This window comes from Ammospiza caudacuta, chromosome 1 (genome assembly GCF_027887145.1).
Source record: "Ammospiza caudacuta isolate bAmmCau1 chromosome 1, bAmmCau1.pri, whole genome shotgun sequence".
NCBI classification, from domain to species: domain Eukaryota; kingdom Metazoa; phylum Chordata; class Aves; order Passeriformes; family Passerellidae; genus Ammospiza; species Ammospiza caudacuta.
This window is the reverse complement of record NC_080593.1, coordinates 40,667,247-40,811,425: the sequence shown is the minus strand read 5'-3', so window position 1 is coordinate 40,811,425 and position 144,179 is coordinate 40,667,247. Positions and strand designations below refer to the sequence as shown.

General features: G+C 37.8%; 2 protein-coding genes across 3 annotated transcripts; one reads left to right on the top strand and one right to left on the bottom strand.

Moving 5' to 3' along the window:
- The first annotated feature begins 51,310 nt into the window (after positions 1-51,310).
- On the top strand, positions 51,311-75,388 carry AZI2 (5-azacytidine induced 2). 2 transcript variants are annotated; one of them, XM_058802530.1, is made up of 8 exons: positions 51,311-51,546; positions 59,870-60,099; positions 62,543-62,668; positions 62,994-63,093; positions 64,763-64,911; positions 67,398-67,459; positions 70,151-70,266; positions 73,032-75,387. In XM_058802530.1, the coding sequence occupies exons 2-8, from the start codon at positions 59,875-59,877 to the stop codon at positions 73,418-73,420; spliced, it is 1,167 nt and encodes a 388-aa protein (XP_058658513.1). In that variant the 5' UTR covers positions 51,311-51,546; positions 59,870-59,874; the 3' UTR covers positions 73,421-75,387. The 2 variants fall into 2 exon arrangements, with proteins under 2 accessions (XP_058658513.1, XP_058658522.1); XM_058802539.1 differs by lacking the exon at positions 51,311-51,546 and adding an exon at positions 51,587-51,804 and having other exon boundaries at positions 73,032-75,388.
- On the bottom strand, positions 75,072-121,582 carry CMC1 (C-X9-C motif containing 1). Its single transcript, XM_058802550.1, has 4 exons — positions 121,507-121,582; positions 108,972-109,064; positions 81,037-81,127; positions 75,072-79,802 (listed from the first exon to the last, which is right to left on the bottom strand). Exons 1-4 carry the CDS (start codon positions 121,529-121,531, stop codon positions 79,688-79,690), a joined length of 324 nt encoding a protein of 107 aa, XP_058658533.1. The 5' UTR covers positions 121,532-121,582; the 3' UTR covers positions 75,072-79,687.
- Positions 121,583-144,179: the final 22,597 nt, after the last annotated feature.

Genomic DNA, 144,179 nt, shown 5'->3' with positions numbered 1-144,179 from the left:
GAGGAAAACAAAACGCAAAACAATCCAGAATAAAATCTTTATTGATTAAACAATTCTAAAATGTTGGGAAAAGAAATTAATCTGAATAGAAATTAGCTAATTGGTGTAGCTGATTATGGATAAGTGTTGAAAGAATAGCAAAAGATTAAGCAGAAAGCTAAAACTAAATTAAATGGATGCAGAAGACTGGCTGGAGAACAAGTTTATAATTCGAGAGTAGCAGAAAGAAGAGATATAAATTGAAAAGACGTAGGACTATATTGGCTGTACATGCTCTCAAGTGGAAATTCAGAAAATCTGGAAAGTTAAAATTACAGGTATTGATTTTACTAAAAAGATAAAAAGTTACTATTATATTGGAAGATCTCATTTGGCCCGTTCTGGGTAACAAGTTTAGTATGCATTACTTGTCATAGTACAAAGAATTCTTAATTGCTTGAGATGCAATTTCACAGCTCGAGTCTTCAAGTGAATCCATGATTGCTTATTTGGTGCTGGTGTATATTTTAAGAGTTGTGGGGAAAAAAAAATTCTCTGGAGTAATTTCTTTTTCAAAAATAAAAACTTAAGTTTTTGGCATAGCAACCAAGTTATCTCTACTGGTAAAAATACAGCTCCTTGTTATCTCTCTAATACTTGGCTAAATCTGTTTTGTTTTCAGGAGGCAACTGAAAGAAATCTGAGGTATGAACAGCCTTTATGACTGATGGTGGTGGTTTGATGAGTGAAATCCCTGTTCTTCTTCAGAAGGAATTTTACATCAATGAACTTTTTCTCTGCACTGAAAAATAGGGTTTTCAAAACAAAACAGTTCAAAGGTGAGAGAAGTTTTGAAAAATTCTTGTGAAATACTTAATTCAGAGAAAACAGCTTTGTCATAATATTCAGGTGCTCATTGGTAATCAAATTTTGGTTTTCCTTCTTATTGTTTAACAATTGTAATAACTGGGATGCACTCAACATTGTTCATTATCTTGAAAACTGTTCAGGTGCATAATAGGCCTAACTTTTTGGAAAAAAATATCCACTGTAAATGCAAAAGATAATTAACCCATTAATTACAATTGGAGGCTAAAGGAAAGGCAGCTACAGTATATCACTTAAAATGACTTACAATTAAACTATCTTTAAAAAATTCTCACTGTGATATTTCAAGATTTTTGCATGGGCTGAGAAAAGCTGTACTTAATACAATATTCAAAGAGATTAAGGGGGATTCAGTTTTTATAGACATAAGATCATCTAAAGGGAAACCTTTTAGAAACTTTAATGGAAGGCTTCAGAAAAAGGTAAATAAGATCCAGCTTCACAAGCCTCAGCCACCAGAGGATGATACAGCCTATTTGTAAACAAATGGTTATTTATTAGCTGTGGTATTTGAGAGATGATGATTACTAGGGATTTATGAGTAAGTCATCTCATTTCCCTTAATCATGCCAATGACTCAATATTCCTAGCTAGAATGGAGTTTCAGTATGTTCCACCAATCTTGCAGTGCACTTTATCACTTGCATATTTTGGTTTTTTTTTTTTTTAACTCTAAGCAAGAGTGATCATAAGACATGATATCTGTGGGGAGCATTTACCATGACAAAGCACTGCATGCTTAGCAGAACTACAGTCAAAATACTCTTTTCTCTTTCATAACAAAGCTTCATTTGTAATTTAATGTAGAAGTAAATATCAGTGCTATTAAAAATGACAGCAGGGAAGAAATGGTAAATAGTAAGAAAAAAGAAAAATATAAAGGTTGCATAATAATCCAGTTAGTTCTACTGTACAAAGGCAAAGGAAACTCCTAAATGCTTAGTAACACCATCAGTTTTTAAATAAAGGGCACCACATAGTGAGTGGGAATGGGTCAGTTCCTGTCTCCAGAGCTCTAATAAATTGGGCAACATAGCTGAAATGACCAGAAAATAATTTACTGGATTTTTGTCCTTTGACCTTGCAAATTTCTCATCACTGAATTTTTCCAGGCAGATGTATTTTGAGCTTATACATACACCCCTGTCTTTTAACTTCATAAGCTTAAATATGTTTCAGATACTTTCATTACTTGGATATGCCAATTTAGACTTTTCCTCCTCGGAGGCACGTGGCAACAGAAAGTACAGTGTAGACTCTTGAAGGTATTCTAAGAATGACTGATTCATGTCAGGTTTCAGTAAAAAAACTTGCAACTATCAATTTTTGAGGAAACAGGTATATGTTATTCATAAAAGACCAAAGAACAACAGGACTATGTTTGGAAAGCTCGTGCAGCTGCCTAGCTTTCAAAAGCAAAAATTCTAAACGGGTCTTACATAATATGTACACATACTCAACCAGTTTGTGTTGATGGGTGCAGTACAGACCTCTGACATGTAACCTAGAAAAGTACTTGAGTTGTGAAAAACTCTCCCTCATCTGTGAATCAGCCACAAGAGGCAGGTGAGACATGCATTTCATCTGGCCTACAGAATTATTGCCTGGCTGGAGCAAAACACTAGTTCCAGGGGAAGACAAAGGTAATACCTATCTATCATTTCCTAAACAGAAATCCTCCAAGGGTGCTATTTCCTCTACATCCATGTCATAGTTATAAATTCCTTGGTGGCCTTCCCAGTCAAGTAATTTCTTTCTGAGATCCTGACTGTTCCCACTCCTTTCTATTAACTTTGCATTTTAATTCCACTTTTTTCTGCCGTCATTTCTTTTCCCTAATAATTTCAGTTACTCTCTCTTGCCCTGTGCTCCATAATTTTCCCCATCCTTGTAACACTCAGGCCCAGTTCCTAGTGCTCCACTTAGGCAGTTTTCCTTCTATTGCTGTGGCATCAGCAGGGGTTCTTTGACACTAAAAAAAAGATAATCTCCTCCTACAAACTCTGTTTTCCAAACTACAATGCTTGTCAAAGAGAGGAGGAATTGCACAAAGCCTCACTTGGCCCCTTCAGTCCAAACAAGGAGCAGATCCAGTGAAGATGGAGCTTTGGAGAAGGTAACTGCCAAACCCTAGTGGCTAAAAACATGGAGGTTTTTTCCTTTTTTCTTTTTTTTCCATGAGGTTATAAATGCAAGCCAAATGTAGACATATTTTCACAGCATAACTCATGCCAAGCTTTAGGCCACTGCTCCAGAACATAAAGATAATACAGTTTCTTTGGTAATTGTAAACATTTCTCATAGGAGCAAAATTATTTTCCTATGAAATCTATTGTGAGGCATGGACCTGCTTGCTTAAGCTTTCCAAGACAAGTAAAGTACTACATTCATTTCAGCCTGAGGCAGACACCTGCCATGGAAAGCTTCGAGTTGACTATTTAAAATTTAGAAAAATTGTATTTTATCTGAAGACACTTAATAATGGGAAAAGACAGTGTCTTAAATAAGGGGATTTCTTATGTGTTTATTTTAGATTTTAACTGTACCCGGCATTGTGGGGATTGAGTTACTTCCTCTCAGGGGGATGAGAGTAATTTTGCAGACAATCTTAAAAACAAAATTTAAATACAGCTGTCAGCTTTGTTCTTCAAGGGCATGGGAGATGCTTCAAAAAGGCTGAATTGTGAACTGAACAAATCTTGTCTTAATAATTTCTTTGTATGCATTTGCAAGGCATCTGAAAAAATATCCATGTGATTTCATCAGATTCAGTGATACTGGGTGTGTTTCCCAGGATGAGATTAAGCAGATTGCCTTGGGTTTGCTCCACAGGGACAGGTCAACTACCTTTATTGCATGCCATCAGCAATGTGCCACTGAGACATTTCCAAAAGATTAAATACTTCTCAGGATTAAGAGGCCTGGTTAAAACAGAAAATTTCCTTTTTTGTTTTTGCTACATATAATGCCTATTAGGGGGCTATAAAGGGGATTATGGAATCATAAATCACCAACAGTATTGTTTGCTGAGGTATTTTTGTTCTTATTGCTTATACTTATGAAAGTACATGCATTTTCAAATTGTATATGCATGTATATTTTTATTAAAATAAGTGCAGAATAATATGTTGTTTAGCCTCCCTAGACAACTGCTGCATTTCTCAACTCACTGTGCCATTTAAGCTTTGCTTTGTGGTTGAAGTGGCAGTTGGTATAATTATTAAAGAGAAGAGATTTTCAAGGATTCAAAGGATTGCTTATCAGCAAGTACTCTTTATGTGCCTCCATAATACTTCTCTGTTCTGTAGTAGGGGTTTCTTGAAAATTCCCTCCACAACCAAGAAGAATGAAATGTAAGAACTATGCTAATAATGGTAAACTCTATTTCTTGTTAATTATTTCTCAGTCTTACATAGTCACTCTTTCAGTTTATATTATCTGACTGAATAATACAAGATTCACATATTTTGGAATTTACCCTTTTTAATCAAAATATTATTGAGTACAAGATGCAGAATCTTAGTCAATCAAATAATTGCTAAAACAATTACCAAAGCCTCACATGAAACTCTCATATTTTTAGTATTAATTTTTTTTTTTTGTTTTCTTTTGGAAGCAGTTGTAACCTTCTGTCCTTGTGTTTGCTCAATACACAAATGAAAGCTGGCATGAGGTTCATAATTTCACAACATTACAGGTCAGTCTCAGAGGCTGCAGAACTATGGATGGAGGATCTTATTTTTGGCTAAAGTCTCACAGAGCCCCCACTTTATCTTTCCAACTATTTTGCTCCTGAATCTGACCCTGCCTTTAAAATGGACATCATGCAGTGAAGCACAGAAGTTCAGATGGCATAGATCTATTTTGAAACTTTTGCCTCCAATACATCTCCTCTAGAACTTTAAGAAAATCAGACTCAGATCTGGATACCATTGTGCTAGGAGCTGTACCAGGAAAAAAAAAAGAAAAAGAGAAAAGAAAGAACAATGACTCCTACTCCAAAGAACAAAAATAAAAAGGAAGACTAGGGGGGATTAATAATTCTGGTAGACTTTAATAGGCACTTGGGTATTAGTATAAATATTAGTAAGCATTGATGCTATAGGAAAATGAATTCTGACATTAGAGACCATGTTATATAATTTAAGACTTTTAAACTAGGTAAGAAATACCAAAGCAGGTGCCAATGGAAATAATCTGAGATCAGTAAAACAGTACTTTCCACTTTTGCCAGACTTAATCTCAAAGTAAATGAATTAGTTTTAGGTTTATCTTAGCCTATCTGGAGGAAGACTGACAAAAATAGATACGTCCACTTGCCATATTTGTACTAACACTGGCTCAGGTTAGGGCTCAGAGACAAAACAGGACCCTGTCCTGAGAAAACATTTTACTGCCACTGATCCCATGTTCATACTCCGTGTCCCAGCTACATTAGGATCCCTGCTTCTTTGCAGCTTATTGTTTAGAACTAGGATAAGGTTTTTTCCCCTAACAGCTGCCTAGCTGGCGACATTTTTCTGCTCTTTTAGAACTAATTTTTTTTATCATAGGACTGCACTGTATATATGTATCTTCTACAAAATATTCATATGGCACTATTTTTTAAATTATTTATTTTGTCTTGTGTCTCCTTTAAGCACTTTTTAAAATCCTCAATCTTTTGAAATATTTTCTCTCTTTAGGGCAGGAGCATTGAACTCTTCCTGATGCCTAACTCAAGAGTGGAAATCAACACGATGTATCACATATACTAAGTTTGGGATATTGAAATGTCAAGTGCAATTCTGAAGAAGGTATGAAGGACACCCAGTGCCTAAGGAGACAGACTGAACCACCATTTCCTGAAATACCTGCAGCCAGAAAGGATGAATGTGATTATGGCATAAAATAAAGCTATTCAAACCTGGCAGCACCCTTGGAAGACGATAGCTGTGTAAACTTTTGGTGTTTGGCTCAACAAAGTGACAAGCAGCTGCAGAATAGTTTAGTGACAATGGCAATGGAGATTTCCAGTACATTCAGCTTGCTTTGGAATGCAGGATACATATGCAAGGTGTTTTAAGAGTTAGCACAGTAACATCCTAACATTGTCTTTTCATTTACTGTTGTTCATGTTAAACTGCACAGTACTGTACACATGCCAGTTTCCATTTTCTTGTACAGGATCTGTTTTATTAGGGAATGCTCATTAAGTTCTCTTCAGTTAGCTATCAGGCATGCTATACAGGCTTTGCCTCTGTTTTTGTGGAATGTGTGTTTAAAGCCCATTTCTTATGGCCCGTGGTTGTCCCAGGCCCACTGTTTGGGTTATTTATTGTGTACTAGAAAACTGAACATAAAATAGATTTGGGGTGTGCTGCAGACTGCAAACTTAGATCATGTCCAAGCAAGTTGGAGCATATTCCTGACTGAATCACACATGGACAAGCATCAGCTGCCTTGCAGTGCTGTAACATGGCCAATGACAAGTCAGCCATGTGACTCTTCAGAGGAGGGTCTCAGGTCTCAGTGTTGTGAAATACAAAGGCAGATGGATTTGTAGGCTGTGTGAGCTCCAGAAGCCTTTCTTAGCCTGTAGGGAATGCTACAAGACTCCTGTATTTGACCATGAAAAGCACTAAGACACATCAAGGGGCGCAGTAGCCTTAGTGAGCTCCATGGTCCAGCCCCTAAGGTGCCACGCAGACATAGTCATATTAATGATCATATGTCTAGTTCTTTTACCCTCTTCCACAAGCCAACCCTTCCAATATCAAAAAGTGTTTCAATTTGGACTCTTCCTTACAGAGAAAAGAAAGCTCTGAGATACTTAGAGCAAATAATTATAATAATTACTTGACAGCATTATTATTACAGTGTTCCACCTGCTCTCTCATTCTCCACCATTGCAACAGCAACTCATTTGTTCAGACTTGACTTGAGTGAAGCACTGCAGTTTCTTTCCAGCTCCTCCAGTGATGGAGAGAAACTGCAGTGCTGTGCAGGACCTGAAAATGTGAGTGCAAAAAATATGCTTTGCAGCTCTTTGGTTGGCAGAATGCCCCACCGTATGACCCAGCCTGAGGAGAACGACCTGAAACTATGGAAATGGGACACAGCCTTTCCCTCTGCCATGAACAGCTATACTGCACCTACCTCTGGCCTCAAAGATAGCGAGGGATTATAGTTCTTTTGCTTATAGCAATGTAGCTCACATCATCCATTAACTTTGTGCATGATAAAAATGCTTCATTGTTGTGATACATCCTCTCTTGCAACCAGCTCACAAAATTGGTGAGATAAACTTGAGAGAACAAGATGCACTGTTCTGAAAGATGATACAGTTTATTTACATGCTCTGCAGATCAGAGAGCTTGAGAAGGGAGTTTGCCTCCAAAATAAAATTGTTTGTGTTTATTCCATGTTCCAATTCACAATCATATACTATTTGCTCTTCAATCATTGTCCTCATAGCTTCTTTATTTTTACTACTTTCCATATTTCTAATGCTGAACTTTTTTAATATTATTTTTCTCTGTATAATTAACTTTGAATTTTCTAAGCAAACTTTCCTTGGTTTACTTATTTCCTTCCTGTATTTGCAATCTCCTTTTGGCTTTTATTTCTGTTTTCACTAATTTTGCGACACCTTCTAATTTGCTTGCTATCTTCTTAACACTCCTCTCTTTCAGATTACTAATAATACTGTTAAGTAAGACATTTTTAAGAGTTTGTGCTGCTTCCTTTCTTGCATTCTCAAAGACTCTTTGCAGCATGAAACCTGATGAAATCTGTTTCCCTAAAGATTAATGTGAATAAATGGTAGGACACATTGTTTAGGGAGCATATTGTGTTCTGAGGAACTGGCACCTCTCTGGTGTTTCAACAAGAACCACTTCTACCTTACACTTGGAGAGTTCACAAACTCAAATTTTGCCAAATTTAAGTAGAAGATTCACAGATTGTAGATGTAGCTAGAGATTTTTATAAATCCAGAGAATTTTTTATAAATCCACTGTGCTGAAGAAACTGTCCTATCCAGCCACATCAATCTATTAACTCGAACTTTGGCTCCTTCCATGCATGCTAAAATCCTGCTCTGCATGCCATTCTTGTCCATGTACAGCCAGCTGAAATAAGATGATGTGCTGTTTATCTTCCTGCAAGGTAGCCAGAAATGGTACTGTGCCCATACTGCTCATAATATTTTGGCTGTCAATCATCTGCTACAAGTACCTGAATAGGGAAAAACTCAGAAATAACTCCTCTCCAATATCCATTACCAACAATCTTTGGTCAAAATGTTCAGATGTAATCAATGTACCAAGGAACCAGGGAATTTTCTCATCTCTACATTAATTTTTCTCATCTCTACATTATATCTTTCTCATCTCTACATTAATTTTGGTAAAGCATAAAGCTATTTATTCAGTTATTTGTTTGAGGCTGAAATTTTACTGCTTTTTTAAGGCTTCTGTATGTCAGGAAACTCTAAGCCTAGTGTTTAAACTAACTAATCAGCTTTTTCTGACTCTATTCCTACTACACACTGGAAAAAAACACAAAAAATCAATTTGTTTAATATATGTGAAATGCTATATTAGTAAGCATATTTAATACAGTTCATCATATATGCTTTTATTTTGATTTTTAAATCTTCAAGCTTCCTGTGAAATTCAGTTACATTTTTAAGTATTGCTCATAATAATGCAGACATGCCTCTTCCAACTCAAAAGAATTTTAATATTTTTTCTCAGTGACTACCAGTTTGACTGTTGGTTCAGAAAAGTGAAATGCATCCCAGCATAGCTGTATGGTGAAAATCAATATATAACTTGTATCATATTTTTATTGCAGACTTTTTAGGGTACCTCTCATCATTGCATTTATCAGAAATGTCTCACCATTTGCATTTCTGTCTGAGCTAGCAACTACTAGAGTTCAAGTTTGAACTGAATATAGTTGACTTCACTACCTGTTCTACTACCTGAAGCTGTTAGACACAGCTTCAAAAATAATGTGAAGGAAGAATTAACAGGTATTGCCATCAAAAAAGGACATCTCCTACAGCCACTATTCCTGCCCTTGCTCTATTCCCTCTCTTACATCACCAGATGTACTTATGTGACTAACAGTGAACAGGATAAACAAAGTAACCTGGACAATCTCTAACTCCTTGCTGGAGGGGATATGGGATTATTTTGATCCAGATTGGTTTTCTGATCTAATTTACTAAATAGACAAATACTTCACTGCATCAAGGGACACTGAAAAAAACAAAGCACCAAAGTCAGAAGGACTGGACTGCAGCAATGTCAATTCAATGCTTTGAAGCTGTGATACTACAAAAGTCTGATTAAAATAAAATGGTGCCTTATAATACATCAGTGGCCCTAGCTAACTGTGATGAAAAGGCAGTCATGAGAGATTTCCTGGAAAACACCCATTTAGGTAGCATAATTATTGAAACAAGGTAAATTAGTAGCTATTTTTAGTATAAAATCTTTTTTCCTTAAGTGTTTTGTATTGCCTGATAAGAATTCCTCCCTAGTCTGTGAAGAAAATATTTATTAAAATGTTGCTTATTTTGGCTTGCTTACTTACTTTTAAACCTTCTCAGAATTTCAGCCTTACCTCTTGGCTGCTTTATTTTTCTACCCAATTTCTTCTGAGAGATTTTGTCAGAAATCCTTTTGAAAAATCACAGTAAATTACTTCCTCAAGATACCCTTTATACACTGTACTGTTGACTCAAAGAATTTAGCTGGTCAAGAATGTGTGATTTACCCTTGTGGCAGCTAGGCCAGGTTGATAATATCAGCATATATTTATCCAAGCATTTGATTACATTCTCCTTAATTATACTGCATCCCTTCTTATAATACTGAAAAGAAGTTGCAAGCCTGTGATACCTGGAGTCATTCTTGAATCCTTTTAAAGATGGGAACAATACTAGACATTTTTAAAACATTGCAATTTTTTTGCCTTAAGTGATGTACAGATTTTAGAGCTTCACTTTCACATTTTATGTTTCGCTTTTGCTCTGAGTTCTTTTGTCTTTTAGTCATAAGCAACATGTAGCAAAGAAGAAGTATTTTCAAAGATAAGTTATGTTTGCTTGAGGCCATAAAAATACTAAAAGATGACTGGCCTAAATGACATTATTTATTACTTAAAATATTTCTTAACATTAATATGTAATTATGTGACACTTTAAGAAACCTCAATAACAAGAGCTGTCAGAAATAAAATTATTTTGCGAATAATTTCAGTAATATTTTCTTTATAAAATGTCTCAAAAGGAATTAAATTATTACAAAAATTGCACAAAATAATTTTAAAGGTCTTTTCACTGAAAAATTAATGTGAGTGGTGACCATTTATCCCATAAAATAGTGAAAGGAAGGCCTTTATATTTAAAATTAATATTTTATCTGTCTCTTTCTGCCTGTTTCCTAATTCCATTTTTATCCACTTTGTTCTGTTTCTCTTTCCCTTCCCTGCTCCTTAGGGTGGGAGGAAAGAAGTTTGCTTTGATCTTTATTCTGTTTTGTAGGTTTTTCTTTTTTAAGTATAATTTTAGTTGTAGGACAGTGAAATGAGCATGCCTTGGACGTTCTCTACCATAACTAAAAGCTGTGTAGCAGCTAATAATCCTCTGGACAAACAAAATATTTTTGAAGTGAAAAAACTCTTAGAGACTACTTAGAATTAAATTTTCTGGTACGAACTTAATGTTAACCAAAAGGGATTATATACGAGGATCAAAGCACAATTAAACCCCACTATTGTTTAATATTGGAAAAAAGGGGGGTCAAACTGTACAGCTGAAATGCAGTTTCTAACCACTGAAAGATATGTGCAAATCAGTTCCAAACATATAAATATTCATCATTTTCCTATAATGCATTAAAAATTGATTTAGAATCAGAGGAACTTGACTGGTTTTATTTTAGCAGCTATCTAAACAGTCATATTTCAGTTATCTGCAGGTTTTTAAAATCTAAACAAATATATGTCTATGTGGTAAAAGAATACTACTTCAGTTTTCATCCTTAAACAAGAAAATACAGCAAGCTTTTTAGAAATTGTGTCATGTCTCAGAATTACCACTTAAAATAATTATTCCTTTTCAAACTATTCTGCTTTATGAAGAACCAATGAATTTGTGAGAAAATGGGCAATCTGTGAGTAGAGTACAGCAGGGCAGTAGTGAGTGTGGTGACACAAGTCACTAAGTGATTCTCCATGGCTGAATCCCAAGGTATGTTAAAAAGTAAATGCACAAGATCTCGTTTTGAGCATCCTGATCTAGGGAAAGATGTCTCTGCCCATGACTGCTGACTTGGATTCAGTGATATTTAGAGTTTACTGTTAACCCAAAGCAATCTATGGTTTTCTGAAAAAATAAACTTAATAAGGCAACATTTCTTAGATGCTGTCATTATTTCTGTACCATCTAAGCTTACAAAAAATTCTATGCAAAAAAAAAAATTTTGTGAAAAAAACATGCTGTCGAAAGTATCTCATGAAGAGCTACACTATTGTTCTCGACTGTGAAAAATTACTGTATTTTTAAGCCTGGCTCTATCTCATATGACTGGGTGGCTCTACAGTATTTCTCCTGGTACCAGATTCCAAAAAAGTCTTCAAAGGTGAGGTATCTTAGTTCTGAAGATGGTAATAAAAAAACAGAGTGAAAAAGGTGGCTGCTTAGATAGCATGTGCTTCTGAAGAGAACTGTGGTAGGAAGCAGTATCCTGATCAGCCTGAGGAAGAGAAGGCTCAGGGGACCTTACCAATGTATACAAATAACTGAAGGGACAGTGCAAACAGGATAAAAGCTCTTCCCAGCGGTGACCAGCGACAGGACCAGAGCCAATGGGTACAAACTGAATACTGGACTCTCCCCCTGAAAATCAGGAGACACCTTTTCACCATGGTGGTGACTGAGAACTGGCACAGGCTGCCCAGGAGTGCTGTGGAGTCCACCCTTGGAGATATTTAAAAGCCACTGGAACTTGGTCCTGGGCAAACAACTCTGGTTGTCCTCAGCTAGAGCAGGATGGTTGGACCAGACAACCTCGGGAGGTTATCACAACCTCCTCCATTTTGTGCTTCTGTGATAATCCTTTCATGACAGAGTAATTTTGCACCAGGAAAGGCAAAACAATGCAATAGTAAAAAACCACAGAATTTTTGTCCAGATTTTCTGGCATTTCAAAGCATTTGTAGATCTGATGCTGCAGAAGTACAGCACGAATATGTTGAAATAAAATATTAATAACTGTGAGATTGAAAAATACAATTTCTACTGCAAAGAAATATGAAAGGCAAGACCCTGTAATTGCAGTCATTAAACTACACTGAATCATTACATTTTTCATTTTCAAGAGGGTACCAAGAGTGCAGTCCCTTCTGGTACTGCTGCTCCTCCTATTTTCTTTAAAAGCATTTGTGGGAATAGGCCAATTTTCTAAACAAATTCTAGATAATTTATCCCTAATTTTTTGCACGTACGTGATCACTTTTAAGAAATATGATGGAAGTCTGATATATTAATCTTTCAATAAGAAATTACAGTACAAATAACCTTGCCAGAATAATTTTTAAAAATAGAGAGTAAATAATCAGGAGATAATGTTTTAAAGAATGTAACACCACAGCAAAGTCATTCAAAAGACGAAGGTAATTTGATGAAAACTTTCTAATTGCTAGAAGGCTTTTGGGAATGCTGGAAGATACCAACTTTTTTTACAGGAGATAATGTAAGTCATAAATAACAGAGTTTGTATTTTATCCAATTTTGCTTTTAACATTTGGAAATAGTTTACTTATACTCAGAAATAATGAAGGAACAAGAAAATTTCTTCCTTACCAACATAGGATATGCTGTTACCATCATTTTAGTTTATTAGAAGTCAATCAACTACAAGTTTCCTCTGTCAAAACTCAGAATTTTAAGATAAATTCTGTCCCGGCATCTGAGTAGGTAAAGCTTAAAAGATGACTACTTCTAGACTTTAATTTCTGAGTTCCATCCCTTTGGATGATGTCTTGGATCAAATTCCTTCAGAACAATTGACTTCAACTATGTGGAAATATGCTTCATGCATTTAACTTAGTCAAACATGCTACTTAATATCTCAAAGGATAACTTTTGGTTTTGCAAATTTTAGAAAAGATTTATAATAAATTGCAGTTGAAGAAATGCCTTAGGCCAATATGGCTGTCCTCAAAGCACGCTGCACTAGCAGACAATGAACAAGTCTGAAGTTTCTCTTAAAGCAAAAGCTATGACCCATTGCCTTGTAAATAATTTCAATCCGACCTCCTTCTACATGTAAACGCAAAACCACCCTGTGGAAAGAACCAAGAAAACTTTCAGATCATGCAGAATACTTAAATGCTGTATAGCCCTTTTCAGTTGCTTTTTAAAATAGATGTAGATTCTGTCTTACTGTAGAAAAAAAAAAGCCACATGAATTCATGACCTCATTCTGGGGGATGGGGCAACAGAGAGGTACATTTCTATCCTTTTCACATCAACTTTGACTCAAAATGAGGCTCTACAACACAGGTGAAGCAAAGAACTTCCAAACCATGCCCAAGAGGCTCTACAAGCAGTGTGCCTGAGGGTGCATTTCAATGCTAATAACATGTAGATTATATAAACATAGCCTTACTGTGTCTGACCTAGCGGGTCATGATGAGAAAATAAAGACAAGAAACAGATGAAAGCTGAGAGAGCTCAAGTATATCAAAAGCATTACTCTTAAAGGGCTTTCCTGTAATAAATAGCATAATGGGAACCAAACAGCCTGGCATAAGATAGAACAAACTCTGGGCTTTCCTGGGATAATGCTCCTAGGAGGGAACAGCAAAAGAAGCATATTCTCATGTCCAAAGACAATGCAGACCACAGCCAGTTTCAAGGGCTGTGAAAGGAACAGAGTGTAACAGAGTCTAAAAAGTTGTCCCAAGTGACAAGCCACATTTCTCTGGAAAAAAAAAATCATTTGAAAATTATCCAAAATATTTCTTTTTCAAATAAAAGAAAGTGCATGGAACAACAAACATTAATAAATGTTGAGTTATAATGCTGTCTTTTAAAATAGTCTGCAGTACACTGAGACATTTTTATGAGGTATGGAAATTTCATTCTTCAAATTCAATTAGAAATAAATTGCATCAAAAAAGGCAGCTGATTATACATCTCTACAAATTCCCAACATTGAATAATAAATTTTGATGGCCATGAAAGAGTTGAAGCAGAGACCTATTCTGGCATTATCTTTTCCTGCTCAAATGCTGTATTTTTGTTCAAATTCCAGGGTGTGCTACTTACTGTTAAGTTTGTAACTACCATTGAAGTACCAGCTCTGTGTAATCAAAAAATTTTGCTGTGAGACTGTCATTCTCACTTGATTCTTACACTTTATTATTTCCTCAAACCACCAGATATAGTACATCTATGCAAGTTATCATCGTTCTCTGCAGTTCTATAAATTAATTTCCTATTCGCAAGACAGAACTTGTATTGAATCCAGTTGAGACTTAGAAAGGCAGATCTCAGGTGCAATATTTTAGCACACAATGAGGCAGAACGGAATAGCTCTGATTTTTTCCATAAAGGTCTGACCTTAGAAGCACACTGAAGACATTTATGAAGACTGTGATGGCCCACTTGAAAGCTTACAGAAAACAAACCACCAGCATTCCAACCTATGCATCCTACCTTGTCTGGGAAAGGCAGCAGAAATGTCAGTACAGTGAGAAAAAAACTTTCCATATCTGATCCTTTGTAATAAACTGGATGCAAAATGAGAAAGTAAAAAGTCTGTCTTAGAGAAGAATAAAGCCAGGATGATAGGATGCAGCCCTTTGAATTGCAACTCTCTGGATTTGATCCATGTCAGAGTGATCAAATCAATCAATTCTCACTGATCAAGTGAATTACAATGAAATATAAATACTTAATTAGATATATGAACATAGTTAGCAGGTCTGAATAATATGGTACATATTAAAGGACTAAACTGGGCTGAGTGTTCTTTATTTTACAGATATATCAAGCAATTTAATTCAGTATGAGTAGTACTGCACCCCTTAACAGATCTAGAATTTCTGTAGACCAGCAGGGAGGGATTCAAATTTTAGTGTTCGAATTACGGAGTACATCATAGGATGAATTAGCCGCCATATAAGAAATGCTTCAACATCTCAACAACATTATTTGTTTTCAGAAATTATTTTTTATTAATTGAAAAGCAATTTTAAAATTTCATATTATAATCATGAATATACTTGCAAAATGCAATAATTACTCTAGTCATGTTACCAGCAAAAATAACTATAATTTACACATTTTTCCTTGTATTGCTCCTTTTTCTTTCTACATGACTCACAAGCTGTTTTAAAGCAACAGCTCTGCAACATGCCCGAGTTCCAGATATTTTATGCAATATGATTTCTATTATTTGATCATTTAAAATAGTATCTCAGAAGGGCCCTATTTGTAAGAGGTATTTACATACAGGTATACAGGTAATCATTACCTGTGAAGTGTTATTTTAACCATTTTAAAAGGGTTTCACATTAGCAAAGCATATAGAACTAAAACCAGCAGACAAAAAGATCAGGTCTCATTGATACTGAAGTGAGCAAGATTAACTCTGTTTTAGATCAGGACATAATTTATCCCAGAGATTTTTCTTATTAAAGTAAGTGAATAATATTCAAATAATTGCGTCTGAATATGAAATTATTGGGTCAGTACTACAACTGATGATAGTAGAAATATTATTAAAAGTGAATACTTAAGAAAAACTGTGTATGTTATTTATACACAGAAATCAAAATAGACATCTTCACCTTTTTGGGCAGAACACTCTAGAAAAATTGTTACCAAATACCACAAGAGAAAATAAAGTTCCTGAGGTTGAACTCCTGAAAAGTGCTATGGATTTTTTTGATTGGTTGGTTTTTGGTCATCTGTCTCTCAGATACAAAATTAGGACAGCTTGGGAGTTAAAATTGGAGAAAAGAGGATTGTGGGACAAAGGACCATAAACAGCCATCTTCCATATTTCCATACATGGGTATAAGGCATACATAATATGAGGGAAATAAATTATTTATATACTGGTATATATATATTAAAAAATTTGCTCATTTCATGTTTACCACAAATACTTTTCCATTGTTTCTACTGAAAATAAGATCATTTGAAACTGGTCATACTTTCCATGGTTAATATATTTCTTCACAACTAAAATTTACTTCTCTAGCCAAGGCTCAGAGTAGCATACAGGAAATCATTAAGTGTTTTACTGCTTTCCAGCATGTTTACATGAACTAATTTTATAACATACCTGCAAAGATGGAAGAAGCCAAAGAATTATTGCTGTTAGCTATTTTTAATACAATGTAGTCAGCAGATAATTGTGTTTGCCTTAATGTTAACTAATGCCCCTCCTACTGTGTTTTAAAAGGAAGTGGATCAGCAGGAAACATTTAATTTACAGCAGCTTCTTGCTGTTTATGTGAAAATCAGCTACCAGAATAACAAATGGTTATTTTATGTATGATTTATTTCTTCCTTCTCAATAAAAATTCTTCTTCCAGAAGAAAACACACATACCAAGAAACAGTGAAAAATATTTTAAAAATACATGAAATGTCAAAAGTTCAATGCTCTTTTTACATATTGTAGTCCATTGCAGTCAGACTATTTTAGAGAATTAAGAATATTTGTGGAAATATTTGTGTCCCTCAAAGCTGTAGCTAAGGAACACAGCTGTACTCAACAATTCTATATCCTAAAAGTTAATAATATTAATTCTTTCAATGTCACTGCGAAGAATGCTCAGCAAGAAATTTGAAAACCAAAAATAGAAGATATTTTTTAAATTCTGTTTTAATGATTTCAGGATACTTAGTTTTGCTTTCTTTTGGGGGACCAGACTTCATTTTCTTCTTGTCTGATTGACAGTACTTATCTTCATAAAGACCACCTATAAATGCACTTTCACAAAATTCCATACAGTATTTTCTAGGACTTTTAAATCAACCCACAGCTGTTGGGAATGCCAAACAAGAAAACAGGGAAATAAAACAAATAGTTGCCATTTAATCTCTAGTATAATTTTAGTATTACATTGAAGGGTTATTTCACTTAGTCATATTTTCTTACACTTTTAGGTACTGCAACATGCAGTTACTTCATAGGTTTATCTATCAAAACCACATACTCTAAAACTGTGAAGTCTAGTGTTTTTAAGGAATTTTTAGTGCAGTTGATAATGGAATTTGGTCAAATATCTGCTTTCGTTTCCTGGGTTTTCCTGTTACCTATTTCCCTGCAAGTACAGGAATATCCAGCAAAACCAGGACTGGCTAAAGAAAATTATACAAGCAGTTCAGAAGGTTTATACAGAAACAGCTGGAACTCTACTTGGAATCAGTATGACAAAACAACCTGTGAATACTTACTCCTGTAAAATTGGGGAAAAGAGAGCCTCATACTGATACTGAAATTACTTCTGTGATTCTTGTTTATTTCAAAAATGCTTTTATAATTAACAGTAGAGAGTGAGGTTCAGGTTTCCTAAGTTTCACTTCTTGGACTTCCTAGATAAAGAACAGAGAGAACAATATATCCAGACAAGGTAAGAGCAAATCAAGTCCAACTTCTCTTCCCTCAGGCCTGCTCCTCCTTTTCCAGCCTATTCTTTCCCAATGCTCTGCAGTTTATACGAAGATGAATTTGGCTGGGAACTGTAACGTGGCTTTTTAAGCCTCATTTTTTTCCAACAGATCTAGATTTAAAACTTCTAAATTTCATAGCTCTTCCTGAGTGGAGTTTTTTCACACCACACAGTTTATAAAATAATTAGCTAAATTAACTGATCATCTGAGATCCTGCACAGAACAATGTGTGGCATAAGAACACCACAAAACCTAGTAGAACCTTTCTTTTGGATACTAATGACACCTTTACTTATATGTTGGTTCACCTTGTTTTAAACTAAACCTAGTCCAACAGAATTCTCAACTGAAAACCGGGAGACAAAGTAAATGTTGTAATCTAGCCTTAATAATACTTAATAAAACAAAAAGGTACACAAGTAGGATAGCAAACCATCCTGTGTTTCAGTGCCAAAATGAAAGCTATTACTTATTCTGAAACACTAAGGATGTGGCTGCTGAAAATTAGAGGTTTACTTGCCTTTGTAATTTATATTATCTTGAAATTATTAGAAGTAAAATGTGATATGGCAATAACAAATGTCTTGGAAATTGTTTTTTTCTTGCACCATTTATAGTTACTGTATTTTATTTATATATTTATATAATAGTATTATATATATATATATATAAAATAGTATATTTATGTATATATATATACTTATTGTAACTATAGTAGTATCATTCCAATTGTAATCATTAGAGCATTTTAAAAATAATAAAACCAAACAGATCAAATACTCTAAGAAGAAAATCTTTTTTTAGGCAAAATAATAAAGCTGGGAGAAAAAAAATAAACACCACAAGAAAAGCTGGGCCTGAAGTAAACAACTGACTTGACTGCTAAAACACTGCTATATCAGAAACAAACTCTTTTCCCTTCACAGAGAAAGTATTAAGCATTTCACATGTGTTATATGACTTGTATATAAGTAATTTCTGATGAGACAGCCCTCAGAAATGAGTTGTATGTGTCTTACCTCCCCACAAGAACTGTTTCAACAGTTTTAGCACACTTTTCCTTTAAAAAGATTGTAAGGTTTTGTGAAATGTCATTAAACACCCATAAGTCTCACAATTTCAAAAAGTGAAATATTATTTCCAGACATATCATTTCATGAAAGAGTTAGTGGTGGGAAAAGAATAATTTCACTATTTAGCAATAATTATAATACTTAGCTTGTTCTGCTGGTGTTATTTAACAGGGAAATAATTCCACAATTTCACTCTCTGAAAAACAGCTTTTCTATTTTCAGGAACTCTGTTGCCTAAATAGCTCACAAACTACTCTAAGTAATGTAGACCCTTAAGGAATTAATTACTTTCACTGATAAATGAGACACTGAAGGCAAAAAGGGCCTGTCCTATGACCCAATAAGAATTGTATCTGCTGTTGTTTTCATTAACATAGCTTGGATCAGAAATTAAAACCTGGTAAAATCACAATGAAAATCTAACTAATTAGAAATAGCAGTAAATCACTTAACAAGGAGCAGATGTGCTTTGGGGGATAAAAATGAAAATATTTCTTACTTAAGAATTAACTTCTTAATAAAATAACTTCATTTAATAAAATAATTTATTGTTTTATATTTTATTTTTATATATTTATATTTATGTTTAATTTATATTTAACAGAATAATATACTTAACTTCTGAATAAAATAATTTTATATTTACTCTGAAGATCCTTGCAATTTTTAACTATTATCTGTGTCTTCTTTTTAAAAATTCTTTATTATAAGGATCCTGCAACCACAATGACCTTCTTCCTCTCAACAGTGTTGTGAAATATTTGGGTTATATAGAAGGGGTTAGTTTTCAGTTCATTTCTACAGCATCCCATGCAGCAGGCTTTTTGATGCATTTAATACATTAATGAAAATTTACTATTATCTATTAAGATTCTCTAAATTAGCACATACTAAGGAAAATCAGGCAAATTTATTGGGATAATTCCATTAATGATAGATAAGTAATCATTAAAAAATGCTAACAGGTCACGTTCAGTCCAGAAGCACAAATCAACTAAACAATAAATGTGCTTACACTTAAAATCTAAAGCAACTTCTTGATTTGTCAGCCTGTGCATTGAAGTCAGCTTGAGGAGTTACTGCCCACATCAAATATTAAATGTCTCTGCACAGCTAACATTCCTCCTCGTAAGAAACTTAATATAAGCCCTGCAAACAAAGAAAAACGTATGTTCTCTCACTTTAACCTGTACCTACATAAATATATGCAGTTCTCAGAAAGGATCTGTTTCAATAAAACTTGATTTTGTCCAATACCCTGTCTTATACATAAACCAGCCAGGTTTCCTTTCTTTTCTCAAGCTCTTCTCTCTCCTTCCCCAAATTTCATGAATTTCAGATACTATGCACCCTGTCAGAAGCATCTTTGGGCATTTGCAGACACACACAATAGAGAAATTGAGTAGTCACCCATGCTTGTTTTTCAAATGCCTAGAAGGACAAGAAGTCTTGAAGTTTATACTTAGAAATTCTATCAAATGCTTTACTGTTCTGCAGGTCTGTTTGCTGCAAGCCTTCAGTCAATCCAATATTACTGATTATAACAATAATTATTACTTTCCCTTAGAGTACTAACAATTATATACTTAGAAGAGTCTGCTTTATATGTCATTATAATTTATCTGATTCTCTCAGTCTTAGAATATTGTTCTATTAAGTTCTATTGTGAGTGCAGCCAATCTGCAAACCTTTTACTTATCAGTAATACTGTATTCAACAACCACAGCTCTTGTGTTCACATGTAATTTAAGAAATAGCAATTTCAATATTTTCAACATGTAAGTTTTACTTAATTTTAAGGTTATACTAATTTTATGCCTTTTTGATATTCGTTTTTCACAATATATTTGAACTCTTTGCAAGTTCAAGTGAACAAGGAGTACCATTCTGTACTTTCCAGAATGTAAAGTCCTGTACTTGTTTAATAAGCAATTTTTATCAAATTATTCTGTGTGAAGAACAAGCATGTTTAATTAAGAGCAGCAGAAACTGCTACATTAAATTCCAGGTTTGGATTGAGGCTTGTTCTAGTACATTTTGCATTTTTTAACAAGAAGTTAAAGAAGGATGATACCAATTTGTCGATTATTTTTAAAACATCTATACTGAGAATATACTTCATATAAACTAATATGCTTTAGTGCTAGCTGCTGTACATTCCCCTAAACATTTTTCTATAGGGCAAAATGGTGCACTAAAAATCTGCTGAAGCAATATGTTACTATTTAGCAAGTTCAACATCTAAAAATTGAGTAGGTAGTATTCCTGTAGCCTCTACTAGATCACTGTAAAACCCACCAATCTGGCATGATTTAACATGACACATAAAAGCTGCTGAGAATGGAACAGCAACAGTACTACAATTTTAAGGTTATATAATAATGTACAATATACACAAAAACTCATGTATCTTCAGCATTGAAACAGCTTTCTTTTTTCATAGCTATTTCCACTTCAACTCAGAACATGAAGCTTTCTAAATCCTCTGTTTAAAGACTAAAGTAATTCTGCATTCATCGCAGACATCTGCTCTAACAGACAAATCCAGATGAACTTTGTACTTTCACTTCAAATTTGCCCTTACAGAGAGAAATTATGTAATGACATACTATTACATTTCACCTCATCATTTTTCAAACATCAAGTAAATGTTTCCTAAACCCTTTATATGTTCAAATAAATGATCATAACTATTCTGCACCAAAATGCTCCAGATAAAAAATTACAGGCATTAATTAAGTACCATAGTGCCCATTTGCACTTCCATTACTTAGAAGCCAAAGGCAGGCTTTTGCAGTTAGATTCTATACCTTATTTAATGTTCTTGAATCAGGTGCCTAGCAAAAAATTAGTATAATTGTTATTGAACACCTAAGAATATTGTATTCTCTTCATACAATTCTATAAAACCTTGTTGATTTCATTTCCTTAGATCCTCAAGATTCATGACAATTCATCAGTTTCGACTTTCTTCTGGAAACTAGCAATATGTTTTTCTCAAAATAGTGCAGTAATTAAACAAATTTTATATTGAAAATGTATTAGATGACAGTCTATTAATCCATCTGTCAAAGACTGCTTATCCATTTTTACTTTGATCATCTAGGTTAAGATTTCTCTTAAAGGTCACAGTTAATTCAGTCTTCTGAATTTTACCGTGTGTGCAATGTCAAGAAATGTTACCACAGTAATCAGTAGTTCTGTGCTTGTAAAGTGAAAATGTTCCTAAACTAAAAGAAATTAACAAAAACGTCTATGTTTATCTCTCCATTCATGCTTTCTTTTCCTCAAGTCATGCTAACTTTTAAATTGCTAAAATTTAACAATTGAAATGTGAAATGACATTGGAAGAAAGAAGTGATATAATGAAATATTTTAAGATGCAATATTTTTAAGCTAACTCATTTTCATTTCCTATTTCCTCTACCTGTTTAATAGAAACCTCTTTCTTAATTATTTACTAATAATTGAAGTCTGGAGAGATATGGAGGGTTAAATACTTTTTTTCCTTTTTTCTACATTGAATAGTAAATGTAAAGCATAGAGCTTAGACAATTTTTTGTTAAAAAACCCCAGAAGTCCTCATGCCAGAGCCACCTCAAGCACTGGCCCATCTACTCCTATGTTTTGGATAACTAATAAAATCAGTACCATTGCTATTCTCTATGTCTGCCCATTTTTCTTAATGAATTTTTGTCTTGTCCCATAAAACTTGGCTCAAAAAACCCCCCAATACTACCCTGTCTACAACGGGTTTCCCACATACAATAAAAGTGCAGTATTTTGCCTTTTTAAGTGGCTACCAATATTCAGCATATGGGGCTTTTTTATTCCTAGTTCTCAAAGCACAAAGAAAGAAATGCTTATTTGAAAATAGACTGCCTAGGACTTAATTCAAGCTGAAATAATCTTGACTAAATAACAAACTCTGTTGTATTATAAAAATAAGATAGTATTTCCAACACTTCATGGCTATAAAATGCCATCATTTACAGATTATCAAGGCAGGAGGGCAGGCAGATTTCATTTTGTAAGGTCTTTTCCTGGTAAGTATAGAAAATGAAGATAAGTGCATTGTACATAGCAAGCTGAGAGGAGAGGTTAATGTTATTTCAATTCTTTTGCATGTTTGAGGGACTTGTTTTATGTATCCGAATTTTTAAAAAGAAGCAGAAGAATATCAAGGCCAAAAGGGACTATAACTACATTAGCACAACCACACTTCCTCTGCAGGCCAAAGAATCTCCTGCTATTACATCAAAACTAAATGTCTTTGTAAAGACTCCAAGTAATGACAATCTTAATCATGTGTTCCAAAGGTTAGTTACCCTCATTGTTAAGAGGTATCCACATTTTTTATTAGTCTGGATTTGTCTACATTCAGTTTCAAGCTTCTGAACCTTATTACATTCTATACCGTTTAAGGCCATTAAATACTAGAAATCTCATTTTCATGAATCTATTTGTGGACCCTAATCAAATTACATCTGAATCCTCACTCAAACATATTGAACAGATTGAGCTTTCTAAGCCTCTCATCATAACCCATATAACAAGCAGCACACAAACATTCCTATAGCTATTTCTGAATATTTTTCAATAATTTTCTTTTTTTCAAATATAACAACCATTACTGAAAGTAATATTACAGGAAGTCTAACTTATGCCATTTGCCAATGTTTTCCTACTTCTCTATTCCTATACCTATTTTATGTCAGCAAACAGCACAGAAAAAAAAGTGATCTACACACCTGAACACTTTACTCTGATCTCAGAGTACAAAATATCTAAAAGAACTTCTGGAGAAAATAAACCATTAAATATATGAGGGTGAACAGAAAATGAAATAAAATGACATGACTAGCAAAGCAATCCTGCTAGAATGACTGGATGTCTTAAAAAAGGAGCAAATTTTATGAACAAATAAAAAGCAGAACAGTATTTGTCTAGATCTCTGTAACACTCTACACAAAAGTTTTACATAAAATTGTGGCTATTGCTGCAATTGTAAGAAGTAAGGAACTGGCTGTGGAGGAGACGTCAACTCCTATGAGCCAGACCTCTGCCCTAGAGTGAAGTTAGTAGTAGAGTTCCTCAAAGATCATCTTTGAGAACAGTCTTATTTAATATTTTTAAAACTCCCTGGCATAAAAAGTAGGAGTGATGTCAATGCCTCCTAACCATGTGTCAACACAGAGAACGGAACTAAGACAAAGGAAAAACCGGGTGACTCAGGGACTGGAGTAATGGAAGTGTCATGACATTTAATAATACGAAGTATGAGGTTGGGGCACAGGCTCCGTGCTCAAGGCTTCTTAGCAGTGTATACTAAATTGGATTTTGATGCCCTCAAGGAGAGGATAAAATTACTTATTTTCTCAACAAGAACAGGCTTCAAACTATATTTTGTGGTGATGACAGAGGAACCAGGACAGGAACATCTTCCCTGAGAAGTTTGTGTTGCTAAGCTAAGCAACATCCCTACCACCAATAGCAAAGAGCCGTGGTCCCACCACCTTCTGCACAACCCTCTCTCTGTCTCGGGGCTGGTGCCATGCACCCTGTCTGAGGAGAAGAACCAAAAGCTACTGGCAGAGGCAGAAAAGTGAAATGTGAAAAGAACTTCAAAAAGTTCCAGCATCAGATAGCCAAGATCCCAATTTGCTCTATGCTCACCTCTGTCAATGGCCAAATCCTCCTAGAACACTCCATTTTCTCCAGTCTGGAGAAATTAAGAGGAGGCAACAAAGGTCACAACGAAGTAAAGCTTCCCAGTCCCAATAATATGTGGCTATGTGACTTAAATCAGTCAGCAGCAGGGACTAGCTTAAACTCTTAAATCCATCTTCCACTCCCCCATATTGAAATGAACCCTTTTCTGTTTTGTTATCTCCTCTAGCAATCAAGCAGACAGTGTTGGGGAAAAGGTGTGAGCAGGAGGGGACCAGTACACAGCCAGCATAGCAGCAGTCATGAAATTAATGCTCATGTGATCTTGGCACCCTGAGCTGCTAAGAGAGGATGAAATATGGGAGCAATTCTGTACCATGATGATTCTGCAGACACATCAGTCTGTCATCATACACAACTATTTATGCCTAAATCTAGTTCTGTGACAGTTCCTCAGAAACTAATACACTGAAAACCTATTAGGGAAATGAAGATCATAACATATTAGTCAATGTCAGGACAACTGAGCCACCAATGTGATGCAACCCTACAAGGCAAACATGACCTTAAATCAGAAATGATCATTTCAGTAGAGTAAGAGAAGACTTTATGTTATTTTACATTGCACTAATGAGTCCCTGTGTATACTGTTACACTGAATTCTGGCAACTTATATTAAAGAAAAATGGATTCAAACTGGGACATGTGGAGAACTGTTACTAAGGTGATAAGAAAATGGAAATTTCCCTGTTTTGTAAGATCAAAGTTAAAGAAAGTGATGGCTCACTACCTTTTCTCCTTACCTCTAATTCCACTTTTTGTTTTGGCTTCTACCTCAAATGCACCATTCTACCAGCCCTAATGCTCCTGTACCTATGCGGTGAACTGAGTCAAGGGACTCGTGATTGATAAAAACCTTTCAGTCATCAGTTTCCTGATGGGATTTCTTTTCTCAGTATGTAAGTATATACACAGAAAATAAGGCCTGAAGCTAAGAATAACAATGCAAATTTATGATGCAAGTGCAGATCATTGTTTGCTAATAAACACATGTTGAAAGGAAACACTGAGAAGAAACATAGATGTTTAAACATAAGGACAACACAAGCTCAGAAAAAATGGTTACACATCTACTAGAAACCACATTTCAGACTGGAAATCAGAAATTTTAACTATCACAAAAGTACAGTTGTAATTCCAGTTACAGGGACAGAGGCATAACCTGTTTTTACAGTACAGCTACTGTCTGCTAGCACTTTAGAAGTTCTTTTTCAATCCCATATTTAACAACTGTTCCATATTTTTGATAATAAGTATGCATTTAATTTAATTCATAAATTGAAGTGTAGTATTTTTTAAAATTTATTTCCAGGAAGTCAGAGATTAGTAAATTAATAAATAAAAAGGTAGTACCGCTTGTACATCTGGACAAAGTGTAACATCTGGAAATGCTACTAATAGTAGCAAGGTAAAGAATTTCTTTACCTTGGGCAGGGTGTAATTTCTCAGAAGTTCCAAAATTACTCTAACAGCTTGTTTCAAAGAATTGCCTCCTACATGTGGTGTGAGACTTTCAGATCTTGTACACCCTCAGACCCATAGCCATATTGTGACCTGATATTTAACAGAATCTGGTATTCTGGGTTTTTTAAACTTGTCCATCTGTCTATATGTCCAAAGCCATTATTTGGTTGCAAAAAGATGAAGTATGCAAAAAAAATGTCTAGGTAGTTAAAGTACACTTTTACTCTTTTTTTTCAGATTTTACAGATTTTACACCTGTACTGCTTTCTTGCCCCTCAAAACATGCCCCTTTTGTGCCTCACAGTTTTGCACTGGCACATTTCAAATACCTACTTTTAAAATACAGAATAATACACAAAAAAGGGCATGTAGAAAAAAATGAAAAATATTTAAAAAAAACAGTAATATGAAAGAAATTCAAAACTCAAATAGTATTTACAAATACAATTGCTTTTATGATACTTTAAAATACATTATTACAATCTTCTAGTTATGCTTTTAAAAAAATTAATATTTTTCTGTTCTAAAGAACACCAGAATTGTTGTGATGGAGGGGTTCCAGTTGTTTTTTCAAGGTACTTTAAGAACTACAAATCTAAAATTGGTGGACATTAAAAAAAACACAGGTAAGAGATGCAAAAACTATGAACCTAATACCTTGTCTATTATCTCTTTTAATCAGAATATTAGAGATTCATATTTTACAGAAAATTTTATAAGAGATCTCACTCTTCACTTGAGCATTACTACCTTTTTGATCCTGTAGTACCGCAAAAAAACATTTCAAAACCAATACAGGCAGAAGACAAATACTTCTGACAAACAAAATAAATTATATTATATTGGTTATTCGTAAGATTTATGTACTCCTTACCTTTGATATATTAATACAGTTGTTGTAGTTGATTTATTATGCCACAATAAACCAGTATAATAAACCATTTTCTCACACTTTTCAAATTATTTCCATTTTAGATGTGTAGATCTGTGGTCTCTGTTATTATTTTTAATGAATAGCAAACATCATACCATTAATGAATAACATATAATAAAATATGCTTGCATGTCTCATTCATTGCTAAAACATCACCTTCCCTTTAAAGGGACACATTAAGTCTGTTTATTTTTTGGAAATTCCTGCTATGTGGCAAACTACTGACAGGTACTTGTCATCACCAAAAAGGTCAGCGGATTTGGAGCACTTGTCTTTTTGTTAAACAAAATGTATTAAGTTTGACAACACTTTTAAGCACTTTGCCACAGGTTATCCAGAGAATCATTGTGCAGTGCCAGGGATTTTTGTGGCCCCTCCCCATCTCATTACAAAATCTGGTAAAGATGCCAACATTTAAAAGGCTCGTTTTTGTCAGGTTATAACACTGATGCTGTCCTGCAGCACATTGTGCACTCCTGGCTCCAACTACTTTGCTGCAATAGCTTACCTCTGAGTGAGGCAGTGAAGGAGTTTCACATGCAGTGCTCTCTGTAGCCTTAGTCTGCAATTCCTTTCTTATTCCAGTCAAAGCAGCCACTCCATCAGTAGCTACATTCGCACAGCTTTTCCATTAAACATCAGTTTCATCAAAGAAATTGTTTCCTGTTGAGAATAGATCTTCTCCAGTACATTTGGAGCAGTAATTGTCCTAATGCTTGTTTCTTCAAATCTTCAGCAGTGTCTTCTATGCATCTTTCAACTGTATTTACTGACAAGAGTGCATTTTAGATTGCTGCTATATTCTTCTACCTGTGTTATTTCAGTTATTTTTATTGTCGTGGGAATAACAATTGTTTCCTCAATAGCATGTGGTCTTTTGCTATTATCTATGAAACTTCTAGACTTTTATCATTAAGTTTTGCAAAGTGCTGGATTGAGCAGCATGACTGAAAGCATCACTGAAAAATATTTTGAAGGTCTGTCTGTCTTCATGTTCTGAATGTTTAGCTTTCTAAACATCTGGCTAACCATAGTGGCTTCATATCAACTTTAGCTGATATCTCAAGACACAATACACATTTTGGTGAACTTCATTAACAGTGATTGTCAGTTCATAGAATCATAGAGTCATAGAATCAAAGAATGATACTTCCACCCCCCCTGCCATACGCAGGGACAACTTTACTAGATCAGGTAGCTCAGAGCTCCATCCAACCTGGCCTTGAACTCTTCCCAGGGATGACATATCCACCACTTCTCAGGGCAACTTGCTCCAGTGCTTTGCCATCCTCCCAGTGAAAACCTTTTTCTTAATATCTAATCTAAACCAACCTTGTTTCAGGTTTAAGCCATTCCCCTTAGTCCCCTTTTTCCCCTTTGTAAAAATCCCCTCTCCGTTATTCTTGTAGGTTCCCTTCAAGTACTGGAAGACCACAATTACATTGTCCCAAAACCTTCTCTTTTCCAGGCTGAACTAACTGAATTCTCTCAACCTTTCCTCACAGGATACTTCAGTCTTGATAATTTTTAATGTGTTTGATCAACTTATTGTCAGATCCAATCAGATCACCATTGGTTTTGATGTTGTGTGGCTGACAAAGAGGTCACACTTGGAACAGAACTGTCAGCTCTACCATTTTCTTGTTCCCTGCTTGCATTGAGAATCATCTTCAATGACAATTTCTTTGCAGGACTCTTTTTAAGACACTTGTCCATTTTGTGAGGGTTAATGTAATCAAAACTAGTTAATACAATCTGTAAATTCAGTTAAGCAGACACATGTAAATGGGAATTTAGACAATACACTGAAAACAAGTAAGTGATGGCAGCACTGTCAACCCCTCTGCATTGTGGAGCACCCAGTGCTCCCTCAGGATACCTTGTGTGCCGTACCTGAGGTGACCATCTGACCAAATGAGGGCAGCACTTTTGTTTTGGGGTTTTCCCCTTTTTTAAAGACCTTGGAGGAGCTATGTGTAAGTATGAGCAATGCAAACAGATGGAGAATAAACAACAGCAATAAAGATATCAGGTGGTGCCTGTTAATCTGGATTTCTACTGAAGGGAGAGGAATTCTCCCAGTAAGACCTAGTAAATCTGAATAATTTGAACAGTTGTGTGATTGTGTGGGGGTACTGGGTTGTGTGTCTGACTGTCTGTGTATCAAACTCTGAGATGCCATCCAGGGGAGCTCTCAGTTACTTGTGATCGGTCGCAACTTTATTCTTGTGGCTTCCTTCTCTCACCTGCTCAATACCTGCTTCATTCTGCTTCCCAATCCTGAGCAGTCTGCCTGCTTGCTTCTTAAAATGAACTCTCACCTTGCCCTTCTATTTAGTATATATTTTGATTCTGTGGCATTTTCATTCCAAGTCTGATTCCTGAGTATGCTTTCACTTTTTTGCCTTTTTTTTTTTCTTTTTTTTTTTAAAGATGCTCTGTGCCACTCTTAATTTCTGCTTCTTTCTCTCACCTTAACTTTTTTCCTGCCTTGATTCTAGTGTAACAGTGATCACTGAGCCCAGTTGCCTATCATAGTATCTACCTACAGTTGTTTGATATTGTGTGGAAGTTGACAGTAAGAAACAAAAAATGGAGCTTTCACAACTATTAAGTGTGTTTAGAGCTGTTGCTTGAAAGCAGCATCAAAATGAATTGAACTCTGCAGTAATTTTCTATATATTTACTGAGACATGAAAACTCCCTGGGCATCTGTAGGAAATCCAGTATAGACTTATCTCTTTCACTAAGAATATTGTTCAGGTCTCATAATGTGTCATTCAGGGAGCATCTGACTAATGATAAGGTTTCATCAGGTAGAGTGACTTGTATGTTATGGCATTTCCTAAGTTAAAATGTGGATTATTTTCCTATAGTTTCTAAAATAATAAGTTGTTACTTATAAAATTAGTGATTCTGAATCTGAAAAAAAATTAAGCATAAAAGAGAATATAATTTAAAATTAACCTTTTTAGTAACTATTTCTAAATTTGATACAAGTCCCAATACTGACATGAAAGACTAAAGTCTTCAATATTAGACATTACTTTAATAAAACAATAATAAAATCTACTTGTAACTGGTATACAAAAATAAAAGGCTTCTAGATTCAATATCTATTTTATGGCTTCTGTTCAAATCTCATGTCCTTTTGAGATTTCTGGTTTCACAGCGTTAAAGAAGCCTATCTGAAATCCTCTGTATTGGTAAAAGATCACTGAACTGAAACTTAGTAACTTGATCAAAAAATCTACCATGAAGGATCAGATATTTTTGGGATCATGCTTTTCACTTTTTGACAAGAAAAAAAAGTGAATGCCTGTAAGTTTTTGGCTTCTAAGCTTAAGCAGATGTTCACATCTGAAAACAGAGATTATCTTCAACATATTCATAGCACTCTTGGATTTTGCTGTACCCAGGTACCAGGACCTGCACCTGAAGATACCCAGCACTCCTCAAATGAAGTGGAAAGACCACTACAAAAACATGGACCCTTGTACTTTGTATTTTTTGGACAGCATTATAACTTGATGGTTCCTATTCACCATAATATTCACCTTGACTGGGACATGGTTCATTCTTGCTGGACCAGGCACACAGCTGTTGGACACTAATGCAAGTTCCAATAAAGCCTTCTGAGAGTAGCATTATCATGATGGATTGCTCTTGTCCAAGGTCTTTCCCCTCAGAATCCTGAAAAAATCTGCCTTCTGCTCCACACCACCCTTTAGGGTGGAGCTCCTCATGAACTACAGCTTGCCAGTGAACAGTGAGAAATAAATCAGCACCTTAAGAGAGTTTTGAAACTGGAGAGACTCAGTCAATGGGAGAATTAAATTCCTGAGCATATCTTATTGAAGGAAATTTACCATTAAGGGTTACTTCTGTATATTGTTGTTTGTGGAATTAGCATCCTCTGATTATAAGCTTACCAAATTTTTAACAAATCTCAGGGTCACTGAAATGAACATTTGAAAGTCAAATGTTTGTCTTAAATCCTATTTCCAAGTATGATTATATAGTGAACTGGCATAATCAACTGAAAATTCTTTTTTTGCCAGCTTGATTTCAATCTTCCTTTTCTTTTAGAGCAAGAACTCAAAAGGAAGGATGGGAATTCTTCCTTCAGTGGCATTGTTCTTGAAAACATTAATAAAAAATAACTTGAAAAAGTCCTCAGTTAACTCAGTTAACTTTAACTGAGTTAAACCTCTTTGAGTGTGATGTTACCTTGAGCAAAGTAAACTTTGCTGCAGAAGATGAAGGGGGCAGAAAATTTGTGGTGATAATTCTTAGGGAACCACCATTATTAACAAGGAAACTACATTCCTTCAAAGACCTCAGTAGATGTTAGGTAACAGCTATAATCTGCACAGAACATAAGGAGGTATAAGTTTTTCTCCAGTTAAGCACAGGAAAAATGTTTAAAACAAAAGAGAAAGCATAGTATTTAAGCAGAATTTCTGATTAGGTGCTGGCTGAAGAAGATACATTACCTCTCCCATGGCTACTCTGAATATTTTGATTTGTGCTTCTGCAGTTAAGGCAATAGTATGTAGAATAATTCAAATCCAGAACAGGAACTTCATTCAGACTTACCAGTGAAGATGCAGCAGATAGGTATGTACCTAATATTTGGATAACTCACCAAGTTTTTCAGGAAAATAGGATAGAATGCTCTGTGAGAGCCCAACATGTCACCTTAATGAAAGTCAAACTGATACCTCCATTTTATAAGCACCCCATCCAGATAGAAAAATGTCAGTAGTAATGAATTTTTTTTTTTGAAGTTTGATATTTTTAAAACAATGGGAAAATGAAATTATACACACAGGTTGCTGCTAAATGAGCCTTTAGGATTTCAGAAGTTGAACTATTCACCCAAAACCCAGAAAAAAACTTCACTTTCAGAGCACAGGAATCAAATACAATTTCAAAGAAAAACCAAGCCACCCAACCAACCAGACAAAAATACATGCAGAAACTACTGCCATTTTCCCCTCCAAATTAACTTGCACCAAAAAATAATCTTCCTATTTGATTTCTTTTTCTGAACATTGAAGTTATGTAACTGGGATAGATAATGTCATGGCTGAGGAAACATCCACAACGAGAGTGTAAAGTCTGTACCAGATGAGTTTTAGGATACAGTGCTGGGATGATAGTACTAGTATGGAGAAAATGGATCTATGCAATGCTGCTGAATCACTGCTTTGAAAAAAACCACTATTCTTCAAAGATCCTCCAGGTGATGGCAATACTGAATCACATCTTATCATAGAGAATGAATATAGATGTAAAGATTATTACTTCCATTCAAACTCCCTGAAGTCATCTGCAAGTATCTTGACAAAGAAATCAGGTTAATACAACCTTGAATTTCTGCAAGGCACTTAGTCCCTCACTATGGATTCTTAAGACAAGTAAGAATGCCATGGTTTATGGATCCTCAGATGACTAAGCCAATGACCAAAAAATGAAAAAAGAAGGGCAAAAGCATATTTGGACTGTTTTCTCAGTAATGACTTTTCACTAATGCAATCCAAAAATTGGCCTTTTTTTGTGCAACATGCACATAAATTATCTGGAAAACTGAGTAAACACCAAGGGAATCTCCAAGTATGCTGTAATATTGATACTAACTTGTATCAGTTAGTATCAACTATCAAGAGGAAAGGCATGGGAATAAGGAACTGGAAAACAACACCAACAAAGCAACCAAAAAATAGCAAAAAACCTTACACACTTTTCTAGACCTTTCTGGGCAATAAAAAACAGATTAAATGCAGGGTAAATTAAAACTTAAAAGTGATGAATATGGGAAAAATAATTTACCTTTATAAAAATGACAAGCTGAAAAACTGACATTTAAACATGACCTTGAAGTTATGACAACTCTATCAAAACATTGGTTCAATGTTCAGGAGCAATCAAAAAGAGGAAATCAAGTATTTGGAATTACTAAGATTACTAAGGAACAGAGGAACACATCACCATGCCACCACCTGATTTCACAAATCTCCCAAATCTCACAAGCTGAATGCTTTTTCGTTCCACAAGAACAAGACAGAACAAAAAAGAGAGCGGTAACAAGGAATCAAGGTAGAGAACACCTTTCAACTACCACAACATAAGGTAGAATTCTTTACCTTAGAAAAGGGATGGCTGACAAGATCATAAAATGGAGATATACTAAGTCTTGACTGGCATAGAGAAAGTGAAGAGATTTTTTATTATTTCCTATTTTGCTATGTTCTCACAAAAATACAGACAACAATAGGGGAAGCAGTTGCTTAAAGGAGAAAAGCATAACAGTACAACTGTGAAGGAAGCCCAATGAATGCTTGCCACAGAACAGACAAAGTATTTTGACTACCGAGTTAGCAAATGGAGAGCAAATTATAAAGGCAGTTGCAGACAGAAATACTTGCCATTAGGAAATGAATACTTTTCCGAAGACAATACTGGGAGGGGGTGGTGTGTGATGCTCCTCGCGAACAGGGGCAGGGAAGGTGGGGTGAAGCCGAGCTCCGCACCCGCAGCTGGGCTGTGACATCTCGTGGTCACACGGTCTAAGTGCAGGCCAGGACACCGCGCTGCAGAGCATCATTTGTTTTGCCTTCGATATTACAAGGAGAGACCCTGAAGACACGGTCAGTGGTGGGGGGAAGGCAGAATAAAATCAGAAGAGTACACTACTTATAGGCTCTCTATATAGAAATGGGTATTCTTCTAAAATTTAAGTGAGGTTATTAGTGATGTATGAAAGAGAAAGTTGACTCAAATGCTGTTTTATCATTAAAACAGACATGCTTTAATTAGCACTGTTAAATGTGACTTCAATTATTGAGGAAAACAAACTAAATTTTAAGCCTAATCTGAATCAAAAAAATCACATACCACCTAAATAACACTCCCTCCCTCATCTGTGAATGGAATTGGACTTGGGTTTCATGACACACAAACTGTATGGTTCTAGCAGACACAAGGACATGAAGTCTTTAGGAAACAAAAGATATCATGCCTCAGAAACAAACGATATCTCTTTACATGAAAATCCTACTTGGAATGCAACTTTCTCCTAACCTTTGTTTTGGCTCTGTGCAGCTTTGAAGAGCAATTCAGCTCATCATGGCTAAAGCAGTACTGAAATTTTATTTTGAGATCCTTACAAGAAAAAGGTATGTTGAAATTCTCACACCTCTAGTACAAGATTTTAAGTCTTACAGATACTTTCACTCACCTACTTTTAGGTTTGTGAAGAGATTGAATATTTAATTTAAAGCGCAAAGCATAATTACAGAACCACAGAATATGCTGAGTTGGAAGAGACACACAAGGATCATTGATTACAACTCCTGGCCCTGCACAAAACCATCCCCAAGAGTCACACCATGTGCCTGAGAACATTGTTCAAACACTTCTTGAACTCTGTCAGTCTGGTGCTGTGACCACTTTCCTGGGGAGCCTGAACCAGTGCCCTATCAAAATCTGTGTTGAATTTCATTGCATAAAATGTATTGGACAACATGGTCGCTAAGATACCTATTCAAGTGAAAATTTCTAATATAAAAAAAAATTTAAATACCTATCAAAAAATTTTAATCAGAAAAACAGTATCTCTTGAATAAAATAGGAATAAAGTAACAGAAGGTGTTTTTAAAAATCCATGCTATTTTATCTACTTACAGTTATTTAGATTTGTTGAATTTCTCCTATTTTATCTGCTTATATAACAATAACCACAAGAGAGTTCACTTCTTTAGAAAGTCCCATACAATCTTCTTTAAGGGTTTTTTTCCCCTGAAATCTCAATTAGTATTTGGTTTAACAGCCTAAAATAAGCTTGTATATGACAAGAGCTCAGTTGTGTTGCAAATCATATTCATAAACTTTTTAAGCAAATTACACTCTTGGCAAGAATATAATATGAACAAAATAAAATGAGCATAAGTAATGCTATCTTGTTATTAAGTTGCGAGTATGCTTTTCCTAGACCAGAATTAAATACATTCATGTGGAATACAACAAAGCGAGGATTAAAGTCTCCCATTTCTATTTTTTTAAGTAATAAAAATGCAGTCTTCAGCAACATAACAAAGTGCATTCTGAACATTTCAGAAGGAAAAATCTAATTCTGAGCAACAGGATGAAATTGTGCAACAGAGTTACTGCTGTGAAAAGGATTGCAGTACTATGACCTTTCATAAAACTCTTAGTCAAGGCATAAGTAAGTTAAGAGGTAAGACAGAAGTACCCAAACAAGAGGCCAGAGAAACTAAAGATATCTACACAGTAAATAATGTAACTGTATACATACAGAAGGAGGGGGGCTATGTTGCTCTGCTAACACTGTTTTGTCCCACACATAAAGTTATACAACACACACATTTCCAGAGAGCATCTTGACTTACAAAGTCATTTATACTTGGTCTAGCATGAACTAAGCCATGATGTAATGATAAGGATCAGGCAGCCTTTTCTCCATATGGAAAGGAGATACTGCTGAAAGGTGGGAAAATGTCAATGCTGCTGCTGTCAGATCTGTACAGAAGAAATCATCATGATACATTGTGATTCACTGCGCATCTGTCTGATTAACTCTGCAATTGACAGAAACTCACAAAAATAAATCCAGCACAAAACCATTCAGGACCAAGTTTCCATCCACTTCTATTTGACAGGGAATACTTCTTATCCATTAGGTCATATTTCGTCTACAAGTAGATCAAGGCCCCTCCTGAACAGCGAGCTTAGTGTAATACCACAACCTAAGCAGCACTTTTGAAATCTTGAAACTTGTGGCTGAGACCTGCTGGTAGGGTTCTACATGCCTTTGGCAAAGCTGGCATCAGATGGAAGGTAAACATCAGTCCCAAAGTGCTGCCAGAATGCAAATATATATACTCCCTTATGTTCATTAAAACACAGCTCTCTTATTTGTGCCTGCTGCTGGGAGGTGCACCTCTTGCTCAGGTTTGAGGGGAGGACAGAAGGAGAGGGGTCAGATTTCTGGAACTCTTACATAAAGCTGCTTCTCATACCCCACCTCTCTTGGTCAGGAAAAGCCTCTCCAACATGGAGATCAGATGTGTGTAATGATCAGAACAGATGGATGTGAAAATTGAAATAAAGTCCTGAAGCATGTTATCTTGGATTTCTCACAAGCAGATGGTTCTGAGGACTTCTGGAGGAATGCTCCACAGACCCCATGTAGTGCCCATTTGGAGCTAATTTTGCTGCCATTCAGAGCTCTAAGTAATCACCTTTTCAGACAGGTATTAGTAAAAATTCTATGAAACAAGTCAAGAGGACTACTAATCTCAGGTGTAGTCTTGCTTGTCTAGCAGAGTGGCATGGCAAGCTTCCTCACAATCTTAGCTGTGAGCTGTGCTTCAGCCAAAGGCAAGAACACAGTAATTCCTTTAAGAATATTTTCTTCTCTACAAGAATGGGCATATCATTATTGAGAAAAAGAATTGAAATATCTGGAAAAAATCAGAATGACTATATTAAGAAATACATGATCAGCTGGGTGAATTAAGCATAAGTTGTATCAGGCACATGACAAATTCTTCTGGTCCATCATAAAGGCCAAAGGTTCAGTTTTTCTCCAAGCACATAAAAAAATAATTTCGGCCAATCTAAGACAAACTGGAAACTATTTAAATTATCAACTCTGCTTAGGGGCCTATCTCTCTACACTCTGCACCTGTACATTTAATAATCTGTTGGAGGCTCTAAAGATCAATGACAACATGCTATCTTTCCTAAAGAAACCACTCCAACACTTATCAGAGACATAAAAAGACAGATGGCCTTTTGTGGTGGGTTGACCCTGGCTGACTTCCAGGTGCCCATCAAGCTGCTCTGTCATTCCCCTCCTCAGCTGTACAGGGGGAAAAAACATGACAAAAAGCTTGTGGTCAAATAAGGACAAGGGAGGTCACTCAGCAATTACTGTCACAGGCAACATAGAGTTGACTTAGGGAACTTAGTTTAATTCATTACAAGACAAATCAAAGTAATGAGAAATAAAACCAAACCTTAAAACACCTTCCCCCTACTCCTCTGTTCTTTCCAGGCTTAAATACGGTTTTTCCTTATCTCCTCCCAGAGGAGTAGGGGATCACAGAGTGAGGGTTATGGTCGCTTCATCACACACTATTTCTGCCACTCTTTCTGCCTCAGGGAGAGGACTACTCACACTCTTTCCCTGCTCCAGTATGGGGTCCATCACACATGAGACAGTCCTCCAAAATCTTTCCAATATGAGTCCTTCCCACAAGTGCAGTTCTTCACAAACTGCTCCATCATGAGTCCCTTCCAAGGGGTGCAATCCCTCAGGCACAGGCTTCTCTAGCATGGGTCCCCCCTGGGGTAATAATTCCTGCCAACAAACCTTCTCCAGCATGGACTCCTCTCTCCATGGGTCCATAGGTCCTACCAGGAGCCTGCTTCCTGTACAAGCTTCCAGAGGGTCACAGCCTCCTTTGGGTGCCCACCTGCTCGGCCATGGGGTCCTCCACAGGCTGCAGGTGGATCCCTGCTCCAGCATGAACCTGGACTGCAGGGGTGCCACCATGGGCTGCACCACAGGCTGCAGGGCAATTTGTGATGGTGCCTGAACACCTCCTGCCCCTCCTTCTCCCACGGCCCTGCTGTCTGTACTTGCTTCTCTCATGTGTTCTCATTACTCTCTCGTACCTTTTCACAGCAGTTTTTTCCCCTTCTTAAATCTGTTATCCCTTTTTAAATCTGTAATCCTAGAGGCACTAGCACCACCATTGACAGGCTCAGCCTTGGGCAGTGGCAGGTCCATCCTGGAGCCAGGCTGGCACTGGCACTGTTGGAATTGAGGGAAGCTTTCAGCAGCTTCTCACAGAAGCCAGCCCTAGAGCCTCTCCATTACCAAGATCCTGATACACAAACTCAATGTGCCCTTTCAGATTTTTCCTCCTATAATGGAAGTCTGAACACTAAATAAAAATAATAAAAAGGACATTCATATTTGGCATAGTAAACTTATACATAAATAAGAAAAGTTCATGGTAATATAACAGAACCTATTTTTAAAAATGAACCAGGACTCCCTTCTGCACAAAATATTACATCTCTCAGGACAATTTTTGTTTATTTAAAACCAATTTCTTTTTAGTTTCAACATTCAACATTCCAATTTATTAGTATGCATGTATGCACAGGTATATATTCCCAGATAGAATGTTGTGCTGTGCCTGAACATTCAAAAATGACAGCACTTCAACAATTTCTAACCCAAATAAGTGAATATTGAGACTTACAGGCTCCTGTATGAATACATTGGCATTCTGCTGTTTCTATCAGTATAAACCAAGAAAGCATTGGCTGTGGGTAACATAGCAACTATCTTGCAAGGCATTATTGATTTATTGAAAATTACGATCATCTGAAAAATGGTTCAAATGATATTAAACAAAAAAAGATTGTGCTTTTGAGCTCTCTGTTTTGTATTCCTCTAAGTGGGATGTAAGGAGTAACATCTTCCAGGAAAAACATGCTTGTCACTGAGGAACAAGTGCTGATACACTGAACAGAAGGAAGAATAGATTATAGTTGATGATGGCACACAGAATGTACTCTCTTAAAATATCCATAAGCTATATTACATTTAGAATTCCAAAATAAATAAGACAGAGATTTCATATTGATTTGTTCTGGCACAAATCTGGGTAAACTAGAGTGCAGGGCTACCCAACATAAAGTTATTAAAACAAAATTATATCCACAGTCTAATCTCTGGCAAGCACTCAAAAGCAGTGAAAGCAATAGTCATGAGATAGTTTTATTTTATGGTAAATATCTGACATTTTCATTAGTATACACTGGCAAGAAATGCATATTGATGTTCCGAATGCCTATAAAAAGCAAAAATTAATTCACACCCCCAAAAAATGGCAAGTAATTTAGAAATTACTTTATATTTCGTATCAACTTTAAGCTCCTATGAAATTGCCAGCAAGCATGAGTAAAAATATATTTTGGTGAGAAAAATTGAAGGTTTTATATGTAAGTACTGCTAAGTCAGACAAAAAACCCACATAGCACAGCTCTTTGAGTAACAAAAGGAAATGCTGTGTAGGGAGAACACACATCCAGCCAGTTTCTCCCAGCACACTCCCACAGCACCTACAAGTGTTGGGCTAGGAATGTCAGAAGCACACCCTTGCCTGCTTTTGTTCTTACTAAGTAATTACTTTGGTTATGACAACAATTCCTTTCTGAACACACTTGTACTACCTGACTACACCATCTCCAGTAAATTCCAAGAGCTCAATGTCTACTGCATAAAGCAGCAATTCACTTGTCTCTTTTAAATTCACCTCCAACTACCTTAATTGAATGCCATCTAGTTTTAGCACTGCGAGAATTGGCCAGCAACAGTTCCACATTTTTTTTATCCACTTCCTTCATGATCATAGGAACTCCAGCCATATTTCTCTACCTTCTTTTTTGCCAAATTGAACATACAGCTTTGGTTACACTACTGTATGCATGTGTACTTTCAGATAGAGTGTCACTTTCAATTTTTAATCTCTTTGTACTTTAATTTTACTTTTGCATGGAAATTTTTAAGCTCCTTCTAAGACATGGTTTTACTTTTCAACTTTTGTCAGTCGGAAAATCTCAAAATTCCCAGAAAAATTATTGTATTATTCTTGTGTCTGTTAATGCCTATATAATATGAAAAATCAGTTTCCAACTACCTTTAAGCACAGCTATACAGTAACTCATATATGAAAATATTCTATCAGTCATGTGTGCATAATGTGTTATTTTCCCAACATTAAAGGAGTTTGAAATCACTGTTAATGTGTTTTGGTGCTACCCAAGCTCCGGAACAAAGAGTAACCAGGAATTCAGCATGATAGCTCTAACAAAGACATCTAAATTATACACCATGCAATGTCTATTACCTGGATTGGAACAAAATTTGTCAGAGCACCCTAAAAAGCCACTGAAAGAAAAAAGACCTTTGTAGGAAGTCTATTTGGGAGCAGTATCCGTATCTCCGCTGCCATCAATTGCTGCATGGAATGCATTAGGAGGAAGAAATAAAATCCTTATCTTTGAAAGCTCTCACAGGTGAACAATTATAATCCAAATTGACTTCATCTGAATTTTGTGATAAACCTCTGTACCAACAGAGAGCAAGTCCAATCTAATACATTTTTAAAAATTAGTTTTTCCATTTTGTTGCTATTCCTGCAGTAACAAGACACACTACCTGTTCATTTTTTACTTTATGCTTATTATAATTTAAAAGTAAAGAAAGTAAAGATAAAAAGCTTCATAGATCCTTCACTGATCAATTTTCCAATTGTGATTGTCTTTATAGACATTCAGAAATCCTTTTAATGAATTTGAAGGACCTGTCGATGCTAAAATCCAAAAGTACTATGACACAAACATCACAGTTGTGCAATTTTTCTCAATTGGGGATCATCCTGCCCCAAAATAAATAAACTTCAATTGAAAGAACTTCTACTGTAGTAACATGCAAGATGCATATTTTGTATTTTCTATGTTCTTAACTTTGTTATAAAAGCAAAATTCACAGAAGGACTCAGAAAGCTTTCCTGGTCCGCAGCAAAGGGCCAGGCATTCTGTCAATGCTGCAGCTGGCAAGAAGATGGAACCTTTGCTCCAGAAGAGCTGCAGCTGTTTGGAATCAATGCCAACAGGCTTGGGAGCACAGGGCAGGGCACAGGAGTGTGTGAGAGCTCTGCACAAAGCTGTGCTGTGGCACTGTGGGAGAGAGGTGACGGCTGGGGGTGAGGGTCTCCAGAGAAATGGGCAGAGAACATTTGTCTGCTAGAGAGCATCATTCAGGGGTTTGCAAGAGTTCAGCATATTCATTTGTGGACAAGATTATGGTATGGTTTCCCAGAGAGTAAAACTAATAGAAAGCCCCAAGGAATAAAAAGCTTTGGAAAATGCAAGGGTGGGGTGGAGAGGTCAGGTCAGATTTTGCTCTGCTGAAAAGATGAGATCGGTTTGTATGTTCCTCTTGTTTCTGTACACCTTAACCCAAGCCTGAGAGCATCAGAAAAGTCAGCTTTGCTCAAAGGCAACTGGTGTTAGAAGCTGGAAATCACAACAGAGACTTCTTAAAAACATTAGTCAGTAAAGTTAAATAGGTATCAATAGAGACAACATGAAGGACAATCTAATTTAAAAATACACTGGTGCTGAAAATTTGATACAAATCATCCTGCCCCCAGTAATGGAGCACAGATTCAGCAGTGATTGAAACAATATAAAGTGGTTTTCTACAACTAATTTTTATTTTTTAAACTCTTGAGAAAAAGAGCACATCTAAAATATTTCTGCATATATTACAAAGTATGTGCCTGCCCTGACAAAAAAGATGACCAAAAAATTAGGATTACAGCCCCTGTAATCTTACCTTGGCTATCTGCATATTTCCCAGAACAGCTTCCTAGAGGAAGCTCCAGACAGATGTGATTACTTCCACTCTTATGGGGCTCTGTCTCTTCAGGGAGATACTTGTCAGAAATCCAACACACTTAAAATATGGATAACTATCCATATTGCAATACCAGGGCTGAGTTGTATGAACTTGCATCATCAGTCCCTGCTTCAAACACTTTCCATTTTCATTATAAACCCACACTTTATACAGATACATTTTTCTTTTTTTTCAGCCATAGGAAAATAAAGGCTTTGCAAATCCCTCATTACGAAGTGTCAAACTGTGTTTATTCTAAATTCTTCAAAAATCCCTGAGTTATAACAACTAATGCAACAGATTTTTTTCAATGAAGATTTACTTACCAGTAATGTTATTTTTAGTTCTTTTTATGATTTAAAAGTAACATCTTGTAACAAAAGCATTTTATCTTTACACACCACAAGGATACCAGGCAACTGTCAGTCAGTGCATATACAATGGATTACTCCAGCCACTGACTTCTCTATCACCTTGGGAAGAAGGTAATAGGAAAAAACAGCAAGAAAGTGTTGTGGAGAAAAAGTAGGATTTTGTAAAATATATATGTCAATACAGCTCTTTGAGATCACCATTTCCCTATAGCTATTACATCCAAATGTATATCATATATTTAAAATGCATGATTAATTATATGAACATTAATGACATTTCAACAACAAAATCATTACATTGCCTCCTATTTTCACTCATTTTCTAGTTTACAAAACAAGGTCTGTTTTCTTTTATCCCAGAAGAATGACTATATTAAAAGATTTTTTAATTTTACTTTTGTCAAATCAGAATATTGCACAAAGGGGGGAAGAGAGTCTTGTTAAGGAATTAATTGCTTTGATAATGAAATGAAGTATGACAGCAACAACCTCTGCCTACATTACAAGGTCAGCACAATGATCAGAAAGCATAGCAGGCACAACTTGAACCCAAGACTGGTTTAAGTGGTTTAACTGTAGAATATAACATTGCTGGTACATGTATGCAAGAAAAAGAAATAAAAAAAGAATTAAAAATCAGCAATATATTTTGATGTGTGGATGACATGCCTGGATGGCTGGTCCATACTCTTTTTCTGTCATATACATTCCAGATGATAAGGAAAGACTTTCATAAATGCATTCTCAAACAAGAGATCAGAAGAAAAAAAAATTAGGAAGAGCATAGGCCCAAGAACATGGAGCCCACCTTCAGTACAGTATGCCTATCTACAACTCTCCTTCTTCTCATGGGTCAAAAAAATGGAAAAGCCCTCAGGAAAACGCTTTTCTGATAAGTGCATTAGTCTATCCTGAATTGTGATTATTCCTCCAAAATTAATGAAATCAATTATCTTTCTTGGCCTTCTAGAACATGCTGCTGACCCATCAAGGAGCAGACTGGACTGGACTGGAACATCTCTCTGCATTTCTTTTCACATCAGCCTCACCTGCTAATGGCTTTGAAACTGCAGTCTTGGAATTTGACTGGCTCATCAGTATTTAAGTGGCAGAAAGCAGAGATGAAAAATTATGCCAAAGGACTTTCCTGTTCATTAAAGAGATATATACCTCTGTAGTAGGATAATGTTTTTGTTATCATCTGAAGGCCTCAAAAGAGGCATTCTGTTTTCCTGAGCTGAAAAGTGACAGTTTGAACTCAACTAAAATATTTAAAAATTGAAACTGTGGAAAAGAGTTCCATTGGTTAGGGAAGACTAGAGAATACAAAGTATTTACAGTGTGTATCACTGAACTGGAGGCTTATTAAGCCAGTCTCTAATTAATGTAACTATCTCAGCAGAAAATTACTCACTCATTCTTTTTATAGTACCAAATCATCTATTTATCACAGTACCCCTTAATAACTTCCATGAATAAGGAATACAAACATTTCCTTCCTATAGCCTACTTCCCATAAAACAACTCTTCCTCCCCTCCCCCCAAAAAAAGAAAAAAAAAAGAAAATCAAATAAACAAAACCACAAAATGAACCCTACAAATTCTTCTTGTTTCCTTTGCTCACTTAATGTGTTTCACTAAGATTTGTACAAGAAATCCATAAAGAAACAGCCAAACAGCAGGGATGCCTGCATTTGAGCAAGTTCTGAAGACATTTAGCTAAAAAAAGTAGCTACATTTCCAATTCTAAATACTCATAACGGAGAGATGAGCAGTTTGGGATTAACACTGAAATAAAATTCAAAAGCTTAGTCAGGAAAGGGTAATGGAATTTTAACTGGTTTTATCAGATGGGTGTATGGAAGTTCAAACCCCGTGTAACTAACAAGAACAAGTTCAGTGTGCTGAAGACCAGCTCCCTTTGCTCAGCTGAAATGCTTCCAGAGCACCCTGACAGTCCGAGCTCTGTGGCTCAGGCACCCTGATCACAGCTGCCAGACAGTGACAAAACATTGAAACATTAGGTGCCAGCTGCTTCAGTGCCTTCCACAGGGCAAGGCACTGCCTATGGGCTGGGACACGGCAGTTTTTGAATTCAGGTAATTTCATGTCTTCAAGAGAGCTGCAAGTCCTGACCATGTCTCTACCTTGTATTTTGATTTTAACAGTGTGTTACTGGAAATGACAACAGCACTCATACAATGTAAAAGCTTACTCTAAGAAAGGTTATGAATAAGATTACAAAAGATGCTAACAACCCTTAATCATCTACCTAAACAGTAACTAAAATCAAGGGTTATACAAAACAGTAAAAGCATTTCACAAGGAAAGAAACCATCCATTAGAATTCTGATTGTGGAATCAGACAAAAACCAATTTGCTACAGGAAGCTGTCTCAAGACACTAGAATGTTCTGAGGGTATTGTTAGCTCTTACCACTTTCTCCTGCTGTAATCCATGAAAGAAAGAATAGACAGACACAGCTTTAATTTAGGAGACATTTGACAGACAAATCAACCCAGAGCTAACTCATTTGATAATAAAAGTATTGTTTATTCAGCTTATGAATTGCATACTACTGATACTTTTATGTTTTCTTTATCATGCTGAAATTATCTGAGTGTGCTTCATCTTGGCCCATTTGTGCCATATCCTACTTGCACTGCAGAATAAAACTAAATGCACACATGAAATAGATAAGAAAAAAGTACAAATAACTAAGTGTCAACTAAAAAAAAAGTAATGCTTAATAAACCTGATACCATATTAAGTCACTAGCAAAACTCTGGTCATACTCTAAGCTTCCTCTCCTCATCCCTGATCCTTTTCCAATCAAAAACCTTTTTCTGTAAAAGCTGTGAAAAAAAGTTTATGGCAATAAATTGCCATATTTGGAATGGCAAGGACTGTGCCTCAGAGTTTATGCACTTTTTAGCCAAGATTTTCTTTCAGAACAGAGCTTCCTATTAAAAAAATTAGTGAAGTGACCCCTCCAAAGCATGATTTTTACCACCAAATTAGTTCAGGACAGACCTCTTTCTGTTTCCTTTCTCTTTTCATTCACACACAAATAAACCTTCTGGCAACATCACACAATAGTCAAAATAGAACTTCCAAGAGTTTTCCAGACATTTGTAAAATTGTACAAAGCTTCAAACAGACAGTTCCTTCATTTGAGGAACAGAACAAACCCAGTAGATGTGTCTTAGGTACAAAGCAAAAAAGTTAGTCAAGTTTACTGATATAAGGACCTATTATTTTGTTTTAAACTTCAAAGTAGAGAAAGGACAAAGTAAGAATAACTAACTAAAAATAGTATTTGCTTAAGCACAAACAAGAAATGTTTGATTTTAATGCACAAAACAATTTAGTATTTCAAAATCATGAGGATTTTGGTGACATCATTAGGAGGCAGCAAGAGAAATTTAGCTCAGCTGAATTTAGTAAAAGGTTTGACACTGATTTTGTCAATCAAAAACCACCCCTACTCATTAAGCTATAGATTATGATGAAAGATGAATGTTCAGTGTTTTATATTTTTAGCCTCCTTTAAGCACTATCTTTCTTATTAGGAACTTAATATTCGTCTGCCAAAGCATCTTTTCTTTGCAAGGATCCACCATTTCAGCTAATTCACCAAGGCAGCACCATTAGGCTCAAGGAATATAAATATACATGGACCTATTGTGATTTTAAAAAAATACTATTCTTAGATTTACTGAGAAGCCTGCTAACGGTTAGCAAAAAGAAAGAAAGGAAAAAAAAAAGCTCCAGCCACTAAGCTCCTATGATCAACCACTTCTTCCTTCAACCTGTTAGGGCTCTGGATGAGGGGAATGGAGGGAGGTTTTTGCGAGGAGCCCTCAGGGCGGGGAGGGCTGGGGGGCGGCCCCTTTCAGCCTGCCCGGCCGGGGCTGCTCTGCTTCCAGAGCTGCTCTGCTTCCAGAGCTGCCGCTTTCCGAGCGAACCGGAGCGGGCGCGGTACCTGCGGTGTCCCTGCAGCGCCCATCGCCTCACCGAAAGCCGCACCCGAGCATCCGCGGGCGCCTGAAGCGAGCGGAGGACGCGGAACCGCCCTGTCCGTGGCCGGAGCCCTCGGGCCGCGCTGCTGAGGGGCGAACCGGGCACCACCGAGCGGCATCACTGCCCCGCTCCCCGCGCCGCCGGACATGGAGCCCGGGGCCGAGCCGGAGCGGCCGCCGGGCACAGCCCGCGCTGAGGGGAAGGGGCGCAGCAGCGGCGCCCCCCGCCCGCCCGCGGCCGGGACAGCGGGGCTGGGCAGGGCCGCTGTGCCCCCCGCGCCTCCGCCCCGACCCGCCCCGGGCCTCAGCCGCTGCCCCGCACCCTGCGGGCATTTCCGCCGCTGATCACGGGCTCGCTGAGCCCGCCAGGCAGCGCCCGTCCGGCGGCGGAGGCACGGAGCGATGTGAGGGAAAAGCTGAGGGAGCGCCGCGTGTGAGGGCACCGGAGCCGGGCAGCAGTCTCGGAGCTTGACATCTTTTTAATTTGGAGCTTCATCGTCTTTGCTGGCAGCTGGGTAAGACAGTTCTTAGTCAGAAACTTGTCTTCATAAACTTTTCCAGCGCAGGACCCACTGGCGCCCAAGTCAGCAAGCCCTGCCTGGTGAAAACCAGCTTTACAGCTCTTTCTCAAATCCTTTTTAACTAAACCTTTAGAAATTATTCTTCAAGGACGTTTGCTATTGCAATAGGAATAATTTAGATACTGTAAGGTTTAAAAAAGTTCCTCCAGTGCAGGGTCCATAAAGAAGTTGATTCACTGGAAGTGTCACCCACACCTGTCCCTCATACAAGACTTAGCCTATGTGGAAGTTTTTCATCATAGTTTTCTTAGAGGACTGTAAATACCTCAGAATTAATCAAGGAAAATGTATCATTTTTGTTAAGAAAATAAAGGTGGGTTTTGCTTTTCTACTGTTCTTAGTCTTCGCTTGCTCTTTGCTAGTCATAAAACTATCCAGTTATGTTTCTGCATTTTAATGATTAACAAAAATTTTAATAAAGTAACAAAGTAAAAACAAATCCTAAATAATTTCCCCCAGACAGACCTATCTTTTATTTTCTTTTTGTGTTATCAAAATGAGAGGAAAGCTAATGTATTTATAAGCATTTGTTGGGTGAAGGTATGGGTGCTAACATATTTGATATAGGTTTAAATTCTCTACTTTGGCACCAGGTTTGTTGCAGAGCTCAGACAGCTTGGCTCCTGGAATAAACAAGTGGGTCTGCACAAGCCTGAACTTCTGAACTTTGGGGTAAAACAGTCGGTTCAAGGGGGGAATATGTGGCAGGCAGATTGGGAAGGCTGTACCTTCCTAGTGCCTCAGCAATGGAGAAAGGAAGAGGGTGACATGTGGCCCAACTTTAGGATAAAAGGAGGCTGTGTCCTCTGAAACCTCCAGAGAAAAAACCCAGCATGTGTTTGCCCCACTTTTGATTAAGTTGAAGGACCCCTCTATCTCCTTTTTGGACATAAACCTCTGGTGTTTGTGGATTTTCCTGACAAAATCCTTCCTTTCATAGCCTTCCTTAAGAGGCCCTGCAACAATAGCCAGGACAGAACAAGCACCAGCTGCCTGCTGTCACCAAAACCATGAAGATTTACCTTCCAGTATGGCCTGCATCTGTCAAGATAGACAGCTAAAAATAATACCAGTCTAGTCATCTTACCTAGCATTTTTCCCACAACCTTGCACAGCACATGTTACTGAATGGACATTTTTATTCTTTTCATGTGTAATAAAAGGCTTGATTTGTTGTAAATCCATAAACAAAGCACTTCAGAAATCACACTGTGTAGTGTTTTGGGCTTGGTTTATTTGAGTGTTTTTTCACATTTTTTCTACCTCTACAGTTACCTACTGACTTTAAACAGATTGCTTGTTTGTGCTGGGGCAGACTTATTTTAAATCTTACTTATGCTTTATCAGTAGCCCAGAGAAATGCACAACTAGGATTTTAATTACATACATTATTATTTGGTAATTCCAAATTTTTACTGTAATGCAGCTTTGTGTCCTACTTTGACTGGTGCAGGATTGCAAAGAGTATAAAGAGTGCTGAGCCATTATCTTTGAGCAGGACAGGTTTTGTGATCTTTCTGTTGCTTCTGTACAATGTCAAGCACAGAAAGGGATCAGAAGAAAGCAACTATGACTTATTTTTGTATTTGCAAGGACTTGCATTGCATAAATAGATGTGTTTAACACAGCCTTTGCATCTGTCAAAGTGAAAACTAATGAAATGTGGTTCACAGAATGCTGATTTTTCTATCAAGTTTGTTCTGTTCTAATTATATGCAATAAGAGTTTTGTATCATTCTAATTGTACTTATTTAAATCACACATAATAGAAGTAGTCAAGAGAATTCAACAGAGCACAAGGAGTAAGCTGTTCCAGGCACACACTTCTAATGCATCAGAGTTATTTAACCACCACAGAACCATCATGGTATGCTAAGGGGTTGGAATGGACCTTAAAGATCCTCTAGCCCCAACCCCTCCATGCCATGTGCAGGACAATTCCCACTAGACCAGGTTGCTCAAGGCTTTATCCAACCTGTCTTTGAACCCTACCAGGCTTCACATTGTCAGCTGGGGCCTCAACATTTCTGAATATTTTATCTTCTGTTTACCATTTTCTAGGTGAAAATCTGATGTGGTGTCATTTAATATTACTTATACAAACAACTATATTTGCTGATCAATGACAGAATTGTATTTTTTCATGACAGAATTTTTAACTTTTCTCTCTTGTAGCAAAACATGGTCCTCCCATAAATCTGAAAAACAAGCAATGGAATCAGTTAACACACCTTTCTGATGGGTCATGAAACTGGAATGTATTTAGTACTGGAAAGTTACCAGTCTCAGTTAAAGACACACCTTTTGACACCGGATGCTCTGGCACACATCCTGTGGCCATCTGTTGTGGCGAATTATTTGCTAAAGTCTGAAAAGAGCTGGGATTTGCTTTTGGTGGGGTTTTCTTCTTGTGTTTTAAAAGTCAGTATTCTGGTTCTGGAGGCCTAATGCTTGTGCCTGGCAACGTGTTTCCTTTGTATGTGCTTAACATACAAAGCAAACACATCCTGGGATTAGGATGTCAGGCTGAAGTACAGGGAAATGTCTTGCTAATTAGAAGATAATTCCTGGTAGCTTCCAAGCTCTAGGCTGGGCAGCTTACAAACATGTGTGGAAACATGATGGTGTTACAAGAAGAATCTATCAATCTAATGGTATGTTTCATTACCTTTTTTTTATTCCGTAGTTGTCCAACAGAACAATGCATGCCCATAGGCAGCTGAACTATGTATGTTTTTACACTTTCTAAATAGCTTTTAATCCATACCCTGTTCTAGTACTTTCTGTGCAAATGGGATGATAATAAATTCATTTTTATCTCTTCAGAAATCAAAGCATGTTTCTTTCAGGAAATATAAATGACATGATGAACCATTATCCACCTAAAGATTCAACATTTCAAAGAAAAAACACAAACAAAACCAGACTCTCTACTACTGGAAAATTCTGACATTAGTTTTAATATAACTGTCTTTAAGCTGGTTTTAAATGTGTAGCAACAGGTTTTACAATACCAGCCATTGTCTGGGACTATTTTTTGTTTAACTGTTCTGTAGATAGGATACATTTTAATGGGGAAAAGATTACAAATTAAACACATTATTAAAAATAAACGTGCTAATTATTCTGTGAATGCTATCCACAAAACTAGTGGGCATATTTGATAGCCCAAATCCTTATGTGCTTTTCTTCTGGATTTCATAATGGCACTATTTCAAATCAATGTTAAACTATGTAGTAAGACCTCTGTTCTGTAACTTAGTGACATGCAAACACATTTGTATCCATGTCACATGAATTGTTACAAAGAGGTGTTAACTTGGAAATAGTATTTTTTGCCCTTCAACTGAAGGCCGCTGCTCTTGGTAAGAAACATAGTGGAAAATAGCATTGTACTATTTTGGCTCATAAAATAAAAAGCAGTTTACATGTAACATAAACTTCTAGTAAAAATCTCAGTAATGGAAGCATGGTACAAATTTTTTTAAAATTTGTTTTGAGGTCTGTGAGCATGATTAATGGTGAACTTGTGGTTTTGGTTTTTAAATTAGATTCTTGTCCAAATAACAATTCCCTACCCACAGCAGGAGTCCTGTTTCCATTTGGTCTTTAAGCATTTAAGGAGTACTCAATATTGCAACATTTTTCCATATATAGATCAATTTGGCACTACACTTCCCTTGCTCCAGCTGACTTTGTGGCACAGTTGCCAAAAGTCCTTTGGGACTTGGCTAAAGAAGAACTCTCACAACATAAAAGCAAACTGCTTTTTTTTTTAGCAGCAAAGGAAAGTCCTGTTAGTTTAAAATTAGTCTTGAAGAGCACAGCTGCTCTCCCCTGTAAATCTACATTAGACTTGTTGAATCAGCTTGCTTTTATTCCCTGTAACAGAGGTCCTGATCTGCAATTTAGATTTATTCTTGCTTTGTTTCGACCTTGGTGGAGGAACAAAAGCTGTGGTTTTGGCAGATGAGGTTACATGAGATGATCTTTCACCCTGCTGTAGCAACAGAGCATCCGGTGCCTTTCATCTCTCCCTTGTTGGGAGAAAAAGAAAATTGAAAGAGTACGAATGTAAAATGTTACACCATGTCTCTTCAGCTGTGCGCAGGTGTAACTTCTCAAGAAGCTGGAAAGAGTTTCAAGGATTGAATTGGATGGGCTCCTCTGCTCAGGAGTATTTGGAGCAAGCTGGGGGCAGCTCCCACTAAAAATCACTGATCTTTATTGCTTTGCTATAGCCTTATTTTGAATGATGGCAGGGAGTGCAGTGAGCCTCAGAAAAGGGAGAAAAGTGAGTTTTTAGTGACTGCCTGCTTGTGGAGATGCCCAGTGGTGCTGGAAGAGTGGGCACTGCCAGGGAGCACTGTATCCTTGCCAGACGAGAGTGGAGTTCTGTGCCCGTTTCTGGGTTCCTCGGTACAAGAAAGCCAAGGAGCTGCTGGAAAGGGTCAGTGGAGGCCCTTCAGGGGTCTCTTTTAAGGCGAGACTGTGGAAGCTGGGCCTGAGAGAGGATCTCCTTAGTGCATATAAATAACTCAAATGTGCATATAAATAACTCAGATGTGGATGCCAAGAGGATGGCGCCAGAGACAGGACAGAGACCAATGGCCATAAACTAAAACACAGGACGTTTCACCTCAACATGGGGAAGAACTTCTCTACACTGAGGGGGCAGAACACTGGAACTGGCTGACCAGGGAGGTCGGGGGAGTCTCCCTCTCTGCAGGAATTCCAAACCCACCTGGACGCGTTAATGCAGCACTGTTCGTGGTGACCCCTGCCTTGGCAGGAGGCTGGGCCTGGATAATCTCCAGAGGTCCCTTCCATCACTAACAATTCTGCGAGAGCGTTCCAGAGGGGAACGCCGACCGGCAGCAGCTCCCAGGCGGCTCGGGGCCGGCGGCAGCCCCACCCAGGTCGGGGCGGAGCCAGCCCTCTGGCCCTCGGCGGGGCGGGGCGGGGCGGCGGCCCGCTTGCACGCCGGGATTTGCAGTCCGCCTTCCCTCCTCCCTGCCCGCTCGGCCGGCGGGGCCGCCTCTCTCCTTCCGGGAGCGCCGCTCGCCCGTTGGCGGGCACCGGGAGCGGCGTTTGTTGACTTCCTCGAAGGCGGCGGGGGCGGCGCCCAGCCCCGGGAATTCCCCGCGGTGGCGGAGGCCGAAACCGCGGCCGGGCCGGCGGGCTGGGGGCGATGGGCGCCCGAGGGGGCCCGAGCGGAGACCGCGAGGGGCGGCGCTGCCTCCCCGCCGAGCTGAGCGCCCGCCGCTGACCCGCCCGGCCGAGCGGGGCCCGGACAGGTTGGTCCCGGCGCGGGGGGAACGCGGGGCGGCCCCGGCCGGGGCTCCCCCGGCGTGCTGGGAGGCTTCGTGCCCCGTGGAAGAGGAGCGACTCTCCCTGGGAAAAGAGGCTGGTCTTTCGTTTCTCTCCTTAAAATAAGAGTCGTCCTCGTATAAGCCCAGAATTTTGAGGGTTGGAAGGGAGATCATCTAGTCCAGCCCCTCTGCCGAGGCAGGGTCACCTCGAGCGGGTTGCGGGTGACACAGGACTGTGTGCAGGTGGGTTTTGAATGACTCCAGAGAGGGAGACCCCACACCCTCCCTGGTCAGCCTGTTCCAGTGCTCTGCCTCCTTCATATAAAGTTCTTCCTCATGTTGAAGTGGAACTTCTGAGTTTCAGAAGGAGCAGCCTGTCGGTCTTGTGCCGTGTCCCTGCTCAGTCACACTTGGCCGGAATAAGGGCTCATGCCGTGGCGGGAGGGTGAGCAAGGCTTACAGGTACCGCCAGCAGGCTGGGCTTGGGCCTCGGGCAGGCTCTTAGCCTGGCTACAAAGCTGCCTCTGATCGAGTTGAAAAACTGCGTGGGTTCTTGGAGCTGCAGTTTGTGCCTTGGTACAGAGCAGTCTGGCAAAGGAAATGAGCAAATTACGGGTGTGAAAACAGAAACATGATAGAATATTGGAGCTGACAGGAATACAGGTGCTGCAGGCCGTGTTAGTTTGGAAGAAGGAAGTGTAGATGAGCATTGAGGTAGTTGTGTATGCTAGTGGTGCTTTAAACTTATAAAAAATTGCCTCTTGAAATCCTACTGTTTCACCTGGTAGGGAAAATACCCTTATCTCCTTAAATGAATTGGTCCCCTAGCAACTTAGAAGTGAGTGTCAGCTGTTCCAGTGAGTGCTTTTAGGAGTTTTTTGTTTCTTAAGGAATCCTTTCATTTCCCCACTGCCTTTCACTGTATGTATGCAGTAAAATCAGTGTGCTGGAAACAGACTCTGGAAAAAGCGAACTTAGGGGAGAATTATTGCCAGGACAGTGAAGTGTGCTCTGGACTCCAAAGGTCAGTTTCTCTTCTGAGACAGTTTTCTGGGACATGTTGTTATGGGCTATGGGAAACTTTCATTTCTGGGATAGTGGTGTATGATCACATGCTTCTGCTGCAAATAATCCAAGTTATCTGTTCCAACATCTATTTTAGAGTTTTAGTAATTCTACTAAAATTACTGTAGAAACCAAAAGAAATCTAAAATTATGACTACTTTTTGTTCTTTGAATAATTGCTGTTTAATAACAGCACTTTTGTTAGAAGTGTTTATCAGATAATTGCCTTATAACTTAAGTAGATGATTATTGTCTCAAATTTTAAGCAGAATTTTTTCATCTAAACTCTCAGTGAAGTCAAAAGGCAGAAAACACAGGTTCACTGAACTCTAAATTAGACTTTGTGAAGGGTTTAGCCACTTTCTCACTCCCAACACAGTTTTTTGCTAACATTTATAATTATTCAGAACCTTGTTTGCTGCATTTGTAGTTTAGAAAAGTGCGAGGTGACCATTGCCCAAGTGCTAGCTAGGTTATGCTTTACAATGAAAATTAAATAGTAAAAAGTTTTTCAAAAGAGCAAGGAGGGTGCAGTGATATCTTTGTGCAGCAAAAATGGGAAATAAATGAGAGATAGTTTTAAGATTGCCTGAATTTCAGCAAGTATTCTACTTTGGATTTCAATATATCTTTTATATGTGACACTCAGAAGGTGGGGAAAGTGTGAAAATTATTGGTCAAATATATGAACAAACTACGTAGTGTACTCAGGGCAGAGAAAGAGAATAATTTCATCTCACAGCATTGGAAAATCATAGAGTTGCAAATGCAGTAAAATTTGTTTGTATTATTTCAATAGATGCATTGAATTGGAGATTGTGCACTATAAAATGTTAAATGTGGGTTGCCTACTTAGGAAAGTGGAAACTCCCCTGTCACTGCACATGCTATTCATATGCTTTCTTTAGAAAAGAATTTGAGGAAAAAAAGAGAACATGTAGAAGGAAACAGAATAAAATGCAATGTGGGTTTACCTTTTGATATATGTTTTCATTCTTTCACAGGGATTTTCTAGACAGGGGAAGTCTGACAGTCCATCTTGAATAAAACAGTGATAATGAGATCCAGTTTGCTAAGATGGCAATGCTAGGATTAACAAAGGGGTCAGGATAGGGACCAGCTTGGTAGGAGTCAGTGGGGAGTTTTGCTGAACTCCATACCTGTGTCCATTATCCATGGTTCACTTTGGACTCAGTCTTATGTTTTTGCTAAATGTTTATACTATACGTGCATTAATTAACTAATTGACATGTTTATACAATTTTTCTATGTGGAATTCTTAGTGTATGAAACTGTAGATGCAACTAAAATTTGACAGGACCTTTGTGGAGAAGAAATTAAGCTTGAGAGGGTAAGTGAAGCATAAATGGCTTGAATATTCTAAGTCATCCACTTTGAAGCTGTTAAGTGCAACTTAGGTTCAAATTACCAGGTTTGTCTGAAATATTGCCATATAAATCTGAATATAGGATTTTAGAAGACAGCCCAAGTTGAAAAGGCCCTGGCAAGATCATCTGGTCCCCTTGTAAAAGGGAGCCTGAATTAGATTTGCTGGCATCCTGTTTTGGATTAAATTGTGTCTTGGAAACCTGCAGATGATGTGTTAGTGAGTTGCAGGATGAGCAAGGGCTATAGGTGAGACTCACTTGCCTTCCAGTAGCTGTAACAGGTGAGGCACTTTTCCACTTGAATTAAAAGTTAATACAATTACAAAAGAGTTATCACTGAACTTGTGAACTTATTGAATTGTAATTAATCTGTTGAATTGAATAGGAAGAAACTTGTGATTGGGAGGTAGGACCTACTATTTGGTTTACAAAGCAAGATATGAAAAAAAAATCCAAAACAAATCCTCTAAACTTTTGGAAATAGTTATTCCTTATAAACCTTTTGAAATGGGAATAAATGAACAGCAAAAGAAGGGTTTCAATAACCTTTCAAGATACTTATATTTGGTGCTAGAGATATTTAACAGCCAAAAGCCATTTTGGTCCTACTTAGGTTTGTTTGACAGCACTGCTTTTAATTACTTTCAACATTAAATGTCATAGTTTAATAAACAGGATTACATGATGCTGAAAGGATAATATTTTATTAATTCCTACTTCTGGGTTTTTATTTCCCCCCTTTTCAGGTAGTTGTCAGGAAGAGTGATTATTGTGACAGCATCCACAGAAAGGCAGATTGAATACATTACATTGAGGATGCATAAGGTTTGCAAATTAGCAGTGGAGGTACTGGAGTCTGACACTGTTCAGAGAAAGTAAAATTTATCAAGCGCTTTTGTAATAAAATGGGCTGTTTATTGCTTTTCTGGTCCTTGTGAGAGTAGATTATTTATTATAAAAACCTTGAGTTTGAAAAAATTTGCCTGTTGTACCTAAGGAGATTTTACTTGGCTTTTGTAGCTTACCCAGATGTTTGGGATAGATGAGCTACAGTGATGTGGTGTGTGAGCTCAGAGACAGAGAGTTTCCATTTCCTGAAGGCAATAAAATGAAAGTGCTCTGGAGCTGTGATGCAGCTCCCATGCTGACGTGTTTCTGAAGGAGCACCCAGTGCACTGGGCTGTGCCCCTGTGCTCAGGGACTCACTGGGAGGGTGCTGGGCCTGGGAACTTTGGCTAAAAGGAAGGATGAGCAGCGGCCAAAGCAGCAGATGTGGGTGTGAGCAGCTGCTGAGATGTGTGAGAATTTTTATTACTCTGAAATGGAGCAAGTATTTGTAAAAAGTGATGCCTTTCTCTGAAGAACAGTCTGTTCACAATTGGAATCAAAGAGAACCTAAGATTTCTGAAGGAGAGGTGCAAAGTGATGGATGCTTAAAGAGACTGGACGTCTTGCTGCTTGTTTTAACATCTTGTGTCATACGCTCCAAGTACTGTGTGGAGTTTTTGATGCTGGCTACAGGAATTCTGTATTATTCCTTGCTGTGCTGAAGTGTCTTTAAAAAAAAGAAAAAAAAACTGGTACAGCTTTTCTGAAATTAAGGTGAAGGTTGTAACATGCTCACTCAGCATCCCTTTGGTTCAAAGGCATTTCTTGAATTTAAAGGGTTTTTTTATGTTCACATGCATTTATGTATACCCTTCTCTGTACAAAAATTATGCTGTTGTTATCAACAGCTGGAAACTGTTCATATTATCATTAGGAAGTCAAACCCTTCAAGTCTGGAAGGCAAACAAGAAAACAACCATCTTGAAATTATTTGCATTTGGTATTTGGAAATATTTTGAGAATTATTTTATTCTCTTTCAAATCAACTGTTAGGCCAAAATAAGAATCTGCTTCATACTGGGAAAAATTTAATATAATCCTGCTTTTACTATCTCTCCTGATCCGAGAATAAGATTAGCATTTCAAACTACAGAGCTCTGTTTGTGCAGTGGTCTGTTTGCTATTAGAGCCTCTGCATCCCATGTTCCTCATATGTAGAATGTGTTTTATATTTAACTGCCTCCCATGGTGTTAATGACTAGTGTTCTTAAAGCTCTTTAAAGAGAAAATCTGTGTTTCTGCCAAGCATTAGGAAGATATGGGGAAAACATTATTTTGCTCAAAATATTCAGTGTATTGAATCAAAGCTGTTCTATAACCTATGTTGAGCAACAGAAGTGGTTCCTGTTAGTTCTTCTTTTCTTCACATTGTGTGAAAGAAAACTTATGTGGTGCCACCTCTTCAAACTCATTTGCTTACAAACAGGGAGCATAATTAGTCCTGCTAGAACTTAATGCTGTTTCCTATGAACAGTGTGTTCAGGTTGGGTTTTTTGTTTGTAGGCTTTTAAACATTAGTTAGTTAATACAAATAGTAGTACTGGTACTCCTTTAATGTATTTTGTTTTGGACATAAAGATTAAAGTCCTTTTAAGTAGGCTGTTTTAAGTGTGCAGATCATTCTAAAGTGTAAATGAAATATATTTATCACTGGCAAAACACTTAGCTACCGTGCTGAAGTAAAGGGAGTAAAAAGTATTAAGAAGACTTTTCTTGGGATGGGATGTGTGGTAAATGGGATTGTGAAGTTTGCCTTAAGGAGGCCGAGATGGACATGAGTTGTATTCAGAAACATTAACTTGTCGGTATATTACTTCAAATATTTTAGTGAGAAATCTTTCACCTGACCTGGTTACTGTAGGACAGATTATCTCATGAATTGCAGCTCCAGAGAGGTCAGTATTCACTCAGGTGTTTCAGAGTGTCAGCTCTGAGGCATTTTCAGCAGTTATACGAATGTGACTTTGAATTAGGAGAAGTCAAACTGATTAAAACAGGGCAGAAGTCTGTGGCAGGACTTGGTGAACCATCCTGGAAGACCTTCTGGCATCCTTCTTCCAGATTTGAGGAGCTATAACCTGTGGAATAATTAAAACACTTACTTGATTGTTGCTGTCAGTTCATATTTTTAAGATGAGGTAATACAGTACTGGGGCATCTAAATTTTGATTCCTGTCCTCGGGTGAAATCAAAGACTACAGCTGGAGTCAGGGATTTCTTACAGACATTTATTTTTCTATACTGACGGTTTTGTCTATCCTGACAGCAAAAAAAGCTGGGTGAGCTGTGCATTTCACCATGGCCTTTTACAGTACTGCTGATCTTGAACTGTTTAATGGCAGCTTGTCATCACTTAGTAGGCAATACAGTTAGTCAAAAATGTGTATATTGGATTTTTAGGAACTGTTATCTTCAGTGTAGAAATTTAGAAAAGTGTGCAAACAAAGTCCCTTTGAATTATATGGAATTAAATGCTTCTCTTCTAAATAATCCCCACTTCTGGCTTAGAGAGCAGCATCAGAAAACCAGAGTTGAATAATCCTATAAACTAAATGAGATCTTTCAAGTAAAAAAATGTTAGAGTAACTAGTCTTCCTAACAGGTGCAGGTTAGGTGTGTATTTGTATTTATAAAATAGTATTTGTGTATACTGAGTCTTATTTGGAAAGTGTTTCTCTCCTGGAGGCTCATAAAAGCACTTCTGGTTAACAAATGCAGAATAAATATGGTCCTGTTTTCCCATATTGCCATCTCCTGGTGGCACTGATGTGTGCAAGAAATAGGGAATATCTGATGCTCAGGTTTAGGAGCTCTAGGAAAGCATAGGGACAAAGATCTGTGTTATGTACAAGGTCACAAATCTGCTGCTTTCTTTGAGAGATAATGATAAGCTGTGACACTTCTTTAACGACATGTGAGTCAAGTGTTCCAAGAAAAGGAGATGTGTTGCCTTGAGAGGGCAGGCTCTTGGGAATTTGATGAGATGGGTGACAAGACTTGCAGAGCCTTTGGTGAAATGGGGGAGGATAAGCTGGTGTGTTATGCTTATATTGGAAGACAAAATGAGCAATTCCTTCAGTCAGTTAATGCAGTTTGAATGATGTGGTGCTTTTGGTGAAGGTCACCTTGTGCATGGAGTGATACTGTGCTTACAATGAAAGGGAAGCAAACCTTTCTTACAGGGTTCTTTCTACTTAAATATCACAGAATATTCAAGGCAGAACAACAAGCAAGGGAAGCTTAGGCTACTTTTTTTGTCAGAATGCATCAAACAACATACAAGGCATCTATTCACCTCCTGAACATAACCATTAAAAGGTGTTCAGCTTTGGTTTGTAGTATTCTTGTCTTTTTTCACTGTTGAAAAACTCCACTGCTGTCTTATTTAGTAGAAATGAGCTGTCACAGTTTTTTATCATGTTGTCTAACTGGCTTGGAGCAAATTGAGACAAATGTGATAACAGCACTATTGTTCAGCAGTAGCTGTACTACAGCTCTTCATAATGCTGCACTCTGAAAGCTTTCCAGCATGGTGAGAGAAATTTGACCATACAGACAAGCTCCAGGCCTTTACTTCTTGTAATCTATAAACAAATGGAAGTCCAGTATCTATAAACAAATGGAAGTTTAGTTTGAATTCAAATAGCAAATACACAGTAGAAGCAGCAATTGTGACTGTGGTTTTTTTTCACTAATGCCTGCCTTTTCTGCAAAGTTCTGCTGATCAAGTCAGTTTTCTGTTGAAGTAAGTTTTTCCTGCAGTACAAAAAGCTGTCTTCATTATGCTCAGTTCTTTCATTCCAGCATTTCTGTTGGTTCATTAGCTAATCATCAGGAACCTAAGGATTTGTTGAAGGGGAAAAAATAAAAGTCTGCTTTTTGTAGAAGTCACATCACTAGTTTGCTTCAAGGGCGGTGGTATTATCCGGCGCTTAGTAGCATTTCTTAGTACTGCATATGAATACAAGTAATCTTGATGTTCATCACTAAATGAGATGTGTCTGGTTTTGGTTAGTTGTTTTAGCATTTTGGAGGTTGGCTTGTTTTTAAATAAACCCCAAAACTTGTTCCAGATAACCTGTAACTCTTAAAGAAAATGCTTTTGGGGGTTTTCCATTGAGACCTGTTGCTCAAGAAAGTATATAGAATTTCTTTAAGATTGTATTTTCTTTTTTGAATGTTTTGCTGTGTCTGAATGATGGAGGTTGTAAGAAAAGCTCAGTGTAACATCTACTTTGCATTTGTCATTCACATGGATCTGCCAGGTATTTTAGAGTGACACTTTACTAATGATCAGATTATTGTCAGTTTTCTCCGCACATATTGAGGCAGATCATGTTACTGTGCATGTTTTCATTCTCATCATATTTTCAGTCAAAAATTACTGTAATTGTTCAGAAGGAGGTTTTCTACTGTGACCAGGGAAAGAATAGCTACCCATGCAGTCTCTTTAAGGACAAATAAAAGTGTAATTTAAGATTATTTAAGATTACTTTAATATTTTGGAAAAATAGAAGTATTTGCATTCAAAAATAAAGAGGCTTTGGCACTTGTGCTCAGGAACCACAGGAGTTGGTTGATTTGTTGGAACTGTACTCTTTTACTGCTCAGTGCCGGCTTGCAAAAGCTCTGATATAATATTCCTTTGGAGTTCAGATAGTTGGTACCAGCCAAATTCTACATTGGTGTTAAGTCTTAATAAAAATGAGTTTGAGGGTTCATACATCTGATAGGTACTCAAAATATTTATATCAAGTAACAGTGAAATGTGTCTTTTCTAAACAGTGTATTTTCAAGGTGACATGGATTTCAAGATTTTTCTGCAACATTAAGATACTTCCTGATTATTCAGTCTTGTCTTGTCATACTTAGACAGAAACACCCTGCAGTATTATTTTGGAAGGTTTTCAGACTCTGATGAATTTGTCTTTGTGAAAACTTAGCACTTATATCTGTCTTTTTAACAGCTGTCATGGAGGAGTTGGTAGAGGATGACATCTGTATTTTGAACCATGAAAAAGCAGACAATGCTCACAAGAGAGACAGCGATATTCCCGTTCCATCCTATAGTGGAGATGAGTCTGTTGCCTCACACTTCGCACTTGTCACTGCATATGAAGATATCAAGAAACGACTGAAAGAGACAGAGAAGGAGAACTCCTTCTTAAAGAAAAAAGTGAGAATTTTAGAAGAGAAGGTAAGAAAATAGTTGATATACCAGTTTCTGGTAGCAGCTTCTTTTTTGCTCCTGGCTGGATGGCAGAGAAGAGGGTTAAGGATTTGAAATATATACTTGAAATAATTTCCATGTTAAAAAGTTTTTATAAATTGTTTCATTTATTTAAGTGAAATGCAGTTTGTTCCTCTGGTAGTGTAGTTGTGTCATACTGGCATTTTTGATTCTCACTGGGCACATACATGATGCAATGCAAAGACAGTGGCTGATTCAGACCGATGTCTAATGGCACAGAATTTGTCACTGTAGTTTGGGTGCCACTTCATGGTGTTTATTAGCTTGGGCACATGTGACACACTATTGTTGAACAGTGAGGTGCAAAGCTTGTAAATTATCAGAATCCAGGAACTGTGTGTCAAAAGACCCTTAAGCATACCAAAATGATAAGGAAGAATTGGTTGGTAAGAATATCCAGCTAGGTCTAGCTAATCACAGCCTCAAGTGTGAAATGCAAAGTTGAAATGCCTAACATAGATGTTGGCTGGCTGGTTTTTGATGCAATAATTCTGAAATATAAATGAATATTGGAATTTGTTTTATAAGCAGTTTCTCATGGCCATAAACTAGTGAAGTTGACCAGGGCACAGGTTTTTCTCTCCAAGTAAGGAATGCTGTGATGAAATGTACATCCATTGTTCAGCACTGAGTGTCTTTGTACTGCAGAAGTTCTTGACTTTGATAGATTGCTTTCTTATATAAGATGTAAAGATAGATCCTAGTGTTAGAGCTGAGACATTATTTAGGACTTTTCTCCTAACTATGCTACTGACTCTTAAAAGCTTTCCAAGTGTGTATTATTTTGTGGCATTGGAATGAAGCACTTGAGTCACACTTGGCACAGCTTTGACACTTATTTGGGAATTCTTGATGCAGACAGGATTGACTTTTTCTCAAAAAGGAAAACCGTCTCAAGACTGTCTTTATGTAAAGTTTAAGGGGATGTTAAGAATAGGAATAGAGCTTTAGACCTGAACCATGCTGAGTGTAACATCTTTTATGTTGTTACTCAGAATCACAATAAACAGGATTTGACCTTGACAATTCTTTTTGTCTTGTGTGTTTTGGTTTGGCCTGGTTTAGCTTAATTCTCCTTAAGATGCTACTTTGTTTTCTGTAGAGAAAACTTTTTAGTGTGTGAATACCACTAAAATGCTTCATGAGGGAGGTCAAGGCTGTTAGTGACTTTCAGTCTTTGTCAATAGCTAATGTACCTGTATGCTTAAAAAATATATGGGGAGTTACCCCTTTGGAGTCTGTCGTTTCAGTGTGCATGGAAACTTCCAGAAAGCTTATTAAGGCTTGTGTTCTATGTGAGTGGCTTTATTAGGGGGAGAAAATATAAAGGACAAAACTTAAAGGGAATCATACAGATAAACAAAAAAAGCAAAGGGCAGAAGCTTCCTATCTGTCTTCCTGTTTTCCCATACTTTCTTTCAAGCAAACACTTTAAAGAGGAGATATTTAAGGAAGATATGTGAGTGTCAGTGCTTTGTTTTAGTAATTTCTTTTGTGTGACTCCTAATTTTTAAGAAAATATATGAAAATCTGTTGTGAATATCTGCAAGAGGTACACATAAAGGAAGTGTGCAGGATAAAAAGAATGAAAAGGAGAATGCAATACTTAATTAAAACAAGAACTTTTAATATGAATGGATATAATTTGATGTAAGACTTCTTTCTGTCTTATTAAAAACACTGAATATATTTTAACTCTGTTCCCCTTTTTCTAGCAATCCGGTGGGTAGTGGTTATTCTGCCTTGCTTGTCTTTTGCCATAGCAGGCAATAAGATGGTGGTAATCTCAAAGTTAATAGATATTTCTAAAATTATTCTGCTTTGGCTTTTTGTACATAAATACGCGGGAAAAAAATCTTTATTTACATTATGAGGCGTTTAAGTAATTATGTTTGGCTTCCTTTGAACTTTCTGTGTGTTGTGCATTTATATGCTTAAAACTCCTTTTTCAAAAAGCAGTTTACATTTTTTTGGAGCCTGGAAAAAATATGATTAAGGGATTATCAGTGGGAGTAATGATAACTTATTAATAGTTTTCAAGTACTCATAGGAGTGAACTCATAGCAGTGTACTGGAAAGTGTCCCTGTCCATGGCAGGGGGGTTGGACTAGGTAAGCTTTTAAATGTCCTCTTCCAATTCAAACTACTCTATGATTCTATAAATTAGTGAGCATTAAGTATTGTTAGAGATTTCAGAATCTGTAGACAGCCTTTGCTGCACTGTTGTAAAAAACATGGCCCGTATCAGTGTATTTGATTAATTTGTTATCTAAACTGAAAAAAAAAGGAAAAGCTAGATTAAGTTAGATTAATATGGCAGGCTTAAAATTTTGCAGTTCCCAGCATAACACAGAAAACTTCTCCCTTGTCCTGTGTGTTGACCGTTCAGGTGCTCGGCCCCCGGGCGGAAGAGGAATGCAGCTCGGTTGGGCGGGAACAAGTCAATAAGGCCTACCAAGCCTATCGAGAGGCCTGCATCGACCGCGACCATCTGAAAAGCAAACTGGAAAAAATGGTGTGCCTTTTTAAGTAATGGCTTCAGGGCTTGCTTTATCAGCGCTGCATAGTTAGTACCTGCTTACTCTAGAATGAGCTTTATATTCTTAAGATCTGTGGTCTTGATTTTATCACCCTTTTAAAGTACATGACAATATTTTCTGTAGAAATAATGATTTAATGTACCTCAGTTTTATTACTGGGCTAGAATAATGCTTAAAATAAAAATCAAAGTAATATTTTTTGTTGTTGTATTTGTTCTAAATTATTGAATTGTCTGACATGATAGAAAAATGCCTCACAAATTATTTTGGGTTGGGGTTTTTCTCTCCTCTGAAAAATAGGCAAAAGAAAGTGCGGAATCCTTGAAAAACTTGAACGAACAGTTGCAATCTAAAGAAGTAGAGCTGTTACAACTAAGAACTGAAGTGGAAACTCAGCAAGGTATGCATTTGGTTACTTCATCTTAAGGTATGTTGAGAAGCTCTAGTGGTTATATTGTGATCTTGGGGCATGAAGAGGCTTAACCCTATACAGGGGCAAGGTAAGAGAGGCATGAACAGCAGTGAGGTACTTTGAACTTGTCTTCATTCTCGTGAATGGTGAAACGTATATTCTGAGGCTGCTGTGTTCTCCCACCCTAGGTGATTGACAAATTTGAGAAATGGGCACCACCTAACAGTTTATAGGCTGGGTCATGTGCATCTCTGGACCCCAGCACCTTTTCCTCAGAGCAGGGCACAGGCCTGTTCAAGTATGAAGATCATTCATGAAGTCAAGTATGAAGTCAATCCCACTTCCTCTGGCACCTGTAGAGGGTCCAGCATATTGCTTTGTCTTGCTGTTGGATCAACAAATACAAGAGGATGTTGTATAGCAACAGCTGCAGTTGCCAACAGTTACTTAGCTGGCTGGGAAATGAGGGAAAGTAGAAAGATGTTGGTTGTAGAGAGCCTGGTGAAAAGAGGAAGGAGAAAATAACATTATATCCTGGCAATTCCAAAAGCCCAAATCCAGCGTCTCTTACTGCAGTTGTAAAGAGTGCTCTGTATGTGATAGATGCGTAAAACAAAACATCATGGAAGGAAAAAACCCCTTTATTTAGTTACAAAAAGATGCCATCTGTATAGAGTATGGACTGACTTCAGAGTATGTACAAATGCAGTCATTTGAAAGGCACTTTTGAGTATGGCTGTGCATGAATTTCATTACTCTCCAAGAGGACCTTAAACATGTATGTAATGCACTACTTCAATTGCACAAATGTTTAAACCTAGAAAAACAAATTGCAGGTAGTGCTAGTATCACTGTTGAGGATGTCATCGTTTCAGGAGGTAAGAATTGCAGAGTTTGTAAGGAGAGCTCTGAAAATGTGATGATTTCCTTGTTTGTAATTCAGTTTTACTCATAAGTGGACTCTGGGTACCTTGCTTTAAAAAAAAAAAGAATCAGTGTAACTTAAGGCTGTTTAAACTATTAATTCTGGAAATAAGTGTACCATGCAGTTGAAAACTTGTGGCGTTTCTTCCTGTCACATTCCTTCTTTTCTTGCTGTCTCACTATTGCCCTGCTACTGATCTGATGTAGCATCAGCTTAAGTTGCTTCTTACCATGTGAATTGCTTCAGTCTAACAAGATTTGTGTAACTTTTATGCTTTCCCCTTTTGTTTGGTTGTATCTTTTGTTGTTCTGTGTGCAACTTCTTGATGTTAAACTTGGGGAAAACGTAATGGTAAGTGTTGTAATAATACAAATCTGAGGGCAAAAAGAGTCATGTTTTCAAAGCATGTGAGAAGTATGCAAGTTGGCATATATGATGTGTATTTGCCATAAATTGATTTTTTTATTTCCAGTGCCTTTTTGTGCTAGTACTTCGTTTTTCTCTGTGTCAAATGTCTAGCTTTCCTAGAAAGTAGGGCTCCATGCTTTAAACCCAGAAAATAGACCAATAACAGCATTACCAGTGTTATAATTCCCTGTTGCCATGGACTCCAGTTTCTCCAGAATATAATGTTTTTGTAAGGCATGGGCTGATTGAAGAACATCTTGCATATTGAATTATGTTCTTTGGACTGAGATTGGAATCTAATTGTCTTGTTTGTCTTCCTCACAGTGATAAAAAGTCTGAATTGTACTCCAGCTAACTGGGAATTAGAGAAGCTGAGCAGTGACCTGAAAGTGCATAGTCTGGAACAAGATCTAGAAAAACTCAAGGAAGAGTGCAACAGTCTCAGGAAGGAGTTGCAAAATTCCAAGCAGAAGGTACCTTAATTTTTAAGGAATTTTTGTATTAATAATTACTTTTAAATCCCAAGGTCAATCAAAATCAAGGGTTAACAAAAAGATGACGTATATATGAATATTAATATCTTGGTAAAATTAACCTTAAGTATTTTCGTAGACTGTCATTTTTCTTGGAAATAGGGACAGGCTTCTCAGGGAGGTGTTCATGGCATCAAGCCTGTCGAAATTTAAGAAGTGTCTGGATAACACTCTTAATTAGAAAGTTTAGGTAGTACTAGCTTTAGGTAGTACTGCAGTGAGCAGGGAGTTGAACTTAATCCTTACAGGTCACTTCGAACTCCAGATATGTTATGATTCTATATGGGTGAGATTTCCCAGCCATTGCCCATATAGCAACAGAAAATAAAGCTTTATGATTTTTTATAAGTAGCCACTGAAGTTCTGTGTAACCTGGGCTGCTAAGAAAATTTGGGCAAAAGCTGGCCTCTATTATTTTCTTTTTTTTTTTAAATAGCAACGGGATGCTAATGTTTAAAGATATCATAAACTTTGTTTAAGGAGGTATGGCACTTTTCTTCAGGGTAGTTGCATGAAGCTTGTCAGGAAAGTTCCTCTTTTGGCACCCTTCCCTGCCATTTCTGGGACAAGTATCTGTTCTGAGGGACACATTTTGTAACCTAGGCGTTGTTAGGATCTCAAAAAGAAAATTAAGATAACCGTAACAAAAAGCACTAAGTTATTGTCTAGTGCATTCTTTCTTCTTTCCATCTTACCTTTGATAAAGGTACAGTGCCAGTCTCTAGGACTCTGCAGTCCCACTGAAGTCACACAGTGAATGTAAAACATTTAAATGTGATTGTTTGAGGAGGCAGACTGTTTTACATTCCTTATGGTCATTAATAATGATGATTATATAATCGGGTATCACACAGCATTTGCGTGAGTCTGCAGTTTTTCCACTAGGTGGGGATAAAGCGTGTGAGGTGTTCTGTTAACTTCCCTTACTGTTGGTTGTTTCACTTGGGTCTGGAGCCGTTTCAGGTGCCTTCAATAACTTGTAAATCTGAAGGCCTGCTGTAACTTGTGTGAAGTTCTGGTGTCTTTGGGTAACTCTAGAACGGAGTAACAGCTGCATAAATAATTACAGATTGTATTGTGAGAGTGAGTGATGTCAGAGAGAACAGACTAAAATAGCATTTGTAAGGAATACTGCGTGTGACACTGTTTAAATAATGTTTATGCCAGCAGCTTTTGTTGCACAGAGCAAATACAGGGAACAACTTTTTGTTTTGTTTTGGGAGGTTTTGTTACATTGGTTTTTGGGGGGGGTTTGTTGTTTTTTTGCTTGCCGTTAATACAATTTCTTCTTGATCCTGGTAACTGCTTAATACAGGAAATAAAGTGCATGTTTTCAAATATGGGGTAATACAGTGCAACTTTTTTATGCTATGAATTTAAACCTTTGGGAGATGGTGATAAAGCTCAGGAGGGGAAAATCTGTCAGGTTTGAAATACAGTCAAGTGTGATCAATGGGCAATGACAAATCAGCATTATTTCAGCTCAGCTGGTATTTTCATTATAACTTATTTTCATTACATTAGCTAATGAATGTAATAGGTAATAATGAAAATGAAAACAGGAAAACATGTTTTCAAATGTTTTCTACCTTAGGCAAGTGTACTTTCTATTTTTTGTACTTTAAGATATTCTTACAAGTTTAACATTGTAGTTGATGCCGTGTGTACATTAACAAGTTGCTTGAAATATGTGCAGCCTGTCTTAAAGCCACTGTAAAGGGATCAAATCCATGACAGCTTTGACTAGAGAGGATGATAGGAAGGGAACATGGATAGAAGGGATATGAAAGGGAGGGAGCTCATCACAAGTGAGAGTCTAATAGAAGCACAGCTAACAAAGTGAGTCCAATGTTTGATTTCTTAAACAATCCTGGTAAATTCAGTGTGGCTGCCTATATGTGCAATTTTAAAGTAGTCTTTCAGACTGAAGAGATAAGTTATTTTCTGTTATGTTATTTTTAACAAATTAACATAAATTATTTTCTGTTATGTTATAAAGTTATAAAAGTAACTTGTGGAAGTAAATCTATACTGAAACAGCTTCCTTGAAGTTAAAGATCTTTATGTACCGTGACAGAGAAAGAAGAAGAAAAAGACTGTTTAAAAAGCAGAAATTGAGAAAGACTTTTCATGTCCATTTAAGAAAGTAATCAATCTCTAATTCTGAGAGTTCAGCTGTTTTAAGAAAGAAGAGTATGGAGGTGGCTGAACAATGCCTTCATGTACGTAGGTAGTTTAAGCATTTCTTAGTGGAAATTCTTAGTAGAATTGAAACCCACTTTTGAAACCCACTGCAGCTAACACAAATGAAGACTACTTGTGAATTTCAGTATTAGGCAAATTGGAGTTTCACTGCTGTTTTTTGAGAGAGAAGATCTGAAATCATGTTCATTCATTCTCTGTTTTCCTTTCCCTCTGTTATGCAGGACCAGGCTCAAGAGGAAAATCCATTACATGGAGACCACCTTCAAAGGCAAGACATCCAGAGGTATGAAATACTTCAGTTTACAGAGGGACAGTTGTTTGAACAAGTAAATTATTCTTGCTGACTCTTTAGGTGTGTTATTTCAAGTTTCATAATTTCACTGAAAGTCTAAGTATAGTTATTTAGCAAGATCATTGTACATTTTTTTCCTTTGTTGTGTTTGTATGAATATTTAGGTAGTTATGCCTTTGGTGCACTTACAGCATTTTCCACCAGAGGGAAGAGCAGCCCTTCACAATGCCAGGCTTTAGTGCAGTGGGCCTTGCTGCTTCCTTGGGTGTTGAAGAGACTTTTCAGCCTGAAAGAGAACATACAGACACTTCCCATCATCTGTTCTCTGGTGCAGTGAGGCTAACAATGCACACACTACACACAAATCACACTTTGTCCTTTCACCTTGACTGGATACTTATTCCTGTGGTTCCTCCTGGAGCTTTGCTGTCAGCCTCACACACCTGATAAAATATGTTCTCTCAACACACAGCAGTTATCTCTTTGATCACTGCTCTGATTAAACTGATCATTTGATCAAATAATTACTAATCAGAGCAGATATATTCCATCAAGTGGTGCTCAGGTGGCAGCCATCTAAAAGAGCATATGGACTCTATAGTGTTTATTGTAATATAAATACTAAACGTGTAATAAATATGTAAGCCCATCCAAAAATCTGTGGAGGAAACACTCAAGAAACCTCCTATGAGAAACATTTGTTGTAGCAAGCAATCCTGCTTTTTATAGGAAATGGAGGCATTTGCCCCTAGTTAACTTTCTGGAAACTAGTTACTTAACATTTGTGAGCAGCCTGCAAATCTGACTTTAAATTCTCAGTGTGCAAATCTAATTTGCTGTACATTTAAACAGGCTGTCAGAGTGAAGGTTAGAAGGCAGGGAATTGCAGGCATGGGGAATCCTTGGTTTTCAATTACAAATTCCTTGAAAATTAGGCTTTGCAATGGGATTCTAGGCCAGTATCCTCAAAAACAATTAAAATCAGTTGCATGTGATTTAAGTGGAATTCTGGTACCTGCAACCCTTTGCAAGATGCTTGTAAAACTGCTAAATGCATTTTAAAAAATTAATTCAAGCACTTTCCTTCTGGTTGGTGGCAGATATTTGAGCTGTCCCTGTATTTGCCACTTCTGTGTTAAATACTGGACAGTTCTGGTTTAACATAACTAAAGTTTTTGATCTTATTTTTTAGACCAAAACATGAGAATTAAGGAAGTGTGGTTGCCACATCAGCTGTAAAATTGTCAGCTCTTAAGAGTTGAAAGAGCCAAAAGGAGTCTGCAGTAGAAAGGCCACAGGTTTAGCTGAACTTCTTGAAATATCAGTTCTGAAAATTTTAACTTCCTATTAGTCAGAACTGGTGACACCTAACACATTATTTATTAAAATAACACCTTCCTATGTTGTTAACAGAACTTTATGCATCTGAACTTTTGTATTCCAGGGAATTATTTCTGTGGACAGAAGTTCTGTTTCTTTAAGGGAACTCTCTGTGTTGACTTGCATAATAGCCACTTCTCAGAGTGATTTTGACCACATTTGTACTTGATATTTCATGCAGGAGTGATCCTATATTGCTATTTTTGAAGGATAGTGTTACATACTGTTATAAAGCTTATTCTTACTCATCTCAGTAGCTTGAGATATTGAGCTGTTTTGAAATAAATGCCTTTAGTGAATGTAGTGAGGAGGAAAAAATTCTGGAAACTCTCGTCCATTATATTTGTCTTCAATAAATGTGTTTTGGTAGAATGTTAATCATTAAAAAAGCATTAAATCATTGCATTCATGTTTAAGTTGAAGTAACTACATCCTTATGTCTTTGAACACTAAGTTAATTATTAATCAACATAAATGTGATATTCAGTGAGCCTTTGCTAGAAATTTTACCAAGAAACATATGGTAATGCTGCCTTTTTTTCCCCCCTCTTAATTTTCTTACCAGTTATTAACCTGAAACATCAGTGTTGGAACAGTGCTGCTGTTGCTAAATATATTTCTTCTATTATGCTGTCTTAGAGAATGAATTGGAACACTATTTTTTACACTGTCTGGTCAGGCAGTGTATTAACACAAATTGGAGGCCTTGAATATGAAAGAGTATGATTTATATTTTAGATTGGACTCTGTGTGTATGCCCAGTTTGGGTCTCAGGTATTTAGTCTGAATTCAGTGTAGCAATGTGCATGGTATAAGACCCAAATACTGGTTCTTGATTATTTGAAATAAAAATAAATCAGTATTACTGGGCTCATAATATGTGTTGGGGTATGTGGTCATTTACTGAAAGGTATTCAGAGTTAACACTCTGCCTTTTTTATAACCTGGTGTCACTTTAACTAAAGTATTCCTTTGAGATGACTAATTTTATTGGAAGATGATTAGTTTCAGATACTGAAATGAAAAGTAAGCTTCATGTTCCTTTCCTTTGGAGAGTTGAAATTATTATTACCTAGTATGTCAATATATAATGCATTGTATATTGCAATAGGTAAGAATCAAATTATATACAAAGGTCCATCCATTGAAGGTAATTCTCAGTACTGTTCAGTCCAGTTACAGTTAGGGTACTCCAACAAAATTTGCAGAACAATTTACTAACAGTCAACACTTGATAGGCATGTTGATAGGCTGCTTTAGAGGCAGCAATATTTAACTTGTAATAAATTTTTGTTTTGAAAGTTTGCAACAAACCTATTGGGACCTGAAGAGAGAAATGTCCAATTTGCGTGTAGTGACTGACAAGCAAGCTGAGGTCCTGCGAAAACTGAAAAGGAACCCACCAGGAGCCAAGAAAGGCAAGTCAGTGTTGGCAGTAACAGACCTTACAAACACAAACCATTGATGCAAGCTGTAGCATTTTAAAAATAAACCAGCTATCATATCTTATCAGAATCTCATCAATTGAAGTTGATAAGCTAGACTGTATTATGGTTCCATCTTCCCCATTTTCTGCTTTTGCTTCTGTCTCATACTGGTCAACTTCACACATAAAGGTGTTGCTGATGTGTTTTTTCTTCAGTACTGTATTCTGTTCCCCTTGTGGCTTTTTTCTCAGTCAAGTGTTGCTTATGTGCACAAGGCTGAGGTGTTAAGTTTACTCGTATTTGACCTTTTACCACAACTACTTCATATTAGGAGGGAAAAAATCTTTTTGCAAATGCAGTCTTATTTTCCCAGTGCAGAATATATGAAGTATTAAATTTGCAACATTTTAAAATCAGACTTTAAAAGAATGAAGTTCCTTATTGTTCCCTATTTCTTTGTATTTTATTCAGAAAAGTTGTCTTTTCTGAAGAAATGCTACACAGTGTGACATTTTCTGAATGTCAGAATACTGAGGAAACAAAGCTGCCTTAAATAATTTCAAGGGTTAAATATTTTTCACATAAAGTATTTAAATTTTCCATGAGCATTTCATCAGACAGTTCTTCTACTCCATACATATGTTTCTCTGAAGCCAAATGCTAGACTGTCAGGCAAACAAACTGTGGTAAAGAGTTAATTTCCTTTGTTTTCTGCTCACTTCAATTGTGATCTTTACTGTGCTCAGAATACTGGTGGAAGACAGTGGACTTGGTTACAATGTACTGGTGACAGTCTCTGATGTCCCTGTCCATTACCAGATCAAGACATTTTGTTTCTAAACAGCTCAGTGAGGTAATGACAGGATTCACCTCCCGAGCAGTCCCTGCCTTTGTGGTCAGCAGTGACTAATGATCACTTTGTCTCTGGTACTTGGCTGATACAAACTGTCAACACATTTTGTAGATTTGGCCATATTGTCACCAGGTGAGTCTGTGTTCTTATAATTCTAAAACACGTTTGTCAAATAACTGCAGCAGAGAAACTGGCAGCTGAATGAGTCTAAATAATCTTAGATCTGTCAAGGTTTGATGTGATCACATACAGTCTTTATGTCCTTACTTTTAATTTGCAGTTACCTGTCTTGCCACTACACAACTACTTACTTTTCTCTTCTCCTTGGTGAGGAGACTCATTTTCTGCAGTTCTTATGCAGTTGTTCATCCACAGCCACAGAAGGCATTCTTGATTGATCAGGAAACAGTGGACTTTTGCCTTTTCATCTGTAGATTTTTTTCAGTAATTTTTCAGAAGTATGTGAGAGTGGACAGGTCTGATCTTGGTCATCAGCCACACTTATGAGTGCAATACAGATACATCTTTGCTTGTATGTATAGACAAATCTTGGCTTATGCAAAATATGGGTACAATTGACTGAAGCCTTCCACTTCCTATACCTCTAGTACTGACTTTTGGCATTTACAGACCAGCTGCCATTGTCAGAGGTGCATTAATTCTGCAGAACACGTGTTCATTACTTTGTGTGGGACATGAACAGTATCAGTTAACTTGTGGATTCTACTTAGAATGTAGAGAGGCATTTTATGTGTTATGTATGGAGGAATTTTCAACAAATGGATGTGTGCTTGTGGGGTTGGTTTTTTTTTTTGTTGTTGGTTTTTATTTGTGTGGTTTTAGTTGGTTTATTGGGAGTTTTGGGGGTTTTTTTTTCAATGTATTTTAGTGGATTCAATTTTTCTCGAACTTCTAAAGGTCTGTGGGCCTCTAATTGCATTTTACCCCTGCCAGCACAAAAATGCCAAATCCAGTGCCTTGCATGTTTTTCAGACATGATGCCTATGGTATTGGAAGGTGGTTTGGGCTGACATCCACAAATTTTAATTTATTGTGACAAATAAAAGTTGTATTCTGTGACCAAGATACCAGCTTCTTTTTCTGTCCCTTAAGAACAAAGGTTAAAAATTACAATTCATGCTTAAGATTAACAGCTGCTCTAGAAAACTCTATGTAAGATGTGAGTTTTAACTCAGGAGGCATTAATCTACTCTGATTACATGTTTATGTAAATTATCACTACAAAACAAAATGTCCTGCTTGTATTTGGCCATATGTTCAGATGTGTGTTGAAGGTACAGCTCTTCCATTTCAGGTAGATCCTGTTCTGTTTCAAAATCCCCCACCCCCCCTAACAGTTTAGAACTCCTCTGGAATGTCACATAGCTGAACATTGCAGTCTGTCACTTTACTTTTGAAAGTCGGACAAGAGAACCTGTGAACACTGCGTGTTTCCCTCTTACTGCTTCATAGGCAGTGAGAATTTGGGTTCTGGATGGCACAAGAATACTACTTGTTAAAGAATCAGTAGAATAGGGAGCAGCATTCAGTCTTCTGCATCTGGATGATTTCTCCAGCATGTGAAAATGGTCTCTGTTTCAGCATTCATTTCAGTCTGGTCAGAAAGATTCATCAGTTTATCTGTGTTGAAATAGGAGTTGGGAGATATCCTTGGAGTTGGGTGTGTTTTAGACATTATGATGTCAGGATTTTGGGTTAATCTTGAGACTGGTGAGGGTAGTATGTTGTTTTTAGATTTCAAGTAGTTACTGAATATGGTCCAAAAACTTGTGGCTTGAAGAAACTGTGTTTAACATCCCTGCTAGACTGTAGTACATTTGGGGTACATGAAAAATGCATTAGATAATGTAATTTTAAAATCTTTTTTATCTTCTTCCTTCAGCTGCCTGTACTGCACCAGTGCAATGTGTTGACTTGAACATTTCAAAGGTGAATCTGACATCTGGGGTAGTGTATAAAAACCTGTCACAAAACAACAAAGCCCTCGGCAATGCTGTGTCTCCCCCTCTGCTGAGAGATGCCAGTGTCCCATCAGAAAGGGTGACCCTACAAGCTTGGACAGATGAGAGACCAACTCCAGCTGACAGCAAAATGTTTCAGGAACACCATTCCTATGGAAAGAGCTCTCTGGAAGATAATTCCTGGGTATTCCCAAGTCCTCCAAAGCCCAATGAGAATATGTTTTGGGAAATGAAAAATAATCCAACTTTGTTAAACTGTCCAGCAGATTACCTGGATCAGTGTAATCAAAACTGTCTGCACAAGAGTTAAGCAATTTTTAGAATGAACTGAGGCATTTTTGGAGTGATTCTGAATAGGCACCTTAATGCTCGAACTTTTAAGGAGAGAAAACAAATTGCTTGAAATGTTCTTTCTTTATTTTTAATTCTAGTTCCAAATCAGAAAGCTGAGTCTTCCTCTGCTGTAAATCAGGAGTGAGTTCCTTGATGTTAAAGCTGTGCTGGTGTAATGTAAATACAAAGAAATCTGGTAGGGGGCCTAGATAGTCTTGTACTAGACATACATTTGCTAAAGGTTACAATGAAAAGTGAGTTTGTGGAATAAAACAAAATAATCCAGTTCTGTATTTGTTTGCTATTTGTATGTTATCAAGAAAATACTCGGCATCCAGTGTTAGAACTTGAACCAGCTCTGAGCTTATATTTTGACAGTGTTCTTTTTCAGAATAAGGATAATATGAAGAATTGGATTCTCTTCCTTCCTCCTTTCAATTAGCTTTGATTCCTCTGGTTTGTAAATGCATTTTTCTGTAATATCTAACTGAGAAAGGTGAGTATGGTTTGTTTTTTGTTCCAACCTTGATTTATATGAGACAGTGGCAGAAGAACCACCCTTAGGCTATGCTGTTTGATTGCCCCATTTAGGGCTTGATTGTGAAAGGTGAAGGACCGTGAGTAAAGCTGCTGCTGCTGCCCACTGTGAATCCTGGAGGTTCAGCTTGTTTCCCTCAGTTCCTGCTGAAGGAAGCTGCTGTAACTGCAGTGCTGCTGCCACAGACCCAGTGTGCTCACAGTGCAGTTTTCCATATTGTGCCTCCTTTGCACAGCACCACAACTCTGACTCTTCATTCCTGTGGTAGTGAAGGCTACTAATTTTTCTTTTGTTAAAGAAACAAAGCCTTAATTTAATCAGACTTGGTGTTGTTGCATTGTTGATATACAAAAATAAGTATTTTTGTGGTGTCTTTAGTATGCCACTGAGAACCAGAGCTACTGGAATTCCAGCTACCTGCTTTATAGATTATGGGTGTCTAGGCACTACTTTTTCATTGTTTTTTTCCTCTTAAGGCCATGAACTGTTTCTAGACAAGCATAATTTATGTTTTTGGGGGTTTTTTGTAAACTTCTCTGCTTCATATCTGGCTTAATACAACAGGGTTAAGTGAAATGTCTTGACCGCTCAAAAAGTTGAAGAAAAATGCATTGTATTTTAGATCCATGATACCTAACTTGTAATGGGCAGGAAGATATCTAATACTGAATACGCTATTTACAACTGTGTGGGTGGGTGAAGTATTCAGCTTCACAGATCCAGCTTAACATCAAAGTAATAAAAATTAATTTCACAGCTGTTTAGTAGCTAATTATCTTAAGATGGCTTGCAAATACATGGGGAAGCTCTGGCAGTAGCACAGCCATAGTAATGATGGGCTGTAGAAGCGTTAGGAGGGTGCTACGTGACCTGTGTGGTTCCAGACACCCTCCCCTGCACAGTAAGTACTTCACACAGAGCCCATCTTTCACTTTGTCTGTCAAAGGCAAAAACAATGCCTTCCAGAGACCTTCTCCTGCAGTACAAACAGCATACATAAACAATGTTTTCCATTCACCAGATATTGTTTTTATCTATTATCTTGCTCACGTATACTGGCTTGTCTGTGATTAATGGAAATGGTGTCAGATGCTGGAATTTATTCTGACCAATGAACACAGCTGACTCAGGGGAGTACAATCTCTTGGAAAGTAATAGAACAAAATCCAATATGCATAAAACAAATCCAAGTCACTAGGCTTTAGCTGATAGAACCAACTACCTATGTAATAACAAAGAAAACATTTCTCATGTGGCTGCATAAGCTATATGGTACCTAGTTCTAATGTAGTTTACTTTTGGGGTCCCCCACCTCAGTATTACAGAGGTTTTTTATTAAGGAATGTAATATTCAACAGGCATTAATATGATTTGTGCAATGAAGGAATTCTACTGTGTAAGATATTAAATAAATTTATTTTTGTTTGAAATTGGTTTCACTAACAAATCTCCTTTCCGTATTGGGCACAAATTTTTTTGCTGAAGTTTTAATTTCTTTATTGTGTATAAATGTTATTCCAAAAACAATTAGATTTGAGGTTCATTGCTTTGACTCAAGGAAAAAAAGCAGCCATCTGCTGTAGCCTGCTTCAGCATCTTCTGTGAGAAGTATCCTTCTGGATGTTGAAATCTGAAGGATTTATTTACCTTTGATTACTTGTTTCAAAAGGTTCCCAGTCAGCCTGTCCTGTATGAAATTAAGACTTTCTTTGCAGAGCCTGAGAATTTCCAGGTTTTGCCTTTGACCCTTGCTTTTATATTCTGTGCTCCTTCCCAGGCAATGTTTGATGAGAGGGACTTCAGGAGTGCTGCTGCTAACTAGGGAGAAGCGGGACTGATGCCAGAGAGTTTGCTGCAGGCAGCATTTCCAATCCAATCACTCACTGCCATGTCCAGGCTGTAGCATTTGAAGAGGAAGTCCCCAGACTTGGAGTCACTTGGGAGCTCGCTGGCTTGTGAAGCATCTGTTGGGTCTGAAGCTTACAATCAGATTTTGACTGAAGATGGAAAAGTCATTTAAATCCACGCCACTAGTGGCTTACAGTGCTTTTTCCATTTTCAGAAGTGAAGTCTTTTCATCGGTGACAGCAAATTACATGGAGAAGTAGCTGTAATAACGGGATTCTGATGTTAGTGTGCCTGTGTTACATAAAACTGTAAAACTGCATATAGTAAGGACCAAAGTTCTCAAATAATTATGTTAAAAGATCTCAAGAAAATTTTAACTTGAATGCAAACTTTGAACATTTTAAAACCTCCACCAAATTGACAATTTTTAATTTAAGAAAGCACTAACTCCATTTAACAGAAATGAAAGCCAGCTTTTGGGGCAAGAGGAGGTTGTTGCTCTGCACATTTAAATGATCACATGGCAACCTGATGATTATGTATTTGGGTATTTGGTGAGTTGGATGAACCTCCTAATAACTTACATGTAAACTTGCAGTGTTTGGTTAATTTTAAGTATTTTTAAAATCTGATCATTGAAATTTCTCTGCCGTTTATTGGTGTACAGCTGATGTGAACTATCCATATTGAAGAAAGCAAACCCCCAAATTAGCTGTGATGCATTGTCCAATTTTTACAGCTGGAAAAAGACAAGAGCAGCACAAGACATATGGTGGAGTTACAGTAAAACAATACCCATTCCAACTAATGAAACCCAGGCCCATGTAAGTATCACATGAACTATACTGGTGGGATAAAGCAGATTGAATTTTCTTCCAACACCAGCTTGCAGCAGACTTTGCCACTCCTGTGCTGAGACAACTGCAGCTTTAATGATGCTGTGGGCTGGTAAAGGAAGAGTGAAGAGCTCTGGCACCTGACTGACACCTCTGTTGTTTTCTGATCTCAGACAGGCCCTGTGAAGGACAGTGGCCGCAGAGGTGTAAGGTATTTCCCTGATTCTCTGAGTGTAAAGAAGGGCAGGTAGGAGTTCGAGGTCTTTTAAGTTTTGTTATTTTTTTTTTTTTTTAGGTTTTATTTTTTTGTTTTGAGGGTTTTTTTCAGGCTTTTGAGCCTTTCTTTAGGGAGAGTGGTGTTACTACTTGCAATTGTATGAACATAGAGCAGTCTATGAGAGCATTTTATTTTTTATGACCAGCAGTAAAGGTAAACACTACTTTTAACTGAGTTGCAGTTGGACCATTAAAAAACCCACCCTGTGTGGTAACTGTCCAGCAAAATTAATTTAATTGTATTTTAATATGGAAAAGAGCAAGTCAAACATTAAGATACAGTAATCAAAGTGGTAAGATGATTATGTTTGAGTATGGCTGTTTGATCTAGGGAGAAACATGCAAGAAACACCCAGGTGCTTACTGTTACTGAACCAATTTTTAAATAGGTGGAACACTTACAGTGCAAGTGTATTTGACCATTTCTTGATCAGCAGAGTGAACAGGACAGAGGAGTTTCCTACAGGAATTACCTGAGGAGGAGTATGGCTGTGCTAAATGTGGAGCAGAATGAGTTTCTGGCTTGCACGTTAATTTCTGGGTGCTGTCTCAGACTGCAGTGGCTGTTCCACTGCTCTTTAAAAAACCTGTGCATTACAAATTGCCCCTCAGATTCCCTGTGAGTTTGGGTTTTAGTGTCTGAAGGCAAACTTCTAAATAAGTACATGACACCTTCTCCTTCTTTCCTCTCATATCTTCCATTTGTAGGGGGCTCCCCTCAAGAGTTTGAAGAGACCTTTAATACAGCCTCCAGTGAAAAATGGGGGTGTCTTGGGTGCCTGCCAAGTGCTCTGAAGAGGACAGATAGGCCCCTGTGCTGTGTTTTCTTACACTGATTAGAATCCAGGGCTGCCTCCAATTAACCTGAGTATGAAGGAGAGTTTATGGCTGAGACAAAACCAAAACCAGAAGTAATTCAGTGGTATGAGTTTGTCATGTCATGGTACTCATTCTTTCATTTAAACTTTAAATAAAAGATGTAAATGCAATTCAATTACAGGATATGCACAAGATACTAAGAAAATGAAAGGTGTGAAACCAAGAATTCAAAGCTAGGGAACATCACATGAAGTAAGGCCTGAGGTGTATTATAGAGGAAGCTGATGCATGATCCAAGGGTCAATTCCTGCTGGCTTTCCAGAGGTTGAAAATAGAGCAGATTTTCATAGTGGGACAGAAGAACAGTCACTGTCATCAAAAACACATCTATTTTAAATTTCCTCCTTTTAAAAATACATACAGCAAAACAACTTATTAGGAAAATTTTGGTTTTCCAAAACGCTTGAGATAAGAAGCTGAGAACACGTGTAGGACACTGTTCCACATAAGCTGTTTCAAGGTGGTTACTTTTAGAGCTGAGTGCCATTTAAGTTTGCCTAACAAGGCAGAATGCTGCACATCTTTTCAGTTTGTCCCTCGCAAGTCCAGTCCTGCACCCAATCTACTGCAGCAACATTATTAATGATTATTCCAGTAACAGGCACAGAATAAAGGGCAATGACTGACCTGCAGCATTAAGTCCTTCATATACATGTGTCAGAGTTGCCTCCCTGAACAGAGGAACACTGTTTGTGGTGAAGCAGTATTAAAATACACAAGTAAAATGTTGCCTCTTCTAATGGATCAGTCTCAAATCCTATTCCTTACTCAGAAAATTACTTTTTTTTCTTTAATCAGAGCATTTAAGTTACCAAGTTTAAGTGCAGCCTTTCATTGCTTTTAAACAATTTCATTTTATTTCAGAATGTTTGGATGATGCTCCAAGATAGTTTCTAAAACTTTCTATTAGTATCACCAAGCGAAGCCATAAGTGACGTCATTTAAGCAATTACAATTAATTTTTTAATAATTAACTACAATTAAGCAGCTTCACGTATCAGTACACAAAAGAATGTTTGTATGCTCTTTTTAAATTAGGGACCTGCTTAGTTCCTGCAAAGTGATCTGCATCTTCTATGCCTGGTTTAGTTCTTTTCTCACCTCTGCCTGGGATAATTTTGCAAGTGTGGTCACTCACTCACTCCTGAAGCATGGCAGCTCATTCCCTGTTCTCAAGGAAGGTCTGGATGAGATTACTGTCTCCCCTAGAGCTGAAATGGTCAGTCTGGGCCACGTACAAGCACAAGGCATCCTTCCATCCCTTCTGACAGTGTAGGCTTGAAAGTGAGTCACAGTGTAGACGTAAAAATGAGTTACAGTGCAGGCACAAGTACTGCCAGGCTCTCATCTGACATCATCTTGATGAAAAGGGTAATTCACATTGAGTAGTTCTTCTGCATTTGCCACCCTTCTCTTCTAGTAAGGGCATCTCCATACAGTCAGCTTCAGGTGATGACTAACAGACCAACTTCAGTGTATACCCAATCTGTGACCAGTTAATACAACTTAAATTATTCACCCTTATGTTTTTATGGAGCCTGGCTCATGCAGCTAGATATAGGCTTTAAATTTCAAATGGACATGCTGGAATTATAAACTCCAACTTGAATACTGGTAACAAAATCTCAAGTCCAGATACAGGAACACACCTTTGCCACCTCTCTTGCAAACTGTGACAGCATGCTCTAGATCTTTAATTAGGAAAAGTTTTAAAGCTGACTCTTAATTTCAGACATTATTTTATTCTCCATTAATCTCATTTTCTGTATTTCAGTTAAACTTCACACAGAGTGGTACAGACAATTTAAGTCTGTTAAATCAAGTGAAATCTAAATTGCATGTAAAAAAAGTTCATTTTAAGTTTTAATCACACATTCTGAGTAAACTTCCGTCTTTTTTTCTTAATTCCAGTTGCTCTGTATTCTTCTCTTTGTTTCAAATATTCTGCTTTGCATTCTTCATAGAATGATGGATCAGAATAGCTACAAGACAGAAAACACACATTGTTTTTCATCTTGGAATACTGAACAGATATTGCACGAGTACCACTCATAACTGATCTTCCTTCCACACCCAAAGAAAACTTGTCTGCCTTTAACAGTAAAATAACTCTCCTTTTCAAGCCTCTGTAGTGAAGCCATCAAGAGGAGAGAAAAAAAAAAAGGGAAACACATTTGGTATTTAAGATCAGCTGAAGAATTCACTTGCAGTTCTCTTCCTCAGCACAGGAACCTGCTGGAGATGACTTTTTTTTTTTAGTGCATCCAAGTAACTACTGAGAATAGGTTCAAGTGTATGTCTTTAACAGTAGATATAATGGTCCTTGATCATTATATTAAATTCCTTTCTCTCATAATTTTTTGAAGTATAACCATTCAACACTATAAACCTTTTTTTGTCAGAAGCATTTTGTTTAATTTTATTTTTTTCAAAAGGTGAAGGAACAGACAAATAAAACCAAGTAACTCCAGCAAGTTCTGGCTGTAGTTAGGCCTAAATTTTTGCCTGACTGCAGATGTTTTTTTCATCAGTTCCTAAATACTTGAGAATAACTGTCACTAGTTCAAAGGCATTTATTTTTAATGTCAATCGCTGGTTTAAGAGAGCAGGACACGGCAAAAATCAAACCAATCTCCTTTTTCCCCCAGCCAAAATAAAAAACTTCGCAGCCCTCACCCTGGGAAATTCAAGAATCTAACACTTCAGCCTAATGGCACTGGGGGTAAATTAGGACTTCCAAAAAAGATGTTTCAATCCACCATGGCATTGAGTTGACCTCTCATATATAACAATTTCCCACTGCTCCTGCAACTGCTGTTCACAACAGCAGGACACTTTCAAGACAGACTAAATCTTAAAAAACAGAAGCAAAATGAAAACCAACTTTTACTGTCTTACTAACGAAGAAGCTTCACTGTGCACCCCTATCCCCACATCTGTGATGTACCAGAGCAAATAAAGGGCTGCAGGTTCTCTGGGCTGAAATCTGTCCCCGGGTGAATCAAGAAGAGAGGCTCTGTAGCCATACATTCATATGGTAAATAAAATCTTGTCAGTTAGGGCCCTGACCAGCACGGCTTTAATAAAGCAAAGATACCATTTTGAGAAAATACATCCAAGTCCCTAAGCCTGCAGAGCCCTTTTCAGAATAGTTAACATTTCTAGATTAGTACAGGCCATGCACAAAAACCCAGCAAAAACTCAGGAGGGACTTACTAGCCAACCAGACAGTCCTTCAGTGCTGCGTTCTCCTGCCGACACTTCACCACCATCAGAACACCAGTTTCTTGACAGCATTTAGTAAATGCTGGGGAAAAAAAACCAACAAAAACCAAATTGAAGTTAGAAAAATGACAATAGGTGAAAAAACTCTATGTGTAGGAAGTAGCAGACCAGATCTGATTTATTATTAATACAACCATAGTTGGCCCAGATTCTCATACTGTTTGCAAGGTCTTTGTCACTTGTTTAGCAACAACACTTTAACTGGGATTCTCCCCTCATCATGTAGCACATTCACACACATATGGCTGTTGCTAATACCATTTCTGGAGTTATTCTTGCAGCAAATCCATGATGCTGTGCCTGCTTTTCACATGCTCTACTCAGGGCTATCACTTAGATCTCTGGCATTTAAGAACAATGAAGTTGCTCAATGAAGTGAAAGTACCTGGTCTGTTTTAAGGACCTTAAGACTTAAAAACAAGTCAGTGAGATACTAAAACAGAACAGCAAAGTCATGGGTAAGGACATGGGATTTATCTGTGAGTAACTAAAATTATGCCTCATTGTTACCAGCACTCTGTACAGATGTTTCATTGAATAATAACCCTAGATAAGAACTGGCTGTTATTTCTATCAGGAGATTTCAAGCTCAAGCTGATTACCTCAAGTTCTAAGAGGTAATCAGCTACATTTAGCAGATGGAAAAGAGAGAAAGAGAGAAAAAAAGAATGCCATGTGTCCACGATCAACAGGAGCCAGATCAAGAACAAAGTTCACCCCTACCACATCCCCTTCTGGAATTACATCCATTTCTCCTACTCTAAGGTCCTCCTGGTAGTGATTTAATATCCAGCAAATTTAGGGTATACAAAAATTATTTTCCTGCACAATTTACAGCTAATCTAGTAACATCAACATGTAATGGTACTACATCACACAACAGCTAAATCATGTTACCTATGCTCAGTGTATAGGTACATCAAGACTTAAATAAACAAGAAAGAGGAGATTTGTGTCTACAAAGGCAGCACTCCTGTCCTTTGCTCATAGCAGATGCCTGCTGAAATGGGCATTAGGCAATTGTGGACCTCAGTGGAACAAAATCCACCCTTTAGGATCCTGAACACTACTGGCAAGATTTTGAGAAAGTGATCCAACAGCTGCAAGCAATTCCTAGGTGAGATTAATCTGCTTGTCCACAGCTATTATTAATTAGGCTTTCACTATAATAATTGACAAGACAAGGTAGTTTTTGCCTAAAGTGTTGATGACAGATTTCAGGGTTCTTATACTGTGAAACTTTACAAAGAACTGACTTCTTTCCTATTTCAAACATATTATTTATTGATGAACACTTAAAAACCTTCTCCAACACAGCAGCCAGCGTTACACACTGGCAACTCCACCACACCCTACATGAAAACCAGATGAAAGTGTGCAGAAAATGGGTTTAAGTTAACCAGTTATTACCAGCTGGGAAGACACTGTAGCCTATGCTCAAAGGTATTTATTAGCAACCACACCCAGTTTCTAACATCAATGTGGTTTAGACTTACAGTCACCCAAATGCACAAGCACAGCTTTGAGGAAACACCTGGACAGCTGAAGTTTACTAAGCAGTTGAAGCTCAGAACAAGGCCAATGTTTTATTAGGTTATCAGATTATTTCTTTGATTTTCAAGGGTGAATCTGTCATTTATTCCATTCTTTCCTGGACTATTTATATTGACTATTCCTACATCAGCATCTCAGAAAAATCATACCTATTAGTACATTTCTTTGTTTTTTTGTGGGAAAAACATCCAAAGCTTCTGAAAGCTTTTGGTCTGTCTAATTTGATTTATACTCTCTACAGGCACTTCTTTAAGTGCTGTGCTGAGGTTTTGGGTTGGGGTTTTTTTTTGTAGTAGTAATCATTTCTTCTGGAAGCTGTGAAGTAAAAAAACCACTGAAGACAACAGGAGGTCCCTCTCACTTGTTAACTCACCAGTCTTGATTGGTTAAAGGCGTGATGTCCCAGTGAACAAAAAAAGCCTGAACTGCAATTGCCAGCATTCCCTGGCTGCAGAAGGCCCTGCCTGTGGTACATGGCCAGGCACTGTTGCAAAGTGATAAAACTGCTTCCAGCTGTTCAGCTTTAACATTACTGATGCTTAACAACAGAGAGGAAGAAAGAAGGTTAAAGCATATTAGGCATCCTTATATGAGCACACAAAGCTTGATTATCCATCTCTTCTGTTTGGCAGTCATGTAAGGAATGCAAGACAGGTTTAGTTATGGACACATACCAGAAACCTTCAGGAGTCTGGAGAATTTTTATTTTTTTTTAATTGTGCTTTGTCTTGCTTACAGAGGGGCAAGTACCAATCTCTTCACTCTCCTAACCAGTGACAGGACTCAAGGAAATGGCATGAAGCTGGGTCAGGGCTAGTTTAGGTTTGCTGCCAGGAAAAGATACCCACCCTGGGCACAGGAACAGGCTCCCCAAGGAAATGGTCACAGCACCAAATGTGTCAACAATGCTCTCAGGCACATGGTGTGATAGGGGTGTTCTGCATAGGGCCAGGAGCTGGACTTGATGATCCCGACGGGTCCCTTCCAGCTCAGTTTATTCTACGATCCTGTGAGTCTTCCATGAAATGGAATGTGTCAGTGCTGAGCAGCACACACAGTGTTTGAACTACTTGTTTGGAGAATAATGTCTGAAATAGTGCTCAATAGTTGCAGGCATCTCAAACCAAGAATTTATCTCCGTGTCTGACAAGCCTTAGTCATTCCTCACTCAGGCAATATCTGCGTTGTTGACCAACCTTTAAGGATGCATAGCAAGACACCACAAAAGGAGCAGATACACAGCATCTAGTTACAAACCTATTGTAATTTAACACTTTAGCAGCTATGAAGGGTAATCAGAATACCAAAGAATCCGAACAAACCTTCTGCCTGATACACTGCACATCATAGAAAGAACAAAATTGAAAAATTGATCTTTTCATAATCTTGTGTATGGTACTATCTTTATGATTTCAGGAAAGCTTTCCATGACTTTAGAAGTTCATGGGCTGATACATTTTCTTTCTTCCTGCAAGCAGCAAGCTACCAAAACAAAACCTCAAGCAGCAGCAAAACAAGAAGTAAATTTGAGCAAGTCTGTAAATTCCTTGCAAACTGTAACACAAAGGAAAGTCATTTTTCAAACAATAAAGGTCATTCCCAATATTTCCAGATAGAAGGCAAATAAACTGAGGAAGAGAGCTCAACGCCACAGAAGTGAAAATGCCTTGTAAGAAAGGGGGAGAAGGCTTGCCCTCCATCAAATCCACCCTTTGCCAAGGCTTTTCTAGGACAACTACATATGTCCATCACTGAATGCTCTGTGCACAGGCAAGGACAGATCCACTACTGCGTCAGCAAGCTGCAGGTGCTCACCAGTTACCACGGAAACTGGCTACAGACCCCCTTTCACCTGCAGCAGTCATGGTTCATGACATCAGATCTGACATAGGTCACCCCACAGGCTCTGTCTAAGGGCATGCACACAGAGCAAAGATCTCTTCTCGAGGCTACAGCTCAGAGAGACTTCACTGAACAGCTCAGCACTGATTTGAGGCCAGATTTCTTCTTTTTCTCTCATGAAGAAAGCTTTGCATTTCTGTTGCAAGGCAAATCCAAAATAAGTTTTGGTTGCAGTTCAGAGTCTCATTACGTTCTGGCCACATAGAGAGATTTTAACTGCTAAAGCGAGCCTGCAATTTAGTACCTTTTCTAAATCAACCAAGTACATAAGGCCAAAACAGAAGTCTGCTGTCAACTGAACAAGAGCTGAACAACCATGTCTGAACACAGAGCAATTCAGTTTTGCCAGTTCTCACCTGCTCACTATGGCATGCTGGCATGTGCCAGGGATCTGCCTATGATGGAAGAGCACATTTTCAGGGAGAGACAGGAGGGCTTTTTGGCTGAGGCCAGAGATGAGTGAGTCCTTCCAAGGACTGACCCTTCAGCAGGGAGCGTCTCCAGCCCTGAGCAGCTCAGAGAAGCTGCTGAGTTTGGTCCTGTGGCACTGCCCTGGATCCAAGAGCCGGATCTCATGGGGTCTTCCTATCCCACCTTACCCACCTGAGAAAGCACGACACAAAGAACTAGGAGAAATTAGATCCTGATATATGTAAAGTCACAGAACAGCAAAAAAGTAGCTTTCTAAAGCCTTCTTAATTTATCTAAAAAGCTGGAGAGACATGCATTTTTTAAATAAAAATCCCATTCCAAGTCTTTCTGTAATTCCCTTCAGATACAGAATTATACAAATTATATTGAAGGCATGAAAAATTAGTTTTGAGTGCCTGACTTAGTATATTTGATGGTTGATTAAAAACTTTAAGTTACAGAGCACTCTTTTTATTAAGGTGTCTTTGATAATTAGCTAGGTTGGCACAGTAAAGAAAACTTTGTTTACAAAGATCTTTACAGTCCACACTAATCTGTGCTGAAAAAAACAGTATCTAAGAAGAATGTTTTCTTTAGTATTTCTAATTGCTTTTTCCCCAACTCTGTTTTATGACTTTATGACAAGATAATATGAGAAGCAGATGGAAACTGAAGTGAAGCTGGCTAACAATTCACTTATCACAGAGTAAAGACTGGACAAATTATTTCCCTTTAGTGTGTATTGCATATGCCTGACCGACTATTCAAGCAGTCAGTCAGGCATATGCAATACACACTAAAGTATTTGAAAAGATCAGATACATTAACAGAAAGCTACAACAAAGTTGGTGGGGGTCCACCAACAGATGTCCTGGGACATACAAGACCTAATTTAAAAAAAGGAGATAAAAAGCCTGGGTCCTGTCCATTTTAACTTTAGAACATATTGATAGGTTCAATAAATATTTGCTCTCTATGACAAAAATATAAAACTTGTAGGATTTTGAGTCAAAGGGACAAACCAACATCTGGCAAAAGACATAGGCACAGCTCTGCAGAATAAAGATGATGATTTTCTTCCACACCATTAAACCACACAAGGTTAAATTTAACACTGTTAATCACAGTGTCTGCAGGACTACAAACAGTGGACAAGGCCACATATTTATGATGAAAGTGATCTTTATGTACCCTACAACACCATCCCTCATCCAAACAGAATTCAGCTGGTTTCTTCACTGTGCTGCATTCAAAATGAAATGGTGGAATAGGTGTGTTGGACTGCTGAAGTTTCAGTTATGTGTACATAAAGGAAAGACTTCATAAAAAATAACCATGCTACGTCCTGCCACAAGTTTAAAAACAAACTGAAAGTTCTGGGGTTTTTTTGCAATTTAATAAAGAGGAACAACCAGCATCAGATTGTATTTGTAGCAGATTTCTAAAGGATTTTTTCTCTTTACTTAAAATATTTTAAAATATTAAGATAGTTAATTATTTCTTCCTCCAAACATCAAAGTCTTCCCATGTGCAAAGTAAGAGAAGAATAAAAAGTGGGACTTATATCCAGACAAGCAGCAGCATGGAAATCGTGTTGATATAACAGCAAGGAATCATCCTCATTATCTTCAGTGTTTGAACTGTTTGTAGCGTGAAGGCTATTTCTGAAAGTTCATTTTTTGCAGATTCAGATTATAAAAATACTTGGCACCTTCGTATTGCCCCATATTGTGAAGTGTTGTACATTTCATATCATGTTGGAAGCATAGTTTTATCAATTATAATTGTGCATCTATTTTGCAGATGTGCTTGTACACAAAATAAATGAAATATTCCCCATTATCAAGATAAAATGATCCTCTCAGGTCTGGCTCTCATTTATTTAAAGACTTTACAATTTTACTACTTAAGAGAAAGTCCTACAGAGGTGTTATCTCACCATTTATATTTTCTCAACACTTATGATACTGCTATCACACTCTTAAAATAAGAAAAAAACCAAGCCAGCTTGCATCATGATCCAGACCAGACTTATTCTGCGGTAGGTTTTTTCCCTCTACACAAAAAAAAAAAAAAAAAAAAAAAGAAAAAAAAGAAAAAAAAGAAAAAAAAGAAAAAAAAGAAAAAAAAGAAAAAATTAGTTTTGTCTTTTTGTCTGGTGTTTGGGTCATTCCTTGGGTCATTCCTTTCCCCACTCAGTGGGGAAAGATGCCCAAATAATAATGGGGACTTGGGGGTGATAGTAGAAGGAGGAGGAAACAGCTCCCTTTCAAATCTAAACAAAGGCAAAATTTTAAAACCTATGTTTGCAAAATGTGTACAAAAACATTAAATGATCCAAAACATTACCAGCAACATTTTTAAGGGTAGTTATTATGCTTTTAAATTTTGTATTAAATTATGATTCATTAGCTTGTTACTCTGAAGATGACTCAGTATGCACAGAACAGATTACTGGTGCATTTAATGAGCCAGGGGAAGTAGCAGCATGAACATGGAGAGATTGTTTCACATTGTAGAGTATGAGCTATTTGGTATTTCCAACACAGTACAAAAGAAAGCTTCTCTGTAGATTGCTCATGGTTCAGTTAACATCACTGAATATCTAATACCTCCAACTCAATTAATTCTCACCTGATTAAGATCAGTCTGATATTCAAACTAAATCATCTCTCCAGTCAAGTAGAAATCAATATTTCTGATTTTACTTTTAAATTACAACAACAAATAAAATACATGCATCGTCGGTATGCTAGGAGTAGCTTTCCTATTCTAGCCTTCTATGGCATGCATAACACAGCTGATTAAAGAATTATTCTAATTTGAGCAACAACATATATAAGGCAGATTAATTTGAATAGAAGGAGATAGCATGAAATAATTAAATGCATCTTATATAGGGCAAAGAGAAAATTGACATAAAATAACCTTGATTCTTTCAAGTGAACCTCTGTTATCAGATCAAATACTTTGTCTCTGCAAATATTCATTTGCTATAACATAAAAATCATATACTTTCCATTTTCCTGCTCATCACCAGCCCCCCAAAATCTGCTCCATTTCAGCTTTTTTAGCTGCAGGCATCTATCCTAGGAGAGATGATCAATACATACTAGCACACAATACAGGACTGCGGAGCAGAGAATCCCAGGAATTCAAGAATTTTAAGGAAGGGATATTCATCTTCCTGGCCAATCTTTACCACGGCACTCTCAGCTTTATCTTAAAGTACAGAGTGCAAGCAGAGGATCCCCCAGCAGACCACAGCATCTCTGGCACTCCAGAATAAAATGCAGAAACCTCCCTTGCCTCATGACTGAGGTGAACATACAGCAGGAGAGGAACATCAGGAAGGCAAACAGCATAACTGTGATCTGCAGAGGAAGAACGTTTCAAAAAAAACCCTAGAAACTGCTTGCCTAAACACAAAGCCTTGGGTTAAAGAAAGCATCTTACCAATATCCTAGAAATAAATCTGAAGACTGCTTTAGGGGACATTGAGAGATGAGAACATAACATACTGGATCAAAGGGCCTATTTGTCCTGTACACCATCTTTCTCAGAAGGCTGTAATAGCTGCTCTAAAGAAATGTGTCAGAAAGGCTACATTATGGAAAAACATCCTCTCAAGTGAAGTTTCTTCCTAATCCCTATCAACTGTAAGTTTGGCTTATATCTTGAAGCATAAAGTTCTCACATGCCCTTCAAAACCCTTAGGGTGCCTTACATGGTGAGTCTAAATGGACAAGCATCCAAACCAAGAGGATGAAAGAGGGGAAAAACCTCCTGAAACCAGAAAGGTATATACTAGCTTGGATTCCTTGAAAATCTCTCTGCCCTGGCCCACTCAAGTCCTGCTAAACTCCCAACTACTGCAATTGTAGTTATTTGTTTCATACCATGCGTGCTTTTTTCATTAGCAGGTTTTCAAAATCCTGCTGCAAAAATTAATTGGCCTCAAAGTATCTCTCAGCTGGATACAGAAACAGGCCAGAGCAGTAGGGAGCAACGGCACTGTACCCAGATCAAAAATGTTTGAGAGTTGGTTGGGGTTTTTTTCAGTAAATCCAGTTACTCGCTCTGTAAACTCCACCTACCTACTTAGGAACAAGAGTCTCCAAAGTTTTCATGTCCTACATCCATTGATATTACAAGGATCTAGGTTTGGTCAACTGCTTACAATGGGCTTTTAAAATCAATATAGGAAATCAATGGCCTATTTAAACATTCTGTTTCAAAAATTATTAAAATATATATATTGGTTGTTTTTTTTTTAAACCACAATACCACAGCAGTTCTGAAAACGGATGTAAGGCACATAGGGATCCTCCAACATCAGTTAATTCAAAACTCACTGCTTAGCTGCTGATCTTTTTCTTACAGAAATATTAGCAGGGTTTCTCTTGTTTTCAAATCCAACAACAGAATTTGTAGGGGAGAAAAAGAGGATCTTAAGAAACTGCCATCAAGGAATGACAAGCACATTCATGGAAGCCATGAACCATGAAGATACAGTCCCATTCCCATGTGATGCAGAGGCTTGTGCTGGGGGAGCCTCTCTCACCAGACTCACTACCTGTGTCCTGCAGTTCAACATTTGCTACCATTCAGACTGAGAATTGTGGATGTTTCCAAGAGGCATAACCAAAAACCTCAAGCAACAGCAGAGAAGCCCTTCTGTTATCCCAAATAACCCACACTTATCCACAGTGGACTGCTGCACCTTTTCTATCCAATTTTATAATAAGCACCAAGAAACAGAGAATGGAACTGAAAAGCAAAGTTTAAGAAAGAGAATAATTGTTTTGTTTAAGAAAAACACATAAAACAAGCTGAGGAACACAGCCAAACACAGCAATTCAAGCCAACCCAATCAGTTCAACTAACAAAACCCAGACAAATACTTAAAAGTATTAACAAAAACATGCCAGATTAAAGTAATTAAGCATTAAAAAGAAGTTCTGAAAATAACATACACATGCAATCTTAGGATACTTTAAGGAGCACTTAGTTCTGCCATTAGGACAAGGGCAGGTCAGCTCTGCTCATTCTATGTCCTGCATGTATGAGATCCGACCAAAATGTCTTCTTGAGGACAAGAGCTGGAAAGACTAAAGCTGGTTCTCAGTTTCATATGAATACTGAAACTTGACTAGGAAAAGTATTTTCCTAAGAGTCAGAGAGTCAGAAAAGAACATATACCTTAAAATGTCAGGCAGTGCTTTCCTGACTATTGCTAAATGATGAAATACTGTGAAAGACAGAATTCATTAGCAATATATGTTTAGTCACTAGAATTTCAACAGAACTTGGACTGTAACAGGAAAAGGAGCTTTGGCAGAGATGATAAAGAGAAATGTCTAGTTGTTAGTTTTGGTGCCATAGACCTGATCTGATCCTCCTTCCTGGATGCACAGAGTTGTCAGCATTTTCTGTATGCATGAGTATACCCACCTACCTACATATGTGTGTGCACACATTTTGCCCCAAACACACAGGAATCCAGTACACTGTCATATTTTTAAGCAAATTCCAGCAACCCAGCTCTGTAAGAGCTACAAGACAAGTCCTCCTGCTTCTGACTAAGCATGACAGGCAGAGCACAGCAGTACACAGGAGGGTTGTGTCCTCAGAAGACACAGGAGAAATAGCAAGGGCATAACTATTATGTATAAAGCTTTACAGCAAGTACTTTGTCAGTTAAGGCAGATTTAAGTGCTCAAAGGTGACAATCTGCTGGGCTGTGCAGGAAGACTTTTCCAGAGAAGCAGACCTCCTTTGCTTCCTAGTGCAATTACAAAAATTGACCCTTTTAAGCAAAGCAAGCACATTGCTGTGAAGCATTTTATTTGGGTAAATCATGATTTGTCCACTAAAGAAACCTGCTTGAGGAATGTTCCTATCAAGCACAAGCATCACCTTCTCTAAAAGGCTTCAGGTAATGCAAGCCCAGCAAGCACAGCCACCTGGTTAAACTGCACTGGTTTCAAACAACTGCCTTGATCTAATTTTCCTGCCACCCTGCAGTAAGTATCCCTGACATCAAGCGTTACCATACCAGGCGCTGGAAGAGGCAGAACTGGAACAAATGCAAGTTCCCCCATGGCTACTGTCTGTCACTGCCTGCTTTTATACAAACAAGTGCATCCAGCTTGAGCTGTGCAGAGCAGCCTCGCCTCTGCCTGTGCTCCCGCCTCCTTCGGGAGCTGCCGAGCCACTCAGGGACAGCTGAGAAGTTCGGGTAACAGAGGATTTAAAGCAACAACACCCCTCCCTCTGTCCCACAGCGACTGACTCTTCAGCTGAACTCTAAAGGCAAAATAGATCTATTTCTCAAAAACAGAGCTTCACGGAGAAGAAGAAGTAACAGTAATGGCCTTCTGCCACACGGTGGGGGTAGAGCAGGGCATTTATATCTCTCCTGAGGAGGCATTTGCCCAGCTATTCCACCATGACACCAGCTCTCAGTTACACCGTGCTGTGCCAGGGACTCTTCCTTTCCTCCTGCCCCTGTTCAGTTTCATGGACTTCCAAAACTACCTATTTAACTCAGAGCTCCAATACTGAAGGTTGGTGGTAGCAGTAATAGTAGTTCTCACTCCCCTGAATGAATTATCTTCTAAAAAAAACCTGAAACTGGTTCCAGTATTCCAGCTGGAGGGTGAGATAGGGCACACAGAATACGGTCAAAATCTCTGGTCTTTTGAGTCTATAGAATGTGCCCAATATATGGAATATAAAATATTTATACAGTTATTAAAAGAGGAAGTTACTTTCCCTCACAGGTCACAGTTCATCCCCAACCACTGTTCCAACATCTCCAAAACAGTTATCATGTACTTACCCTACTTTCCAGTAAACGTCTTTTTTTCCCAAGTTTTTCCATTGGCTGGTGTGGAGGCAGGAATTATTCACCATGGAAGAATTCCTGCTAATTGAGGTACTACTCAATGCTAGTAAGGATGACAAAACCAAAGTGCAAATTTTCCAGGAAAAAAAAAAATCTATTGTGTCCATATTCTGAAGTGAACAGTGAAGAGTAACTCAACCCCTGCAATTATGGCCACTGTGTGATAAAGTACCTAAACTTACTTTTTCAAATTAAATTGCATCATTGACTATGGAGGCATTTAGAATTTCAGACTACCCTACTCATTTCATGATTTTGAAGAAATTACTTTAAACCACGAGGCAGGAAAGCACACTATCAAAACTCAGCAATATCTGGAAACTTGGTAGTAACTGTAAAATTTATCTTTCATCTTCTGTAAAATGTTTTAAATAAGGGACTGCAATAACCAGGTACATTTCTTCAGAAGAAAAGTTGTAATTTTGAGGAAAATAAAATAAAATAAAATAAAATAAAATAAAATAAAATAAAATAAAATAAAATAAAATAAAATAAAATAAAATAAAATAAAATACTAGTAGAGAGGGAATTTACAAACCAGTCTTTGATAAATCTACAAAGCAAAACAAAATGCACCAGAAACTAGGTATGAAAACCCCTCAAAAGAGAGAAACTGCTTTGCAGTGTAAAGCTTAATAGGCAAATGGCATAAAAATCTGTGTGAGAACATTGACTTTACTAGCACAAATCCAGGTGCAGTTTGGTACACTGAAGCCTTGGGGACACAGCTCTACCTTCTGAAAGTTGACTACACTGTGCTCCTCAAGCTGTATGCAGAGGGATTCAAGTTTGGCAGGAGGGAGTTAAGTGCATCTATTCTGCCTGCTCCAGTTATCTTGTTTCTGATGCAAAAACATCTTAGAGCATCAACATACAAATACAGCATAACATACAGTGTTATGAAAGAAACAATCACATAGATGCGGTTTCCATTTTTAGAAAAACAACCAAACTTATGAATTTATTTAGCAATTAAGTATGTTAGTGCATCTGCTACAAAATCATGGGCAAAGGAGATACTGAAAGTTAAGACAATGGGATACATATATGTAGCTCTAGTTTAGAAGCCATTTGTCACTTCTTCCTATGGCATGAGGATACTTCCAATGAAATAGCACACGCCTATCCAAGCAAAACTACTGGTTTTGTCAATTGCTTTCTAAAGGAGGAGACTAAGATTATTCCTAACACATTCAATCACAGACCAATAACCAGGGCTCAACCTGCTGTAAGACCAGAAGTGACAGAAGACCCCTGTGCATCACTCAGTGGCAGCTGAGGACACAAGAATCTGAAGCAGCATTCAGCAGCTGGGACATGAGCAGAAACTGACTGAGGGTCCTGGTTCTGTCACTACAACCCCCTGTGACTTTTTGTCTTCTGTTTATTTAGGACTGAAAGAAAGGACCTTTCCTGGTTGAGACTTCAGTGCTATGACTGGTTGACTGTGAGTACATTCTCCACTGGTACAACGAGATTAAAAAGAACCTAATGTGCCTAAGAACCTTTCCTCCATTTTCTCGGTTTTGAACTAAATGAGTTTTACTCACTGAATGCAGATGTACACATGCCTCTATCACCACAGATTTGTCAGCATGTAAGTTTTTTCCAAAGACCTGTCTCACCTTTATTCTGAAAGAAGAAAAAAACACCCAAAACCTAGCATATGCTGTATTAATGTAAAACCCCTAGAGGGCAACTAAGCTTCAATTTCAACCTGCATAAATATTCAGGTCCTTAACTAGTTTACAGATTATGTAAACTATTTCCTTCAACCTTGTTTTTTTTCCCCTCGTTTAAAAGAAATGAATCCTTTTCATTCTCAAATCACATTATTGCTGCCTATTTAGTGTAAGTTAATCACCACTGCCCAACCAGAGACCGAGTCCTCAACCCAACAAAGCTCAAATGTGTGCAAAAGAGAACAATAAAGAAAACACATGCAAAGGCTCCATTTAAACAAAGACAGAAAACAAGCATATGAAAGTCTGAAATCACTCTCTTTGCATTAAAGACCTTTAACAATAAGTCTTGTTTATTATTCAGCTTAGTATTAATTTATTGCATGGCATCTGTTTTCTTGTACAGCAGTCTGCTTGCAAGTCTCAAATTTATAAATCGAAGTTTACACTGTTAAGATTATTTGCCTGTTTTCCCCTACATACTAAGATTTCAGCCTTATATATTTGATTTAATTTAGATTTTGGTCTTTAACTAAAGTCCAGGACTTTAGCTGGACTAAAGTGAAAGAAAAAAAAAAAAAAAAGGAAAGTGATTGGAGCCTCAAAAGTAAAAAGCCTATATTCAATTACAAATGCTCTTCCCAAATTTTAAATTGGTAACCAGTGTCCAGCTGAGCCTTGTTTGCCATGAAGCAGCAGCCAGCAACTGCCTTTCCCCTACTCTGATCAGATCTTATTGGGAGCTGAAAGACACTATCCTGCCAGTCCACACCTGCACAGAACCTGCAGACACATTGATGCTTATTGTCAGAGAAGCCACTAACAAACAAATGGGATTCCCAAGATATGGAAGCAACCAGACAGGGAAAAAAACAGCTCAAAGAAATCCTTAGGAAATGCTTGCAAAGTCCAAGAGTTTCTACAAGGCTTTTGCAGAAGATCAAATACCCAAACAAAAATTGATAGCACTGCCATCCTTGCTTTATGCATACCAATGCAGTGTCCCACATGCTGAACAGAGACTAAGAATGACTACCAGCAGAATACACTTTACCTCTTTTTAGCCACCCAAAATTTCCATGTCCCACCCAAAGCTGATTCTGAAAGTACCCTCCTCTCCTTGTTGCCTTGAGCCTTGACAAGGCAGGGGTAAGGGGATGGGGAAGAGGTAGAGAGGACTACAATTGGGATGAGATGTCTCCCATCCTACATGACTTAACCAAGAATCAAAGGAGGAGTTTGAGGAGCTGACATAAGTCTCCAAGGGTATTCCACTTATAAGGGTCTGAACACTGCAGAACAGAGTGAAGTAAATTCTATCCCCCTTGAGCTTTGAAAGACTGCAGAAGGGAGAAGAGGAAGGCTAGACTCTGTTTCTTACTCAGATTCATCCCCTCTGATTGCCTGAAATGCAACAAGCTTTAGGTATTCATTCTGACTTTTTTGTCACAAGTTCAGCTTAGAGACATGAGGACTTGACAACTATTAGTACAAAAATGCCCAAGTAAAATGTTATTGTACAATCAGTTCAGGTCTGGACACACAAAAGATTGTAAGTACCAGATCTCTTTATAACACAGCAGAACCCTGTCATCAGTGTATCAACTTTACAATCAAATTTAAGACGGTGATTATATTACATTAGAAACAAGGAGATTCTACCAGCTTCACACAAAAGAATTACAGTCACTGTTACAATTTACTGCTTATGTGAAATGGATCTGGCTGAACTTGATACCACAACCCAAACATTGTTACCTTTAAGTACTTTTAACACATTTCCCAGAGGCAATTATTTCTCCTCTTTATTAGAGTGGCTGAATTACTTTCAGGGAAGTCAAGTCATTGCAACTCAAACATTGGGGCCACAGAGATCTGTAACATCAGGTCTGGAACAAACAGCACTGCACTGAAACCACTGAAGAAAAGAAAATCATGAGATCAGAACTGTTCATCTGGTGGGAGAAGGTAGCCAAAGCAAAAGTCCACAATTCTGTTAAATATCTTCCTTCTACAGAAGTGCAAATACTCTTTTTTGGGGTTGTAATTTACTAAGTATTCTCTGCCCAACAATGAATGTTGCTAAAGGGTTTGTGCACAGTCAGTAAGTAGTATTTGCATGAATTTGACAGCAGAGTGAAGAGGACAGATTCCCCCAACAGTATTTTGGTTTAAAACTGCCGAAGTTTTATAGTTACTCAACAGATGGAGCATATCAAAATGAACATACACCAGTCTTGCTGAAGCAAAAGCATCTTTTCCATACCATTCTCACTCTCCACAAAGAACTCAAAACTTCCTCAAGCTGTCTGGAATGTATAAAATAAAATATAAAAAATTATCACACATACATACATTAATATGCTTTTTAATTTCCTTAAATTTGGAATAGTTTTCAAAAGTATGGGGACACCTCTATTACGAAGAAAAGGCTGAAGAACCATTAACACTGCTACTCAACTGTCATGAAGCATTGTTACACATAACTAATATAAAATATTTTAAACATAGGGCTTTTGATGTAAGTCATTGAAGATGCCAGAGAAGCTGTGAGCTCTTCTAGCACCCCAGTAGAGATTAGTTAATTACTAATTAAATCTTAAGTTATATAACCCCAAACACTATACCATTCTTTTGTATTTCTCTTTTCCATATTCTATGGAAAGCAAAGGTAAATTTCTGTTCATTAACTACATACATGCTAAAGCCTACATTTAATGTAAAAAAACCCTAAACCACTCAAAAAAGAAGGAAAACCACACATGCAAAGAAGCACAAGGAGGAAATCAGGACAGATCAGAAATGACAAAGATTATTTACACCGGAGAAAAAGAAAGAGTTATTTTCACCATTGGCCTCATGAATCATTTTGACTGGGCTGTCAGAGTCACTGCAGAAAATTATCACCCCAAAGGCAGGAAAAAAAGTAATGAGCAACAAAGTTTGAAGTTGCAGACTGTGGTCACTCTTGTTCACCGGATATAATTTTCTTCAAGCTGAAAGCACAAATTCTCCCTCTGAACTTAAATGTAATTTTTAACATCACAGCATTAAAGACTTTTGGTGTCTTTGTTTAAAGTACTTAATGCTCCTGAAAACAAGTCTGGAATCTCAGGGTTCAACACCTTCCCTAAGCCATTTCGGGGACTCTGACAGAAATAGTTGTCCAGGATGGTTACTGAGTAAGTATTTTCTTCTTCTTTTTTCCTTTTGGCTCGTTAACATAAATCAGATCATCCTCTTTCTTCCATTTGAAATCCTCCTTTTATTCAGATCACTGCCAGCAATCTGTCCAATATATGAGAACCCAAATTGCTTGATATGCAAAGAAAAAATAGTTTGGACATTAAATAAAAAAAAAAAAACTTAGAAAGCAAAAAGCATTTTTCAATGGTAAAATAGAACTAAGCACTGAAACAGGCCATAGCAGCTTAAACATTAACCAGATTACAGGACAAACACAGGCACACTAGGTATGGCCCCAAGAGAAGAAGATGGCCCAAAATGCCTTCCCAAAGTCCTTTGCAGACCTGCAACCTTTTCATGCTTGATAAATGTGCCCTCCAAGGGCATCAGGTTTGGTAAGCATTTTACAGAAATGAAGTTCATGCTTTTGAAGGACAGTTAGACCAGTCTAGATGGCATCAAGAAGTCCTACTTTCAACTCTCTCTGTCTTTCCACATTATACATTTTCTGTACATTTCCCACATATTAAACCATAGCATTCAGAAAAGGTCTTTTTGCAAAAATTAGCTGTGTCTCCCTAAAACAACTTTTTAAAAGTCTGACAGTCTACAGCCATAGGTGAGATCACATCTCAAACCACAACTCTGCAGTGCTTTATTTTCACCAACTTCACAGGCATCCGATTGCAGCAAAGAGCAAGGGACATTTCTGTCACCAGGAAACAAAGCAAGATCTGCCTCAATCCTGGCATGCAAATGTAACAATATATTTTTGATTTTGTGCTTCAAAAAGGACTCTTTAAACATCCCTGAAATGTTGTCATCTGAAAGCTTGAAGGGCATCATTTAGTGTATATTGAAGAGGAAGGAAAAGAAGAATAACTGGACTCTCCTTGGGAGATTCCAGATCACAGCCACAGGGAAAGAAAACTAAAAAGTGAACAACATTACGGGTGATAAAAGTAATACAAGGAAATCCAGAACACGAATATCAGAAGCCCCCCAAAAAAGGCAGTAGTGACTTAAAGAAATCTTTCCTTATACTCATTTTAGGAAAAAGGTAAGAAGGCAGATTTCTTAATACCATAATTGAAGTCCCAAATTCCCTACAACCATTTCAACTCCTTCCCAATACAATGAATAAATACTAAGAGAAGAATCTGTTCACTCCATCCAAGGGAAATTTTCATGCACAGGTGTTCTACATTTTCTTCAAAATTCCTCCTTTCTTACTCAGTATCCCATCAGCATGACTACCTTCCCTCCTTTCCATGATTCCTTTCAAATCCTTTACTAGTATTCCACTCAAATCTAGGATAGAGCAGTTAAACTGCTTTTCTTAAATTTAAAGCCTCATCCATACCTCCAAAGCGCTGTACACCTCTAGCAGTCTTTGATCATCCCTTTTCCTATCCTCTGAGCAGTTCTGCAGCTCTTAATTCCTCATCCAAAACACCTCCTGCCTTCTGTTACATGATTACACTTCCTGTAGAGGCATCCATCCTGATTTGGGGCAGCAAATGTTCCAGGTGCTCTTTTCTGCAGGACTGTTATGAATAAAATTCAGAGGGATGACAATACAGCACAATGTTTTATGACCTTTCAATACTGTAGCCTTTAAGTAAAACACTCTCCAGAGCACAAATCCCCCTACTCTTTTTCTACGCAGCACCACAGAGACAACTGCTGGAAAGCATTTACAAAAGCAACAAAACTACATTTAGGGGTGGGAAAGAGGGGGATTATTTTTTGTTGTTGTTATTAAAAGGACCTGAAAAATAATGTACAAGAACATAGTTTTATTCAGCAACAGACAACATTGTCTCTAGCATTAAAAAAACCCACTTGTGCATTGTCAATGTTGTTACCACAGGACCCATTAGCTACTACATCAAAGAATAAGTACTAGAGGGACAACTCCCTCAGTTTGAGCTAAGCAATCTTTAGAACTACTGCTCTACATGTAAGAAGAAGCTTAAAATGTTTCCATCCTAAAACAGGATAAAAATTTGAGATTTCACTGTTTTCAGAAAACAATGAAGAACACTTAGACCAAAAAAGCATGAAGAACACTTGGAACATCACCTCTTGTTTAAAGTGTGTGTAGTTGCCAAACTATGTTTCAACTTTGTGTTCACTTATTGCCTGATAAGACCTGTGATTCCTGTCCTTTTTTTCTTTTACTGGTTCTGCAGAGTTGTAACATTCTACACAAAATATGTACAACAGGTATAGGTCTCCAACATACAGGAGATCAAAACTACAACTCTCATAATCCACTGTCTCATTAAATCAAAGTATATTAAGTAAAATCACTACTCCTATTCTGATTTCAATTTAGTATTAATTCCCATTGAGCTTCATTTCAATTTCTGAGGTTTGGATAAGCAATTTTCTTTGGCAAATACACTTATCAACTCCACGTGTTTTCTAAAGAATGGACAGAAGTTTTCCCCTATCACCTTATGCCGAATACAAGGTCAATATATTGTTTTTAGGCTGCATGAATGCTCACTAGTTATTGTATTTCTGAATTCACAGAAGCAACATTTTGATCAAACTAAGTTTTATTTTCCACTGCTGAACCTAATGGTACCTATACAACACATTCTGACTTCTACAGCTGAAAAATAACCTATTTTCTGTGTGAAACTAACCCAAGGGTAATATTAATAATTCATATACAACATAAATATTTATACACAGGCAATGAGAATATAGCATGACCTCTTAGAAGTATTAAGATTTATTTACACTACTTGCTAACTGTGTAACTGTTGAATGCAGTACCTAAGAGGGGTTTATATAGCAAAATTTCAGAGCAACAACTTCATACACTGTTAAGGACAGGCAGCTAAAACAAGAGATACTGTGAGTCACAAGAACTGCCACTGCACTGTCCACCCACGCCACACTAACACCTCACTGTAACACTAACACTGCACCCAGAGGTTATTGCCACCATCAGAATGGAGGCAAAAAACCCCTCACAGAATCCCAGGCTTGTGCTCCCTTGCTGGTAGTAAGAATGACTGACACAGAAGAATTAAAATGTGTCAAGTGGAAAAGAAAACTCTGAGATCAGCAAACACTGTGTATAACACCTGGGAAAAGACATTAGTCAGGGGCTGGAACTCACCCTTTTGTTGGGAGAACTTGACCATGTCTCCTCCACTCCTCCCCTCACATGGTTCCCTAAAGACTGATCTAAACACCATGAAATACCCCACGATCATTAGATACAGGTAAGGTTGCATTTCTCTGTTTTTACAGTTTGTACCAATCTTACCTCACCAGGACCCTAAGACACAAAACCAGCTATTCAATCTAACACTACAGAGTGTACTAGTGGAGAACTGGAAATAATTAGAGCACATAAAAGGCATATCCATCAATGTTAGCATCATTCCTGAAAAAACAAGTTTGGAGAAATTATGATAGAGAAGAGACTTTTAAACCTTTCTCATCAGTGGGCAAAGAATTTCCAAGTACAGATGTCAAATGAAGACAGCAACAATGTTTCAGCTTCAACGGGGAATTTGTCAGGGAGTAGTAATATGACCAAAGGGTGGAAACAACTGATGATTTGGATGCTTAATTTCAAGTTCAACTCTTACAACAATCCAAGAAATTATACAAGAGGACAAAAGCAGTTAGTTTTTGTCTTTCCTTATATACAATTAAGGAAAGAAAAAATCCATTCTGCAAATGTTAAAACAATCTGGAAGAATAGTTTTCCTCCTAAAACTGGATTACCAGCTGAACACCATAACACAATAATTGTATTTCACCATAAGAGCTGCAGAAGAAGCAAACCTCTGTTAAACTTTCAGCAGTTAGCTTGGTGAGTGCTCTTCTCATGGATATTACTACCATGTACTACAATAATCCAAAACCACACAGGCATCTTCTTTTTACATCAGCATTTATTAAGAACATGCAATTAATCCGGGCTATATTAATATATTTATGTTGGTCAGAGAAATCAATTTGAAATTCAGGATCTTAGCTGGAAACCAATAAAATTTGTAACTTGAGAAAAGCAAACTGAAAGACTGCACAAAACACAGATACTTTTGAGGTTCTCATCTATGAGCTCTGAACTACCAATATCACTTTAATATCTATACATAAAAATCTCTGCCAGGTAAGACAATCAAAATCAGAACAGGGCTTGTAAGATATGGCAACCTGGCTGAAATTGATATTCATTAAAGTACTCTTTGCATGAATAGGAGCATTTGGACTCTGTGGTCTTTATCAGAGCCCCAGCTGGTAATGGTTGAAGGTTAATGCCTTACCCCATTCTGTTCAATTTTCTGTCCTAATTAGTCCTCTAAATCTATAGCTGTGAGCACCAAGTGTCTGTGCTCAAAAGAAACTAATTAATGCTAGCAAATTAGATCAAGTCCAAAGATCCAACAGCCAAACTCTTAAATGCTCCTTGTTAATAGGAAGTGTAGCTGTCAATAACTGCTGTTGGTGGCTATAATGAGGCCTCTTTCTTTCACTGAAAGTGATTTCATTTCTCTTTGTCCCTGTAAAAGCTGTTCCTTTCCCTAATAAATAAAAAAATAAAAAATAAAAAACCCCACACAACTAAGTTGCAGTGGTAACGCTAGCAGCAGTCTGACCCATTTCTTGTCATCAGCTGGGTTGAAATGACATGGACAGGGGGAAGAACAAAAATAATCAAACCAGGCAAGTTCCCTCCCCGAACATTTTCTTCAAAGTGCTCAAAACTACTTGGACCACTGAAATTTCTATCTTCAAGCAAGACAATATGCCTTCATATTTCTTTTCTATAAACTACCTTAGGGTAGTTCATGCTGTTATCATTCACTCAAGGAAACAAACAAACACACACAAATCTAGAATCTCCTGTCTTTAAATTCTAATTTACATATAGCTGTTCTCTCTGCCCAGTTTGATGGAGCAAAGCTCAATACACCATAATCCCTCAAGAGATTGTACTAATTCACATAGTTAAATGTGATGAGAGTAAATTTTCATTGGAAATATATAGCACTGAATAATTTTTCCAAAATAAAAGTGTTCCAAAATAAAAGCTATTGTGTGCAAATAAGAGCATCGTATAAAAATTCAGCATCTTACTCTCAAGGAATGCAAGCCAGAAAAAAGTTCATAGCAATTTACTATTAGTACTAAATATAACTGCAAACTACCAAAACATCTAAAATGATTTAAATAACTGACTACTGCACAACATGTAAAACACAATGTAATATTAATAGCTTCGTATAAGGTCATGTGGTCACACAATACGACTATAACATACTTCAATATTCAGATAATAAATATAGCAACAGAGGACAACAGCTTTCCTCCATTCCGCACCTGCAGTTTTGTTGCTGAATTGAAACTATGTTCTCAAATTATACTAACTTTCCTCTCACAAAAAATGGAGTTGCAGAGAATAATGCAGCTTTTTTTTTTTCATCCTCCTAAGAGAAGGCTATTGTGGTCATAAAAAATCTGTGATTCTTCCACTGTAACTCTCAGGCTTTCCACCAAACTCTGAATAATATGGACATAAGCACATGTAGGCAATTTCTGATCACAGCAGCTCAATTTAAAAAAAGGTACCAGCAGCTGTCATGTTAACTCATTGATTTTTATCAGTCACTTGATCTTTTTGCTTTGGTCAATTAGAAGATCACTGTGTTCCCACATATTCCTAGGAGATGTGAACTTGAAAAAAAATTGTAAGGACTATATTTTCACAATGATGCAAAGTGGATGAGCAAAGCTCAGCTGTAAATGGTGATTTTAGTTTTAATTTGCTGTAAGACAAGAACAGTCATCAAAATTTTTAAGCAGAGCTGTCATGTAATTTCCCTCTACTATCAGTGTTAGCATTTTCTGATGTCAGAACTGTAGGTACCAACAGGTTAATCCTCCCTCAGCATTCAACAAGGGTTGGCAACAATTAACAGAACTCAGTCTGCAATACCAGGGAAAGTAAGAAACATCAAGCAAAATTTGCTAAGGATTTAACACATTTCATTATCTGCATTTCTGATAGGAAAGTATATATAAAAAGAATGGGATTTTAAAGAAGGAGTATCTAAAGGTGTGCTTGGGCATTTAAATGTACAGCACCACATGTAGTTCAATCAGAAATTTCTTTGGATTTCTGGACCTTGCTATGTCAGGTGTAAGGGTCATGGTCTAGAGCAGGTGGCCCCTAGGGTGACAGAGATAATGTCAGTGACAGGACTGTTGAGTAACTGCACATTATCAAAACTCCTGATGACACTGGTCATGCCCAACTGTAGAGAAGCCTGCAGTAGTGTTGCATCCCATCATCTTCACTAAGTATCAACACGAGCCCTGAGGAGGAGAGGGCTAATGGGAAATCTGAAGAATGGGAGGAGGATGGTTGCTCGGAAATGTCCTTTTCCAGCCACACTTTCCAAACCATTTTTAAAGCCCTGCCAAGTATTATGAGATTTTTTCAGCAATGTAACTCCAGTTGCTTTAATTACACAGCTCCTCCAGACAACAGAACCAACACAACAGTGTTCTTCAGTGAAGGTCCTCAACTCAGTACAAGGAGAAATATCTTCCTTGTGTCTCCCTCGTAAAAATTTTTAAATAGATCAATTTTTTTTTAAAGGACAGAACAACCTGTCATCTTGATCAAATGGATGTCTCCCAGAATATGCTTAAAATAAGAAATGGCTACCTCTACTTCACCATCTTTCTAATGGCAGAACCAGGCTGAACTATCTGTCCCTGCAGTGACCCTGAAAATACTGTAGATCTATTTCCTATTGAATCCTTCAATCATACAAAGGAGTCTCAGTTACAGAAGATGTTTGCAGGTCCTCTTCATGACCCTAAGAGCCCAAATCCAGATGATGTGACAGTAACAGACAACAAAATTCAGAGGAAAGACGTTCAGAACTTAAACCCCTTGTCACTGGAGCAAGTTGCTCTTTTCCCAGGAAAAAAAAAGTTGCGATGTTTTGAAAGGTGGGCAGAAACGCTTTACAATACAACCAATACATGAAACATCTACAATAAATATAATACAGAAGTAATTTCATTAATGACTCTGTGACCCAGTAATTTCTTTTTGGGATCTCAATTCAACACTTCTTCAGAGTCTAAACTTTCAACATCTCAAAGTCAGTCAGTCGTTTCTATTTTCCAAGCCAAGTAACCCAAAATTAAATCAAATTAAGCTGACAGCTCAAGTTTCTGTATTTCTGTTACTAAAAAAAAAAAAAACTATCAAATTCAGTTTCAGAATCTGTAACTTTGAACAGCAGAGTAAGTGCTCTCAAGAAATTAGACAAACTTCTCTTTAGAAATGATTAAGAAACAACTACAGCTCTTGCAAATTTTTCCATGACTGTCCCAAGTTTTAGAGCATGGAGCTGTCCCTAATTTTAGGGCACGGACTCATGGAAAGCAAAGCAGAGCTTGGTGAAACTACAGAACTTCTGATGTGCTAAAGGTCACCATTCTGATGAAAAACGCCAACTCCATGTTCCTGAAATTTGCTATGAATTTGCTTTGAAGAAGCTTACTCATATTTAGATTTTATAACTAGAAATTAAAGCAAAACAGGAAAACAGCTTGCTTAAGAAATTATTTCATAAAAGCAGTAAATGAGGCAAAGGCTAACAAATGATCCTTTTAGTTACTTAGGTTTGAAATGCAAGGACATGCTGATACAGAAATATATAATTTAATATTGTTTCAGGCAGACTCATGCTATAGTTTGTAAAAATACAGTGAAACATTCCTTTATGACAATGTTTTTGGGGTTTTTTGTTTGGTCGTTTTTTGACACTTTTGCCCACAATTTCACATACACACATACAATGCATGGATATGAACACAATAAAGCATATTTACATAACGGTCACAGAAAACTGACTAGTATTTCCCAGAAAGCATGTTAACAGAAGTACTACCCAAGTTGACAAAACTACTAATATATCCATTTTCACTGAAAAAAGTGCTTGAAAATCCTAAATCACACAAAAATCTTTCTGAAACTGAGAGCTACAAAATTCTTAAGAAACATACAGAACACACAAGAACTTATACTCGAACAATCTGAAAAAAAAAGTTGTAAGCAAATTTCAATAATCTAAGTAAAATGGTATATGACCAGAGTGGACATACTTTCCATGATTATTTTTTCCCTAAGCCATTTTAGTAGGTGAACAACCACACACAGCAATGAGCCAGCCTTTTAACTGTGTGCTAGGATCACTTCTTAAGTTAACAAGAGCCTTTTATTTTTTATTTATTTTTGTAACCCTTGGGGTTTCTTTTCCCTGGACAGCTCTGGAACACGTGCTGGCCAGGCTGTCATTACTTGCATTATTAGCTCTGATAAGCACACAGCTCTAGGTGGTATAGCTGCAGGCTAAGGTACCGGGCTGGCTACAGATGGACCCTGTGTTCATGCAGAGCACTATTGAATGTACAGGGCTCCCCATAGGGACACATGTGAACCAAGCCTGATCAAGCCAATTGTAAGGGCCCACACTTGTGGAATAGCCTCATTTCCTACAGTACTGATGCATTTATCACAATTTCCTAAAGACAAAAAGAAACAGAGGTCTACTAATAGGAGTTTCTGAAACATGAACTTAACATAAAGCAGAAAAATCCTACATTGAGAGCAAGTTAAATGAATAACTCTGCCCTCAGTGTAAACAACTCCATTTCATGCATGTGTGTACACTCCACAGCACACAAACCGAGTCACAAGAGCTTTGATAACTTAATTACACAGCTTATGTTCATAGCTTATAATTGTTTACAGCATAAAAAGCATAGCCTCTTTACTCTGATTAACACCTATCCCTGTGTACTAACAAGACAAATTTATTCCAGGAATAATCTCACAATGGATTTATGAGATGGTAAATCTACTGATCACAAAACTGTTTAAGCTTCATCTCCCATGGTTTGGTCTCTCCCCTCCACCCAGATGAAAAGGTGTACAACAAAATAACTGAAGCTCTGCTACCACCTTTTTATTTTAATAGAGGTATTAATGTGGGGTTTTGCTCACCTATTTGACAAAAAATTGTTTCAGAAATACTCCGTTTCTACTTCTAACTTTCACACAATTTGATCAAAGTTGGTGACAGGTGACAGAAGATTTATGGGGAGATGGATGCATCCACAAACCTTATTTTCCTAAAGATACAAAACTAAACTCTACACAGGAGAAAGAAGGAAGAAATTACAAATTTGCTTAACATAACAGAAAAACCATAACATTTGGCTTTAAAATTTATGTAGGAAAAAAGATGGAGAAGCTGCGAGGTAATGGCTCACAGCTCAAGAACCTCCAATATTGGCTGCTGCCACAGAAAATGAAGATGCTGAAACCAAACTCCTCATGGTGCACAAAGTTCAGAGGAGAAAAATACATTCACACTGTGCCTTTGGTTAACCTCAAACAATATTATACAAATAGCAAGCTCTCAAAATACTTTTAACCAACATCTTTCAAAGACCACACCACTGTAATTGCTTTTCATCTTCTTTTTTTTTCCCCAACAGGTATAGAATTCAAAGTAAAAATGATTCAACTATTGTTCAAATTTTAGAAAAAGGTCTGTTAAGTCCTTCTGGCAGCGCAGAAGGCACCTATTACATGATGCCACTTTTCTTTGACAGACATTATGGTAACACTACTTTTTAGAAATTTTTAGAGAACCTCTAAAAGCAGATGCTTAAAAATACACTGGTCCACTTTCCTAGACTTGACTCTAGTCATAGAGTGCCCTAGTGATAAAACTCCAGAAACTTCCTTTGAAGTTTCTTAAATAATAGCAAAACACAAAAAGCCACATGCCACTAGGGAAATAACTGTTCTTCCTGTCATGGTAAAACTTGCTGAAATAATTCAGGGAAAATAATATAGCAACAAACTAAAATGCACTCCTTTGTCACTAAATACTGTTGGAAGATGCACAGAAGACACTGCTAAAGATTTGAAGAAACAAGTGTTAAAACAAGTTACATAGTGTGGGAGGTTTGCTATACAGTTGAGTTTGAAAGTAGAGAAGTTTTAATACCTTGTGGTATTTGCATTTCAACAATAAAATGCACAAAAATATACATTTTTTTTGTGAGCCACTGAAGGAAAGATGCACTAGAGAAGATCTATTCTCAACAGGAAGTGGCATCTTGAATAAAAAACAATGTATTATGGAAAAGCTGTGCAAAAATAGCTACTGATGGAGTGGCTGCTTTGACTGGAATAAGAAAGGAATTGCAGACTAAGGCTACAGAGAGCACTGCATGTGAAACTCCTTCACTGCCTCACTCAGAGGTAAGCTATTGCAGCAAAGTAGTTGGAGCCAGGAGTGCACAATGTGCTGCAGGATGGCATCAGTGTTATAACCTGACAAAAACAAGCCCTTTAAATGTTGGCATCTTTACCAGATTTTGTAATGAGATGGGGAGGGGCCACAAAAATCCCTGGCAGCACAGAGAGGTTTGCTCTCCGGATAATTTATGGCAAAGTGCTTCAAGAGTTGTCTTTTGTAAAAAAAATGTGTCAGGTTTGACAAGTGCTCCAAATCCACTGACCTTTTTGGTGATGACAAGTGGCTGTGAGCAGTTTGCTACCTAGTAGGAATTTCCAAAAACTAAACACTCAATGTGTCCCTTTAAGGTGAAGGTGTCATTTTAATATTGACTAAGAAAGTAACTCCTTTGCAAAAGAAACTTGCATTTTGAAAACAGGTATTTGGATATGTTCACCTAATTATGTAATTTTTGGCTTGGTTTTGTAGGTGAACAAAAAACATGTGTCACCTACTGAAACCTCCTATATCTGTGCACTTTAAAAGGATATCAACCTTTCTACCTGTTAAAAACCTTTCTAACCTGTTAAAAATCTTCCCAAGGAGAGTTTTAGGGGGTTGAAAACACTGACACGCGTTAGTTTGGAAGAAAAACTGATTGACATCAGGGGAGAAGATAATTTATTAGCCTAATTTCAAGCAAACCATTTGCAAAACTTGTGGATAGGACTGAAAAATGAGTATAGGTAAGTAAAATTACCTCTGTAATTTTACACCTCTGTAAGGTATCTTTTCTAGGCACCTATCAAGATCAAGTATTGAAATACACCGAATTTAGAACCAGGTATTCAAATTCCTATATCACAGTGTTAAAGATTTTAAAAACTATGATGCATGTTCAGTCATATAGATCTCAATAAAAAGTACTGTTATTAGCAGTAATCTTTTTAGATTGATAAATATTTAAAATATTTTAAAGTACTGTTTATTTCACCTTTATCTCATCCTTTTCAAACTTCTATTTTTATGTTTTATAATATATATAACATACAGTACAGTGATACATTTACGTAATTTATAAATGAATATACCCATATTGGGATTGTGCAGTCAGAAAATTTTTACTGCTGGAGTGCATGAACAAAAGAAGTTTAAAGAGCTCAGATCTGGATGATCGAATGCAAATGCTCTCCACTGAAAGCTGACACTTGTACAGAATAATTCAGTGGCTTTTCATCCATCTTTACATCCCTCTTATAGCAGCATTCTTGGTTTACCTGTGTGTAAGCAGCCCTCAGCAGAGGGGGTGACACCACTTTAAAGAGTTATTGAAGAGTTATTAATTTAAAGAGTCCAGTGCTCTTCACAAGAAAATGAAAGCAGAAGTGCACTGCATCACTCTATTTCAACATCTGTCTAGTAACGTGTGTGTTTATGTGCATGGCTCATTTCAATGCTGGGGCAAGGAAAGGATGCAGTAAGTTGGGAATATTTAAACAAATTTGTTATAATGAGAGAAGCCTTAACTGAAGGTTTGCATGAGGCAGGTTAATTTATTTAATATTAAATATTCATACAGAAACACAGTAACTCTTGTGCTCTCACCAGACTGAGACACAATAACTCTTCACATCTCACCAGACTGAGATGTGAAAAAATTTTGTATGAATCATACTAAATTCGACAGCCCCTGAGAGTAAAAAATTTTGGAAAATAGTCCAAAATTTTTTACTAAGCAGCCAAAGCCAACACAGCAGATTTATATGCTTCAATACTGGTTTCACAGCGAGCTGATAAAGATGGAGATCACACATATTAATTCTCTGACTACATGATTTCAAAAACAAGGATTATATTCAAGGCACAAAGTGAGTACATCTGATCTCCTAATGAATATTTGACTCTTACCTTGCACCTTATCTGAACACAGCTCCTTGGCTCGATCCCTCATTATTTGTGGAATCAAAACATCTTTTTCTACATGTCTCAGCTTAGAATTTTCTGCAAGAGTGAAAAAAAAAGATAATTTTGAAAAAAAATTGTTATCCATACATCAGAAAGAGTCAATCTAAAGAAATAATACAACATTGTTTATGTAACATACAGGAGTATACTAAAACTGTCACAAACAGCAGCAGAAAGTACCATGAAAAGACTACATAGACCAAAAGGATGGAAAGTCTAAAATTTGCTCAGATACAAATATGAGCATTATCCTGAATATTTCTACTCTGCTTAATATGCACTGTGAACCAAAAATAAAGGAGCAAATTCTGGCAGCACATTTGTATTTCTGCCTTATAGAATAAAAAAATCTGTATACAGACAGCACAGCAATTAAATACTTTTATTTCCTTTTATTATACTAATATTTTTTTATGCCCACGATCTGTATGCACTCTTTCATTCACTAACACAAAGCTGAGAAAAACAGCACACACTAGAGCACAAGCTAGAATTTGTATGGCTATGTGGAAGACTCTGGTTCTTTAGAAGAAAATGAAGTCTCTTCAGTGGAGAATCTAGGAGATTTTTCATTCAGAAATCCAACTCAAAAAGAGAAGTGCTGCTGCCTGATTTCTATACCCAGAAGTAAAGTTGTAGTTCGCTTTCAGCTGTCTCCAGCATTCTCTTGAGTACAGCTAGTGATTTAGAATAAACAACACAGACCATTAAAAAAATACTGCTTTTCCAAATCCACTTTCTTCAAAACAAAGGGATGAGAATTCATCAAGAACAGTTTTTTGTTTCTCAGTTTCTGAGTTTAAAACCCTTTAGAGGACACTGTATAGTCCAATGCACTTATACCAAATACATGGTTTTCATCTTGAAACACACTTTTTATTCATCTTTTGAAGCTGATAACACATTTCAAAATAGCATCGCTTGGGATGCTCACACTATGGAAATTCTACTGTCAGAGTTATTTTTGGTGACAATCATTTCAATTTAAAATTACTCATTAAAAAGGAGATGAAATGAAGAAAAAGTGAAAGTGCAATGTATTGAAACTAAGGAAAGAAGCAGGTTTTAAGTTACCATCAACTTTCAAACACTATTTTTCAGAGCATTTTTTGTTACCTCCCTACAAAAAACAACTGAAACCAACATCTGTCATTCTTAGGTCATCATATTTTAAAGTTTACTAATGCTAAGACATTACACTATGAGACTACACAGTACTGTATGTGATATTACTAGTGGAATCTAGCAACAACAGAGGATTACAATGAGCAATATACACTAAAGACATTTCTCCTCAAAAATATCCTTCTTAGCATTTCTACATCAGGAAAAAAACCCTTTATTCTGTACATACAACAGAAACACTAAAAGCAAATAGCTCGGAATTAGATTTGCTTCCATGCACTGATTTTCATATTAAAATACTACAAATATCAGATTTCTACAAATATATTATTTTACAGATAAAATGTTACAAATATCCTTCATTTTAACTTTCTGCAGAGCATCAGTGTACCAAACACTTGGTACAGTACATAGGCTAGAGACAAGACAAAGCTGTCAGAAAACTTCCAAGCATGTTTTGCAAACAGGACAAATCAGTTCAGTGGAATGACATGGCAGGAACTGGCACCACCACACTACGTGCCCCCACTCACTCCAGTCAAAGCAAGCTGGCACTGCAGCCTTCCTGCCCTCTCCCCATCCCTATGATCTCTTTTCCCTCTGCCCACACAGTCAGGCTCAGCAGCCCTTTGGTGAATGAAAGGGGAAGTTAATTTCCTTTAAATTAATTTCCTGTTAGGTTATTTTTCAACTAGGTGAATTCCCTGATCCTGTTCACTGTATAACTCCAAAGCCATCCATAAGAGGGAATTCAGAGAGGTGAGAACAAGAAGAAAGACTGAAGTATCATGAGTACTTCTGGCTCAGATTACAGCCTTAATTTCTGCTTCCCACACTTTTTCTAAACTCAACTTGGCTATACAAGTGCTTGGAGTACACAAATAAAAATGCAGATAGAGTGAATTAAGTGGGTTGCCTGCTGTCACCAAAAGGGAAGTTTTACCAGTGCCACATTGCCCTCACTCACCCCCATTAAATCACCATTTTTAAGCACCTAACCTCGCAGTGAGTAAGTCAAAAAAGCTAACTCAAATACATGTAAAAAGGTGCTTCTCAGCTGATTCACACTTTGGAGTAATTAAATCCACTTATCTGCTTCCCATAATTAGCATCACAGAATAACCTGAGGTGGAAGGGACCCACAAGAATCACCAAGCCCAACCCTTGGCTCTGCACAGGTTTAACTTTTATACCACAGCATACATGGAAATGTAGCAGAGAGGAGAGAAGTCTTCAGGGCCTGGGAAGAGCTGCTGGGTTTCCCCTGCTGGCAAAGCTGGATAGCAGCATTCACAATTTTCACAAATGCCAAAGCACAGGCCTCCAGTGCAAGGATCAGCTATCCCTCTACTGACAGAGAGGAGAAGTGGGTAGGAATGCAACTAAAGGAAACAGGACACAGGGCCATCTGGGGAAAAACAAGCAAGCAAGCAAGCAAGCAAAGAAAAAGAAAACCAAAAAGAGAAGACTTCCCTGATAGCCCAGAACAGTCCAAAAAGATTGTTGGGTTTTCTCTTAGGTTAAACACCCAACCTTCTGTTTGATTATTCAAAAGAAAGAGGCGTAAGACTGATAGCAAGGAGTAGCTCTACTGGTTTTCACACCAGCACAACCAGAACCATGACAGAACTGTGCTCCAGGCAAATTCCTTCTTTTTAGTCCCATGTTGTCAAGTCTACAAATGCTGAAAATGCAGGAAGGAGAGGGCACATCAGGACACTGGGCAGCATCCAGTAGGCAGAATGAGAAGAGAGCTACAGCAGTAATTCAAAAGTAATTATACAACAGTATAAAGGAAACTACAGTAAACATTATTTATAAACTCATCTACAGCTTTTAGAACAATCTCTGTTGTGAAGTATCAGTTTCAATGGGTTTTTTTTTAATTTTAAAAAATGTTTGTATTTACAGGATTTTGCTTTTGTATTTTTAATTAGAAAATATTTAGTACTTAACAGTGCACGGTAAAAATGATGGCGTTAAACCTAGCCTAAGTGACTGTATGAAAAGTCCAAAGAACTTTAATTATCTTATACTGTCTAAGTTTCAGGCTCTGGGTACAACTACCTCTCCAAATAACCCAAATGCAGATGTTCAGTTTAAGCAGTACTATATTTACTTGTGAGTTTCTACTTGGACATCTTAAATATTCTCCCTCGATTCTCAACTATCCATTGTTTTACAATTACAGTGATTTTCCTTCAACAATCTTAAAACACTTTACTGAAGTCAGTATCCCTAGGATTTACACAAAATATTTAAGAAAATAAGGTGGAAATATTAAAAATAGCAGATACCAGATAAAGCAAATGTGTTCACAAGCAAAGTACCTGCACTTCTGATACTGATGTACAAGCATTTCAAGATCACCATCAATTCAAGCTATTCATCTCTGCAGTAACATATATGCCAACAACTTTCACAGGAAAAAAAAAACCAAAAAACTCAGAAGCAAGACTTCATAAAAAAACAGGCCACAACCATGATGTAAAAACATCAACCCCTTTTGCCTTTTTTCAACTATATTACAGTTTCCAGAATAAGAGCTTTTTCCCCGTTTTTAAAGTTCACTATTCTGCACTAAGAAAGCTACTTCTTACTCTAATACCAGACACCTGTGAACTAGTCCCTACAGAAGAACCTGCATTTCAACAGTCTTACTCCTGTTTTATTTCATCATGAAAATATTATTTCCAGACAAGTAAGAAATATAATTTCCTACAGTTTGCCTTCTGCATTTGGAAGTTGATACTTTTGGTATCACTCACAGCCTCCACACACTTTTCCTGGTCTTCTGGGTAGGCTGTTTGAAGAGATCACGGCCTTTGGCCACAAAGTGAACCATCACCCCAGACAAATACTAGCAGCAGCTTTTTCTTCTCCATCTGCCAGCCCAAACTTGGGCATTTTTGTTAGATCAATTGAATACTCTGATAGTTTACCCTTACCTTCTGATGAAATTTCCAAGTACCATCAAACATTACAAGGGACAGATGGATGAACACAGCTAATCAAGTAAAGGTTACAAAACACAGACTAAATATTACTAATGCTAAAAATAAGTATTTTGTAAAAATATACACAAAAGTTAGCCAGAATTAAAACCAAAGGCAGGCTTCCAGCTAAGTCACTAGCTCCTAGAAAATATAAGTCTACAGACAAGGAATCTGTGTGATAGAACTACTGAATGTTTCCTAAAGACTGATCAGCAGATTCCAGAATGCTCCTCTTGGGGCAAAGAACAGAAGAGAAAATAAAAAACAGTTAAAGAAGTTACAACTTTGCCTAAAAAAAAAAGACAAGGAGAGAAAGCTACAGAAAAGGGAATACCTTTGTGATAGAGAAATTGTTTTCCATAAAACCTCAGCCCAGTGTAAAGAATTAAAGAGAGAGATTACTTAACTAGGGGATATCCTTATTCACTAAATCACTAAGAAACATTTATGAAATCTGTGGGGTTTGGCAAATCTCAGTGTTCATGGTTCTCATTGAATACAATATGTAGGGGTTGAGATTACAGTTGCAATAACAGCCTTCTGTGGTTGATCAAAAACGTTCCGCTGCAAAAGCTCTTTATTGCCATGGAAGGCCAAGGACCACAGCTGGTCATTTTAATAGTTTTTGCTATTTTTCTAAAAATGACCAAACCCCAAGAAACTAATATACATAAAGAGGAATAAGAACATCCCAACCACTAGAACACCCCAAATTCACTCTGTATGGAAGCTGGCAAAACAGATGACAAATACTCTGCTGACTTTCTAGTCTCTGACCAAAGGAGCCAGGATGGCCTTGAGAACACCTCAAGCACGGTGTAGAGCTGTGCTGCAGGCAGCAGACCTTTAAAGGGGAGAGGAGAATGAAATACAAAGCTGCTTTACAGTCCTAACAACAAAAGGGACTCTAGCAGCTTCTATATTAATTAGAACACTATTACAAGAAGAGGATACCAAGACAAAAGCTTTCTTAGAAGAGTGTCCTGTGAGAAGTCAGGTAATCTCCCCACTCCATTCAACACAGCTAGTAACTGATTTGCTCACCCTTTACTCATCCTGCTGGTAGTTAACAGCTCTGCTCTCACCTCTTTCACGACTTCTTGTAGCAGGGACACAGATTACTCAGAAAAGTTGAAATCTGCTCTACCCAGCTACTTAAAGAACCTCACACTTTCTCCATCCAAAGGGAACTGAGTCAAGCAATTCCAGTAACAGTCGTTGAAATGTGCATTTCTAGTTATACAATCTATAATTTGGATTTTCTTGATTTTTTTTATTTAGCCACATTCAAAAAGTGTTCAAAACAGTACTTTAAATACTATTGCTTTTTTCATTAAGAATCATAGTATGTATGAAGAAAAGAGAAAGTTTTAGTAACATTACATCATTTTAATTAGCAATTTTACTACCTCATGCTTTTCTTGGAATTCCAGTTCGATTAACTTTTAAGCATCAGTTATGTTCCTTACTAGAAAAAATGCTTTAGAAAGTTCAGTCAAGGTTCATGAATCCAAGTTAAAATACAACAAAATATAAATTTGAAAAGCAATCACTTTCATTATTTTGGGAGATTGAGAAATGTGGAGCCATAAATGGGATCTTCTTTTTTATTACATCTTAATAGTTTATCCTACCAGTTGCCATCAAAGGTAAACAGTTGTAGTAGACAGATTTCTAAGATACTCTTCTTTTTTAAGCTAAAAAATAAAACTCAAACAAAGTATCAATAAGAACTTCAGTACTAGAAATAGCAATTACTAAAGTGAAAAGGGAAGAAAACCAAGGAGATGCAGAATTACCATTCTTTAACCCACACCACATTTAAAGAAAATCTCCACTACAAAGAAGCTGTTTTCCTGGAAGGGAAGGTCTTGTTTTAATCTGTGACAAGTCTACTAAAACTGGAATTTAACAGCCATTCTGTCATTTCTTCCACATGCAGATCTATAGTTTGCACACTACTTGAGATGGTTTGGAGAATGAATAACAAGTTTATAAAAAAGTTGCAAAGTTGCATTAATTTAGAGGATTCAGTTATTCTTAATGTCACTCGGTAAAAATTGTTTCTGTGAGGTAAGTACTCCATTTCATTACAAAGTTTTGCTTTAGAACACTTGCCTATGAGATAATTATAAAATACACTGGAAAAGTAAACTTTTCTAAATAACAGAAGGAGCAGCAGAGTGTCCACTGCCTGCTTATTGGCAAACACTCCTTTCATCAATCAGACTATTGGTTCTAGACATTACTTTTTTTTTTTTTTACAAAAAAATAATCAGATCTATTTTAGTGTTTTGAGTAAGCAAATATGATTAGAGCTTAGTACTCCTCTAGGAAAAGAACACATTCAACTCAAAATTTTCATCTCCATTATTCTGCCTAGCTTATTCCCCTTGTATTAAATAAAAATTACCATTCTTAGATTAATTCATGTGAATCATTTATGCCTATGTGCATCATAAAAACTTCTCCAACAAGCCTGTATCATTGAATCAGACTGCATCAACTACTCAAAACCTCTGTTTGAAAACACCAAGTCACACATGGGAAAAAATTCATTTAGAGATAGACCCATTAAAGTCATGGGAGAAAAAAACAACTTATCTTTCTAAAATCTTAGGGTCTTTTCCTACAATTGTATTTGATGTATAAATTAATCCCTTAAGTATCCAATCCTGCAGCCTTTGGGAGGGCTTCTGTGCCTTTACTGACAAGGAATTCAAGGGGTCAAAGCTACAGAATAATTTCAGCATCCTGCTTTGTAAACCTGAGCCCTAAAAAAACCCTACAGAATCCTTTAAAGGTTAAGAATTTTATCAAAGACATCGAGTGTGAACTGATGGATGACGGACCAGGACCAAAGAAACACCTTTATACATATGTGAAATGCTACAGAGTTTGGTAATTTCATTTGCACATCAGTGTTTGCATACAAACTAGAGCCTTAAGCAGCAAGCTTCTACAGAGGTTTTAAAATACAGAAGGACAATATGAAATGACAGAAGTGTTATAATCCAAATGAAACTAGATCTGTGATACTCTGAAACCCTAATTTAAAAGCAAAAGAAACTTATCAATGCAGCTTTTCTACGCAGTATCCTTTTTTATTCTTCTTTAAATGGATATGAATAAATTTAATTGTATTTTAAAAGTTCCAGATTTTGCGATCTTTTTAATACTGACAACATTTTAAATTAAGATGGAGTACAGGGATGACAACACCAGGGAAAATTTCCAAAGCTTTAACTTCTCACCATTCTATCATCACCTCAAAGTCAATTTTCACCTTTTTCACTGGCTGAATTTGTTATCTTACATTTTGCTTTCGGGCTCATGTTCCTGCAATATGGCGGTACTGGATTACGAGAATGCTGTTTGCTAAAAGTGAACAATGGCTGTATTACAGCAAGTCTGTAATGCCTAGAAAGAAAAGGAAAAGCACACTTTCTTGTTAATTACATGCAGATTGCAAATGCTCATACATCTAGTGAGTAATAACTAAAGCCAAGCCAACACAAGGAGATATTTTTATACTGCTGATCACACAGCAAATCCAGTTACAGGATCTGAAAATTAATACAGATTAGGATATTTACTACTGGAAATAATGCAGCTTCATTAACACATAGCCTGTACCATTGTTCAAGTATGACACACTTGGCAGTTAGGAAAACTTAAGCTGTGAGCTACCTATAAAGGGAACACCTCAGCCCACCTCAAATCCCATCTGAAAACAGGTAAGAATTCCAGCAAAATGCAGAAAACACAGATAAGGCTGTGGGCTGACCAAGGATTAAACTAGCAGAGCCAGCCCTAATTCCCCTATTGTAAATCTTCACTTGGTAACTGATGCAAAACCCTCAACATAACTTTCTGTCACTTAAACAAAACACCATGCAAGCAGGATTTCAGCAACCAAATACATTCCAGGGGTTTTTCTGAGAAGCTAAAATATACTAACAGTACAGACACAATTCAAATCCTGCATATAGGACAGGGTGGCACACTTTTTAAAAAGTCAAGCCCACACATTTGAGCACCTCTTGGGTCTGATATCAGTCCCAAGTGTAAAATCCCTATTTTTTCTATGCCCTTTCCAACTAACAGTGAATGGTGTCCAAGAATTAATTGCTTACTTCCACTTGGAGTAAGAAACAGAGAAAGGTCCTAAAAACCCACAAACTATCTGAATTGTATAAACCAAACAGATCACATGAAATAGAGCTAAGCAGTGACATAAGGAACTGTGCAAGAACTTGCACCAGAAACAAGAGACGAGTAAGAAGTAAATCCAACATAGAAAGAACAAAGTACTCAATAGGGACAAGGAAGGGATGCAGGAAAATCTAACAAACAACAAATCCCCCAGTTATCACAAGAGGAGACATTAAGCACCTAAGATTTGCCACCATGCTCAATACTATTAATCAGCTGCTCCAGCACTACGTAATTTTCAGAAGCGTGTGACAAGATGGAATGAAAAACAATGTAAATCACAAATAAAAGTTTCATTATAGAAACAAATCTGCCCAAACTCCTGGAGAGCTTGAATATTTAGCTCTTCAGCTACTCCTTTCAAGATAAAAATTTACACCTTTCATTCCAAATAAAGAACATCACACACAAATGAAGAGCAAGGCTTATGAATAACAGGACTGAATAACATTCTTCCTGCAATTTTAAAAAAAAAATTCTTTAACTGGAAGTAAGGATTAAGAGGCAAACGAAAAACAATGCCTACCTTTGACTTCTGTACCTCTGTAGTAAATGAGCAATCAGTACACACAATATAAATGAATGAACATCTTGGAAACTAACATCAGGGATATGATTAAAACACACCAGTGTTCTCAAGTTTCAGAGCATGAGGTGACAAGGCTAAAAACATGTCAGTTACATTAACACAAGGATTGCAGATGTTATTCTGGTAACTTATGTTATTAGTCACAAAACTTGTCTAAAAGAAGTTTAATTAAAGTTGAAAAAGAACAGCTGAAAAACAACTTTTACTTCTACATTTTTCCCTTTAAATTCAACATTGCTTTACCCCTCATTATTTTATCCTTTCTGTCTTTTGAAGCTATAATTTAATTCTTTTCAGTGCATTCTTCTAGCTCTAGTCTTACTGCCCTTGCCACTTTGAAACAAGTCACATCCTTTCTGCAAGCCAAATTGTCCACTGATAAAACCGTTTTATTTAGCAACCTACACTTCCACCTGACATGAAGAAATAGACATGTTAAGTAGCTTAGGAAAAATATCAAAACAGTCTTCAGACCCTCTGTTTTTAACTCCTATGTCAAGGATAGGTACCAAAATCTGTATTGTCTATCTCAGCTATCGTCCATGACTCCACTTTATGCATCTGTGAATGTTCAAGTAGGGATCCAAACATCACCACCTGAAAATGACAGCTATAACCAAGTGCACAGTAAAAACAAAATGAACTTTCTCATAACCCATGGCCTCTACCACTAAAAACTGCACCCTACATAGCTTTGGAAGTGCTGCATACAAAAATCAAATTCAGTGCTGGGCTACAGGACATTGATTTTGGAGAAGGACCAAACAAAATAGTGTAACATTTTCCTAAACTGGGACAAGCTGTTGACTCCCTCAAAGGCAGAGAGGCCCTCTAGGAAGACCTATACAAATTAAGGGCTGAACAATCAGCAACCATGTGAAGTTTAACACAGTTTAACACCTGGGATGGAGCAATTCCGGACGTACAGAGAGACTGGGGGAAAAGCATCTGGAGTGCAGCACTGCAGAAAAGGACCTGGGGGTCCTGGAGAGTGGAATGAGAGTCAGCAGTGCCCTGGCAGCCAGGAGGGCCAGCCCTGTCCTGGGGGCATCAGGGACAGCATCACCAGCCAGGCAAGGGAGGGGATTGTCCTGCACTGCGGCAGACTCACCTCGAGTCCTGTGTGTTTTGGGCTCCACAATACAAAAAGAATATAAAACTTTAAGAGAGCCTCAAAAGGAGAGCTATAAAGCTGGTGAGGGGCCTAGAGGAGAGGAAGAGCCTAGAAGCACTCAAGGAGCAGCTGAGGTCACTTGTTTGTTCAGCCTGGAGACTGAAGGGAGACCTCACTGCAGTCTCAAGCTTTCTCACAAGGGGAAAAGCAGAAGCTTTAAGCTGAGTTACAGGAGATTTTTTAAGCTGGATATTAGGAAAAGATTTTTCACCCAGATGGTGGCTGGGCATTTGAACAGGCTCTCCAAGGAAGTTCTCATGACACCAAGCAGGACAGAGTTCAAGAAGTGTTTGGACAACACACTCAAGCACATGGTCTGATTCTTTGGGAAGTCTTGGAGAAGTCAGGGCCAGGAATTGGACTTGAGGATCCTTGTGGGTCTATTCCAACTCAGGATAATCTGTGATTTTATGAACATAAAATCTCGTGAACATGTTTACAGCCAATTTATTTACTGGAAACAATTACCTAATGACACAACCACAGTTTCTTCCCAAACTATGGCTATCAAAAAACTCCTCCCATACAAATCACAACATAATTCACAGGTTCTACAACCTGAATTTCAAGAGAACTCCTTGATATTCACTCCCTACTGCCTTTCAAAGCCATGAGAATACTTGTGTCTTTTGTGATCATAAAATGAATTATCAGTCATGGTAACAATTTACAGAACTGTGATCCTCCCTCTTTTTCTCATATTTGAGCCAAGAAGGAGTTAACAACAATGACATTAAAACCTGCCACACCAGGGTATTTGGGTTAACACCTTGCTAACATGAACAGGGCAGCTCACACCTCTTGCAGCAATTGTTCCAGTTTCTCTACTTCCTCACTTAAGACATCTCCACGTTTAGTTCATTCTGAGGTTTTCAACAGAACTGTATAAGCCAGAAACTGATGGGGAGCGGGGGAGGGCAGCAAAAGATAGTGGATAACAAGGTAGCAGATTTAGAGAGGTGTTAGTAAGCAATGTCACTGCTCAGATGAATCTCAGTATTGGTGCCATACAGCAGGTACACCCTTAGGAGTCCTATCACAGCTAACATACAACCACAGTATAGTTTGGGAGGAACAGATAATGTCATTACATACATAAATATGGAAGCAGAATGCCAATGACTTCAGTGTTTGGTGCCATGCCTTTTGTTCTGCACTGAAATCACAACAGGTGGAATTGCTGGGATTGGCTCAGCTAGTTACAGCATGCTGCTAACAACACCAAGGTTGTGGGTTTGATCCCATTATGGACCATTTACTTAAGAGTCAAACGATCCTTGCAGGTCCCTTACAGCTCAGCCTATTCTGTGAATCTGTGAATTAACTAATGTAATAACTAGGCTTTTTCCACAGGACAACTGGGAAGTGAAATTACACTGTAGATGAACATCCACCACTTGAAATGCCATGCTAAGATTTATAATGTTTTCTTGATTGAGTAAGAGATCGATGCGTAGAGGATACCATCAATAAACCCAGAACTTGACTACTCTATGAATGCCTTGTTTGCAAGGCCTGGAGACCCAGGCCTTGGGTCTGGTCTCCAGGCCTTGTCCAGGTTTCCATCAGAAACTGAGAAGGTCTAGGTTTCCATGAGAAACTGCGAGCCTGGCCTCGGCCAGCATCCTTCAGCTTTTGGAGAAGCAGCCACAGGCGGCAGGGACCGAGGCGCACAGCCAGGACCACTGCAGGGCACCAGCACCTACGGGAGACTCAACACCTTGCATTAGCTGAAGAGAATGGCCTTTTAAGACACCAAGCCGAAGGCGCCTGACTCGGGAACTGCGGGCACAGCGAGTGAACACTGCATGGGTATAAAGGCCACGGGTTTACATTCACTCCTGAGGACACGTGTCTATAGCCATTCGGACAAGACGTCGGTAGCACGAAGCCGAGGACAGCATAATCTCGGTGCTTTGCCGAGATTACGTTGGTTACACAGCCAGAGAGGCCACAGCAGGCACCCGCAGGCACCTGGACGCCCCGGAGCTGCCTTCGCCCCGCGTCCCGCCGCTGGAGGTCACGGCGGCGGCAGAGCGGCAAGGAGGGAAGCAGGGAGGTGGCGCCGGGAGCCCGCTGAGGGCACCAGGAACGTCCCAGCCCGCCGGGAACACCGCGGAGGCCGGGCCGGAGCCCCCCAGGGTGGCCCTTCGCAGCACCCACCGGCGGTGCGCCGCAGCCCACGCCACCGCCCTCTCCGCTGGGTGTGAAGGGCCAGCGGAAAGCGACGGGGGTTTCCCACAGGAAGCCTGGCGAGGCGAGAGGCGGTGAGGGAGAGGAGGGCGGGGGTGAAGTGGGTATGTCTGGGGGGCGCTCCGCCGCCTCGCCGTCCTCCCTTCTTCCCTCCCTCTTTCCCGCCCGCCCGTCAGCCGCCCCTACCTGCGGCGCCGGGGGCAGGCTCCATCTGCGGCCCCACGCAGCGGCGGCAGCTGCGCACAGCGTGCCCGCGCTTCCCCGGCCCTGCGGCGCAGGCGCGGTGCGCCCCGGCCGCCCCGGCCGCTCCTCCCCGCGCCGGGCGGGGACCGGGGGCGGGAGCGCTGAGGGCGGAGGTGCCGGGCATGTGGGCACGGGGGCGGCCCTGCGGCACCGCGACTGGGCCGCCGCCGCGACTGAGCCGCCACCGCGGTGATTTCCTGACCGTGGGTGGGCTCATACTCCGTGAGTCACCGAGGGATCAGAAAATCACAGAATGGTCCGGTTGAAACGGGGTCGCAGTGGGTCATCTTGTCCAACCTACCTGCGCAAACATTGCGTCCCCATCGTTCTGGAGTATCTGTGGTGAGGGACACTCCGCACCCGTTCCGGTGCGTGGTCACCCGCACAGTAAAAAAAAAATCTTCCTCATGTTTCAGATGGAGTTCCCTGGGCGTCAGATTCTGCTTGTTGTCTCTAGTCCTATTCTTTGGCACCAGTGAGCAGAGCCCGGCTCCACCCTCTTGGCAGCCCTACTTTGGATATTTATATACATTGATACGGTCCCCTGTCAGTTGTTTCTTCTCAAGACTGAACAGGCCCAGCTCCTTCAGCCTTTCCTCATAAGAGAGATGCTCCAGTGCCCCACTCATGCTCATTGCCCTCCGCTGGATCCACCGCAGGGGCTCCATGGCTCTTTGTACGGAGGATCCTGGAATTGGGCTCCTGACAGGCCTGGGTGTGAGCACCAAGTTCCCAGGAAACCCCAGGGAAGCTTGTGTGTGTGTGTGTCCGCCTGTGTGCAGCCTCTGACAGGGACTGGTTTCACATCCTCCAGCCCTTGGGGTGCCTGAGGCTTCCACAGCAAGGACTCAAAGTGGCAAATGAGAATTTCATTGGTGGCTGTTTTCATCGATGACTTGGTTTCTGACCATAAAAATGGGCTTCCCAGTCATTGGACATGAGGTCCCTTCTCATGCCTCAGTGTCACTGGGACCACATTCCTGTGACAGCAGTGCGCTTGACAGAGGAACAAGGAAATCTAGTGTCCCACCTCCAGCTCTTAGTTAGGAGTCTGCAATATATGTAATTGATCAACCTTTAGTTATTACTTGCATGAGGCAAGAATAACCACTTTGAGACACAAAACACAGAGCAAAAAAATTAATTTAAAAAGTGATAAATTTCCTTAAATTGTCATACGCTTAAAAAACCCAAGAACATGATTCTCGAGAAATGAGGAGTGAGGAGACATATCTGAAACTCGTGTCTTGTTTTAATAAATACAAGGCAGAATTTTCAGAAGCCTACCCTCTTTTCCTGTCTTTAACATTTTAGACTGACAAGTGATATGAAAAATCAGTCATTTTATGCAGTAGCCTCTTACAGGAGGCTGCAAAAATTCTTCTAAATATAGCATTTCCTCTGTTACCTGGCATTGTTACTTTCTGTACAGTAGAAAGGTGAATTTTAAACATTGCATTCTCAGGGAAGTGAGAAACCCAGGAGCCTTCCCCAAACTTCCAGACTGTATGCCTCTGGAAGATAATAAGCAGTCTAGAAAATTCAGTAGGAGGAATTTAGATAATGCCATGTTATTTATTATTTTGATGGAAAATGATTTTCCATCAAACTTTCAAGGTTTTCCCCAGATTGACAATATTTTCCCTATTTGAAAATTTTGTCTCTTTATTAGGAAATATGTTTTTTCAACTTGAGGCCACACTAAGAGCCAAGTTCTTCGTGTTGATACATTCACAGAAATTAGTAGAGCGTGATGTAGGCAAAATCTTCCACGTGAATGCTTTTGGCCTTACTGATCTAGAGCATTTCTGCTTTATACCATTAAGCGCCTCTATGCTTTTCTTTTTTTAACCACAAGTTTGATCTCATTCCTCAGAGTAAAACATGAATATTACAGTTGTTTTCTGTAACTTTAAACTATACCACTTCAGTTAATGTTTGTAAACTGTTTTGAGAATTTTGATTGAACAAAGCAATGCAAATGCAGCATGTCAATTTATTTGTATTTGTTTTATTAAGGGATTTTGGCTATGCCACTTCTGCAAGGAATATAAGAGTGTTAAAGAAAAAGATACCAGCCAATCTGCAAAGAGTTCTTATATAATCTACAAAGAGAAAATACAAGAAAACACATGATGCAAAGAGGAGCTTTCAGCATGAGAGCCAAAGAAGTGGAATGTATGCTTTCCAAGTAAGTTGAGTCTTTTAAAAGAAGGCATTATTTAAGTTAGTAATTTTCCTGCTCTTAAACTCTTGGCTACTGTTATCTTATATATGCCCTGCAAAATTAGAACTGAAGGTTTCTTTTACTGCTGAAGACCTTTGAACTTACATGTCAGCTCCATGTGTTGTGTTAATTTGATAAGTTTCAGGCCAGAACTTTGCTGCTTCTTTCATGGAAACAGTACCTGCAAAAATAAATGTCCAATAGCTTTGTAGCTTGGACAAGTTGTCCTCTGCTGCTGCTGCTTCTTCAGAAGCAGGTCTGGAAAGCAGAAACAGGAGTTTCTGGAGTTTTATTTCCAAGTCTGACAGACAAGAAGAAGTGCAAAAGGGACTGAGACACACCTTGAGAAAATAAGAACAAAGGAAAAAAAGTTGATAGAACAACTTAGTTTTGTGGATTTGAGGGTCAGAAATAGTTTTTGAGGGATGGCATATGCAGCTGTGAGTCTGATAACAATCTCATGCTTTTGGGGTTAGCAGAAATGATCAGAAATGAGAAAGTATCAGAGAAAGTGTTACCTTGACAGATAAGCAAATGAGGCTGACATGCAGAGGAGGAATGGAATAAGACAGTAAGGTAGCAACTGTCCACAAGGGGCTTTAAATTAGGAATAATATCTTGTGTCTGACTTGGGAGCCAGTGCAGTGATCCCAGGAAGTGGCACAATGGCTGACTCAATGACACAGGATAATTATGTTCTTACAGCAGCTTGAGTGAACAGAAGCAGAACAGTTTTTGCCACCAGAAGAGAGAAAGTTACTGTGTGAGAGATGTGAAGTGTTAAGTGCCACATCAAGAATTTTAGTAGCGCAGATAAAAAAGCAAAACTTTGTAAATACATGTTCTTCATGCTTTTATATGCAATCTTGATGTTAATAACATCATTACTTATATAGAGAAAAGAATTGCTTCCTTCATTAATGTGGAAGTGCCTGTGAAAATGAGCTCCATGCTGTAGGAGCATTCAAGGGGATAGTTTAATTTAAAAAAAAAAAAAGAAAAAAAGTGCAAAGTGAGTCTTCCTTAAACATGAGGTCTAACTTGTATCTTACCCCAGGAGAGAGTTTTGAAATGACATCTGGAGTATGCAATTTGTGTTTAGTCAGATCTTTTTTAATATGAATCTTGCACAACTTGGGCAGCCCTGTGAAGTTGTGCTGAAATGTGTGGGGCATTTGCCACGTAGCACTTTGATACAAGTTTGTACCATATGCTTCATTTAACTGAGACACTTATGGTAAACTTGCTTAATTGGGACATCTCCTGGGGCACTGGTGTGAGACCAGTGCTACTTAATACACACAACTGATACTTAACAGGGCCCTAACAGAGCAGTGGCTACTGCTGAGTGCCCCTGGTTATTCACTGCTGCTTATGTAATCTCTCTTCACAGTTTCTTGGAATTTGTCTATACAAAGAAAATACTCCCTGCAATTAATTCCCCGAGGATGAAATACTGGGTGAAGTATTGGAAATAGACTGATGATGGTGGTCACAACTTGTGCACTGATTGTTACAGTGGGGAAGGTATGATAACTTCCCTTACAGTCTTGAAGGATGATTGAGAGAATGTTTTTCTTATAAAATTTTTAAAACCCTATATAGTCAGAAGTAATGCTGTTGGGTTACAGTAATTTCTGTGTTTCTAAGATTCATATTGTTATTTGATTAGCTAATCGCCCATTTTCCAAACATATTTTCACACTTCAACCATGACAGTGTTAACAAAGAAACTATAGATAGCAATAGAGATTAATTATCTGTCCCATGAGTCTCCTCACCTTGTTTTTGCCAGATAAAGAGAGCCTATCTGTCTGCACGCAGGTGTGATTTTTTTTTTTTTTAAGCAATAGCCTTGGTCAAATGAGTTCAAAGGCTTATTTTCAAGTGGCACCTCTTAAACACATTTGTTCACTGTTGATGTTTTTGATCTTGTTTCATGAAATATACCTACCAGAAAAGGGTTGTGATTCTTTGCTAAGCTTACCCATGTGAAATTCATTCATAGGTGTGAGATGTGGGAGAACTTTAAATGAGAATATTTAGAATCAAAGAAGTGTTTCCTTCTTTTCTGGAGGGAAAGTACTCTTACTGAAGTCACTGCAAAGTTGTTGAGGGCCTTATTTGCAATTGCCATCCAAGATTTTCACTGACTTGAGACATCTTCTAGAAGAGGGAAAAACATGAAGGAGTTTTAGTGTCTTTCTGTTATGTAAGTTGCAGCATTTTGTATTTATTCCCCCACAGAATTAAACCCATCCATATGTCTCTTCAGGATAGGACATCTTTACAGCAGAATCTGTTACTGTAGGAAGAAGCATTAAGCATATTGAACTATTTCTGCCCTGTCTCATGAGTCTCTAATTTTGCCTGTTCTGGATATTAGTGGATGCCATTGTGTTGCAGACCTGTCAACCTGCAGCCTGTCAAGGCTCACTGAAGTGATGTGAGACTTTTGCAGTATTTTCACAGTGCAGGCACTGGCACTGCATTGCCTTGGCCTCTCTTGCTGTCAAAGAACAACTGGCTTGTTGCTTGGTGGCAGGCTCTGTGGTGGTAGTGCTTATCTTGAGTCCTGTGGACTGTTTTTACCACTTCACCAAGAATGACATCTTCCCCTTCATAGGCCTGACCTTTCCAAGTTTCAGGACAGTTGGGACCATCTAATCAGGGTGACTACCAAAACTTGCTGTCTCTATCAGGATGTCACTGAAGTTGTATATAGGAAGCTGGCCATCTGCTAAAGTAGAAAAATTACATCAAATAATAATTCTTTTTGCCAGTCACTACTGGATCTGACTAGCAAAGTGGAAAACAGTTCCATTTCTTTTCTGAAGTCTGCACACAAGAGCACACTCTTTCACTGGCTTTTGTTTGCTAAAAAATTCCTCTTTTATATCAACAGATTCAGATGTATCCCAAAGCTAAAAACTGTACAGCAGTGTAGATCATTAGACTTTCATTAAGATTTTTAGGTATTATTAGTTCAGTAATGTCAAAGGAAGGGAAGGACCACCAAAACAAAGCTTTCATCATTTGATTTACCTTGCTTACAAGAAGAGTTACTTTTCAGGCTGTGGGCAGAATGCTTTTCTGTCTGAATACATTCACAACAACTATAGGGTGACTCTTGCTTATATTGCTAGTTTTGTTTAGAAATTTATTTGAGTCATTACTAGAGGTTAGAATTTTCATTTTCCCTCCTTGTAGCTCTGCATCGCCGTAAGTTTTATTTCTGTTCGTGAAGTTCTTTGAAAAGCTATTTAGCCATTCTCTTGCTTTACCCTTTCCCATTTTTTAATGTGCCACACAGAGAAGGGCTAATCCTGGAAGATAAATGTTAAAAAATAAATGGTTCAGTGTTCAATGTGGCTTCTAGGCCACAGTAACTACTGTGTGGTGCAGTCCTCTAGGTATATGAGCTGGCACAAGAACTCTCTTGCTGTCTTTGCATCAGTACTAGCCTGGATGTTTCCTAATCACTCCTTGGTATGGTTTTAATTTGTTTGTGTTTTTTGTGCCACAACAGAGAACATCTCTATGGAGGCAAACTCTGAAATTCTAAGGTACTTTCTAATCCATTCTTTACTGCAGACAGAGGTTACAGCTCCACCCTTGGTGTCACCTTGTATTACAAGTACAGAAAAAGAAAGAGGAATCCTTTAATAGCTGAAATGCACTACACAGTCAGTCCTATTCGAGTGCTGGTCTTGTTTGTACATACTCATTTTGTTTAGTAAATCCCTGCTTAGAGATACAAATCCTCTTAACTGCTGGTTGAGCCTCTTAAGAATTATTGTCTGTTTCTTTCGTTTTGGAAATGTTTGTTTCTCATAGGGCACACCACCCTGCAATGTAGGATCACCATACAACTGCAGTAGTTGCTTCTTTCATCTCTAAACCACAAAGAACCTTAGAGATAGGGAAAAACCATCACAAAGAGTTTCAGCAGTTTGCCTGGCACTGTGGAGGAATGTTAGTGATAGACTAAAGATCTGAAGATCAAGCTCTTCAATTTATAGTCCATTCAGATTACTTGAGATCGTAACACTACTCATGATTCAGGCAACTAAGCCTAAGTACAATCCATACTTCTACATTTGGATTGTCGTCATTGGAAATGATAAGATGCGAGTCCTCGGGGCAGAAGAAAAAGGTGATGAAACAAAAGCTACTTATTAATGTATGTAGAGAGGAACGCTGAAATGAAAGAGAAACAATGTCATTGCCAAATGTGATCCTGATGCCATCTCAAAAATCCTTCTGTCAGCAGATGGCTTCTTTTGCATGCACCTAGCTCTCAGTATTTAACTCACAGTAAATCCTCATGCCTATCCAACCAGATTCACAGTGTTACATAATTATCTATGATGTTATATTTGCATACCTATTAGGTTTATATTGTTGAGAAGTCTTTGGTTAGTTGTCTTTTTCTCTGTGAAATAAAAAATACAATCTAAGATACAGGGACTTTACCTTAACATTTACATTTGAATACCTGTCCTGCATTTGTTTCTAAATTCAAGCTTGTCACTTAAAGTCTGATAAACAGAATGTGAGTGGAGGAAGATGCTTTTCTACCTCAACAGATATGGTCAGAGCATGTTTTTTTGTAAAATCTTTTCCATCCTCTTTAGTTTTTAGGTGCGTAAGAGTGATGCAACAATAATAACTCTGAACACTTAGCTTCTCTATATTCACCAGTCTGGAAAATTCAATGTGACTCTAACACTACTCTGCTAAGGAACCTCAACTGACCAGCACTGATTCTGAGGTTTTAGTTACTGAGGTATGGATGTTGTCAAGAGGAAGAATTGGCAGTCATATAACTCCTTAACCTGAAATTCAGTAAAGGAAAAAAGTCTTGCATGCTTCTTTGTAAGACGTCCATTGCTTTGAAAATCAACTTCTTAGTTCCTAGGATCTTCTCTATGTTGTGCAGTTAAGCATTTGCCTGTTTGTGACTATAGGAGACTTATTGGTGAAGGCAGTGAAATTATAATGTCCCATATTTTTGAGCTGAGAGATAAATTCTTGTTGTACCTGCAAACAAATGTTATTTCTACCCTCATCTCCCTTTCTCATCTCTTTTTTTGTGTTCCTGAGTGTGGTTTTATAGCTGCTGACATTCATTTCACCTACTGATATTCATTTCAGTGTTAAGTGAGCACTGAATGCAGGGGAGATCTGATATGAAAACTCAGCTCTCAACATGTATTTCTCTGCAGTCTGATTCTGGTGTGTACCTAATTCCCTGCCTGGGATATGTGCATCCCTAAGTCATACAGGCTTTGGGTGACTTCAGTTCTGATGGCTACTTGGTGGGGGTCCAGCAAGGGTTGGTCACTGCTGATGTGTCAAGCCATGGTGTTGTCTAAAGAATCATGAGATGTGTTTTGGACTGATTAATGTGGCATGTTGTAATACACAGAACCAAGGTGAAAACTCGAGCAATTTATCCCATTGATTCCAGCTGCACTTAGGAGGCCATAAGAGCCTGACAACTTCCACATTCAAATTCTTTGCTGCAAAGCATTTGGTTAACCACATCCTTTGCTTTACTACCAATGTTCAACCTTTACTCACAACTGAAAATTATATGAGGACATGTGTGCTCATGTATTGTAATGTAATTGAAGCTTGAGACAGAAATGGATACTCAAGAGAAACCTTGGCAAAATTAGTAAAACAAATCTTTTAAGATCTGGGAAGTGCTGGACAGTTCTGAAACTTCAGTGACAATAGTAACAATATTAATTTAGGGCAAACTGAAACTGAGAGTTGAATACAGATACTATGATTTAGGATTTCATAGTTCTCTCTTTGCTCTCCAATTAAATAGGTAGTTAAGGTGTATCCTATATTTCTCAACTTTTCCTAATAAAATGCAATGTTGGATGATGGATTTACTATTTTTATTATTTACTATTTATTCAGCATTAGTCAGATCATTGTGCGTTATTAGCATCAGTATGAGGGATTTGAGTCTATTTTTTCAGGCATTGTTAGCATATCTGTTCCAAAAATCTTTCAGTATAAACAATTGAAATGGCCTAACAAGCAGAATTGAATAAGGGCAAAGAGAGCAAGAGGACATTACAAATGTCATATTTAGCATGAAAACATCTACTGTGTATATGTCACCATTATACATTGGTAATATATGTGAAATGTAGTAAAAGTTTCATATATACAGATATTGATTCTCTTTCTGACTTATTGTACAGAATTAGAAATGAGCATAGCATCAGACATGACTGAATGGGGATATATCAGAAGAAAGTGTAACTTTAATATTTAACTTTCTGTCATGTTTTTACATAACTGGGACTAAGTGTTAATCAACTCAGAAAAGCAGGGATTTTTGATCAGGTATTTTCAGATTCATTCTTTCTTGGAGATTCCCCTCCCCCCCCCCCCACTTTTTAGAGCACCTTTTATTTAATTTCAGTGACTAATTCACATTTTTGAGAAAAGAATATTCAGTCCTCTAAACTTTCAGTAAGGTTCATAACATTTCTGAGATTATCCAGAACTTTTACAACAAGATTATGGGAGAGCAAATTTGGTATCTCTGGTAAGTCAAAGGATTGAGATAAATGGAAGACAATACTTTTAAAAATTACCAGTTACATAAACAAACATAGAGAAATAGAAAGGCAGAGAAAACAATTAAAATGCCCATTCTCTCAGTCTCTCTGTGCTTTATTTTGAATGGCTATTTGGAAATGTAACTGAATCCCTGCATTGGATAAACCAACTGTTTTTTTCATGAGCTCTGTGTTCTATGACAGAAACATGTAAATCTCCCTCAGTATCATAATTTGTATTCAGTTATGTACCAAAAAGTTGATTGCAGTGTGTGATGAATCTATTCCCATGCTGGGATAAGCTATAGAAAGGGAAGTTGAAGTTTGAATTTCATTATTTTCTGATGCAAAGCAGCGGATTAGGAGTAACAGCTAGATTTTAACCCCTGAGTTCTAAAGAAACACTGCATTTGGAATGTCAGATTAACTCTTTTTCACTTGGCTATCACTTAACCAAAAAATTAGGGAAAATTTTGAATTTCTTTTTTTAATCTCTGTATGGTTTTCCCAAGCAGGAATATATGTTAATTTTAAAAAATTAAAGCAGTTTGCTATACCTTCAGGCTTCTAGAAAAGTATGATGTTTAAGAGTGTCTCACATTGATTTCAGTTCTGGATTTCATTGTGGAACACAGAGCTACTCATATGTGAGAGACATAGAATACAATCCTAACCAGGACTCCCACCATTAGTGCAAAGTCCCTCTGGGAAGGTGTAACCAGCTGTGGTGGCAGTTTTAGCTCTATTCATATTCTAACCACATTTTCAACAAAGATGGAAATGTAAAGGATTGTTCCAAAGAAAATCTTAAGGTACCTGGTGTTGTGTAATTAAAATAGCATTCTGAGCTCTTTAGCATTAAACTGAAATGACGGTGCAGGTGATGCTCAATCCATCTACTGAATGCAATTTGCATTGAATTCTTTCTTACCTAGCCTGTGTTCTGAGCTAGCACTTGGCTAGAGCACGGCTCTACTGCACTGACATAATTCTTTTCATATTGGGGCAACATACAGAGACCATTTGATTAACTTTCTATTCATCAAGCCATGTTCTGCCTTGAATGTAAATAATCCAAGATGTCCACTTCAGCATAATTTTTCCCCCATAATTTCCTTCCATTGGTACAGCAAAGGCCCCGCAGTGTGCGGGGGTGGGTACCAAGCAGGTTAGGGCTCCACAAGCTCACAGCCAAGGAGTGCTGGTTCCTTGGTGGGGTGACGCTCACTCTCCAGGGCCAAGGCCATAGAAAGCACCTTCGGGAGAGCTCCTGCTGTGGTGAAGCAGCACTGGGAGGGTGGGAAGCAGCTGCAGGCAGAGCTGCTGGCCAGGCTGCCTGCTGGAGGGCCAGGGCAGCGCAGAGCCAGGCTGGGGAAAAGCGGCAGAATCTCTGCGGCACGGTTCTTGCCAGGCTAGGGAATGTGTGACGGAGCAGCTGTTGGATATGCAGTGACAGCTACCACGACCACCATGGCTTTGCTGGCTGACAGCATGTCTCCCAAAGGGGGGTAAAGCATGGGCTACTCTAATCAGATGTTCATTCGGAGAAAAATGAACTTTCTGTCATTCAAGTCCTTGTGGGTACTGCAAAGAGAACAAAAGAATACAGTCATTAAAAAAAAAAAGAAGTCACTGGCTACTGACCTGCCTGTCAATAAGCATTAAAGAAATGTGGTGCTACTGCTGAGAAACTACCAAATTTATTTTAAAGAGCAATGCTAATGTCAAATACAAAGTCAGAATTGGTGTTGATCTGTAACAATCATGTTGAAATCTGGAGATACTTTTGGTTTTATTGTAAAGGAAAAATCCTCCACAAAAGATACTTGCATTAGCAAGGGAGAAAATCTGCGGCTGAATTAGGGAGAGACTAGAAGAGGGAAAAAGGTAATTTTCCATTCCACAGAGTTTGGATGTCCTCACAGTTCACAACAGCAATTAGGCATTTGAAATTGGCAGTAAATCCTGGGAAAGGATGAGCATATTGTCAGAATAGTTGTGTTTTTTAGAGAAGTGCATTCACTCTGACTCAGGGAGGAGCTGGAGTCTGCAGTGAAGGGAGAGCAGCAAGTACTAGCATACTTAAACTCTTTGGAGTTGGAGGCTTTGCTACCATAAGGGAACCAATTTTTTCGGAAGGATCTGCAAGGCTTTCGGAAGAAGATGTGCACATACCAATTCTGTTTCTGCATAATTAAATTCATAACCTGTTTCAGAAAAGAAAGAGCTTTGAGGTTTCACTTCAGCTTTTACTGTGTTTGATGTACATCAGAAATACCCTCCTAGCTTTTCACACACTTGTAGTCAGAAGACTACTGTAATTCTGTAAGCAGTGTGCCATTCTGGCTAGGTGGTTTTGTCTTAACCTCTTCTTAACACCTTTTCATTCAGTTTCTCTCTCCTCTGTCATTTACTCCAGGCCACTTCTGACTTCTGCAGTATGAAAAAACCCAACTAGTAATGTAAATAAGTCTGAATCATACTTGTTTAAAACAAGTGGTTTTTTTCACTTCTGTCCATTTTATCATCATGTTTGAGGCTTCTATGTTTTTCTTGTGTATTACTGGTTAGCTGGAAGGACATATAGACATTAAGACCTTTGGGAGAGATTTTTCCTGCTTTTCAGTTGAAAGCAGGTCACTGCTCTTATTGATTTCTGGACTACCAGATATTGTATGTGTCAATGTTAAGTTTTAGGTCTCCTCTTGTGATGGCAAAAATGATGAAGAATTCAGTATTTGGGTTTTATGGGGGCACACCTAGGTCATTTTACCATTAAAATTATCAGAGGACCAGAAATACTCTCTTGTTTTCAACTAACAAATCTCCAGACTGTTCAAGTACATTTACAAAGGTGATTTGCATAATTTCTTTGTGTGTGGTGGGTTTTTTCTTTTGTATGTCCAGAAAAAACTTAACAAAGGACTTTTTTTCATTCCCTTACTATTTCATAGGAGCTAGGCTTGTTCCTGGAATGTTAATATGGGTGTTATCTGTTTTACAGAAAAAATATTGAGATTGAGATTGAGAGAGGGTGAGTTGAGTATGATGTAATTGAGTAATTGATGATGAATGATGACAAAAGTGTCCATGGGAAATATGGAAAACTATTAAGCTGTGTAGAAATTCAGTGGTGTTTAAGATTTGTATGATCTGTCTGAAATGCAGAAAACTTTAAAGAATATTGCTAAATGTTTAGCTAGAAATTTATCATTTTCTCTCCAGCTCTTATTGTAAATGTTAAAAGTAATTTTGACCAACATTTGAAAGGAAAGTTCTTGTATTTTTCATATTAAAATATTAATATATTTGTTATTTTAATATTACCTGAAAAATTTCTTGACAAAGCGTACAAAACTGAATTCTATTTTGTCTGGGAAAACTATCTTTCCCCTTTCAAGCAGCACTGAATATTTTGCAACATCCAGAAGCACAGACCAGCAGCAATCTCTTTGAGAAGAAATTCTCAGAAGATTCAGATCCCTTTTACATGCTCAAACCTAGAATGCAGAAATACAAACCACAAAATAAATTGGGTGTGTTTATTTATGACAACTGGTTTTTTTATTTCCCCTCCTCACTTTCCCTGTCTGGAGACTGCAGCAGAAACCACATGACCAGACAGATGCCTTTCAAATAAGTTTTGTAATTAACCTGCTCTTCTTGACAACAGATACAAAACTAAGAACACCTTAAGCAACACCAAATGTTTCCAAATGTGCGCATGGATTTGGTGGGATAGACATGTACTATTTCTTCTGAGCATAAACTACTATGCTGCAAAAGTAAAAAGTAAACTTGTATTTATAAATAAAAAGGAAATCCTTGAAAGCAGTCTAGGAAATGGTCAAGCTGTCAATGTTGAATGAAGTTTGCATGTGAGGTACAGTGTGTTGAACTTCTAGTCTGAAGTTCATGCAGAAGAGAAACTGCTACAACAATTCATTCAAGTATGGAGATAGAAATGGACACATTCTTTTTGACTTTCTGAGCTTGGCTTTGACTTGGTTTGTTTTGTACTGCAGGAAAAAAACTTGTCCCTTACCATTTACCTTGGCCTAGAGTTCACTTTCTCCAGTAAAAATGGAATAAAGTTACCATTCAGGTACTCTGTAAGCCATCTTTATGTGGTTGGATTGATTCTTTCATTGTGTTAAGGCACCTTTCTGGACTGCTTGGGAAGGAGCTGTGTCAGCATCATTGGTTTAGAAAGTACAACAGCAAGGTGCCTGTAGCTGCTGTCTTTATGTTCTTCCATTCCCTCTTAAGCAGACTTTTTTTGCCTCCTGCCTGTGACCACCAGTACCCAGTGGTCTGCTCTTCACAGTCACAGGCTTTGAAAAGTGTCCCTGGACACTCACTGTGTGCATCTGTACTCAGGCAAATGGCTTAAGGGCAGATGTAATTATTTCAGAGTTTTCTGAAAGTCTGAATTTGAACATTCTGGGAACTGTTTGTCATTGTTGGCTTTTTTATTATATTGCCTTTCAACAATAACTGGCTTTTTAAGTGTCATCTTTCTGATGTAACTGTTCTGTATTTGCAAATGAATTGTCCTTCATCAGTAGGAAATAAAAATGGCCCTTTGAATCTGTGTTCTCTGATCTTAATATTGTGTATGTAGAAGACATGGGAGAACCAGAGGTGGCAGGTTCAGCAAGGAACAAAGAGCATTAAATGACTTAGAAGTTCACCAAGATATCACAGAGCTCTTAAGATAACTGCTACCAGTCATGTTGAAGAAATGACAAGAACCCTATATCCCAGCAGTGGCCAGACAGCTCTGGTTTTGGTGTGGGAGCACAAATTCCTCCACCAATACAATGTATTAGGACTTCTACTCAGCTGGAGGGGAGAACAAAAACAATTACTGTCTTGATCCATGAACTAGAATTCAGATGTTTTTATTCACTGTAAAATCCATTCTGGAAGTTTTCCTGTTTATTGCTGAGGTGTCCTAATTTATGAAAACAATGATATGTTTAGTGTGTTTTGTAAACAACCCTTACGAACCCCAAAATCTAGTCGCCCTAAATATGTAAACTTTACCAGCAGTTAATCAAAACTCTAGAACATGTCTTTGCAATGGTATTGATGAAGGTACAAAAACTAGCTATTAAGTGATGCATTTCTTGATTATGGTATGATGTCAGTGCTTTTAAGACCTTTCCTTAACAGGTGCTCTGCCACAGTGAGCAGTGGCACTTCATTTTTCCTGACAATGTGTCCCCTTCTCCTCCTGTAGCTTCATAGATGCTCTCATCCCAGCAGGAGTATTTGTTATGACTGCTATGTCAGTCCACCAGACAAATATGCAATATGAAGTTACAGAATACAGAAAAAGATTTTAGGACTTTCTTCTTCCCTGAGAGGGGAGCTAGTAACACACAGTGCTTTAGGAAAACATTCCAGGAGACAGTGAACTGGCCTGAAGAATAAGGGACCCTCGTGATAAGTAGTTCCATAAAGGTTCTGGTTTTTGCTTTCAAGCCTCTTAATGTAAATGGGAATGTGCTTGGTGGTGTCAGTGAGCAGAGTGAATGTTTCATGCTCTTCAGGTAGTTTGTGGCAGTCCATAAATGCACGGATAATGTTTTCTCATTTAACCCTTTTTTGGTGGTAGTTTCAGTTTGACTCATTATTGCTCACAAAAAGACTTACAGTAATTGAAACCTGTGCAGTTATGAGAGATTTTATGTAATCTGATCAGTCATTTTGTGTTTGCAATTTATATGATAAATGTTTTAATAATTTGAATTCTTTATAGGTATGTTGCCAAAAGTTCCATATCAAATTTTATTTATAAATCATTACAAAAACCCAATAAGTTTCTTGAAGCTGACTGGAAAAGCTTATGGGAAAAGCTTTTGGCAAGAGGATACCTTAGGACATACTTTATGGACTTGTCCAAGGGTAGCATGTTTTTGGAAAAATATAATTAAAGTCATTAGGCAAATTGAAACACAGGAAATTTGTTTTGAGTAGCAGCAGAGAAAAAAAAATCCATATCTAATGAAGGGTGGTTCAATTTTACTAGGTTTTCATTTTAATTGTATGGAACATTTTGAGACTGTTGGCTCAAGATAAAAATGAAGGCTGAGAGATTTTTCTTTGATGCAGGAGGAGAGAGGCAGAGAGAGAGAGGAAGAAAAGTGAAGACTGGCAGAAAATATTTGGCATCATAAAATCGGTAATATATGAACCTTCATGTGTGAAAAAGCACACAATATTTTCATATATTTACCATTTCAAATTAGCGCATTTTAATGAGTATGATTTTTTATGTTTCTTTTTATGTCTGGTCTTATTTTTTGACATTAAATATTTGTGTTGTATGTGCTAACAGAACTTTGGAAAGTGTATCTCAAATACAGTGACAATGGTGGTTCTGTAAGGCTTGATGAGATTATTTGAGTTCTCTGGCCTTTGGATAAGATCATTTCATGTCTCATTTTTTTGAATATTTGCCTGTTTTCCTAAAACACATTGCCTGTGTCAAATTCTGGTCTTTAGGGCAGCAATAGTGCCCTGCTTTGGGAGCACTGATAAGTTGTGTGATAAGGAGCAGAATAAATTCGTTGGCCTGTGTTTGTGTGCCATTGTCTGTTGCTGTTCATTTGTATTCTCCATTATTTGTTTGGCAGCACATTAACAAGAAGTCTTATTAGTGGCTCATTTTAAAGAACAATGTACTTGAGTTTGTTGAGGAAATAACTACTGCTTCAAATTTGAAGATCTTGACTGGCCCAAGATGAGTCCCCCAACAGCTGGTTGCCTTACACACTAATTCCTGATGGAAGAAGAATCTGTGCTACAGATAGTTGCCGCATCAGAAATAATTCAAAACTGCAAGAAAGAGAAAAATAAAAAATAACTGAAGCTCCAGACAAATTGGCAGGCTGGCTTGTGTAAATAAAATGGCCAGCTAATTGTATTCCCTGGTGAATCCAGTCCAAATGGACCAGACGGGTTGAGTGCATAATAGAACACATGCACCACAGTTTGAAAATCTCTGGGAATACTGAGCTGTCTTGTGCCACCCCTGATGGAGCTGAAATTGTAGTGAACAGAATGCTGGAACCATGTTGTATTATCAGAGGACGTGGAACCACTTATTTGAACTAAACACTTAGTGCTGTCATGCTGGTGTGACAGAAAATGGCACTAAAGCACAGCTGAGTGGCTATTTTTGTCTGGATAAATACTCCAGTTTGTCAAGCTCTGTCTTCTGGTCTGCTAAAGCACAAAGGTAGAGTTCAAAAGACATTAACAACTTTATGTTATGTTAGCTTAGGAGGAAGAATCACCTCATTGCTTTTCTGCGTGCAATTCCCAATGTTGGGTAAATTAAAGTGGGTCTCAGGTGATTCAAAGAAGATGCTTAAGCCTATGCTTCATTTTGTATTTCCGCAAAAGTAAATTTTGTGTAAATTTACCTTTTTCTTTATTTCAGCTCATCAAGTTTTGGCATTGCTGCTGGTGGATGTAGTCTCCAATTTAAAAAGCACTCCTTGTAAGAGATGAGCTTCACTAAATAAGTATGATGGTAACCCCCAATTTTACAATTATCCGTACTGTGCTGGAGCACTTCAAATATTTGCTTTTGTGTCCTAAAACTAACAGCAAAATATAACAAAAAAATAGAGATTACAGATATAAAAATTAGAGTCTTACTGACTGAGCAACCAGGCTTGGGGTGTAAGTGGGAGTTCAGGATTTCTTTTCTTCAACTAAGTCTACATTTAATACTCGCTTACTCATTTGGGGGTGGGGGGAATTTTTGTCATTAAACTTGACTAAAGTTGGGGTTCAGGTAGATGAGGGGGAAATCATAACTTTAGGACCCATGATTTCTCGGAAGCATTTTCTGCAAATGTGGACCATTATCTCAAGACATGTTCATGGCACCTTGCAGCTGGGGAATGCCATGTGGCAAACAGAGCGGGATCAGTGTGAGGCTGGTGTCTCCTGTTGTGGTAAAGGGCCAATAAAGATCAGAGAGAGGATAAAGAGGTATTTCAGGCATATCCCAAGGCACTCCAGGGGCAGAGCTGTCAGGATACAAAACTTCAGAGAAAACCCCGGTATATGGGGCTACACGCAGGGAAGGACTGTGCTGCTGTGCAGCAAATCTCCTGGCTTTCTGTCAGGACTGCTCGAGTGGAAATTTTTTATTTGATCAATACCCAAAACTGTGATTTTATGTTGAGTTAGTACATAGAACTTAGAGAAAGGGCACAATAATACTGTCTTGAGTATAACTAATGGGTGTTCTTGCTAGGCTTGTGAATAAATACTGCTGATATTGCCTTGAAGTCAGGAGTGCTATGCCCTGAGAGAGCAATGGGGAAAGGTGAAAACAATGTTTTGCCTCTGTGGTCCCCTAAAGGCAAACTTTCACTACCCCTTTCCTGCAGATTGAGAGAAAATTGTTTGGTCAGTGGGTATTTGGAGGACAAGAAGGAAGTTAGTTCTTCAAGGAATGAAGAGCAATAAATTACTTCTAAGTTCACCTGGGTATCACACAGCTTTTGAAATAACTAAGAGGGTTACTGCCAGTCAGTTTGGTCAGTGAAGAGTAGTTCTCTCTTCCTCTTTGTTTTCTTTCTTTTCATCTGAATTTTTATTTTCTGAAATTGCTCCGTATCATGTAAATAGTGGTATCCAAGATACCAAAGTTAAGAACTGAATATTGCTCTAAAAATGCAACTTAAACCTTTTACCCTTACAATTTTAAGATTTTCTATATTATGTTTTAAACACTTCATAATACTCATAGTGATTCACAAGTGTTGTTTCTGAATTCTCAGGTCAAAGCATGTTAAGAAGCAGACTGTAGTCTAAGTTTTGTTTTGGTGTGAGGCATACATTTATACAGCCAGATTGTGCATGGATATCTGTGGGGAAATTCTGAGGCTAGAAATGAGAGCAAGACAAGTGAAAATGAGCAGCATGGTCCTATTTTTAACAAGTGAGATAACAGATTCAGTATCAGCTACTTTTCCAACCAAAATGTTCTGGTTTTGTGGTTTGTTTCTGGTTTTTTTTGGGGTGTTTTTTGGTTTTGGGGGTTTTGGGGTTTTTTTTGTTGGTTGATTGGTTCGGGGTTTTTTTTTGCTGTGTTGTTCTGTAGCTCAACTGGGAACTTTAGTCTTCTTTTTGAGCTGTAGTCTTCTTTGCTCAGTAAGTCTCCCACAGCAGTAAGAATGATTCCTTCAAAGTATGTATATAAATACATGAAAGTAGTGGAATAGGTGTATAGCTGTAATAGATTCATTGCCCAGGTAAGTAAAGACACCTTAGCAACACTGGTTGAAGCAGTAGTAGATATATAAGAAGGCTTAACTCTTGAGAATATCTGATTTTACTCCTATCTCAAATCTGTAATTTTACACTTTTCTACCTTGTATTTGAGAATAATATTCTTTCTTTAGTCTTTAACATGCATCCAACTTAATGCAAAAGTTATTTATATTACAGTCATAGCAGAAGTTTCATTGTGCTTTGTGCACTGATCTGGTCACAGTGTGAATGCCTTTAGTTTTGAGACACAGGAAGACATACAGTTTGAAATTCTTCATGGTCTGAGTCTGCTTTGAGTCTCCTTGGTTTTTCTAAAAGCAGCAAAACAAATCATCAAATCAAAACAAGCAAATCAATCTGTTTTCTGGGGAAAGAAAACAAAATAAACATGCAACCAGAAATGTCAACACACAAACAAACAAACCCAAAATAACAATAACTACAAAATCAATAACAACAACAAACCCCAACCAATCCAAACAAACAGAAAAAAAAGCACCCTCCCCCAGAATCCTACTGAAAAGATTGTTTTTTTCACTGTGTATTTGTTTGCTTGACTATTGCTTTCCTGAGAAATTCTGTTGCTTTAAAGTTTTCAAGCAGCTCTTTGCAATTTTCAGAGATTTTTCTGTTCAAGTTCGATGGCATTTTACACTTGTTGGTGGATGTGTACTATAATCGAATATGTCTTACCATTTCACTTTTTCTATTTTCAAGATTCAGAAAATACTGAAATAAACCATAGTCTTTCTGCTGGTAGGATACATCCTCCCCAATTGTGCACACAACTCCCTTTTGTGCATGTCAAAAAAATAAAATTATTTGAGCACATCAGAGTACGAGACCCTGATCAAGTTAGTTTTGATTCATTCTTATGGTCAGGTCAAAAGGGAGCAGTCTGAGACTACAGCCTGTGCAAATCTAAAGAAGCAGATAGAAAAACACTGGTTTCATTATGAATTTTTTGACCTGCCCTGTAGTTTTAACATCTGCTTAATAATATTCTTTTTCATTAATTCTGGTAAAGAGGCACTTAATTATTTTTAAGGAGAAGCAAGTGATAATATTTTGAGACAGTTAACCTGTAAATATTAAAGTCCTTGTTTTCCCCTTTGAACAGGAAGTAGATTCCTGTGCTAGTGAGCTGCATGTTGTAGCTGGTAACACTGACAGAAACTGTGTCAGAATTGCTGTACGTTCCTCAGGACAAACCCAAAGCAAGTGTAAACCTCATTATGTATTGTGCTGTGTACACAGTTTTACATAGCTTTTCCACAGGCTAGACAGATATTTCCAGATGAATTTGTTGAGATGGTTTTCTCTTGAATTACATGATGCCAACCTAGAAAATTGACAGGAAGCATTATTCAGATTCTTTTAAATTTTTAATTTTTAAAGCACATTGTTATGTATTTCTCTACTAGGTAGGGTAGAGCATCTTCCTGGCAATACTGGAATGCCCTGAGGATCCCCAAAAGCCTTTTAAAGAATATTTTATTTACTGTGAGGAGGACTTGAGATAACCCTTTTAGGTGCCTGCAAGATTTGTAAAGTCTGGTGAGAACAGATTGGCCATGGATGCCTTCAGCTCAGAGTGTACTGAGAAAGGTTTGCTGTGTATGGTTTCAGGCTACTGGCAATACTTGGGGCATTAAGACTGCCATTGCAGCATTAGTGCTGATGATATGGGAGCTCATATGCATGGCTGAGGCCAAGTCCTGTAGAGGCTGATCCACCCAAAACTCAGAAGTAGGTTCCTGTCTTTCTTTGCTGCTGCTCTGTGGTTCCCCAGAGTCTTGTTTAATTTACTTAATCTAAAGAAAAAACGGTGCTGGACAAAGCACAAAGTATTTGGTTTTGGCTTTTGGAACTTGTGGCAAAACACTTTTTGTTTATTTGCAAACCAAAGTAAATTTGCTTTCATCTTCAGTCAAGAAACAAATTTTCTTACCAGTTCTCAACCCTTGGTAGCAGGTAGATCTCTTTATGGCAAAAGATCTGAGTTGGCACAAGAAAGAAGATTTAATCTGGGCATGCATGTCATTGAATATTAAAACATTTTTAAGAAGAATGAGCCCTGAAACAGCCTCTTTACAATAGCAATGGAGAGAACAAATGGGGTTGATTTAAGGAGGATATTTCATTGGTTCATAACAGGGTTAGAGTGCCCAGCTGCCTTTAGCAGCAGGAGTATGACATCAGTCATGAGTAACATAGAAAGACACTTTTGAGATCTGTGTGTTGTCAGTCATTATAGTTCTGGTTCTGCCTCATCTGTTTTCTTCCAAATCTTCTGCTTTGGGATACCATTTTAACTGAGCTGACAACATGCTAGACTCACAACATTTGGGATGTGTATATAAATGCATTTTCACAAAGGAACAAGTTCTGCACAGCAGGATCAGAGCAATTCTATTGTCCTCAGGTCTGTCAGCAGAGAGATTTCTTTCTCTGCTGAGTATGAAAATCCATAATCAAGGGGGTAGGCTCATCTGTAAGAGTGTTTGGCCATGAAACCAAAGACAGTCATTCTGTATGAAAGGCATTCAGAACCATCTAATGCTTCTGCTTCCAATATTTGAAGAAAGATTCTATGAAAAACAGAGGGTTTAGGTAACATTGTTCTTTTGTGAGTGAGTACCAAAGTCAAAAGTTGAATGTGCCTAATTAAAGGATTTATTCATTCACTTTAGTCAGAGGATGATAGAAAAGTTGTTTGGAAGGAACCTATGGAGGTCACCTACTCCAGCCTCTTGCTCAGAGTGGGATGCATTTGACCAGTGTTTGACACTCTCCTGCATCACATCCTTATCACTAAACTGGAGAGACATGGGTTTGATGGATGGACCATGCAGTGGATAAGGAATTAGTGGGATGGTTTTATTTGAAGTGTTGTGGTCAATGGCTTGAAGTGGAACCCAGAGATGAGTGGTGTTCCTCAGGAGTCTTTACTGGGACCAGCACTGTCTGATATCTGTTTTTGCAACATTGTCAGCATTGTTGAGTGCACTGTCCGCAAGTTTGCTGACAACACCAAGCTGTTTGGTGCAGTCAGCCCACTGGAGGGAAGGAATCCCATCCAGAGGGACTTTGACAGGCTTGAGAGGTGGGTCTGTGCTAACCTCATGAAGTTCAAAAAGGCCAGGAGCAAGGACCTGCACCTGAGTCAGGGCAGTCCTGAGCACAAATACAGGCTGGCCAAAAAAATAGATTGAGAGCATTGGTACAAGTTTAAATTGAGAAAATGGACTCTCAGGCTTTTCATTTCTGTTTGATTTCTTTAAAACATAGGGAGGAGTAATTTCCTGTATGAAATATTCACTTAAAATACCTACTGCCAGACAAAGTAAATTACCACTAATAGGTAGGTAAGTTACTACAAATGGAAAGGAAAAAAACCCCTTAATATTCAAGTTAATTATTCTATGCAACATCCTGCTAAATGAAATTTAATTGTACAATGTAACTGAAAAGATTTTGAAGAGGTTTGTTGCATCCAATTATGCTTATTCTAGCAGGATGCAGTTAAAATGACTTCATTCATTCTATATTCTTCTCAGTGTGTTAGATTGGGATTATCAAGGAGAGAAGAAAATAGAATTCCCTTCTATAAATCTCTTCACCTTCCCTTAGCCTGAGCAAGAGTCAGTTTCTAATTTTCCCACAGATGTTTTCTGTGCCTAACTTTATGCAGGTGAGGCACCACAGGTGTTTGCACATGTATAGATTTTGCAAAATCTGTGATGTTTGTCTGCCTTTCCTGTGCATATTGAGGCCGTAGCTGGGTTCAGCTAGAGGATCAATTAAAAATGTCAGCTTGTAACTTAAAATATAAAAGAAAGTATACAAAATATGAAATGAAAAGAAGAAGTAAACTTCCCTCTCCAAGAAAGTCCTTTAAATTATAAAATACAGTATATCTCAGTATCTTAAGCATACTAACAGAAACAGATGTAATTCTTTAAACAATGCAGACCACAAACTAAATTTGATCATTCTGTTGTGAGCAGGGATTGCATAATGTATTTGCATTATCTGAGACAGTTTTGTAAATGAGCAGGGACCACAGGAAAATATCTGAGTAGGTACAGAGATAAGATAGTGAGAGATTTAACCACCTCAGACATGCAGGTTTTAGCATCAACAAACTGATGAATTATCCCCCGTTTTGCAAGTGTGAACCCACATATCTTGGTACAGAGAATGCTGGTAAATTGGCTGGGTTCAGGATATACAAAATGAGGAAAAGTTTTCCTATTTAGATAATGTCTGAACTGTCTGTCCAAAATTCAGACCTTATTTATTAAAGTTCAATTGTGTACAGTGATCATTCTGAAATTATATAAACTGCTTTATTTTCACTAGACTTCTGCCTAGAATTAAAAAGAATGAGTGGCAAAAATGGTGGTTGCTCTGACATAAGCAACAAAACAAATGGCATCTTTTTTACTGGAATGACTCCAGTCAGTTTTGCAGATTCAAAGAGATCTTGTACT

Excerpts from the sequence above, each read along its gene's own strand:
- AZI2 (XM_058802539.1), top strand. The coding sequence starts at position 59,875 with ATGGAGGAGTTGGTAGAGGATGACATCTGTATTTTGAACCATGAAAAA. Across the intron at positions 63,094-64,762 it reads TGAAGTGGAAACTCAGCAAG|TGATAAAAAGTCTGAATTGT; the intron begins GTATGCATTTGG and ends TCTTCCTCACAG. Across the intron at positions 70,267-73,031 it reads CCCACCAGGAGCCAAGAAAG|CTGCCTGTACTGCACCAGTG; the intron begins GCAAGTCAGTGT and ends TTCTTCCTTCAG.
- CMC1 (XM_058802550.1), bottom strand. The coding sequence starts at position 121,531 with ATGGAGCCTGCCCCCGGCGCCGCAG. Across the intron at positions 109,065-121,506 it reads GCCTGCCCCCGGCGCCGCAG|AAAATTCTAAGCTGAGACAT; the intron begins GTAGGGGCGGCT and ends TCACTCTTGCAG. Across the intron at positions 81,128-108,971 it reads GTGTTCAGATAAGGTGCAAG|CATTTACTAAATGCTGTCAA; the intron begins GTAAGAGTCAAA and ends TTTTTTCCCCAG.